This window comes from Chelmon rostratus, chromosome 15 (assembly GCF_017976325.1).
Source record: "Chelmon rostratus isolate fCheRos1 chromosome 15, fCheRos1.pri, whole genome shotgun sequence".
Taxonomy (NCBI): domain Eukaryota; kingdom Metazoa; phylum Chordata; class Actinopteri; order Chaetodontiformes; family Chaetodontidae; genus Chelmon; species Chelmon rostratus.
In genome coordinates, this window is record NC_055672.1 from 14461348 (window position 1) to 14603304 (window position 141957).

General features: G+C 43.6%; 8 protein-coding genes across 18 annotated transcripts in view; 5 read left to right on the forward strand and 3 right to left on the reverse strand.

Annotated features, from left to right (window-relative positions):
• Nucleotides 1–5057: 5057 nt before the first annotated feature.
• Nucleotides 5058–19315, reverse strand: aspg (asparaginase homolog (S. cerevisiae)). Its single transcript, XM_041953825.1, has 16 exons — nt 18818–19315; nt 17299–17422; nt 14584–14695; nt 14290–14415; nt 14112–14195; nt 13674–13800; nt 13481–13593; nt 11831–12016; nt 11625–11738; nt 11369–11488; nt 10932–11027; nt 9502–9665; nt 8080–8166; nt 7471–7570; nt 7315–7380; nt 5058–6195 (listed from the first exon to the last, which is right to left on the reverse strand). The coding sequence occupies exons 1-16, from the start codon at nt 19071–19073 to the stop codon at nt 6151–6153; spliced, it is 1920 nt and encodes a 639-aa protein (XP_041809759.1). The 5' UTR covers nt 19074–19315; the 3' UTR covers nt 5058–6150.
• A 13735-nt stretch (nt 19316–33050) lies between these two features.
• On the forward strand, nt 33051–35647 carry LOC121618376 (ADP-ribosylation factor 6). Its single transcript, XM_041953852.1, has 2 exons — nt 33051–33165; nt 33417–35647. The coding sequence occupies exon 2, from the start codon at nt 34088–34090 to the stop codon at nt 34613–34615; it is 528 nt and encodes a 175-aa protein (XP_041809786.1). The 5' UTR covers nt 33051–33165; nt 33417–34087; the 3' UTR covers nt 34616–35647.
• An 8079-nt stretch (nt 35648–43726) lies between these two features.
• vcpkmt (valosin containing protein lysine (K) methyltransferase) lies at nt 43727–45203 on the reverse strand. The gene is made up of 5 exons (XM_041954243.1): nt 44941–45203; nt 44585–44698; nt 44386–44458; nt 44144–44263; nt 43727–44049 (listed from the first exon to the last, which is right to left on the reverse strand). The coding sequence occupies exons 1-5, from the start codon at nt 45195–45197 to the stop codon at nt 43945–43947; spliced, it is 669 nt and encodes a 222-aa protein (XP_041810177.1). The 5' UTR covers nt 45198–45203; the 3' UTR covers nt 43727–43944.
• Nucleotides 45204–45863: 660 nt separating this feature from the next.
• Nucleotides 45864–52323, forward strand: msh4 (mutS homolog 4). Its single transcript, XM_041954047.1, has 20 exons — nt 45864–46074; nt 46350–46523; nt 46604–46767; nt 46873–46983; nt 47186–47301; nt 47390–47563; nt 47655–47827; nt 47927–47994; nt 48187–48261; nt 48402–48466; nt 48564–48733; nt 48831–48967; nt 49142–49245; nt 49802–49926; nt 50651–50851; nt 50939–51057; nt 51153–51281; nt 51503–51677; nt 51761–51849; nt 52126–52323. Exons 1-20 carry the CDS (start codon nt 45864–45866, stop codon nt 52321–52323), a joined length of 2778 nt encoding a protein of 925 aa, XP_041809981.1.
• Nucleotides 52324–52890: 567 nt separating this feature from the next.
• ktn1 (kinectin 1) lies at nt 52891–73001 on the forward strand. 10 transcript variants are annotated; one of them, XM_041953453.1, is made up of 37 exons: nt 52891–53015; nt 58680–59142; nt 59179–59413; nt 59660–59818; nt 59930–60046; nt 60155–60285; nt 60427–60531; nt 60636–60776; nt 60894–61000; nt 61304–61448; nt 62124–62220; nt 62327–62511; nt 62688–62756; nt 62840–62877; nt 62984–63074; nt 63770–63838; nt 63958–63995; nt 64120–64210; nt 64402–64470; nt 64571–64608; nt 65401–65491; nt 65613–65725; nt 65816–65912; nt 66172–66212; nt 66338–66428; nt 67252–67338; nt 68880–68969; nt 69092–69178; nt 69267–69356; nt 69444–69536; nt 69634–69702; nt 69851–69934; nt 70353–70436; nt 71408–71491; nt 71584–71679; nt 71784–71894; nt 71983–73001. In XM_041953453.1, the coding sequence occupies exons 2-37, from the start codon at nt 58681–58683 to the stop codon at nt 72010–72012; spliced, it is 3825 nt and encodes a 1274-aa protein (XP_041809387.1). In that variant the 5' UTR covers nt 52891–53015; nt 58680; the 3' UTR covers nt 72013–73001. The 10 variants fall into 10 exon arrangements, with proteins under 10 accessions (XP_041809387.1, XP_041809380.1, XP_041809382.1 ...); XM_041953446.1 differs by having other exon boundaries at nt 58680–59413; XM_041953448.1 differs by having other exon boundaries at nt 58680–59413; nt 66175–66212.
• A 3181-nt stretch (nt 73002–76182) lies between these two features.
• Nucleotides 76183–88804, forward strand: peli2 (pellino E3 ubiquitin protein ligase family member 2). The gene is made up of 6 exons (XM_041953463.1): nt 76183–76479; nt 81614–81743; nt 84008–84109; nt 85138–85335; nt 85510–85698; nt 85835–88804. The coding sequence occupies exons 1-6, from the start codon at nt 76403–76405 to the stop codon at nt 86411–86413; spliced, it is 1275 nt and encodes a 424-aa protein (XP_041809397.1). The 5' UTR covers nt 76183–76402; the 3' UTR covers nt 86414–88804.
• Nucleotides 88805–95537: 6733 nt separating this feature from the next.
• Nucleotides 95538–120426, forward strand: tmem260 (transmembrane protein 260). 2 transcript variants are annotated; one of them, XM_041953915.1, is made up of 17 exons: nt 95538–95849; nt 95976–96094; nt 99227–99258; nt 100812–100963; nt 109059–109236; nt 109341–109454; nt 109902–110081; nt 110804–110844; nt 112160–112246; nt 113367–113475; nt 113766–113938; nt 114952–115123; nt 115794–115933; nt 116552–116728; nt 118135–118188; nt 118443–118527; nt 118689–120426. In XM_041953915.1, the coding sequence occupies exons 2-17, from the start codon at nt 95986–95988 to the stop codon at nt 118947–118949; spliced, it is 2064 nt and encodes a 687-aa protein (XP_041809849.1). In that variant the 5' UTR covers nt 95538–95849; nt 95976–95985; the 3' UTR covers nt 118950–120426. The 2 variants fall into 2 exon arrangements, with proteins under 2 accessions (XP_041809849.1, XP_041809850.1); XM_041953916.1 differs by lacking the exons at nt 95538–95849; nt 95976–96094 and adding an exon at nt 96418–96478.
• A 19704-nt stretch (nt 120427–140130) lies between these two features.
• otx2b (orthodenticle homeobox 2b) overlaps nt 140131–141957 on the reverse strand; it is a 4380-nt gene continuing 2553 nt past the window's right edge. Inside the window, exons 3-4 of the mRNA XM_041954116.1 lie at nt 141387–141538; nt 140131–140754 (exon numbers count right to left, since the gene is read on the reverse strand). Coding sequence (XP_041810050.1) covers nt 140131–140754; nt 141387–141538 — 776 coding nt within the window. The remainder of the gene's footprint in view (nt 140755–141386; nt 141539–141957) is intronic.

Here is a 141957-nt window from a genome sequence, read left to right on the forward strand (position 1 = left end):
CTGGAGAGTACGGAGGGTCAAATGCATTTTCTGTTGTCATTTAATGCCGCTTTTCGGCCTGCAAATTGTTTTAGGCTGCAAAATGAATTTCTGAAAGACGCGCAAAGATCTGCGTTATGGTTGGTCATTATGAATCTTCAGATAAACCACAAACGCTCCCACTATAAGTTATCAGCCGTGTATGAGTCGGCTGAGCGTTGACTGAGGGTGGATTCTCCTTTATTTCTCAGTTTTTATCAAACCTTTAGGGGGGATTGTTGGCCGAGCAATAGTTTAAGAGAATAAAAGTTGATCGCTCGCAAAGACGCGTTTATTTGCAGCGCAATTTTGTGTTCAGTGAGACAAAGTGAGGATGAGTGAGATCCGAGGATGAGTTTAAGGGGACTGGAGATGCTGCGAGGTGCTGTTCAAGGTCCTGAAAACCGGACAGGAGCCGTCACGCCACTTGTCTGGCTCGTCACTTGTCCCCATTTATTTCTTAGCGCACAAGCACGAGATGGTGCTTTTAAAATAACATGCGCGTAAATCGTCCATTCAGGATGCTCTTACCTTTGTCTTCCTCTTCAGCAGGTGACTCGTAAATCCAAATATGATGTCGGAGTCAACGAAGATTGTCCCCAGGTCTATGACGCTGGGGTTGGGCTTCCCAGCTCCGGGAGACCCCGACGAGTTTGGCAAAGCCATGTGGGCTGCGAGCGTAGCCTAGCGAATATTCCACTCCTCGGGAAACCTATTTGACTTGTATATCCATCTAATTCTTTTCTCTCGTACCCTCCAGAAAGATCCGCAAGGTTTTTTAATCCGGACATCCAGTGACTCACGAGGAGCGCTCACACGTGTGCGTAAAACAGCCTCTCAGATTTCCAGTAGTCCGACAAGACAATAAAGACATACAATCCATCGGTCATGCAGAAAGAAGAGGTTTACATCCAGTGGAAGACTTTTTAAGATACCCCGAGGCTGCTCGGGTCTGATCTTTGAGCGCTGCAGCTCTGAGAGCGAAGGAGCACCTTGTGCGTCTGCTGCTCTCTGTTCTCCAGCCTCTCTCTCTCTCTCTCCCGTTCTCCCCCTCTCTCTCTCACTCACTCAGTCATCCTCTCTCTCTCTCAGTCCCCCTGTCAGACAGTGATGACCCGCTCTCCCACCCGATTTGCTGGTGAGACTCTGTCAGCCCCCCCACCAGAGGATGTAAAGCGCACAATAACAATTCTGGCCATAACCCCTAACGACAGATCCCCTGTTATGGTCCTATCATATTCATATAGGAGCTCACAGTGTGTCTGTGGCACGCGGTAATGACCTCATCATAGCTTACTTTATGGTATTTCTTTCTCCTACATAATATCCCTGCATGATGGACTGTGCAGTGTTGCTATAGAGTCCCTAATTGTATTTCTGACAAGGGGATATCAAAGATGAGACACTTAAACTCTTATTGCCTCACTATGATGATGAAACTCAACTGTAGGGGTAGTTTTTTTTTCAAAGCAAATGAACACTGATACAATTTTGATTGATTTTAATATACTTTATTGCAAGCTATATCAAAATCAATCAATCAGAATTTGTTTTGAAAAAATGAATGAAACTCTTGTGTCACCTCGGAGCAACTCAATGATTTAAGGTGTTTGTGGCTCCTGGTGCTAAATAATGCAGCAGTTGTGTAAAAGTCACTAAGATCTGAGGGTAGATATCCCACAGATTGAGTGGCTGAGACCACCAGGTAGTTGCATGTGGTCCAGGAGAGCCCTTATGTGGATGTAGTTAGGCTGACTGTGCAGTGTGGCTGCTCAGGCTCGATCTGAAGCAGAACTCACAGAGCGGTTTGTCAGCTCAGCTTCAGTGTGTGTGTGTGTTTGGAGCAGAGAGGCAGACTGTAGTGATGATGTCATTCACATGGAGCTGCTCCACAGTCGGTGAACAACAGCACGACAACACCCGCTGAGATACGAGCATGTTTTCTGAGTCACAGCTGGACACTGCGTTCAAATCAGACTCATTTTAAGTGCGGCAACTCGAACAAAAACTGCACGAATCTGCGTCTAGCTCAGTGGTGTTGGATTTAAAGGGGCATTCCTGAGATTTATATGGCACTGCTGTGATGCTGGAGAGACAGATTTAGCCTAACTGTCCAAATCTGAGCAGCAGAGGGGAGATATCCTGACTTTTAGTGCTTTATGTGGGTCAAGCTCCCCCAAAAAACACTAGATCCGACATTTCCCATAATGCAACAAGCTTCCCCTGCTTAGTGCATGCCCACATCTACCAAACTGCATGCCCCCAGTTTGTAACACCGGCTCTCTGTTATGAAAATATGTATTCTCCAGGTCTAAGGCGAGATTACCATCATGATAGATCACTATGACATCATCAGGCAGGGGTCGTCAGCGAGCCGATAATTACAATCCATAGTAAAGATGATTTACCACGTCCGTCACCCAGCTCTCCTCGCTGGAGGAGGTCTGGGTTCGGTGTCCCCCGGCCGCTGATGAAATTCCGGGGACGGGGCTCCCCTGGGAGCGCGTGTGCTGCTGCATCTGCCGGCCTCGCGCGCGCACAGGGAAATCGCTGTGGGCATCTCATTAACGCCCCTCCTCTGTCTTATCCCCGCGCCTGGGAGACCTCTGCAGCTTCTCCCGGTGCACGGCCAGGCTTTGTGAGAAACGTTTAGCAAATATTGATAGTTCTTGGCGCATGGAGGAGATCAAAGGGGGGAAAGGAGAAGGGGGCTGTCTAAAAGGAGAGGGGGAATAATCGGTGCACAGCGCGTTCATGAATGATTTATGCGGTATAAAGTAGCCTGTGCCTTTGGGGGAAAGGCGCTCGGATTTTCTTTTCCTAGAGTTGTGTCAGATTTTGAGTCTTTGGGTCAGGTTTTCCCATCCAAGTAGTCCCAAAATAAAAGATCTGAATACAGACGAGTGTGTTTAGAATGAAATTAAGACGTTTAGACTCTAACTGTGCAGAATATGAGGTTTAATCACTGCAACAGATATCAAAAGTCCAGGAAATCTCACATAAATCAAGATAAAAGTAGGAATAGTTGAGCAATGGAGAATTATTTACCTGCAGTAACAACAAAAAGTAGACAAGATTCTCCTCTAGACTGTCTGATTAGATGGGAAATGACAGCAGAAGCAGTGATTTTGCCATATTTACCACAGCAGGACGTTTCAGTACTTTGGACAGCGACCATCCCCGCAGACTCACGGTCCATCGTCCCACACGGACTCAACAGAGACACATGATTCTTTATTGACTTGTTTTAATCAGTATTTCTGAACAGTGGCAATAGTTAAGACAGGGTATTACTGCAGCAGCAGAGCTGTTAAAATCTGTGTGTGTGCGCCAGCAGAATGAAATTACTGGAGCCTGATGAGTTTTACAGCCCCCTCCCAGGTCCTGGACTGCAGTTGCTATTGTAACACAAGGGGGCACAATGAGAGTAGACGACAGAGAGGCATTAGGGAACAGAGGAGCAGAGGAAATCACACACTTGTTCTAAAATCATTAAGTCACGACTTCAGAGAGGTTCGCCTTCTTTTTAAAGATCCATTCAGAGGCTGTATTTTCCCTAGCTGACTGCATGTGTCTGACTGGTCAAGTGGTCCTAAACATTTCACAATTTTCTCATTGAACTGTTGAACTGTTGAGAACCACTTAATCAGAGAGACCAAACACTTCTCCAGGGCGAAGTCCGTCCGTCAAACTGTTGATTCCACTGGTAAAAGAAGAAGAAGACAAAAAAACAGCAGCTAGGATTAGTTTCCTGGCACGACCTGTGGGCAGTGAACGCATCACTGCAGCAGATTTCTGGATAAATCCACAAACACAAGCAGAGGGCCTCAGCAGAGGACAGGCTGTGCGTCAAGAGGGCTTACCTGGAGCAGGTGAGCTCTGTCCTTTTGCGACCGTGCTTCCTTGGTGTCATCCCTGCCCAGACTGACTCACTTCAGAGCTAAAAGCTCTTTATATACTGTTTTGGGGCTAGGTCCATACAAGTCTCTCATTCAGGGAGGAATGAGGCCCATGCTGGTCTAACCGGATGAGCTGGGTTCCACCAGCAAGGAGCACGACGGGGCAGCCGCCCTCAAGACTGGAGATAGCAAATACCAGCCAGCGCAGGCTGGGAAGTCACATGAGATTTTAATGTCACCTTTGTCTTCTAACTTCAATCTAATTTTTGGTGACTTTATCTCAGAGTCAGACAGTAAGAGCGCAGACAGAAAGGTGTTAGACGAGCTCCATGTGTGGGTTTGATGTTGTATTCCTCCCTAAAGGCGTTCTGCAGTCACAATCCAATTATTATTCAGAACACATTTCTTTAGAGAACACAAAGGAGCTGTGCACGCTGAGAGAAATGACCTCCACCAATTGGTTAGACGTGCGCTAATTCATACAGAAAACCATGTCAAATGGGAAATTGCTCAGGAATCTTTAGCAAGGAGCTGCACATGCACGGTTTCATGGATTTGGTGCAACACTGGAGCAGTCACAGGAGACTCTGCTTTGAAACAAGAAATTTATTTCTGTTGCTTTTTTCACACAGGCAAAGAATCCCATTCATACACACACACACACACACACACACAGTCCTTTTCACACTTGTTTAATATATAATACAATAAAACAGTGAGAAGATACAAACCAATTCTTAAAAAGTTGGAAAAAAATGTGATAAAATGTGATTGCTAATCCTTTTTTTAACATATACTCAACTGAAAACAACACAAAGACAACAGATTTAATGTTTGCCCTCATCAGCTTCACTGATTTTTGTAAATATCTTCTTATTCCAAATTTGAAGCAGTGACACGTTTCAAACAAGTTGGGACAGGAGAAACAAAAAACTGGGAAAAATGTGGAACACTCCAAAAACACCTGTTTGGATCATTCCACAGGTAAACAGGTTGACAGGTGATAGTGTCATGATTGGGTATGAAAGGAGCATCCTGGAAAGGCTCAGTGGTTCACAAGCAAGGATGGAGAGAGGTTCACCACTTTGGTGGATATTACTACATAGGCTCAGTAAAACCAGTAAATACAGTTAATTCGCAGATGATTAAATTCTGTTTTTATTTATGCTTAACAGTTTTTTGATCAGACTAGTGACAAGGGAAACAACAGACGCATTTCAAGTCATTTTAAAGTTACTTGCATTTTAAAGCTGCATGTAATCACACAAGATTCCCTAACAGATGATATCATTTAAACAAACAATTTACCTAAATTGATTAAAAAGTGAATTACATCAAATGTGAAGTTTGTTGCACAACAAAGATAAGAACAGGAAGTAATTTGTTTACAAAAAAAATCTATGTTAACCAAAAAACATAAAAGAACACAGAAACTGCGGCTTTATTTCCATTTCAAAAGGGAGACATGCGACTGTTCTGGCTCGACAATCAGCAAGTGAAACAGGCTGGATGAGTCTGATTAAAGGTAACTGCAGGTTTTTTGCAGCACCTGTTTGGGCAGAGAGGAATGAAAACCTCTGCTGCGGGGGCAGATGCACTTCAGACTTAGACCGAAGTGGACAAGTGCTACAGTTGGATAACATTTCAGATGATTAGATGAGTTCAAGCATAAAAATAAAATCTGTGGAATTTACCCTGTACTTCAAGATATCATGGTGAATAGTAATAGAACAGTACTTTACAAAGTAATGTCACAGTATTCAACACTTCTTTATCTCTTTTCGTATTTAAAAAAAATTATTCCTCCCATTACTCCTTCACTGCTAAAGGAGTAATGGGAGGTTTCAGCACTCTCCATGTTAAAACAGCTCAGGTTTACCCTTAATTCCCTGACTGGACATTGCAATAACTGAGTCTGTAGTTTGTACTAAAAGTACTTGTTTCAATCATTAAGTATGATATGTTCCCTCATTCATAAATTCTGTGCAACAATCAAACATATAATGTTGTCCTTTTTCACCATGGTGCATTCAAAGCAGTGGTTATACATTATAGTGCTGTTATTGGCTATTAGTGGCTTTGGAGGGAAAGACTGTAAGACCAGATGACCTTTAAGATCACGCAAATATAAGCATTCAAACTGAGATTGACTCTAAAATTCGGCGGGACGGTGGATGGCGCGTAGAGGACGGTCAATCTGAGGACGGCTCCTGTTGGTGGAGGTATTCTCAGCTCACGGTCCTGGTGGAGTGGTGGTGAACTCGATCACTCCATCGCTCTACCGGACAAACAGAGACACGATTACTATGGAGCACTGGAGGTGTGAAAGGTGTTTCTGCACTCTTAACTACTAGTGTGCACACACAAGCACAAACACAGACACACACACACACACACACACACACTCTGGTCAGCCTAGCGCAGAGCAGGCTGCACAGGTTTAACACTAACAGGCATTTGTGGGCAGGGACGAAAGGTAATCAGATTTTACCTGACATAGGTCGGAGGAATGTTTCGCTTAAATTCAAAAGGTAATGGCTGCTCCTCAAAACTAAGGCTGCTACTAACAACCACCTTCTTTATCAATTAATCTGATTGTTTAATCGACTTATAGAATAAAAGATTATTAATTATTAATTAATTAATTATTATTAAATTTAAGAAAATAGTGAATTTACAATGCTACAAAAGTCAGTCATTTGATCGATCAGTAACTCTCCTCTCTACCTCTTTTATGTGTCCTTTTCTTTTCAGAGATGTACTTTTCAAAAACAATTATCAACAATGATGATGATTTGAAGCATTTTGCCGTACCTCATGTATGTCATTTAAAATGTAACATGCACCCATGGGCACTTGGTGATTAGCACTGTTGTTAGTAAAAAAGTCCCTGGTTTGAACTCTAGTGGGGCCAATTGAACCCCTTCTGTTCTCACACTGTCTGTGCAGGTTCTCCTCCAGGTGCCAGGTGCATTGGCAGCTCTAACTTGCCAGTAGGTGTGTGTATGTTTGTTGTGTACGTGTGTGTTTTAGTCCTCTGGAAGACTATATGATGGATGGATGGATGGATGGATGGATGGATGGATGATACCAGGCACAAGGTGATACTATGCACTACGATAAAGGGGAGCGGACACAGCTAAGGGGGATCTCATGCTCACTATGGGAAATGAGCAGAAACACTGAAACACACATGTTCATCCCATTTACCTCATCATCATTTTCATCATAATCACTAAATTCACCAAATACTTCCTGAAATTAAACAAGACAAACATGCAATTGAAAGGCAATTATAGACAGAGAATTATACCAGTGCATATTAAGTGAAAGCTGTGGGCGTTTGGCATGAAAAAAATAGAGACATAAAGCAGCTAGAATGGAGAACAGTGGTTACCTTGGATTTTTTGCTCATGAGTTGGACTATAAACGTCACCACATGCTGTTTGCCAACAGCCTGGGCCTGTGACAGAAGAATGAGAATGAACAAGAAGTGTTTACTTTATGAATCCCAAAGCGTTATTTAAGTGGAACGTATGTCCTTTGAACCCACCACTTGAATTGCTGTCTGTCCGTCGTAGCCTGGTTTACTCAGATCCGCTCCGGCAAGACTCCAGATTTCCAGGCCATCCAGGTCACCGCTGGCTGCCAGGCTGACACACGGGATTTGACAGTTATTGCGCCGTTTCCCAAAATCAGTATTGTTTACACAATCGGACAAGAGCTGAAGGACATGCTGTGTAAAGGGACTAATCTGAAACTTGGCCAGCATATCAAGCAAACAAATCGATAACATTGGGCTTCGTGACTCACAGGCGTTTTCATTTTACTATACCGGCGACACAAGCCATTCTTATCGTACCGTACAAAAGGCGTGTTTCTGAAACTATAAGTTGGAACTGTCTGAACTGTCTTGACAAAACCTGTCAAGTGTCTCAGGTAGATAAATGACAGGGGCCATGCAGTGAGTCGTATATTTGTCGACACTGGAGCCGCTGAACAGATCCAAAGCTATGCTGTCAGGGGGCATTCCTACAGTTTATGTAACAGTGGGACAACTGGTTGCACCTGTGTCTGCAATGTAGGATGGGTCATGGGCAACCAAGAAACTTGCAACTGAATGTGTGTGCGATTGTTTGAAGATGTGCTTTCTGTGCCTCACCTGCACAGTTCTGTTCCTGCTTCCTCCAGCTTGTCTCTGGAGAAGTGGGCTCCCGTCTTTCTCAGCAGTAGCACAACATCCTTGTTCCTAAGTTAGTTAGAGGACATGCAGAAATAGATACATAAAGATATCACTCAGTTAAAACTGAAACCTCACAAATGCTGTTAAGATGAATAACTTAGATAGTTGTATTCATTTAATGCAAACGATTCTAAACTTTAAATCTGGGCTCTCATTGACAGAGTCTGAGTGGCAGAGATTGGAGTTTGGCGTGTCAGAACAGGTTTCTTGTCCCTGCAATGAACCGCCCACGCAGGATGCACCTGCAGTGACACTGAGGGTGACAGGAGAGGAACAATGACACTAAATGTCTAAAATCATTCTTGACAGGGCAACTGAGCTCATAAATAAGAGCTGAACTCACTATGTAATAAGTTAAGTTACCCAAGAGTTCAATTTGATGCTTGATTGTTTAGAGGAATGTAGCTGAGCTACAGCCAAAGACGCTATTAAAAAGGATTTAGAAGACTTCCTGTAGAGTGTTAAGAAGCCAGTATCTCTCATCTGTGAAACCGGGAGCAGGTTGGTAGGACTGGTTCAGAGGACACTCCCCATATTTGTCATTTAACCCTTCACTCTCTATGCTCTCTGCCACTCCTTATATGGGCATCAGGCTGTGGTGCACTGTGAAATGTTAGCGATGTTCAAAGTGCCTGAGACGTCCTCGCAGCAACTCAAAACTCCAGTTCTATCACTTAGCGTCATGTCAGTACATTTAGGAAGGGCGAAGCAAGCCGATGTGTGTGGCATAGGAAGTGTAACGGCAGGCGTTAGTGCTCCGGTGCATCCCTACCGCCATCACAAAAGGAAACAAGTCCATACTTGCAGTGGTAACCGTTAAAATAGGACAACAGCCATTTGGCAAAGCTTCGACACATGCAACGATTTCACCCCGAGGCTCAACATAGCACTAAAACTGAAACGTGAAGCGTGGCTTTTCCCTGATAGACATTTGGAGCAATGTCAACGAATGACGAAAATAAAAAAAAACAGCTTTGGTAAAAATAAACGATGTCTAAACTGTCAGATGACAATTAGCCTAATTAGTTTATAATTATTGCCTGCCCCCTAGACTCCATCATGAGTTGCTCCCCTGGTTTCAGCCCCCGTCTGACAGTCAGCCGCTGTCTGCTCCCTTCCTGTCATTTAAGCAGAGCCAGATTCCCTACCTTGCAGCGGCTCATTTAATGAAGCCCCCTCTATTAACAACATTTTTTTTCAGGCAACACTCAATGGTTGCTAATGGTCAAAAGGGGAATTTTAAATGCCATTCTTGCAACTTCATAAATGGTATTATTACTTTACCAGACAGAGGAAAACAAACACACCAGCTCTTATTGTTGCAAATGAGCCGAGTCTTACCTGAAGCGCACAGCGTTGCACAGGGGTGTGTCACCGTAGCGATCTTTAGCATAGACCGTAGCTCCATGACTCAGAAGGTACTGCACCAGATGCAGATGGCCCTCACAGGCAGCGATATGCAGGGGTGTACGTCCATCATAGTCACCCAGACTGAAGTTACTGCCCTGTGACGAAGGAAAACATCAGTGTGCTTCACCTGGAGGTGAAGGGTAGGTCTGGTGATATTCTGCATCTTTTTTGTTGGCTACAAACATGCAACAAAATGGAAAGCCCAAAGCCAACAAAGAACAGATCGTACATGTAAGTATCTTCTGTGAGGCCAAAGCCTGATATAGCTTTTTCCTCTGTGCCACAGACCTCCATTATTGTCCAACAACACATCAATGTCATCAGTGTTCCAACAAAAAACATTATTTTCTCCTGGTTTGGAAAGTTACAGTGGTCAGTCCTTAAAGGAACGTTTGAATGAATGTTTCTGACCCGTCTTTAAAGATTTATGTGTTCAGTAGGAACAAACGGGAATGGAGTAGCACATACAGTGTTGGAAAGTGTTGAGAGACACATGCACACACTGTTGGGGTTTTGTTTTTTTACGTGATGTGTTGTCAATTCTAAAAACTAAGAATATCCCATGGCTTATTATTTCCTTTCTTTTTGGACAACCTTGTTTGTTCTTCTCTGTTTATTTATTAGACAGCCAAACGAGCTAAAAGAGCTTGTGGATCATGGCGACAGGGATTCATCAAAAAATACAGAACCAAAAGAGTCATTCATGAGTCGCTAGTGGCAGGCGAACAAAACTAACCGGATTACTTTAAAGAACCGGTTTCCTCATCATTAGTGTAGGGAGTGGGGACTCCCCTGCACACGCCACACACATACCAGGTGACTATATCGGCGATCACGGGTTGTTGGGCTGACATTGGCGAGTTGGGAAAAGTAGGGAAAATCAATCAATCAAAATCAAATAACCACTGAGCTCCGTTTAACTGTCAAGCTTGTATCTAAGTGTAAAATAGTAATTTAAATCTTTTCTCATGAACTGTAAAGCAACTCAAGCAGCGACTGCACACCAGCCGAGCCACATACAAAACATGTACACGTGACCACCCGGCCAACTCTAGGCCTGCCTTACCAGTCTGGCCTCATGTTTTGTTTGACTTTGCACCTGTGTGTTTCCTATCACCCTCTGAAGCAGGAAGAGTGACCATGAATATTATTTTGGATGAACTTAAAAAGGTTCACCTGGGGTGCATTGACCCCAAAAGAACAAACACATACGATAAGCCGGGTCTAATGCTGCTCTACTGGTAGACAAGTTTGGTGACAAACTGTGTTCGGGGAGCTCGGAGGGTGTGAGTATAGAGGGGTCATTGCATTCTTAACAAACAACTGTACATATGTGTGGTCGAGGCTGTAGGGTTGCTTACCATTTCCTTTAAAGCTTCCAAGGCCTCCTTGTCTCCGATCTTAGCAGCAGCACATGCCAGTGAAGGAGTCAGAGCATCACGGATGGCTTCCAGCTCCTGCAGACACCACAGACTTTCATCAAAAAAACTGCAGCTGTCTGGAGTTCTGTGTGATTCTATGTGGTTTGCTTTAAATCCGAATAACTGGCCTGTTTGGTGACGTGATCGGTAATCACACTGTTTAATCTAGACGCCAGCAGAACTGTAGAATGTTGCTGCGGTTCACTGAAAACTCACTTAAATGAGCATTTTTCCTACTCAATCCAAACAAACAGCTCCGTCTCAAAAGCAGAGACTGACAATCACACGTTGTTTTCATTTTAGAAAGAAATGACAGGCGCTACAAGATGCTGTGGGGTCTGAGTGGGTGAAGCTTGTGTGCAGGTGGTGCCACTCACCTCCTTGCAGCTGATGCTCAGAGACTTGGCGATGACCTGGATGAAGCGGCTGTCGCTCAGACACAGCTCGGCTCCTGCTACGTCCGCATTCATCTCACCTCGCAGGTTCTGGCCCATCATCTGGACCGCGTCACACACACAAACACACCCGCTCTTCACTTTTTTGCTTATGATTATGATCTACGTGAAGGTCCTGTTCATGTCGATGGAGGATAAAGAGTTCAAAGCGTTATCACTTTTGAAGGTTTAGACCAACCTTTTTCATGGCAGCGAGATCAAGCTCTCTCTTGGCCAGCACGTAGGACAGCTTTGACAGGGCAGCCTCTGGAGTCATGTCTCCACCAGCAATCAGCCCGGCATCCATCAACACCTGAGAAGATTTGTGATTTGATTGGTTCTGCAAAAATGTCACAAAATGTAGTAAAAGTGGGTCATGATCGATGAGTCTGTGATATGATGAACCTGGCCAGTGGCGTAGGATGTAGACACAGTCCCCCTCAGACACTGGGTGCAGTTCATGATGATGACACCAGCATCTGTGGCCTTCTTAAGCTCCTCCAACAGGTCAGGACGGTTATCGGGGGCATTTCCACTACCGTAGGTCTCCAGGACCACACCCTCCATTGGTGGCTGCAGGAAAGCTCTCACCTGGAGACAGATATACCAAGGATTCACCGTGCAAACTTGCAAAATTTATGGCCAACTGAATTGGCTGCTCAACTGTGAAGAATCAAATTGAGGAATTAGTATTCCATGTTATTTTTCCTGGAGCATCTTTCACTCCAATGCGTGAGACCATCCACTCTCCTAAAAGCCCATCTGGTGCCGCCTATGCAACCAGTATCTCAGTCACTGGTTGGCTGGCACCAGGAGGCCCTATACCACATCATTAGCCATGGCATATGACAGGAATGGCAGATGACTGAAATGGCAGAAGGGAGAGCAATTAATCTCAAGGTGTTAGCAAGCATAAAGTCACTCGGCAAGACCGAGGCAGTTACCATAAAATGTGAGAAGAAGGTGACATTAAAAGTGGCAGGTTCAGTCAGTATTTTCTGATGCGATAAGCAGTTTTGACAAGAAATGTTTGGCGCAGATTAGCGATGAATCTCTCATACAGCAGAGACGGCAGGCACACGAGGGCTGAGCTTGATCAAAGCGGTGCCTCAAAGCGGTGCCTCATAAAGGCAGTTAAAAGCTGTAAGGAAGTCTTGATAGCCGAGCTGGGCAGTGGGAGCAGATTGAGACAGTAAAGTCAGTCTCCCAGCAGCCTCTGCAGGGGGAGGTGCGGCTAAACGTTACAGCATCTACGCCAGTCCTCCCTCTTTACAGGGTGATTGGTCATGGCCCATAACTCCTTCTCATCTTTCTCTGGGCTGAGCTTTGATGGCAGTTTACATGAGTGGGAAGGTAACGAAAAACGGGTAATAGCACAATTAAATTAAAGTTAACTATATTTTATTGCAGTGGGACAGAACTGCAGTTTTGAGCAGTCAAGAACATATCTTTAATACACGCAAAAGGAAAACATTCTTGGATCAAAGATTTGCAGCATGCTGGTTCAATTTGTAGATGAATGCGTGTCCAACCCTGGTTCCCAATACTTGAGATGCTGTGTGAAACGCGAATAAAGATAGGATGCAATCATTTGCAAACAAACTGTGTATGCTGACAACAGTTTACAAAGCATTTCCAAGCGTTCCACAACTTTCCAAGTCTTTTGTTGCTCCTGTCCCAACTTGTTTGAAACACGTTGCTGCATCAAATTCAGAATAAGCAGATACAAAAATCAGCAAAGTTGATGAGGCAAAACAAGCAAATTATCACATTATGTCTTCTTTAAGGTTTTACACTGCATCCCAACTTTTTTTCAATTAGGGTTGTAGTTACCCAGAAATAATGGAATGACAACAAAGTGAACTTTAGCACTATGCAAAAAAATCTATTTAAAGCAGGTGATGTGAGTGATCTGTAAATGTGAGTTCTTAGGACATATCAGTGATCATAATTCACATGATTCTGTTGCGTGTCACATCAACCAAAGAGCAGGGACGAGTGACATCATGTGACTGTGACAGCAGAGACAGAATAAACGTCTTCTGAGTGACTCACAGTAGCAGCAGTGATTCCTGGGAAAAGCCTGAGGAGGCCCACATTCCTGTTCAGCCGGGTGCTGACTTGAAACTTTGCTGTGGTGTTTGCCCTCCACACTGAATCCCAGTTGACTAAAAGGAAAAGATGGAGAAAAACAGATAAAAAAAAAAAAAACACTCTCTTGAACACCTGAAAAACGTGACAGGCTTACTTTTAAAATCCACTTCAGCAGTGGCCAGAGGAGACAAGTTGGGAGAGGAGAACGCATTGAAACTCCCAGCATCCACCTTGGTCACACGATTGCCTCTGTAGAGTTTGTTGTAGAAATACAGGCACACCTGAAAACAGACAGAGGACGTGTATCAAAACTCATCTCAAAATGCCTGTCAATGAAAACGTATTTGTCTACTTTTCAGGCACAGATCATACTTTTGATATATAATATTTTAGACTACTTTTATTGGATCATTCAGAATTTATTTAATTGATTTTGTATCAACCCCACACATAAAATCTTGAAAGCTCACAAGAGAAAGCCCCTAGTGGTGACCTTCCTGCCTCTCCCTCTTTGAGGCTGCCGATTTACATTTCTCGAATAGCCGAAAGTCATGAAGGTGAGTAGCTTGTATGTCCATCTCCATTTCCTCACCTCAGGAATGACAAACTGGCCAGCAATCAGCAGCGCCCCAAGCAGGTTGTCTCTGCCATCATTCCTAATCTCATAGATCGGCACCTGAGGACAGAGCATTTGGCAGAAGGCGGTAAATACTGGACTTAAAATGCTGCACACGTCATCTGTCTTTTTCTCTGAGGACAGCAGCTCTTACCTGTGAGCCGGTGAGAATGATTGGTTTGCCCAAATGTTCACACATGAAGGACAGGGCAGAGGCAGTGTAAGCCATAGTGTCTGTGCCATGAAGGACAAGAAAGCCGTCGTAGTTTTCGTACTGTTTCTGGAGTCAGACAAGAAAAAAGAGCATAGTAATGTGAATCAACCTTCCTACTGAATCATATGTTGTATTTTATGAGCAATATATGTATTATGGGATTAAGTGGCATCTAGCTTTTAAAAGATCAAATAATGTTTATTTAGAAAGAGAACTGGATCCAGCAGCAAGTACCTCAATGTCATTTCCAATTCTACACCAGTCATCTGTAGTCATGTTGGAGGAGTCCAGCAAAGGGCTGTACTCTATGATAGTGTAGATTATCCTCTTATTTTGCTTACTCAGCCTGAAAGAGAGAAAGGTTAACCCATGAGTTTCTGTCATTTAACACACACATTTAATTATCACATATGAAGAAACCAAACAGGTCAAACAGCCCAAAATGAATCAGTGGTTTCAGTCTTTGTTAGTGCAGACTTTCACTCCAAAACACAAACAAATGATTATTATCTTCACTGTGATAACTGATTGCTTTCATTGTGGCCATTTAAATCTGGATCAAGCTCTGGTTAAATCTGAGAAGTCTGTTTAAAGAAGGGTAAGGGAATGCTAAAAACCAAGCTGACTTTATGAAGCGAGACAAAGTCTATTTAGCCGGGCCTTCTGTCTCAGCAGCAGGGTGCCAGAACCTGTTTCAGACTCACAGAGAGTGTGTTGGAAGCGGTAAAGGGAGGGGCATGGCAGGCACACTGCTAGTGAGAACAGGACCTTTACATGTGCCGTTTTTCCTTTCCACCATCATGTTCTTATGTTCTGTGGAGTTTTACCACAGCGGACTGTAAATACAGGCAAAGCTGAGGGACGTAAGGTGGCTGATTCGATATAACTTAAGGGTTATTTGATGAGTCATTTCAGGTTGGAGCAAAAGCCTTTGAGTTTCTTTTTCATTCCAAAGAAAAGGGAGGGAACCTTACATGTATACATATTTATGTAGCCTCAGAGTGGAGTTTGACTCAGCCATCCTACGGCCCCACCTGCGACACTCCGTATAAGGCAGCGTGACTGGCCAAACAACCATGGAAAGATTTTCTTTTTAATCCCCCTTTTAAAGAAACAGGGTGGGACACCCCCCACATTACCATAGGGCAGCCTTATGACATGGAGATGGAAGCTGAATGGAACAGCAGGGGGACTAGCAAGCAAGCCCCAGTCCACCCAACCAGGGGTACACACACTCATCTAATTAGCCTTAAGTCCACACATAACCCACGAACATATGTTGTTGATAATCTTAAAGCCAAAGTGCCACAAGAAAACAGTATTCAAATCACCAATTATTCATCTATCTGGCAGTGTAGCCTAAGGTGAAGCAAAGCTTCACATTAGCATACCAGTGCTAAGATGCCTCATAGCTGAAGAATAATGAAGGTCTGTGTGTGTCTGTGTGTGTGTGTGTGTGTGTGTGCGTGTGTGTGTGTGTGTGTGTGAGTGTGTGTGATGGGGGAATCAAGAAGTAGAAGAAGGTTGGAGGTGGGGTGCAAACGGCCTTGTGGCGATGCCTCGCCAACATCACATGAATAAAGCTTTTCAATAAATCAATAAACTAATTCCCTCCTTCAACACAGAATGGGCATACTATCAACAGTATGCCCATTAGACTTGCATATGAGCCTACTTCACATGATGTTAGCACTACACCAACTCAAGAATAAGCAAATACTAAAAAGTAAATCATGCTGAACACCGACAGAGATATTTGTAAATTAAATAAAAACATGCTCACACATTCATGCTAAAAATATATTCTAATGGAAAAAAGGTTTAACATTAGTTCAACTGAAGTGATCACTTCACAAACTGCTCACACGCAATCATCCTCAGGGTTCTCGCAAAGCAGTCTAGCACTGCTTATCGTTACCACGCATCCCGCTCCACCCTGCCGCCCAGCTGACGTTCTCAGTGGCAGTCAGCATTAAGCGGGGTATGGAAATTGTTGAGTAAGGGTACGTTTCTGGTACAGGCGCCCCCAATATCACTGACAATTAAGACCCTACAGAGACTGTTGATCAGCTGCGAGACCTGTCACAAGCTCCACTCTCACTGCTCCACAGCACATGCACCAAACACTATGGATCAAACATGCAGTAGAGTAGGTTAGCCTCCCAACGGGCCAACAGAAGCTATTCACAAACTAAACCTGCATCCCAGCTGGGCTACTGCTCCACCGCCGCACATTAAAGCAGCTGGCTTGCTGGTGACAGACGTGGCATTGAAAAGTGCAGAGTGAGAGACACAAGACTATTTAAGCCAGCACACAGTTCTGTGCGCCACGATCCTTCTTGGTATTTTCTCCTACTGCCAAACGCCACGTCGGCATGCATTTCATGTCAGGCAAGCACACGCTAACATGTGGTCTGAAGGACAGCAGAGACATTAAATCACTCTCAAGCTCAGTGCTACAGCACCCGTGAAATAGATGGTCAGAATGGGGCGTTGGTTTCCTGTTGAAGCAACAAAAAGGAATTTAGAGTCATTAAAACCATTAGTGGGAGGAGAGTGAGTCCATTCCATTTATGATTTTTCTGATAATGAAATGTAACTTGCACTGCATGAAGCTCATAACACCAACTGTGCTCTTTGCTGTAAAGCAACGGCCATGGTTATAAGGTGTAGTGTTAAACAACTGGCACATGATTTAGCTACAGAACCAAACTACCATGCAAAAGAGTCTGACGAGCATGTTATTTCACATACTGTAGAGCCAATATGATTTAGGCCTGGTGTAGCCCTCTAGGACTATAACTTCCATTCCTAGATGAAGTGTAATGTTTTTCTCATTGTGAAGACAGGAGTCTCATATGTAAAACGAGACGTGAGAGGAACACGCTTCCTGACAATCTTTCAGTTTAATAAAAGTTATAAAAAAGAAAGACTTCTGGGTGCACTTACGGCAGGACCAAGGTGTCAGGTCCATAGTAGTCATACAGGCAGGTCTGCTGGGCGTACGCCTCATCATGGAAGATGGACAACTTGCGCAGACTCTTCACAAAAGCATTAGGTGTTGGGGCAAGCACTGTGGATTACAGAAACAGAAAAAAAAATATTAATTCATGGCTTTCCCTCTGTGGAATAACTGTTCATCAGTAACAATTAAGGAGAATAGTACAAAGGATTTACGATTGTCTCTACGCCACACATCAGTCTCATACTGAACCCTAGTGGTAAGTGTAAGAAATGGCATCATTGCAGGAGCTGAAAAAGTTATGATTCTTAAATGCAATGAGTTAAGAGTTTCAGGCTACTGAACTAGGCACATTTCTAAAATCAAATCAAAAGCGAAGAGATGCATCACAGCACAGTGCTGACACAGCAGCTGCTGCACAGCTGTGAGGAGCTGAGAGGAGCTGAGAGGAGCTGTGCTTCTGTGCGCTCTGAGTGGACGCCAGCAGAAATTCTTTACATCAATTTAAATGAGAGACAACCCGTCATGGCTGACAACCACGTGGCAATGAACCCTGAAGAAAAAAAAACCCATCAGAAGTTACAGACAGAAAGACTTGCCATGGACAATCACAGCCTGCGATCACCCACAGTAAACATATTTCTAAGGTCCAACGTGGACTTGAAGTATTTGCTATACTCCATAATAAGCAGTTCAAGATATTTAAGTAAAAACTTATGTTAAACATAAACAGCCTTTGTGACCCAGGCTGTGGAGCTGCCTGCTCTGCCAGGCAAACTCAGTGACCTCTTTTAGATCTCTTCTTAAGACTCGCCTTTCAGTGCCACTGAAGTGCAAAATAAACGATGAGATCATTTTGTGTGGGCTAATGAACATACAGTCTGATCCAACTCCAGGCCAGATTTACAGGCCTGCCTTCAATAACAATAGATCATATAGCCTTGTCAAAGCAATGAGGCGAATACTATCAAGAAAAGAGAGATTGGCTTTATAACACAGGTAGTGAACTAGTGATGGACGGCGTCGGAGAAGTCTTGTTCTAGCTTGTGCCTGATATGTAATCGTGCCTCACTGCATACTCCAGATATTGCCCAATATCTCATGTCAACATCTAGTTATTCATTGAGAGAGTCTGTGATGTTGCTCCAGCTGCATCGTTGGGTCGGCGCGTCTGTCGCACGGCCTCCCTCAGAGATTTATTTTAGTTTTCTAGCTGTTGCGGTTCTGTTCATCACTGAAACAGCGGTCCATTGTACATTGTACACCAGCGTCGTGTCATTTAGCGTGCTAATGGTTATGACCTAGCTTCGACAGTGTAGTTAAGCTGTCTGCGGGGCTATTTTGGGATGCGCGTGCTCGCCGGGGGCTGGCTCCGTGCCTACAGCTCACAGTAACATGAGAATAACATGCTACAAACAACAAGCTACCTGCTATGCTAGCATTGCAGCTGCCCAGGGTACAGGGCGGAAAAATAACAGCACCGTGAGTTCCGTTAGACATAGCTACCATTATCATGCAGCGTCATGCCGATGGTTCCCCCGGTGTTGATGACCAGGACTCGCGCCTCTGCTGCGGGGGGTGAAGCCGCCGAATCGGCGGACTCTATCGAGACGCAGCTCGATAACTTTCTCCTTCTGCACGGCTGCAGCGGACCACCCCGCGAAGGACTCACATCACACGTCGCTTCGGCTGCATCCACCTCATGCTGTGTTTGTTGTTTGGACAAAGCCAGGGCAAGGGGTGTTTTGTTGGGATCCGCCATGCTGACCGGAGAGATGACGGTGGAGTAAGCCGGTGCCGCCTGTTAAAATGCCCTCGTTGCAAGTGTTCAAAACACGGTGGTCTTGACGTGCTGGGAGCGCCCTAAAACACGGTCCCGCTGCTCCGGTCTTATATACAGAAAGGCAGCTTCCATCGCAGTCAGCTGATGTAGAGGAACGAGGGCGGAACCATCGTTTTGATCATGTATATTTTAGTGTAGCAAACGGACATGACACCCCCTCATGTTAAATCCCTTTCTGTAATTTCGCCCTTGAAGTACTGTTGCACGTGCTCCAATGTGACGTCACGATGTGGGTGTGGCCTAAAGTGCAAGAAACCTGTGTGTGGTTCAGTCTTAACTCTAAAACTGCTAAATAGATTTAAGAATTGATTTTAAATTATTTTCGATTTGAATAATACTTATAACGTAAAAATAGTGTAGATTTGCATGCAGCGGCTTCTGTGGGTAAATCATTAAGAGCGGTAAGTAAAGTAGAGTAACCTCGCTATAAGTTACTCGTTATATCTTGTTTAACATTAATTACTTACATTTCTTCTCGTTCTTAGTCATTTACGTTGTTTCATTTGGGGTATGTTGTGCTCTGAAATGCATTTATATTTTAAATGTGCTTATTGGTTCACAATGTAATTGTCGTTATTAGGGACTCGGGGCATAGCCCCGAGTCACTTATTGTTATCCCGCGTGTTTCTTCTTCTTCTTCTTCTTATTTTTCATCCTCCTCCAAATTTTCAAAATGCATTTATATTTTAAATGTGCTTATTGGTTCACAATGTAATTGTCGTTATTAGGGACTCGGGGCATAGCCCCGAGTCACTTATTGTTATCCCGCGTGTTTCTTCTTCTTCTTCTTCTTATTTTTCATCCTCCTCCAAATTTTCGTCCCTTAACTCGTCCCGCAGCTTTGAGAAAACCCTCGCAAATTATATATCAAAACGTGCGGTTTGATCGGGATCGGTGTGCTATTACTTTTCTCAAATTTATCGCAGTTTCCCATAAGAAATGAATGGGACGGGCGAAAAAATAAAGCTTGAAATTGGAGTTTTTCAAACGTCTGTAGCTCAAGCATACATTCACCGAGAGACTTCATTTAAACTTTAAAATGTAGACCCAAGTCTGGTCTATTGGTGTGTTCATCCACATTTTGATTGGTCGTATAGTTTTTGATCAGTCACTGTTCAATGACAGTGATCGTTTTGAGGGAAATTTTGAGATTATAATGGGTGTGTATTGCGCGGAATGTTCGTGCTAGAGTGGGGGACAGAGTGGCACAGAGTCTAAAAATGATCCGAAAATCTTCTCTTTTTCTCGTCGCTACGGCCACAAATTACACTCTACACGCATAATTTTGGGATCATTTTGTAGACAAACTTGTCCTCTTTCATGTGATGTCTTCGAAAAAGCTGAGAGACTTACTGAATTTAAATAGTGAGACTTTTTGTGCAGCCAGCTCCCTCCTGTTCTCCCATTAAGTCCCATGTTAAAATTCAGAGCTGTTTTGTGAGCAAAGCAGAAATGCCTCCTGTCTTTAGATCGCCATAAAACGAAAAGTTGTTGTCTCAGGAATAAAACGAGGAGATGGTCGGACTCAGGAAGTTCTCGGGAGTCCGATGATCTATAGTACACTCTGATACGAGGTACGGTTCTCTCACCAGAGGATTTAGTTCAGGAGGTTCGGCAGAAGTTACACACGCACACACGCACACACACATTCAGTCACACATATACCAGACACATCTCCATGTAGGAGCTGGTTGGGCTGCTTGTGTAGTTCAAGCAGACACACACACACACACAAACAGACGAAGACACACACATACGCAGTCACACACAATGACAGATACATAAACACACACACACAGACAAATGCATAATGAAAACCCCATCCCCCCGCCCCCTTGTTAACGCTGTTAGCTCTATTAGCTCTGTTAGGACAGTTAGCTCTGTTAGCGTTAGCGCCGTTAGCTCTATTCGCACCGTTAGCTGTTAGCTCCGTTAGTGTTAGCTCTGTTAGCTCCGTTAGCAGTAGCTCCATTCATGTTTATTGATTCAGTTCATTAATTCATGTTAACAGAGACATGAAGCAGAGGAGAGAAGCAGACACAGACAGCTGAGGTGATCAACAGAGACAGACAAGGAGAAAGCCACAGAAACACAGCTGGGACGAATTTATTAATCAGGGACTGACTACCTCTGATATCTGCTGTTTTCTCAAATTGCAGCCTTTTTCAAATTGTCCGCTGCTTTGCCATACTTTCTCCTAGAGACTTCATTCAAACTTTAAAACGTAGATCATTTTGTCGGCTCGAACACACCCCGTGTCCCTTTCAAAATTTCCCAGAGGGAATTTTCTAGTTATTATTGCTGTTATTATTATTATTACTAACGGTAGTTGTAGTGGTACTCAAATAGTTGTTATCAAGGAATCAAGGTAGTTTGTTTGTTTTTTTTTTATAGCACGAGGTTGCACAATGAAATGTAACCCCTTCATGCTAAACACACATAGACCATATATAGAAATATTTCATTATATAGTAATAGTATATGATAAATTATATATTATATAATATAAAATCCAAAGAATATACACAGTTGTTTTACAGTACACCCTACATATAAACACCCAGAAAGTAATAAATCTGCAGTTATGTTTTGAATTTGCATCTGGAAAAATGTAAACAGCAGCAACAGATAGTGCTGATGTTGATAATAAAGTCAGTATCTTAGCATTAAACATTTTTATTGTGATTTACAGTTGTGCACGTAGTATTGCACTGACATTGAAGCTCATGAACCCTTGCCAATAACTGCTAGTGCCTGTGGTTTTACAGGGAAAGTTGTGATGTTATTAAACTGAGAGAATTCAGTTTGGTGAAAAAAAGGAAACTGGGGATCACTTGTTGCTATTATTACACACATTCCAAAGTGATGGAAGACACAACACATCAATAATCCAAGGCTACAGCAAACACACATTGTAAACTCCAGCACATATTCAATTTTTGCATTAAAAATCTGCTATATAAATAGTACAAACTTTTATCAGCATCATGTACTTAGCCCTCCTTAACAAAAGTAAATATTCTCATTATGCAGAATGGCCCTTTTTCATTGTCTTATTTCCTATATTTTAGCCTATAACCAAACATTTAGGCAACATTTCAGTGGTCTATGTTGAGCTAATTTATGAATGCTTTAGAGTAGAAATGTGTCATATTTAATAGGATAAAGATTTTCTGTAAAAACTTCAGTAATGATTTTCAAATAAATGATTAAAGACAATAAAGTTGATGCTATCCTCTACACTGGAAGTATTATGCATAAAAAATGAAAAAGTAAAAGTAGCCTGTTGTGCTTAAGTAGGCTGCAATGCTGAATAATACTGACTAAATTTACTTAGTTACTTTTCACCAATGGAAATCAATATCATAATCATAATCTTTTATAGACTTTAAATAGTACATGGCTAATGTGTGCACAATCACTATATTCTATAACTGAAATTCATCAAATCAGGATGTGCATATGAAAGCTATATGCTTCTCAGTGTACCTTCTGTATGTGTATGGTGTTGTATTATAGTTCACCAGTCATGATTCTGCAATAGGCTACTGTCTGGGAATGAAATAGAGAATACTCTTAGTCATGAATAAGAAAGTGGAAGAGATACAGCTCATATAATATAGATAAGAGGCTTTCAATACATTTTGCTAAAACCAATTCCCTCCTGGTTAGAGCTATGGAGAAGCTGTCAAGAACAAATCCTCTTGTAACAGAGCTGAGGTTGTATCTTAGAAAAGTGTAATATTAGAATAGCGACTCTCCTGAAAATACATTGCTGCTGAAAGTTCATCTAAGTGTGTCAGCAAACTCAAGTTCCTGTTTCACAGAACAAAGCTTTTCAGCTTTTCTGTGGAATTATTCATGCCTCATCATGCCTGTTCTGCTAGGCACAGCCGTTTGACAACTGAACTTTGGAACAAACTGCAGGTGATGCAACATAATATTGTTGTTTTTAATTAAATGCGTTACCTCAAATCCAAGTTCACAGTGATGAACTCAGAAAGGTAGAACTGCTGCCAGTACAGCTCAGAGCAGAACAACCAAAGCTGCATCATGTGCACATATTATCAACGAGTGTGCTCGTCAATACTCGTGTTCTCAAATAACAATGGTTCATACTCAGTATAACTTATAGTGGGGTCTGTGTGTGTTCGTGTAATGTGAATAATGCAGCCAGAAGTAGCTTTTTTTGACTCTGGTGCCATGTTGTGGGTCCACTGCACCTTTACTTCCTGCTCTGCTACAGAGCAGGAATTCTTTTGCTGATATCCGAGTTTTTCTCTGCCAAACATTTTGGAAAGAGGATCCTGGATTCTTATACATGACAGAGACTTAAGTTAATCACAGAAACAGAGGGCTACCACCATATTTTTTTTATCACTTTTATTACTTCTTGGTACTGTACAAGCACCACCTCCACACAGCACAGGCCTTTTTGATGTGTGTGTCACTGCAAACCTGGGATCAGGGCAGAAAGAATATGGCAAAACCTGTCAGCTGCACAGACTGTGAGCGACTGGGTGAGAGAATTGCGCAGCTTGAAAAGAAGACTGAAACGTTGCACCAAACAAACGCCTCTATACACGTGGCTGGAAACAGACAGACTTCTACACACAGGATTAATTCAGCTGTGGAGCATCCTGGCACAGGTTCGGCTGACACACCGCCCTGGATATGTCGTAACGCCACTGGATCAGCTGTTGAGGCAAGCCCCAAGACCACTGCGAGGCCCGAGGCCAGAACAAATATTGCTTACTCCCCATCTGACAAGCCAAGGGCGAGGAATAATACTGGTGAACCCACACCTCATAAGCCAGACTCCGTTCTGATTGGGGACCCTGTAACCAGGCATGTAAGAATGGCAAAGACTGAAAATCTCACCATGAATGACACATCTGTCAGAGAGCTAACAGAGCTGCTGCCAGGCATCCGATCTACAATCCAAGTGACCAGATCATTATCAGTCAAGTTGGATCTTTTAACATTATGGGAAGGAAAACTGGCTCTGAGGTCCTGAAACAGGACTTTTGCCTGCTACTGGAGAAACTGATCAACTGTCAGTGAAAACATGTATTTAGATCAGGCATCGAATCGTAGCAGACTCCTCGCCCTGAATACATGGCTGACATCGGAATGCCTCAGTCATGGGATAAGGTTTATGAACAATTTCAATGTATTTTGGAACTGCAAAGAACGCTTTAGGCCTGATGGGAATACATCCAAACATCACTGGTTGCAGACTGCTCGGCACCAACTCGCGTCATGCTCTTGGCATGCTATTCCAAAACAAGAATACACAGATAAGCACCAAGGTCAGCCTGCACAGGCAGGAAGCCTCACCAGAGCCTCTGCTTCACATCACCCGAGGCATCCAGAGGATGCCTCTGTCCCAGTCAGGGATCAATCGCTCCTCGCCCCGCTTCTCATCGCATTCTCCAGGGACCCAGCCTCCACAGCAATCACCAATCATGGAGTTAGTTAAAGATGCCACGGCAAAGCTCAATCAAATTAGTGAACTCTTAAACAACAGTACCCACGAACATCCTCACTCAGGTGTCCATCAAAAATGAGACGGACGCCATGCCACTTCCTTAAATGTACCGGTGATCTTAAACAGCCGTTGGCATGATCAAACACATCGTAGCAATCACAGACCATCTGGTACCCGTCTCAGTATCCCTCCATCTGAAATGAGCTGTTTTTAATGTCAGATCATTGTCTAACAAATCCTTCTTCATTAATGATCTGATAAGTGAGAAGAACTTGCATTTTATGTTTTTAGGGGAGACCTGGTTCAACAGCACTGATCTGAGTGAATTTACATCATCTGAATATCTTGCTTTTGAGCTCAAAGCGGAATTATCAGTACTGTATGGACCACCATCATATTCATCTGTGTCCATGCAGGCATTCTCAGAGCTGATCACACTTAGTGTAACTAAATATGACAGGTTCATTCTGAGTGGAGGCCTGAATATCCACATCTACAAAAAGAATGACTCCAAAGCTGTGGAGCTTGTGAATTTCCTGGACAGCTTTGAACTCACATGACATGTATAGAAAGCCACTCATCACCATGGTAACATTCTGGACTTGGTAATAACAACAGGATTGAACATTGACAATGCTTCATTGATAGAATAACTTATTTCTGACTATCGGTTTGGCTCATCATAATTTTAAAGCTAGTGATTCATTATGTTTAAATGCAAAGTTTAACTGTCCGCAGTTCAAATTGTCTGCCACTGAATCAGTTCTACCTCCTTCTACCAGATTGCATTCCTCTAATTTAGAAAGGTCGGTCCGGCCTCCGTAATCCAGAGAAACAATCCAGAGTAGTGATGTACTGTATAAATACTAATTCTTAAACACATCAGATGCATATATGATATGACCGATTGCTCAATAATTATAATTTCTGGAATTATCAGTACAATTTAATAATCATTTCTATAATTCTATTTATTGTAAGTGATTTATGTTTGTGATGATCTATGTGCAATCATCCTAGTTCATCAGTGATTAATGAACTGATTCGGTGCAAAAAATGAGTGACGCAATAAAAATTAGTGGATATGGTGAATGTATAAAGCAAATCTGAACGTCACACAAATGCCATGTTTAATACTAACGCTTATAGGCAGGAGACTTAAAAAAAGAAGTGAAAGTTCTGTTATTTTGAGAAGGAAAGCTGTGGTGAGTTCAATGATTGCCAGTAAAAGTTTTACAGGCTGTTAACTTCCTGTTCCTTTACTGTTACTGTTTCTCTGCTTCCCTGAACTGTCAGAGAAATTCAGTGGAAAAACAACTTTTTTTTTAGCTTTTTTCAGCATCGAAACCAAAAACAATAAGACAAAAACACTCAGTTCTTTAGGTTGGTCCACAGTGAGTGATCAGTCATATCATGTCCGAGGCCTGAGTGGATGGTTGAAAAAGACCTCTCCAGGAGACAAACTTGATTACAGATGAAGTTACTAGATGAAGAAGAAGAAGACAGTGAGGAAAGGTCTTTGCAGCTAATTTAGATTAGTGGTCACTGGAATCCATCCCTTTTCAGAAAAACACCACCACTGTCACAGGGTCACTCATATGACCAACATCTTAATTTAGGAAATATCTGCCGCCCTGATTAGATGATTAGCAAATTTACGATGATACTTCTAGCACTTGCTTCATTAAGACGGGCAGCTAACTGTGCAATAAACCTCAATATTGATCGAAATGGTTATCGAGACTCTTCCCACAATCAATCGAGGAAAGTAATTGATAAATGCATGCATTAGTTGGGCCTTTGTGATGTCTGTCGGGAGTATAACCCAGATAAGAGAGAATTCTTCATCTAGGTACAAAGAAGATATTTCCACGGTTAGATTTCTCAATATTTAGGACTTTGCTATTAAAAGTTGAAAAATGTTACTACTGAAGCATTATAGTTTCAACAAGAGTACAGTATCTATGGAATGCAGCATAACTGAAGAATTTCACTGAGATTTAATGCCAAGTGGAAGAAAAAGAGCTTTCTGAGTTATTTGAGACACTCATGTGTAAAAAGGGGGGAAAGCAGCAGACTCTGATGGGCTTCATATCAAAACCTACAACACCTTTAAAGATAAGCTGCTGCCTCCTTTTTAGACATGCTTGAAGAGGCGTTTCCCCTGACCGCCATCCAAAGGTGAATCACATCAACCACTTTCAAACTCAGACATTAATCTTATAGTTGCAACCATAGCGGTTAGAGGTAAGAGAGGTGCCTGCCAGAGCTTAAACAGGTAAAAATGCATTCATCAGAGGCAGGCTGGCATTTCACAATTTGAAAAGGGTGCTAATACTGAAAGAGGAAGTCCAGATTCGATCATTCTATTTCTGGATGCTGAGAAGGGTCCTGACCGGGTGGATTGGCTGTATCTACTTGACATACACAATTTGGCCTTGGAGAAAAAAAATAGTTTAAAATGGATAAAACTACTGTGCATCAACCACATACTGCAGAGGTTCTAACTAACACTGTTATATGAAAAACCCTTTAGCTTGTCCTGTCAGTCCCCTTATTTGTACTTTTAATTGAACCACAAGTGAAACTATGAACACCATATTGATCTTTTTGCAGATGATAATGTACTTTTCTCAAAACATCTGGCACAGTCTTTACCAACTCTTACAAAATGATTGGAAGTCTAATATTCTGCATCTATCGACTGAAAGAGATAGTCCTCTGCAAAGGAATACATTTCATAATTCACTTTGTGTCACAACTTATTTCAGCATTAAAAAAGCCAGATATAAATGGCTTCTTTCCAGAGAACTATGGTCCAATTTTAACATCTGCATCAGAATCCCCTAAAAAAAATCCTTGCATTGGCCATGAATGTCTCACTAGAATTTTCATATCTATTCCAGTCTATTCCTTCAAATAATAACTAATGATGTTCGGAATAATAAACACCAAAGAGAAGAAAGGGGAGGATTCTAAATTCCAAACTTTGTGTGGTATTACTGCCCAGATTAGAGCCGATATGTCTTGAATTTCAGATAATTCTACGATACCCCGGGTCACAACAGAAAATGCCACTACATCTGCTTTATCCCAAAAGCCCTATCTGTATTTGGATACATTGAAAAACCTGCTAAAAGATACCCAAAACCCATTGAATACAATAAGAGTCTGGAACAAAATACAAGCACATTAAACAGAGTGTCAGATATATCCCATTTTACAGCGGTATGAGGAAACCGCAGATTATTAGGGATTAGGAAAAGGTATGCATGTGTATAATGATCCACTTTATAGTTTTCATGATTTGCAAAGAATTTACTTTAATATGACACGCAAAACACAGTCTCAGGGGTTGTACTACAGAGATGGGTGAAGGATTTTGCAGATTTGTTTTCTGGGTGCAATAATTCATTTGATGACGTTTTTCTGAAAGAAATGATAAGTAACAAGTAATAAGTAACTCCTGTCGCTTGTGTTCAAGTCAATGAATACAGAACAGGATGGTTTTCCCAACAATACAGTGTGAAACAAGGAGATGTCTTGTCACTAACATTGTTTTCAATTTATGTGAATGATTTAGCTGTTCAGATTAAGACCTCTAGCTTGGGAATTAAAGTTGATGATCAGACTGTGGGCATACTATTATTTGCGGATGATGTAGTTCTTTTAGCCGAAAATGAAGAACATTTGCAGAGTATGCTAAACACTGCTGAGGAATGGTGCTGGAAATGGAGACTAGTGATAAATCAAGATGAAACACAAGTAGTACACTTTAGGAGAAAATCATTGTAGAGAGATCCAGTTATTTTTAACTTGGGTCCAGTAGTGCTGTCATATACTGACCAGTATAAATATGGATGAACACATGACATTTAAGGAAGCTGTTAATGTTTTAGCTCAGTCAGCAGGCAGAGCCTTGGGATCTGTATTGAACAAAGTAAAGCATTGTGGTAATTTAGGACTCCATACTTATACAGAACTATACAATTCCTGTGTCTGTCCAGTGTCTGACTATGCTTCTGGTGTCTGGGGCTTCCGGGAACATACATGTTGCAATACAGTGCATCATAGAGCAATTTGATCATTTCTGGGAGTCCATAAATTTGCTTCTGTCTTGGCCATTTCTGGAGATATGGGATGGGAACCTCCAAACATCAGACATAAATGCCAACTGCTTTGTCTCTGGAATAGACTGGTGAAGATGCCCAACCAGAGAATCACAAAATAGATATTTAATTGGGGCATCTCCAATCGTCACCCCTGGGCTAATGAGCTAAAATCATTATTTCATTTGAATAACTCATCATTTATTTTCCATAATAGGTTATGTTGTGATATTCAGGAGATGAGGAGTAATATGTTCCTTAAGTTTATAGAAAAATGGTCTGTTGACATTTGGTATAAACCAAAATTACGAACTTATTGTCTTATAAAGCTAGTGTGTGGAACCTTATGTGCAGTATAATTTAAGCAAAAGACAGAGATCCCTGTGTGCACAGTTACGCTCAGGAACATTACCATTAGCTTTAGAGACTGGGAGGTTTAATGCTACTCCAGAGAAGGACAGACTTTGTTTACTGTGTGATTTGGGAGAAGTTGAGAATGAGGTTCATTTTATGTTTTACTGTCCTGTATACGAAGATATCAGAGAGGTACTTTTCAATAAGATGTCTCCTGTTTATTATGATTTTTTTTGGTTGGATGACCATGAAAAGCTTGAACTATGTTTCAGAAGGGGAACTTTTTTCATGGCAGAATTTCATTACAGGCCTGGAATAGAAGGCAATATATTTTGTTTGAGAACTGAGCAGCAGAATTATTGTTTAGGATGTATTGCTGCAATGTCAGTATATTGGTGTCTTGTAAACCCATGTGCGTTGGGCACATTTGTGTGCATGACACGAAAATAAAGAAATCAATCAATCAATCAAGCAATCTTACCTACATATTAGGAGCACTGAAATAGTTTTGTTTTTATAAACGAAATATGATGTGAAATCTGAAAGGTTTTGTTGTTGATGTTGCATGCCACAATAATAAGTAGACGTTAACAGAACTTTCTCACTTTGAAGTGACTCTCTCCCTTGTACCACTGTCAGAAATAGCTTGGTTTGGTGGTGCAGTTTTTCTATAAATCCTTATCATTCATATTTCTGAGGTCAAACATTTTGCAAGTGGATGCAAATGAGTGTTTTTAGACTGGCCTCCTGGTGCAAATAGAACACTGACCAGAAACCTGCTAAATTCAACCCGGGGTTCTTGGAACGTATAAAAGGTCAAAGTCCTTGTTGATATAAACGTACTGTAATTGACCCTGAAAGCTTCACTAAGTAAAAACAAGTTTCATCTGGAGAGATGCTCGACTTCGCCTGCGTGTGCATGTCTGTGTAAAAGAGGAAGTCTGTGAATAAGGAGAAACTGCGTGACTGATGTTGCTAGAGACAGACAGAGATTTGTGCAAATCTGTGTCCTGAAGCTTGTTTCCTACGTTGCCCACCATCTTGATGAGTTTAGTCTACGCCCTTCCTCTTCCTCATACCCTTTCTCCACAAGCCTGGACAAAATCTTGTTTTTCAGTTGGCACGATGAGGATGTCCCAATAATGTTCAAATGTCTCCGTAGCTCCAAGTAAAACAGGCCATTTTAAAGGTCAATATAAGAAATGGACAAATGTGCCTGCATTAATTGTTATTTCAAGAAATATGATTGAGGCTATTGAATATGGACACCAGGAAGAGTACACAACTAATCCTGATAATGTTGTGCGTAATTCATTAGAGTTGAGTAGGTGTCTGTTCTAGATCATTTCACTTGGTTGATTATTGATAAAAATGTGATTCTATAGAACGGTGAGATACTAAAATAATAGTTTAGAGTAATGAGTCTAATTACTTTTACTGTATTTTTAATGAGAAGAAGAACGGGAGACAGATGAGAAAGGTGGGGAGGGGGACGGATTGGCACTAACAAGGAACATGTGCAATGTTTATATTGTCCCATCATTGTTCACTGCAGGTTAGTGCTGTCAGGACCATGTAAAAAAAACAGGATCATTAACACCAACGTCACCAATACTCGACTGGTTTGATATATACAGAACAATGTGTAGTAGCTTGGTGTTAACAGCTGGATTATCCTGTGTTAAACTGCGCTTTGGCGTGGTACATTTCAAATTAACAATAGTATCACAGGGCATCAAATGGCATCAACCGAAACAGGTGAGTGTGTATAAGGTACTGATAAGAAACACGAAGTGAACATTTAGCTCTCTACTACGTTCTTGTTCATCTCTGTTGTTATTTGTTGCATTTCTGGTGTCGGTTAATTGGGTGTGTGGGAAAACAAGTCACGTAATGAATTGATATGAAGTCAGCTGGATTCCAGTAACATAAAACTTTATTTCAGACCCATGTGTTTGGTCAAAACAGTACATGTTCTCAAAGAAATATGGAGCAATAGGATGCAAACAGTATCTTAGTAACAGTGTATAATCACCTGAAACTAACTGTTCTGTTTGTGTTACCTGAGAATGAGCTCTTTATCTACAGAGGCAGCAGGTCCACCATGTTGCACCGCCATGTTCTACAGTAGCCCAGAATGAACGAAACAAGTACAGCTCTTGAGAGAGCCTTTCACGTTTTTACCTTTCATGAAGGACACCATAGGTTCTCCTAGATGCTTGTTAAGGGAAGGCTGAGCGAAGGGGTATTCAGTCAAGGTGCAATCTGCAACTTTTCCACTAGATGTCACTAAATACCACACACTGGTCATGTAAGCGTATGATTTGTACCCTTAGAAAAAAGAGCTATCGATAACATTTATATGTAAAACACATTTAAATACACAAATGACATGTGAAAATAATGGGCTCGCTTGGTTTACTCTTGGAAGACTCTTTTAAACTGCTTTTCACAGGGAACTATCCGAGGCAATTTTCCATTTTGTTCAAATGAAAGTCATTGTCATACCCACCAGCTGATAGATAGAAGTTAGAACTGGTTTGACCTAAAGAAGTTGATTACAGATTATCAACTATTTAACAGGGAAATTATGAGCATATGTTCATTAGTGTTTGCAGATAAAAAGCAATTGGTTAAAGAGCAGTTTATCAAAACACCTGACTGACATCCCTCGCCACAACAGAGGTTGTTGTGGCAGACAAAAAGAAATGCTAAATAATTAAATGGGAACAACTGACACTGAGCTATGTGGGTAACAGTCATCATTAACACTATCAAATTTAACATGTGATTTCATGTCAAGCCAAAATGTTTGCTGTGAAAAAAATCACTGATTGTAAATGGCCAACAGATGAAATATGCAGATTTATGAGGTGCTATCTGACACTTTGTTAAAACCACGTTGAAGTCTAGTCAAAATATCTGTAATACAATAACATAATTGTAGCTCAGTGTGGTTTCATCCTCTTTTTATAATATGTCATTGACATGCCCAGGGCTGATATCTTAATGGTGTGCTTTCACCACACAAGTCATAGCTGCCTTGAATAATGAATATTCCTGTTAATGCCGTTGCATTTCCATTCTCTCAAAAATGGAAGTTTCGTCTGATGAATGATGACTCTAAAACATTTACAGGCCATGATACTGAGAAACACCTATTTATAAAAATCCAAGGCAGTCTTCAAAGTGTTATCTTGTCCTGCAACAAGTTCATTCACTGCTTGAATGGGTAAAGGGCAAGGTAGCATAGGGGGAGGCTAAGAGTAACGATATTTTTCAGCTTCAAAGCGGCTGACTCAATATTTTCTGTAAGTGATTCATGCTTAATTATGTGTATGACATGATAATGATGTGCGTCATTTATTGGTGTTGATAAGTTGTCTGTTGTAGACTGTTTATTTTAGTTGATTATTAGGGGTTGTACTACTATTATTAAAAATGTGCTTCAGTGAGATGCTGAAACTAAAGCAAGCGCAGCAGTGCAGCAATACATGGGACTAACACACTGTAGGAAGGATATTACTGCCACAAGGGGGCGATGTTACCCTTTACATACATAGAGAGTCACTAATCAAATGAAAGAATCAAACATTAGATTCTGAAATATTCATCCATGCCATCCATTTACATCTTATGTAAATAACAACGTTCCCATATTTAATGTGGTCACGCTATAGAAACCTAACAGAAATTAATAACATCATTTAGCGGCCGTAATTATGAATAAAGCATTCCATTACATTCTAACTCTAGGTTAATTGCTGTTAAGATACAGCGTTACCTTATAACCAAACACATGGTTAAAAATGAAATAACGCTGCATTTTAATTTCTGTCAGTTTGGGTTTTTTCATTATTTATCCTGTGAGTCGTGGATGCCCCAGACAGTGAGAGCTGCACTCGGCGGCAGCAGCAGCTGAATAAAGTAGACGGGAGGAAGTGGCGGTTAATGCAGCTCCACACCTTTCCGGTGTAGCAGCACTGCGACCAGCTCGACTTAAAGGAGAAAGACGAGAGCTGGGTGTATTTATCGAGACAGGAGGGAGAGATAGGAGGTAAATCACTTCTATTTCAATAAAGTGTTCAACTCAGAAAGATGTGAGCTAAAGATTTTGCCACGGTCGCGCGTATTTTATATCCATATATGAGTAGTTTGCCTCAGCTAACTACCGTTATCCAGTTAGCTTAAGGCTAGCTTGCTAGGCAACAAGCTAGCTAATGTTAGCTTGCTAGCCTTCTTGAGCAGCCATGAGCGGTAGCTTGCTAATTTGGCATGTCTGACCCTCCTCCTAAATCTCTTTTTCAGGGGGACAAGAAGTGGAGTTTCGTGAGTGGATACATGTGTTGCTGAGTCACCGAGGATTTCTTTTCCTCGAAGACGTCCCTTCCATTACGGTGAAGTTGCCCGGCTCGACGCTTGATGGACTTAGCCGCAGAAAGCTGATTTTTCTCCTCCGGTAGCCGTGAAGAGAACAAGGGCGCACCCGATGAGGAGGACCGCCAGACACAAACATCAGAAGGAAGTCACAAGCGACGTTACCGCGGCTTTTTCGGGGCCTTATGCACACGCCGTGTCTGCCCTCTGCAGTTTTTAATCGCCACGGCCCATCTCTGTCACGCAGTTTAACGTTGATTTGGGCAACAAAATGAACGTCCTGCAACAGCTGCTGCCAAGTTCTTAGTGTAACCGTGCCATGTTGTGTGCAGGCCCTGCAAACATTGTGCTCCTCTGAACTTAAATGCCCCAGCACTTCACAGGACGCACAGACTCTCAACAAAAAGCCCCCAAGTACTGTGATAGGTTTTAACATGAGTGTGCATTTTTGACTTCCCCCCCTCCCCACGTTTGCTCTTCACTGAGTCATGTTTTCACGAGTGAGCCCATAAACTGAAGTTATACTCGAAGTGAATAATCATCAGCACAGTATCGGACATTTTTCTTGTTAGGGACGAAGTATTTATGCACAAGAGTTGAAAATGGGGAAAGTGCTCTCTAAAATATTTGGCAACAAGGAGATGAGAATATTAATGCTCGGACTTGATGCTGCTGGAAAGACAACAATCCTTTACAAACTGAAACTGGGACAGTCTGTCACCACGATCCCCACAGTCGGCTTCAATGTGGAGACTGTCACCTACAAAAATGTCAAGTTCAACGTCTGGGATGTTGGAGGCCAAGATAAGATTCGTCCTCTGTGGCGACACTACTACACAGGCACCCAGGGGTTAATTTTCGTGGTGGATTGCGCGGACAGGGATCGCATCGACGAGGCAAGGCAGGAACTTCACCGCATCATCAATGACCGGGAGATGAGGGATGCCATCATCTTGATATTCGCCAATAAGCAAGACCTTCCGGACGCCATGAAGCCGCATGAAATCCAGGAGAAGCTCGGATTGACCCGCATCAGAGATAGGAATTGGTATGTTCAGCCCTCCTGTGCGACCACAGGTGATGGACTGTATGAGGGCTTGACATGGCTAACCTCAAATTACAAATCTTAATGATTGAGTGCAGACTGTTTTAGGTCGAAACTATAACAACGTTGCAAGTAACAAAATAAATAACTTCTCAAAATGAATATGGTTAAGAAAAAGTTGATTATCTCCCGTTTATTTTTAATACTACTTTTACCCCATGACTAATTTATCTTCAACTGGGTTTGCTGGCTTAAAGTTTGCTTGTACTCTGTAGCAGGCCTATATCACATTCATTGTTTTGGGGCTTGCTTGATTGGTCCTGATGTTAAAAGCCACAGAGATCACCATCTTTGCCTATTCCTTTCCCTATTTTATATTATTTTTCTAATGAAGCTGAGGTTTTTATCTTCATTCTTGGACTAAAGCTTGTTTCAAGGTTCGTCGGTCTCTGTTGAATTGGATCTTTTCTTCTTTTTTTTCTTCTAAGGTGAGATCTTTAATTTCATGTAGCCTGCGTGAAGGAATTTGACATGTGTTTAAACACAATACTGTGATGAAAAGTATTTCTTCTCAATGGTATTGACTGAAAGTGTTCACCATTGCTTACATTTCATTGTCATCAGTCTTGGCATTAGAGAAAAAGAATGACTTCAGGTTTTGTTACCCCTCCCAATCCCCTTATGTGGGCTATATAGTTTACTGATTCACCTTTTGTGTCGCGTCTTGATACCTAATTGTGCTGAATATTCAACAAATAGGCCTCCAGTAACTCTTAAACATGCTTGCCGGGATGCATTTTTAATTTTGGGTAACACATAGTCAGTCGACTCAATCTTTCCAAAGGAATGTCATTCAGCTCTGAGCTCTCTCAATCTGATACCACAGTTGATTAGTCTCAGTATTGGGACATTATATGATAGCCTATATCTGTAGCATGAGTACGAAAGTACAGTAACCCCGCATCAGAGTCCATCTGTAGTGCAGTCAGAGGGAGCTGTTTACCGGTGAAATGTTGAAGACACCCTGTGGTGCAGCTCTTACTCCTATTTTGACTGGGGGAACCATGTACAGAACAATGTCATTGTAATGTCTTATTAAAAAAGTGATTTTAAAACAGTTGCGTCTGTTTGTTTTTTTCAAGGATTAAAAGGCAGTTTGTGTAATTAGGCCTGTGTGTGATCAAACTGTTGAAAGTTTGGCAAAAGAGAAAGTTACTTATCTCTAAGTAGCACAGCTTAATGAATGAATAGTGGTAAAAAATAAAAAAAACATGGGAAAGCTTTAAGAATGCTTCAAAGTAGAGGTCTGCAATTTTAAAACTCCTTGGGTTTTAATGCTATTGGGCAGATTCTTCATAAAGGGTTTATGTCCACCCTCAGACTAAGTTGCTGGCCTCAGTTCCCTTGCCAGTAAATGGGAAAATGTACAAAACAGGAAGTCCAACTGCTGGTCCTTTTGGAGCAACAACAGAGCCACATGATAGTTTGCATGAGAGTCGGAGGGGCAGCGGAGACGTACAGCTGAATTGTGAATTCTTTTCGAGTGTTGCGTGTTGGTTGTGAGCCACAGTTAAGTTGATGCTGAGCTGTCAGCTGTAGCTTCCTGAGTTTTCTTTTGGTTATGGACTGGAATTAAAAAGCAAGTCTCAGTTTTCACTCAGTGAGAATGATGTCTGAAGCAGGGCTGGTGTTGACAAATGAAAAAGGGGATTTGTACAGACTAAAAAAAAGCCATATTGTGCATAATGCTATTATGTGATATCTTGAAAGTAAAGGCTATGAATAACCTGTGAAGAAATGCCAGTTGTTAACAGGGCCATTTATGGCACTTTTCTAAACACAGCCATGTGTTCGTTCCACAGAAACATCAGCACAACGAGTGTGTAATAACAACTCAACCATAGTCTATGTGTATTTGCTGTATAACATCTCAAAAGTGAGTGTGATAAGGAGCTTTTCAACATGCTAAAATGTTAATACCTGCTAACAGAGCAGGAAGATGAGGCCCACATGCTTTGGTGTCTGTATTATTACCCTTTTCTACTCTGCTAAAATACTGACCTTGTTAAATTCTGGCTGCTGCTGCTGAACAGACATTTCTTCCTAGCTTGAGTCTGCATAACTACTATATAATTACTACTACATCACATCTTCATTGTATTTTAGGAAGGTATTCCTTTAAAAGCTCAATTTGTAGAGGAATGTTTGAGTTTCCATTAAAGCTGATTATCAAGAGTGTTTTCACTCCTGACAAAGACAGGATTGATGGCGACAAACGGTGTGACTGCTGTGTTTCGGGCTGCGAAAGATTACTTCGTATTATTGTGCAGATTTTGAAGGATTTCTTTCCACTCGGCACACTGAAGGGCACTGTGTCTTTGCCAGTGTTTTACACATCCGCGTAAAAACTGGCACTATGCAAGCTGCTCAGAAAGCACAGAGTTTGCCTTTTTTGGGGGGATTTACAAGAATGCTCACTCCATCTCGCGAGAGTACGAGTGAAGTGTTTGCAGCTTTCACTGACAGTCAGACACTGTATCCTCGGGTGTGCATGTGTCTGCGTCCACGGACGTTTGGCTCTGTGATCACGGTGGCATCCGCTGTGTGGAAAATCTGGTGCTAAGCAAGTTTCTGTCGAGGCCTCAGGATGTTTGCTTTACACAGAGGTTTCCGTCAGAAGGTCAGGTGATACAGGCAGATATGACTCGACCGCTGCAGAAGCTGCTTCACACAACCTACACACCCTCGGCGGTCGTGATTTAAATGCTCCCTTTAAAAAAAAAAAAAAAAGGGACTAGTACTTGAATGATCAGCCACACTGCAAGTCTAGAGACTACACTTCTTAGAGGATTTGTAAATACTTGCTTTCAGTAAGGGCTGGGTCAAGGGCCTCCGTTATAGAAGCTGATGGCAGTTTAATTGGGCTGTAATGGCCACTTTGGTTCCCACCACTTCATTACAACCATATGATCCTCACAGCTTTATTGCCAACGCCGGGGCCTTCGGGGCAAGGACACAGACAGTAAGCAAGGTTTAATGACCTCTCCTCTGTGAAGATGAGACCTATTGGCCCTTCTGTCAACTCCCTCTGTGCTCGGCTGGAATTCCTTGCACTTCCTGAGAGGAAAGGTTAGGAATGGGTTTCAGGTCGTAGAAGGAAGCTCATTAATGTGTGCTTTGTGTAATAGGTCTCATTCTTCTTCCTTCTTGAAGTGTCAGACTGGGTGCGAAGGTGGGAGTGAGGGCGCTTGCGCTCACCACAGCACAGCAACAGGTTCTTTCAGCGTCTCTTGATGTTGAGTGCTTGATTCGCAGCTTACAAAACAACAAGGCGAATGACTTAAATGCTTCCACTGGTCTGCACAAGAATGTGTATGACAGATTTGTCTTATGCGGCCAGAATACTTGTTTGTTGGGGCAGTTCCTATGACAACAGCCCAATGGGATGTCTGCCAGCGAGGCCTGGTGTTTTTGGTATCACATAGGTGGCTGACTGTGCCACAAGTTTCCAGCCTGTTCCTCCGTCCTACATGGAAAGAGAAATCGAAAGAGACCCCCACCCTGTGAGCAAAGCTCTTTAACGTTAAAACCCGCGCCTTTTTCCCCGTAGTCGCACTGTCACCTCGCCCTTCATAGGTTAACTTGAAGATTTGAAACAGCTCAGGAACAACTGGTGAGTGGTGTTACAGCTGCCTGCTCTGCTGACATGCCTATAGCCAGAATTATGTTTGCGGTTTTTCAGGGGTGTGGCTTGTCTTCCTCACTTGTCTTCACTTCCTCTTAACTCCAGCTGCAGGGTAACATTTAAGCAGGTAGCACTAATATGCTGCTCAGTTCATTTTTTTTGGATAAAGTCATCACTGGCTTAATGCTGGCCCACAGTTTGATAGCCACACCCGGCTGGATAATCACCGTAGGATTTGTGCTGCATGCAGACACAGATATTCTCATGCACACGGGCGAACACGTTATTAAAGCGGTTTATTTATCTGCCGAATGGTAGGAGGGAACACCTACTCTAAGCCACAGTTCACACAGCTCGGTTCAGTGGCTGCTTATCTCCAAGGACAGTAAAACAGCCTCTTTGGTTAAGAAACTTCTCTGTCCTCTGGTTAAGTCTTCCCACACCTTTGGTAGCCACCTCAAGTGAGCTGTTGAATAATGAAGTCACACAGAGCTCAGAGAACAGGTCCGGAAGTGGCTGGAAGTTGTTTCAGGTTTCCTGCTGAGGTCGACGTTCTTGAATGCCATGCTAAATGCAAACCCCTCGTCGCCTCGACACACATGCACTCTTTTCTGTCTGGCTTTGTTTTGACTGCAGGTGTTTCAGCGCAGGCTCCACTGAGAGACGCTGTGGTTTTAACCGGGGCCGAGCTGTGGTGCTGGCCGGCTAAATAAGGTTGAAAATGTGAGGCTGGGAAGTCCAAGGTGCACTCTGGGCATCGGTCCAAAGTACATTCCATTCATATCTGCAACTGAAGGTTGCTTGCTGTGGTGAAATCACAAATTCAGAGACGCAGAAAATTATTCTGAAGTGATGGAAGTCTGTATGACACAGCCAATTTGTTTTTTAATGGGTAGATCAAGTGCTCATAGAAGCAGTAACTACAAATTTAAGCCAGTAACCGTATAGTTTTGTTGGTACAGTTTCATTGGTCTATAATAATGTTTGTTTTTCCACTTTAAAAACCATCCAATTTAAGTCCCATTACATTTTCTAAGCCTCGGGGCTTCTATTTATATTCCATTATGTGAAAACCTGAAATTTGTCCACATGGACCCTCTTGAAAATTGCAGGATGTTTAACACAGCTGTGTGAGAGTGTTGACCAGTCTGTCCCTGGACCCGTATGCTGTGTTTTTCCAGCTGTAGCACACAGCGTGTAAAGAGGATCATAACTGAGTGTTGAGCATCTTGCCTTCAGATGTAAGCAACTCTACAGCATAAGAGAAGGAGGGGGCAGGCGTTATAGATGGTGCTGCAGTCTGCTGGCTGCGAGGAACATAAATCTAAGTGCATCTGTTTTGGAAACAAAATGAAATTATTGTTTTTTTTTTGGTTGCCCCAAGGTTTATTCATTTAGTGCAAAGAGCGCTGACCTCTGCCATGTGGCGCCTGCGATTTGACTTTACGCAACCTCCCCGACACCCAGAAACACTTTAAATGTGCAGTGACATAGGCAGGAGTCATCCACCCAGCATCAGTATCCACCAGCCACATGTGCTCAGTCACAGCCTCCGCACACACGGCCTGACAGAATGATGAAGATCTGTGCAAAGCAACCTCAAAAGCTTCCTTCAGCAGCTCGCCACCGCCACTGTCACACTCCATGACTGACTACATCTGTATATCTGACAAGATCGCTGTAATTACAGAGGAGGCAGTGTTTCGAGTGACAGCGCCTCTGGATTAGACAACAGTTTGGGGCTTGGGAGCAAATCTCAGATCTTTGGCGAGTCAGGCGCTGCTGCTCTCTCTCTCTCTCACACACACACACAGAGTCCGGATTCAGACTACTGAGAGGTAATGACTCAGGGAAACGCTAAACACACACAAACACACTGCCCCCCTCCCTTCTGCAGCTCTCCTCTCGGTGCTGGGCTGCCACACATCCTAATGATGACAAATACATCATTGCACTAGAATGCAGTGGCGACAGCAGTCACGGGCAGTCACCTCCTCACCAAACCTGCACTATTTCATGCAGGAGATCAATACACTCACATTTCCATTGATACCATGTTGGAGCCAACCCCTCGTTGACTGACACACTTGACCTGCACACACACATTATATACTTTTAAACCTAACACTGCCTGAAAGACTAATAGGAGTTAACATTCTTGTGTTGTTTTGACTGTCAAATATAATTACTCAAATTCTGTTGCTACAAGAATGAAATTAAAGTTTTTTTTCTCGCAGCGCTAATATTACTGTATTAACAGGAATGTAAGTCTATGTAACAGGAATGGAAGAGGGTGGCAAGTGTGTACAATATTCTCACAGAACTGGATTTGTGTCCCCTCTCAACTGCAGCACAGCTGTCTTAACAGCCCTCCTCCTGTTCCCCTGCAGGGGGGGTGAGGGGGGGGGGGTGGAGTCAGCATTGTGTTTCTATAAGCTTGTTGTCCTTTCGCTGGCACTGTACCACCTCTTGCTTTGAAAGCCACAGAGAGAGTGCCACGAATGATTGGTGCTGCTGCTCCTCGTTGTTGGAGATGGGGCTGGAGAGCTGCAGAGCAACTCTGATCACACGCTCTGTTTTGGAACTGAGCTCTGGCCTGTTGTCTCTTTGTGCGCCGTAAAGTTCAGTAGGCTTCCGTTCGTCATGTGGAAGAGAGAAGGGTGCTCTGTGCGTGTGGAAAGGGTGGTGGTGGCGGTGGTGGTGTTCACTTTTGCAGGATCAGAGGAGTCACACATTCATGCAGGCTTCTTCTATTTTTAATCAGCCCAGTTTGATGTCTATTCTTGAGCCACTCCCTAATAGTTAGTGAGAAAATGAGTCTTCCTTTCTGGAGCAGTGTCTCTCTTGGCTCCAGGCAGCGTATAAAGAGTGACACAAAGGATCTTCTGTGTCACTTGGCTGTGATGCAGCAGGGTAGAACGCGCCACACAGGCTGCATGGAGTCAGACTCTCCTCCACCCATCTGGTTTGGAGGGGCGCTGCTCTGCTCCCTCATGTTTTCTTGTTTTGAAACAACCAGGGAGGAAGCATGTGTCCATGCATGCGTTTTTATCTGCTTTGTCGAGTGGCACATGAATCTCAAAGATACCAGCAAAACACACAAAAAGACAAAACAGCCACCATATATGTCATCATCACACCTGAAACCTGAAAGCAGTGCAGCGTGTGGCCTGTTCAGCTATTTATCAGGACTCTGTTGACCTCACTGCTGGTTTTCCACACAGGTAAGCGTTATTTCCACTAATAGCACCACCTATTGGCAGGAAAATGCCCCCATTCTGTCTTGGTGCATGCAGCACATACGCCACATGTTCAGTAATGACTGTTTACGGTCACCAGAATCAACTGTAATGTGTATATGATAACAGATTAGAGACACCACTGCTTCACTGTGGGCTGTCCTCATTTACTGTGAGCCTCCCAGTATTCCCCTGCAGTGCTAGCCTAATTAGCCAACCACAAGAAGACTATAACTACATCATTTTAATTATTTTTGGTTAACATTTAAGGAGGAGAGAGCACCAGAGAGACTGAAAAATAGATTTTAAAGGATCTGACTGAGAGCTATGGGTGGCCGTGGGGGGTGAAATGTTGACACAGAATAGCGGAGCTCCCCTCTGCTCCTCTAATCTCTCCAATAACCCCTCTGGGTCCTGTCCCTGCCACACTGAGGGGACATGGACTTAATACCAGCTGTGAGTCAGATTAATTAGCAGAACATATCCTGGTCAAAGCCAAAGGAGACCTCGATAGTAGCCTGATTCTCATTGTAACAGTCCAGCTGCCTCAGACAGAAGTGAGAGGGCAGAGGAGGGCCACGGGGAGTGATTATCTTATATGAGCCACTGTAGTAATTTATAGTATCTGAACACAAAAAAGGGGCAATTAATTTTACTCTATTCCTCTTGTGCTAGGCTGTATCATCAATTCAGGCCAACAGGGATTCAAGGGTCAGATTGCCAAACTATGATTTAGCCGTATAACACCTCTATCTTTCTCCATCGTGTGCGTGTTTCAAACATTTCGCAATCACAGTTCAGACATTTGTTTGTACATGAACTATATGTTCTCAGATGAGCAAACAGTTGCTCACGTATTTAAATGGTGAGTCAGTGCGAATGAACTCTATACACAAAGCTACATAATCTGCTGAAAATGGGTTCATGCAGAGATACTTGTTTCTGTTATAATAAAACAACCTAACCATTAAATTCAGAAATATTCATGGATCTGAGGCTCTGTTCCATCACAGATGTTCCTGCCTTACAGTATCAGCAGATTTCAGGCAAGCAGGTTAGCTTGGCACTCCTGGATCCCCATAGAGAAATACAAGGATGAGCATGAGGAGCATCTTATTAATGCATAATCAAAACTGGCTCATTGTAGTTTTCTATAAAGCGATGATTATTTAATGGGACCGTCGGTGTAAACCCCGCCCGTCAACTTCAGCATTAACATTTTTATTTGGTCTGAGCGTTGGAGGCCACCCTGCTCATTACACTACGGCTCCACTGTGTAAACAGAGAGCAGCATGAAAGGCTGTGAGGGGCCCCTGCATGCCTGTGGGAGTATGGGGCGTACTTCATGGTTTATGCTTGAAAAAGAGCTGTAATCTTCCGGCTAATCTGGGGCTTGGAGTGGAATTCCCCTCGCATGCAGGGCAAAAGCTTTCAGCAGAGCTGGCATACACTATGTTGGCTTCAAACTGGGTAAACTGCATAAACATATGGATTCAGAATTTTAATCCCAAATGTATTTTTCCACCTCTCTCAATGCAGTAAATTCTAATAATGCAGTAACAACATTGGAGTCATAATATAAATAAATATTCAGTTCCGAGATAACCATTTTCAGATTATTTATCTGACAAGAAACTAAACATTTACAGTTGAACACTTCTTTTTTGGTCTTTAAACAACTAGTGCCCCCTAGTGTTCCAATTGAGCAGTGACTGAATGAATGTACCTCACTCACAATTAGAAGAAATCACGTCAATTATGATGAGATCCACTCTGAAATGAACATATGGCTGTCAGTAGAGGCTCATTTCTGTGGGAAGGTCCCAGGACGTAGGTGTGTTGAACAATTTCCATCTACCATGTGACTGTATTATCCTGATGTTATAACCCACTACACTGATTGTTTAAACATGCACCACAGAAAAACAGCAGTGCTCAAGAGCAAAAGCACAGTCAGTCTCATGTTTGTAGTTTCTTGCAGTTTCCTGAGCTATAAACTCTGGACTTCCACTGTGTTTTCCATTAAATACAAAGAAAAATAAATTCCAAACATTTGTAAGGCTAAGTCCTCAAACATCTAGATGGCCGGCTTGGTTCAGTCCCTTGTCTCTGTTTGTGACTTTAAGATGTGTATCTCTACCATCTTAAACAACTGATTTCATCAAAGATGAGCAGTCTGCATCTGTGCTTGCACACATATGCCACCTACCTTTACAGCCCTACAATTACATTTGGTTTATAGAGCATGAAAAAAAATTCTTTTCACCATGGGTTCAGCATTTTTTTCTGTTTTAACTTCAAACATCAGGACAGAGTTTAGTGATGCATTAGAATTTTTTTCCTTATAAAAATGTTTTTAAAAAGTGCAAAAACAAAGATACACTGAATATTCCACACACGACAGTACAGACTTTACAATTTCTATTTCACAATCTCACTTTGCATGTGGTAATACTAACTGCTGATTGGGACAAATTTCACTACACACACTCAGACTTTTCTTCGGATGTGCAAGATGCGGATGTCTGGACTACTAAACTCTGGGTCTTGCTTGTCTGAAGGGATTTCCTCACAGCTGAAGTTCTGCTGCAGCAGCTAAAAGATAACACAATGATTCACTGAGAGGTGATGCCTTCTTCACATTTATTTGTTGAACTATATACAAATGGGAAACACAGTTGGTTCTCACCTCAAAAAACTGCTTTTCCACTTTCGGGTTGACGCCCTCGGTGCGTTGCTCATAGCAGCAAATAATGCAGGTCTCTGGTCCAGAGAGCAGCTTCAAGCTCTCCACCAGTGGAACAACAGACTGTGTGGACAGAAATAATAAGTCTGTTTGTGGTCTCTTTAGCAATGGTGGTGATACAGTGCAATCATGCAAAGGGTCTTCTTTAGATTGAAAGGTCTAAGTAGAGAACTTCAACAAATTACCTGCTCATAATAGATGCAATCTGCCATTAGGACATAATCTGGGGGAGGCATGAACTCAGACACATCTTCACCCCTTTAAAGAGAGGAGAAATCAAACAGTTAGCATTTGGATATGTGTCCTAATATTTTGAACATTCATCTTGGATACATGACTTAAATCCAATCCAAGAAAATATTAAATAGAAATACAAGTACAAACCATTTCAGTACCTTGACAGTAACTGATCCACTTGTGATGAGTGCCTGGTTGTCCTGGATGTTCACCCTCAAGAGGGTCTGCAAGTCCTCCAGGTCAGTCACAGTAACTTGAGCTCTGTGGGATTTAATAAACAATATAGCAAACCATCTTTCTGGCTTTCCATTAAGATATTACTTTTAAACCAATAACAGGATGCCAATGATGTCCACACACTGCAAAACAAGGGAGTACAAGCAACTAGCTGGTGGTTAAACTGGAACACATTGGTGATACATACATACATACATACATGATACATATATTAAGATGTAAAGTACAACACGTGGACACACAAACTAACCAGTTATCCAGCTCACCCCAGTGTTGCTGCCATCAGACCAACAACTCCTGTCCCAGCTCCCAGCTCCACCGCCCTCCTGCCAGCCCACACGTTCACTCCCGAGGACGGATCATAAAACTGCTTCGTTTCTAAATATTTTGCTAGAACGATGGCTGCGTCCCAAACAACACAGCCAACGTCTCCCATGTAGCACTGTTTCACTTTCAAGGCACAGCCGTCTTTTTTCTCAATTTCTCTCACGAAATAGTGGCTATCATTCGCGTCGGCTGCCATATTGGCCGCAGCAGGAACGAGAAGAGGACTTCCGGTCTGATTTTTTCAGAATAAAAGACTGTGCATTGAGCAGAAAACTTCATTTCTGGGCAAGAGCAAATTATATTGAAAGGCATCTATTCATAATACTCTCAGTGGTAATATTTGTTCTGGTAAACGTAGAATGTAGATTTATGTATTGTTCCTCTTCACCCTTCAGTTCCTCTTCTTGACGAAACTACTTCTGTGTTAAATTTCTGCTTGTCACTTGACAGATGCAAATAAAGGAGCAAAGTAATGAGCCGTGTCATTCCAGTAACAATCTGTCAGGGGTAACCTACATGCGCCATAGACAAAGCAATTAATCATTCAATCAATATAGACACCGTCTATCGTCCAGCAGATGTTTTCCTGCTAAAAACAATTATTTTCGTACAGTATAAACGACCACGACTATTAAACCAACCAAATTGGCATATAAATAAATATGGCATAGAATGTAAATCACGTGCGCAGATGCTAGCCGCTCCTGCAAAGATGGTGTGACATATGGTCACGCGCGAATAACGTTCGGCATGGCGGTTGTCAGCAGCTAGCTGTGCTAGCATGTTTGCTGAATTTTACAGATGCAACTGCAAGTAAGTTCGGTAATATAGGTCTATTAACCGGCATTTGCGAGGATTTAAAATGTTTCGCAGCAGCACAGAGGAGGTAACAACCGGCGGTGACACCCCAGAATGTGGCCAACCCCGGAGGCTGTCCTCAGTGGACAGTAGCGGGCTAAGTGAAACTACCTCGTACTGTCCCGTATCAGCTCCCTCCGCTTCCTCCCAACAAAGTGTAGATGAGGGCAGTACGTGCTCCACCCATGGTCCATCACTCCCCCGAATGTCTTCAGGTAATTTTATGGATAGCCAGAGCAGTTTAAGATAACACTACTATCTCTGGCTGTGTCCAGCAGGCGTGGGGGGCACACAAAGTGAAGTCAGAGAGAGTAAACTAAAATACAATAACAATGATACATCCGCTGTTAAATTCTCTGAATGTGTTTTTAAAGGGGATCACAGCAGGACTGTGGGGTCACATTTGTAAGGCTAAACACTGTGTGTCTGGCCTGGGCTCTGCAGTAATAGTATGACACACATACTATCCTCATATTTTGTCTTGACATAGGTCAGCTCCATCACAGCTTCCGGTTAGGCAGAACAAATCCATCACTCCTTGCATGTACCTCAGACAGCGCCTCCCTCCGCAGCCACGGAGGAACACCAAGACTCAGGAGGTCTCTGGGGTCTGCTGGGGCCACAGGCTCACACCCTACACGGACACCGCTGACTGATCACACAGGTACTTCTGCCCCAAATGTCTCTCTGGGTGTCAGCATGGCTGAAGCTATGTTACCAATTCTGATTTCTCTGTTTTTGCAGCAACAAGTTGCTCCTCTGCGACCACGACCTCTGGTGCCTCTGTGATTGTGGTGCTGGTTGAAGGGCGTGGTTTGGCCAGGGGAGAGATTGGCATGGCCAGTCTCAACTTGAAATGTCCTGAGCTTGTACTCTCTCAGTTTGCAGACACTGGGACATATGCAAAGGTAACCTATGCATTATCTAAAGCTGTGAACTAAATGCTTGTTAATCATAGCTGCACACCAAAGTACAGGGAACTTGTGTCTCGTTCATATATTATTCTTCTGAAGGTCATAACCAAGATTCACATCTTGGTGCCTCTGGAAATACTCATGCCAGACACAGCCAGCGAGAAGGGAAAAGGGACAAAACTGTTCAACCTCATCACAGAGAACTTCCCGGTACCAGTGCAGTAGAATTAAACATGCATTTTTAATGCATTTCATTCAAACTATTCAAGCAGAAAGTAGCTAACTCCTTCACCCTTACTTAGCACTGTGTTAACTATGTATGGTGTATGTCTCCTATCGCACATTGTGTTCTTGTTAACTGTTAGTGTGAGGTAATATGTGCGTTTTACTATGATTTTTTTTTTTTTGTCAGGGAGTAGCTTTCACTGCTATCCAAAGGAAGTATTTTAACGAGAGAAAGGGACTAGAGTACATTCAGCAGCTGTGTGCTCCAGAATTTGCCACCGTCTTCATGGAAGTGCAAGCTAAGTATGCCATTGAGTACAATAATGTGTGGAAATAGATCAGAGTGTAGCGCTATAAACATTTTTATTGCCGAATGTCATGATTTGTTCAGGTATTATTGCCTAGCAGCAGCAGCTGCTTTGCTGAAATATTTAGAGTTCATCCAGAACTCTGTCTACGCTGCCAAGTCTCTCAAAGTGAGCTTTAAAGGGAGCGAACAGACGGCAATGATTGACTCAACATCTGCTTCTAATTTGGAGCTGGTGGTCAATAATAGAGACCACAGGTAAGAGGGCCAGACTATGACAGCATTATCTTTGTTCGTGTAGCGCTTGTATAATCACACAAGTGTTCATTCTCTTCTTACCTGTGTACAGGAGCGAGCATAGTCTTTTAGGGGTGCTAAACCACACTAAAACACCAGGTGGTGCTAGAAGGTTGCGCGCCAACATTCTGGAGCCTCTGGTTGATGTGGACACCATCAACATACGCTTGGATACCATTCAAGAGCTGCTGCAGGACGAGGAGCTCTTCTTTGGCCTGAAGAATGGTCAGGAACAAGCACAAAGTGTTTCTATTGACAAATTAACATTGTGCAATCATTGAGTGTAACACAGTATTTGAGTATCTGTTCTTTTGCACTTTTTAGCCATAGGTCACTTCCTTGACACTGACCAGCTGCTCTCTATTCTTGTCCAGATCCCAAAGCAGGAAACCGTACGTACACTAGTTTCGTCACCCATTATACTTTAAGATGAATCCATTGCAATCGAATGTGTTGTCATGAATCAAATTCATGTATGTTTTTCGAAATGCTTACAGTAAATGCCAAAATTTGCTCACTTGTGAAGTTTTGGTCTGTCTTTCACTTTTTGTGCACTTTTATATATAATTGCTATATTTCCACAGGTTCAGGTCGCTGAAGCAAAAATTACACATGTCATTCAGCTGAAACACATGTTGGATTTGGTGCCACGATTAAGGGTTTGTCAGTTCATATACGTGAAATTAGTTCAAAATCATCCTACAGCAGTGGATAGAATGAGGAAAATGCTTATTTACGCCACAAAAACCATAATTAGTATGCAAATAGTAAATCCTTTAAGCATTACATTTATGAACAGATGGTTTTGAAGAACTGCAACACAGCTCTACTGAAGGCATACAGCACCTCACTGGATGACAACAGGTACTAAGCCTTGTGTCTATCATACATAAATGTACTATCATGGGCTGTCTACAGACTTCTTGCACTGTATATATTGTATGTATTGTGTCCACCTCAGGTTTGACATGATCCTCGAGCAGATAAAGACCGTGATTAATGATGACACCACCTACCTGAAGGGGAGCCTAAACATGCGCACTCAGAAATGTTATGCTGTCCGCCCCAACATCAATGAGTTCCTCGACATTGCGCGCAGAGTGTACACTGAGATAGTGGATGACATTGCAGGTGTTTGTTCTGTTTGTTCAGTTAATTTTTTTTGTTTATGATGTTTGCATGAGGTATTCATTCCATGAAGCTGATGGAATGGCATTGTGTTGCACAGGGCTAGTGAACCAGATGGGGGAGAAATATGGTTTGCCATTGCGCACCAGCTTCAGCACAGCTCGAGGTTTCTTCATCCAGATGAAGCTTGAAGGGGTGGTCTTGCCTGAAGGGAAACTCCCCTCAGAGTTTGTTAAGGTATAGCCGATGAAAGGCAGGGGTGGTGAGAACATTGAGAGCTCATGACTAATTAAGAACAGAAAAAAGGATAACTCTACATCAGATGTGAACATTAAATTGCCGCCAAATGGACCATAAACTTTGATTCACTGAATGAACGTAAAAACTGGGCTTCAACATCCACCCCCTCAGGCAACCAAGCACAAGAACAACTATGGCTTCACCACTGCGGACCTGATGAAGATGAATGACCGCTGTGATGAGGCCCTGAGGGAGATCTTTCACATGTCTTATGTGTGAGGAGGTCAACATCCTATGACTTACACACATGCACAGTAATGTACTGTATGCACTTAATTTTACTGTACTGAATACTCAAAGGACGTTTACTTTGTACAAGGGCTGTCCTTGACCAAAAAAGTAATGGGTAATTATGGGATTTCTTTGAGAAATTACTTTATTTAATGTGTCAGTTTGTTTCTGGAATTCTTTTTATTCCATAGATTAATATCATTATGGAGAAATGTGCCTAAACTCAAAGCTTACCTTCAAATATGGTTTTGAAGACAAATATGTGACAATTATTTTGCTGTAATGACTTATTCCCCAGATAAGAAACCACAAAAATATTTCTTATAGTTTTTCTTAGCAGAGAAAAACCTTAACAACCAATTAGTCAACTCATTCATTAAAGTAGGGCACTGCAAGTTTTCACATTTCTCTCAGTTTTCATTTCATCAACTGATTTAATGTATTTTGTACTGGTTGGTGTCCACTAGAGGGTGCTGTTTGTTAGATATTATTTTCTTTCAGTGCTTTGCCCCTGCAGCATCTTAACCAGTCTCCATACAGGGTTATATGTAAACTACTGAAGACTATCCACCAGCACATCCACTGCCTTTACAAGCTCTCCGATGCTGTATCCATGCTGGACATGTTGCTGTCACTGGCCAATGCATGCACCATCTCAGACTATGGTAAGTATGAATGTTGATTTTGAATCTGATTTCAATCAAACTGTCAGAGTAATCTGGAAGAAGTCTGATGTTGTTTGAGGGAGTGCTGCATGCACCTAAGGCAGCACCAAGCCTGCATCACACATGACAGCCAAAAACTGCTCCACTGAGCTGGCAGCTCTGCTTGCCTCACTTTTTTGCAAGGGTTGTGGACAGCACCAACCAGGTCAGCCACGTGGGTGGTGGCTCTCAGCTGTCTGGAAGCGTATCTCCATAGACATGTGCTGAGTGCCGGCCCCCTTCTATCCCATCCAGCTTGTACTCAGATTACCCTTGTTACATAAGTGTGCACTGGCGTGCTTTATTTACCGAGACAAGTCTCCCCAGCAGAGGAGCTTGCTGTCTGTAACCACAGCACACGCCTCCCCAGGAATCTATGTTTTATTCACATATGACACACCTTTTGGTTAACCAACCAGCAATTAATTCCATAAGAATTGAATTATATTAATGAAATCACATGTCTGTGTTTTGATAATGAAATGTACATAGCATAGGTAATCACTGATCCACAGTTAACTGGCTATACAGGTTTGTAACAATCAACAAACAGTGCCAAATTCTAACTCAGTGTAGCTGTATTTGAATGCATCATCCCATGGAAATGCCTCAGAGTTATTATATAAACAAAATGCCAACAAATTGAGGCATTTTGATTGTTGCTTTTTTCTGCTGTGTCTGCTAGTGCGCCCAGAGTTCACAGACACATTGGCCATCAAGCAGGGTCGTCACCCCATTCTGGAGCGAATGGCTGGACAGCAGTCTGTATCGAACAATAGCTACATCTCCGAGGGCAGCAACTTTGTCATCATCACTGGACCCAACATGAGCGGCAAATCCACCTACCTCAAACAGGTGGCGTTGTGTCAGATCATGGCTCAGATAGGTCAGCAGCAAAACCTTTCAGCTGCACAGTGCTGTGCTTTGATATGACTTGATTTTTGTGAGCAAAGCCCTTGCATTACTGTTCCAGGCTCTTTTGTTCCTGCTGAGTACGCCTCGTTTCGTGTCGCTGATCAGATTTTCACCAGAATTGGTGTGGATGATGATTTTGAAACCAACTCTTCCACCTTCATGTTGGAAATGAAGGAGGTATGTACATTACGGCTGCTCACATTCTTGAATTACACTTACGAGGGGAAGAAAAGTCATTAAATAATCATTGACTGCCTATTTTCTCCCCAAAGATCTCTTACATCATCCACAACGTAAGTGACAGGTCCCTGATCATCATAGATGAGTTGGGGCGTGGTACCAGTGCTGAGGAGGGCATCGGCATCTGTCACTCTGTTTGTGAGTTCCTGCTTAGCCTCAAGGTAGAGTGTGGCCCAATATAGTCCTGCACTGCCACTCCTTTTTTATGAAATGAAAAGCAGATGAATAAGATTCCTTTGCTCTTAATTAATAATTTAACTTGTTATTGTCTGTTGTGGGACACCTCTTAGGTCAGCAGTAAAACAGAAAAATAGATACAAGAAGAGTGCATGTTTTGCAGTGTCTTAATCTTTAATGTGTGCTGTTTCCCTGCTTTTTGCAGGCATTCACCCTGTTTGCCACACACTTTCTTGAGCTGTGCCAGCTCGAGTCTCTTTATCCCAATGTGGAGAACCAGCACATGGAGGTTCAGCACACACGCAGTGGTGAGACCGGTGCTGAGAGTGTGGTGTATACATACTTGCTGAGTCGAGGATGTGCTGAAGAAAGACACTATGGTACAGAGTCAGTGAAATCTAAGTACAATCCTGTTGGAATTGATCATGAAAATGCTTACAAAGCTTGTTTTTTTCTCTTGTAGGTCTGAGAGCAGCAGAAATGACTGCACTTCCTTCAAACATAATCCAAGAGGCAAAGACAATTGCCTCCAGAGTCAGCCAGCAGCTTTTGGTATGGTTCATTACCATCAGATTTGTCCTACTCATAATGTCCTACTGTCTCTGATGACTGGTGCTAGTGCTTTTACAGCATGTGCCACATTGTGTGCAACAGTAAAACAGGTTTTCATTTACAAGAAACAAATATTTGAGCCTTAGAAAGTCAAATGCTGTGCTGTGGCCTCATGACAGAGACCACAAATACTGTTGTGTACCATGAATAATCCTGGTTTATATGAGAGAAGTGCTTGATAAATAGACAAAATGGTGTGGTTTATTGTTGTTCTAGGCCAAACATCGCAGTGATCCAGAAACACAGAGGCAGAGAGCTGTGTACCACCTGGCCACCCGCCTCCTGCAGACTGCCAGGAACTCCAGACTGGACCCCGACAGCTTGCGTATGTATCTGAAGGGCCTGAGGAAGCAGTTTGAGGCAGAGCTGCTGGCAGCAGGACAGCCGACATCCACTGCCACAGAGGAGGAATGACTGACTCAGCCTTACCGTGGGGAGGGGCAGTGATACACCGATCAGTGCCAGATGATCATTACTGGGCATATTGTGTTTATAAGTTACCTTATTTGATAAATCATTGAATTATTTGAATTCCAGTGTCCATGGGTTTCTTTTTAACCATGCTACCAAAAACTACATAACTACATGATAAATTTTGCAATGTCATGGAAAATGTAGCAAAATGTGTGTTAAATTCCCGAAGCAATACTGTGCTGATGCCATACAAAATTAAAAGAAATGTGATGAGGTCACTAGACACCATAAATAAACTGGAAGTCCCCGTCGAAATATTAAGTAGTAGAAATATGAAAGTACTTTTTGTACTCGCGTGTCTTCTGGACTTGGAAGTGCAGTGACCACTCCCCTCTCTGCTCTTGTTGCTTGTTAGTTTTATGTAACAAGGCTGTCTCTAAAAGGCGGAGCTATCCCTTGTCTTGCCTTACGTACTTACGGCTCTCGACGGTATGAGCCGAGTCACCAAACAAGCGTCCCCCATCAGCCTGCCTATGACCCGCCCCCGCGAACCAGAAACAGGAGATAGTCTGACGGATAGCGCAGAAGAAAGCCAGGCTGGAGCTGCCCCGGGAAGTCAGGAGTCTGTCAGAGTCAACGCAGAACAACGCCATTTCATCACTTGCTGAGGGAACAGCAAACTGAAGCCACAGGTATGCTGCGAGCCCCTGTTTGCGGCGGTATCGTGTTTGTTTCCTGGTAAAAGGCCGTTCATCCTGGTCTTAGCACAGCTAAGCTCTTTACCCGGGCCTAGAAACGGCCCTCAGGACTTCAACGGAAGAATGAAGCAGCAGACCGGGTTAGAGATTTCAGGAGAGAGGGAGGCTGGGTCACCAGCAAGACGAGGCCCGTGGGGGCAGATGTCCACGCCTCCAGGCGGGCTGAGTGTGAAGGAGAAACAAACTTAGGCGTTCATGTTAACGTTTTAGCTGGTCAGTTTTGTCGCCGTTGACTTCCTCTATACTAATAATTGGATTGGCCGGCTAACGTTAGTACTGGCCCATGTTAGTTGGCTAGCGTTTATGTTAGCTAGCTCATTCATAGTGCTGAGCTCTCGCCACTCAGTGAGGCGAACTTGTGGCGACATGCCTTTTCCTCTATGGAATTAACTATTTTTAATTTATGATTATAGCAACTATTTGTACTATTAAGCACCCGCTGTTGAAATATACATATTTTTGCTCGTCACGTTGGTGAAGTGAGCTAGACGTCGACATGTGTGCCTCTTTCTCCCTTCGGCTTCATTTGACTGTAACGTGTGACTTGGGAGCTAGCCGGGCTAAGTTAGCGAGGGCGATTAACGCTAGGTCAGTTCTGCTTTTCCTCTGATGACAGACTGTACCGCAAGCCGCCTCTTCTTGGTGTAAGAACAGCTGCCAATACGTGTCTTGTTCAGTACTCTGCACAAGGCCGACGAGTAGACATGACCTAGCATGCTGGGACATTTGGTACTCAGCCGTAGTGGACTGCCCTTGTTGAATGGAGAGGCGACTTGCTGGACAACACCACACCTCAAAGACAAGTCGAGGTGTTGATAACTTATTTCTTGTACATGAATTGAACGAGACCTTATGTTGGCAAACCTACAACATCTGCAATGAGGTGATGACTTAAGATATGACTATGTCTAACTGTCATTGGTCCCACTTTGACAGATTTTGGCCAAATAGTCAATACTTGTATTACTGAGCTTCTCCTGTCCTGTGTCATGGAGTCAGTTCTGTCTTGATGCCAATTTCCCTAGAGGTCTATCTGTAGATAAGCTCTTATCTAGGGTATCTTGGCTTTACTTGATTCAATATGTACAATACTCTCAAGTTTCCTTGTTACACCCTGGCCAGGAAGAGCAGACAGTTTCAGAGGAGTACATTTTCTTTCTTACCTATTTGTTAATGTTTTTCAGTATAACCACATCCTGCTCTGTACTTTGTCACTGTCTCCGTTGTTTATTGCTAGATTACCAATAATGGTGAATTGAGTTTGTTATCCTTACAGTTCAACTACTCAGACAGAATCACTCTAAAGTAGAATATTTGAAGTTACGTTCAATCACTGGATTTGTTCGTTTGTTCTTTTTTTCTGTTTCTGTTCTGTAGTTGTGCCTGAAATTAATTTGTGACACAACCGTTGCACAAACTGCAAATTTAGTGACCCTTGCACTTCCAGAACTCATACAGTTAGTTATAAACAATATTATGACCTGATAAGAAAGTTTGTGTCATGATAACATTTTCAGCCACTTTGCCAAGGTGTTACATTTTATTTTCAGGTTGTAAATGACACTTGCGGTCTCTTTGTAATATATTCTAAGGAGGTTTTTCACTTGACGACCTCCAGGTCTCTGTGCTTTCCTGGACGGTTGATGTGCTTGTTAGTCAGTTTTTGTCATCTTTAGGATGATAAACGTAGAGTGCTACATGGCCTGGTTTACAAGTACTGTCCTCAGTGCTTTTTGGGCCTGATAGTTATCAGGAGTTCCCTCTCTGTCCAGGCCTGCCAAATCAGGAGGCCCGGCCAGCCAAGTGGCTAGATTCCGGGGAGCCAACAGCCCGAGAGGGCTTTGTCTTCCGGGCTCATTTTGATGCTGGGACAAGGCTCAGGCTACACAAGGAAACTCATGTACCTTCCACTCTGAGGCCTGGGACTGAAAGAAAACAAGTAGGCGTCAAACTTTGACACCACTTACTCCACCCATAGAAGTAGTGTTGCTTTATGAGTTAGTTCACGGTTTCGTTTCCTAGAACATGCAATGAATGTGACATAAGAAAGAATTTCCTGATTAGGTTGCCACTGAAAGGTAGGAGTTAAAACCTTGTTACCCAGTTCACCCATGCTGTTTTTGTAGCACATGTACTATGGCTTCTTTATGCCTTTGATCTTACTTGGCTGAGGTTGTTCATGTCCAGGTTTTACACATACTTATCCTCACAGAAAGGCTTTTCATGTTCATTATTAGCCTTAGTTTGTGCTCTCTCTGCTCAGATGTTGCTGCCCAGCAGTGTGCAGTGTTCTTTAACAACAGCTATTTCATCAACATATTTTTTTACGAGTATGCCCCTCAGCTTTGTAGAGGAATGCATGCTCTTTGACACAGATGCCATACAAACACATCAGAGGAATGTATGAGGAAAACATTCCTAATCACTTGGTAAGATCAGCCAATCAGGTGTATTTGTCAGGGTGAAAGCTGTTCAAAATAGATTATATAATGAAGATGGTTAAAAAATAGTTTTAAAAATGTTACATAAGAAGTGTTTTATTATATGCTCTGGGGAAAACCTTGGTGCTTGAAAGGCAGAATAACCTTTCAGAGCAAGACAAGTGAAATATTAAACATTCTGTGTGCGTGTGTGCTTGTTGTGGAAGACGTAATGGGAGGTTTTCGAGGTGTGAGTGAAATGGGGTCAACGTTGCACTATAAGGCTAAGACTGCCAGTCCTCTGAAAGCCCTGCTGTGGAAAGTTATTCTTAAATGTATTATCATGGGTAATCTGCTTAATCCAACTTACTAAAGAGGTCTGCTCTACGACGCTGACTCCTACGCTATATTACTGCCACAGATCTTGGGTGTAGGATGGGATTGTGCTGCACGTCAGGTCACTCACTGTCGGTTGACAACACAATGCTGCTGTCGTCATTCAGGGCTCAACAAAACAGTGGTTTTATTTTTGTAAGGAGTGTAAGTTTGCACAAGACGTTGCTGTGTGTTGGTTTGAAGACATACTCTCCAATGTTTGAAAAGAATTCTGTTTATTTTATCAGAATTGTTAGCGCTGTTATCGACTGTGTCACTTACAAAACTGCAAAACAACCTCAGTGACTGTCACATTAAACATGGCATCTAAGATGTTTTAGGGGTGTTCATCAAGGGATTTAACAGGGAGGAATGTGTGCTGCAAGAACATTTATTTAATAAAAAACAAAGATGGAAATAGATGGAATAGATGGAAGATCAGGAAAAAACATTGCAAGCTCCTTGCCCACCCCAAACAGCTGCCACAGAAATATGATATATTTTTTGTGATAGTGTTTTGGTGAAATTATGGGCAGTGTTGAAACATTTCTTCTTATCAGATTGAATAGCTGAGACACTGTCCACCTCATCTTAACAGCCATCATGCAGCCAAGTGTCATGTTTGCATCATTAATGCCCAGAAATAACAATAGTGCTTTATAGTTGGTTTGGTTAGAGGCTTCTAGTGAGCATTGTGTCTCAAATTATTACTGCTTTATCTGCATTGATTCCACCCCAGTTCATTCTCACTGTGTAGCCTGGGGGAGATAACACATAGTTCCTAAGAATATCTTTGGCAGATGCTAAACTGATGAAGTCGCAGGACCTCTTGACTCTGAACTTTTCCTGGGATGGAAGAGGAACCTCTTCTCCCTTGGCTTGAAGCAGGCAGGGGCCAAACTGCAGCTGCAGCAGACCTCAGCGGGTGACACTTGCATGTGGGTGTATTTTTGCCTCTTGCAAATCCATCCTGATATGAGTTTAGAATACCACCATGTCGTCCTTGTGGGGGCCGAAGGAGGGAAGTGACTACATGAGACAGTGAGCCATCTGCTTTTTAGCCCGGTTGTCTCTCTGATGTTCTTGACCTATTTTATCCCCTTTTCAGCCAATGTGAGTGAAGTTGTCAGCTTTTATTCTCCTCTAATATCTTGGCGTATCAAGCCACATTTCAAGTAGGTACGCCTTCCTCTTTGTGAACCTACAGCACCGGTCAAAAGGATGGACGCGCCTTTTCATCCAATGGTTTTTCCTTTATTTTCAGATATCAAAACTATGAAAGAACACATGATTATGTGGTAAAGCGAAGCAAAATATGTTTTCTATTTTATATCCTTCAACATATCCACCATTTGCCTCGAAGACAGTTTTTCACACTATTGGCATTATCTTAACCAGCTTCATGGGGCAGTCACCTGGCTTTTTAGTTAACAGATGTGCCTTGTCAAAAGCTGATAATTGGAATTTCTTGCCATCTTACTGCATTTGAGACCATCAGCTGTGTTTCAGAGGTAGTGTTGGTATACAGTAACAAAGCGTTAATCATAATCCATACTATGGCAAGAATCAGTCAACTAAGGGAAGAGAAACAACAGTCCATCATTACTTTAAGACCTGAAGGTCAGTCCGTCTGGAAAATTTCAAGAACTTTGAATGTACCTACAAGTGCAGTAGCACAAACCATCAAAATGATGAAACAGGCTCATGAGGACTGCAGAGGAAAGGAAGCCCAAGCCTCTGCTGCAGAGGATAACTTTTTTACATGCAGAAATCCCCAATTAAGGACACCTCTCAGATTAAAGCCCGAAGAAATGATTCAGAGTTCAAGTAGCAGACACATCTCAACATCAACATCAACTGCTGGGAGAGGACTGTATGAATCAGGCCTTCATTGTCGAATTACTGCAAAGAGACCACTACGGACCAACAAGAAGAAGAGGATTGCTTGGGCCAAGAAACACAAGGAGTGGATGATAGACCAGTGAAAATCTGGACTTTAGTCTGATGAGTCCAGAATTGAGAGTTTTGGTTCCAACTGCAGTGTCTTTGTGAGATGGAGAGAAGGGAAATGGATTGTTTTTTGCATGTGTTATTCTGACTGTGAAGCATGGAGGAGGTGTGAAGGTGTCGGGGCACACGTAACCGACATGGCTGCCACAGCATTTAGAAGAGTAGTGATGGAGAGCTGCATTAGATCACCTTGTCTGCACAATCACTCAACCTAAACCCCATTGAGATGGTTTCGGATGAGTTGGACCGCAGAGTTAGAGAGCAACCATCAAATGCTGTGCATATATGGGAACTCTTTCAAGACTGTTTGAAAAGCATTCCTGGTGACTTCCTCGTGAAGCTGGCTGGAAGAATGCTAATAGTGTGCCAAGCTGTCATCAAAACAAAAGGTGGCTAAGAATCTAAAACATATTTTGATTTTGCTTTGTCTACACTTTTTTACCACGTAATTCCACGTGTTCTTTCATAGTTTTGAAGTCATCAGTATCAATCTACAACGTGGAAAATGATAGAAATGAAGAAAAACAAATGGATGAGAAGGTGTGTCCAAACTTCTGACTGAAACTGTATATAAAGGAAGAGAGGATGTTAAGCTGGGCTCGTGTTATCTAATTGGATCATATCGCTGAGAGAAGACGGGGTGTCAGTAAGAGTCCTCTTACAAGCACCCTCTCAACGCTGCTGATATACTAACACCTCCTTTGCAGTCTTTAGCAGTGCAGTTATTGGAAGAAATCTCTTACCATCATGTCATACATACATTATCTTTTTTTTGTGTCTTTCTCCTCCTCAGAATGGCGGTGGATATCTACGACTCTCAGTACCTGCTCATCCTGGCCCCTTCCCTGGTCATCGCCCTCATGTTCCTCTTCTTCTGGCTCTTCATGAAGGAAACCTCCTATGATGAGGTGCTGGCTAGGCAGAAACGTGACCTCAAGCTGCCGCCATCCAAGCCAGACACCCGTAAGAAGAACGAAAAGAAGAAGAGCAAGAAGAAGGAGACTGCCAGTGGAGGAGGCGGTGGAGGCGGCGGAGGAGGAGAGTCGGAAGAGGATCTTCGGGATTTTGATGTGGCTGATGGTGCCAACAGTTCCACCCTTGAGCTAGAGGAGGAACCTGCACCAGAGGCTACACCAGAACCTACCCCACCAACACCCACTGCTTATGTGCCTATTTCCGTGTCACCGGAGGCTCCTGTCGGTCTGAGGGAGAGAAAGAAGAAGGAGAAAAAGGCTGCCAAAGCTGCCGCCGCAGCTGCAGCGGCTGCTGCTGCTGCTGCTGCTGCTGCAGTGGCAGCAGCAGTTACAGCCCCTTCTTCTGAGGAGCCAGAAGTCAACGGCTCAAAGCCGGCCAGCCGCAAGACAGAACCACCTCTGGCTGCAAGCAAACAGTCCAGCCCGCCCTCTCCCCAGCTTGAGGTCCAGGTCCAGGTCCAGGTCCAAGCCACTCAGGCTCCTGTTCAGGCTCAGACACCTCCCCAGGTCTCTGGGAAGAAGAAGGAGAAGAAGAAGCAAAAATCAGAGCCAGGTGAATAGCTATTAAAAGTGGTTTGTGGAACTTTATTTCTCTTGGAAAACATGAAACTTGTTCACTCTTTAATTTAATAAATTCCTCCTAAGTTATAGTGGTCGAAAAATGTGAGACAAAGAGTTAGCCATCATTGCCACGGATTCAAATAACTGCTTTAATGATAATTGAGTGTTCTTTATCACCAGTCTCAAGGCAGACTTGCTGAGATTGACAGTATTCTTACATCTACCTGTCCTTTTCCAGTGGATGACCAGCAGCAGGAGGTTAAGGCTGAGCAGGCTCCAGCTCTAGTCAAGAAGGAGGCTCCCATTGTGGCTGAAACCAAAGTTCTGGATGGTACAGCCCCCACTGTTGCCAGTGGGAAGAAGAAGAACTCTGCCAAGAAGCAGAAGACTGAGCCTGGTAATAATGCCTCAATGGTCTTACATGCTAAATTAGGTCTGAATTTATTTAAAATGTCAGGACAAGTGCTCAAATTGAAGCCTTGGAATCAACCAGTTTTCTCAAATCCAGTAGATGAAGCCCATGTTCTGGCTGACTCAGCAGGATCTGCCAACCACCAGGCAGCCCATAACGATGATGTACCATCCAAAGGGAGTGGCAAGAAACAGAAGAATGAGACTGACAAAGGTAAGGGGGAAAAAGTCTGATCCAGTGCTTGGTTCTTTTTTCAACCACTTAACAATCCAGCCACTAATAACAAGCTAAACCCCACCCCGCCTTGTGTGTTTTTAACAGAGAACACAGAGGTGAAGCTGAAGGAGCTGCTGTCAGGTCTGTCCAGCCTGGCTCTGTCAGAAGCCGAGGCCATCAGTGTGATGGCTCTCCTCCGAGAGAAGAGCCCTAATGCCTTGGATGCCTGGCACAAAGTGAGAGATTAATATGTGATGCATTCAAATGAGGTGTTCTTGACAAGCGACATTTCACACTATTTGCTTTTGGCAGGAGACCTGGTATTTGTAGTTGGACTTGCCATGCCCGCTTTTTAACGTCATGTGTCTCAACACCAGTCTGCAGCTAGACCTGACCCAGCTGCACAGGAACGGGAGAGACTTCTCACAACCCTGCAGGAGGAGGCCTCCATTGCCAAGGACAAAGTGAAACAGCTCAGCCAGGTCTAGATAAATGATTTATTCCCAACTGTTCTTCTTGTATCTCAGGAATAATTCCATTTTCTTCAGCAAAGAGCTTAATGTGCCATGTTGTTTTTGTGCTTCAGGAGCTGCAGGTTGAGAAGCAAAAGACTGGCCGGGTGGAGGCCGTAATGAGAGAGCAGCGTGCAGCCATGGAGAAAGAACTGGGAAGCATGCAGGCCAAAGCACAGGGCAGCTACCAGGAGCTCCAGACCATGCAGATAAAGGTGAGGGCTTTGATTTCTTTCAGAGGTTTGGAGAATTTGAAAAATGGGAAGGAACCCAGACCTTTTGGCATTTTTCTCAAGGCTGCATGGTGACTGAATCCTGTTGTTGTTGTGCAGTTCCAGCAGATGAGGGAGCAGCTGGAAAGCCAGATCACTCGACTGCAGCAGGAGAACGGCATCCTGAGGGACGCAGTCAGCTCTGCCACCAACCAGATGGAGAGCAAGTCAGTGTTTCACTACAATAGATAAGATCCTACTGGTCATGGTTTCTAGAGTTTCATACATGTCTCACCTGTTCAGCTTGGTGAAACACTGCCGTTGCATTTACAAACTTGCTGTCCCAACCTGGTCCCCCATGATTATTATTATTGATTATTTTGCCTGTGTTACTGACATTATGACAGAGATCCATCCTCATGCAGTTACACACTGTGAAATGCAACATGCAGGCTAACATCCCACAATAATGCCTCATCAACCATTTTCACATCACTCATTTGTGCTTGTGTGCGTATGTTGCTTGATAGGAATTCAGCAGAGCTGAACAAGCTGCGTTCTGAGTACGCCGGCCTGATGAAAGAACTGGCAGACAACAACAGCAAGCTGCAGCAGGAGGAGCACCAGAGGAAGTCACTGGAGGTCAGCTACAAGCAGAACGTGTCCCAGCTGGAGGTACACTAATCCAGATGCACAATGTGCTTATTTAGCCTGCGCTTCAGTTTCCCCCAGCCGAGACAAAAATGAACTGAGCAAAACCTGGGCAGTGTTGCGCGGCGTCAAATGTGTGGCGGGTGTGGTAGCATTATCAGGGAAATGGGAGGAGGTTGTTGTGGAAGTCCTCGGGAGGGGTGTGGGAAATAGAGCTTGAGTAAGGAGGATTGTGTTGGCTTTGGAAGCTGGAATGTTTGAGGCTTTGTGCTGTGTATAAACAACACTTTTCCTGCTAGACGCTCAGATCAGCCTTTCCTGAGATTTTCATGAAAGAAAACCTGTTTTTCTTTATTGCACAGACTAGAAGAATCAATGAAGCAAGCTACAACATATTTTGTCATTTGGACTATCCATTAACTTAGTTTGACAGATCCAGAGAGACAGACTGGTGGATCTCAGGTTGTAGAAATTGAGGTAAATCAACATCCATCTTTGACCTTACAGCAATGATCTTGACCGTGAGAGGAAAGAAAATGGATTGATGTCATTCGTTATCTGACCCAGTATAATGTGGCTGTACACTTCAAAGCGTAGGATTCCCACTCAAGCTACCCCTGATAAAATTTTCTAAGCACTTGTTTCCTAGTATGATGCGTGGGAGGAAAGTGTTCACCAAATACATCTCTCCATCCTCAGGCCCAACTGCAGGACGCTAAGCGACGTTGGGAAGAGCTGCAGAATTTCCTCCACAATGTCAACGCTGAGAGAGAGAAACTACAGGCTTCAAAGCAAGGTAATAAAATCCACACTAAAAATTTGATCCTTTTAACTCCTAACACATCAAAATGAATCGTCAGGTTACACTCAGGAGCTAAATGTCTGTATATGTGTGGGCACAGAGCTCCACAGCCAGCTGCTGGCAGCGGAGACTGAGATGAACAACAAGAACAAGGAGATCCAGACCCTACACGGCAGCCTGACTGAAGCCATGGTCGCCAAGGAGAGGCTGGAGCAGAGAGTGATGGAGCTTATGGAGATGTCCCAGCACAGCATGCCCGACGACTCACTGCAGGCCCGGGTTCAGGTGAGCCACCACCGCAACATCACACGCAAAACAATCAGAATCAAAATTTGAAGTAGTCCATTTCATAGTGCATGTTGTGCATGTGTCGATTCCACATTGAGATGCAGAATGAATTTCTCTTTGAAGCAGAGCAACACACACTTTTTATATACACTAATGCATTCTGTGTTTAACAGGAACTTATGAATGAAAACAAAGGTCTTCAGGCCCAGAATGAGAGCATGCAGGCCCAGATCTCTTCACAGGTATATTTGTCAACCTCATTTACCCATGTTTAGTCAGAATTAGATGTATGTAGGCTAATAAGATTTCTTTTCCTCTCATGTAGGCCAGCCATGTCTCTCACATTGAGGAGATTCAGAAGCTGTGAGAATTTTTTTTTTCCCTTTTCAGCCATACTGATTGCATTAAAACTGGTACGGTTGAGCCATTCATGATGTGCTCTTTCAACTCTTCCGCATGTTCTGTTCAGATTGGCTGACAAAGAGTTGCAGAGGAAGAGTCTAGAGGATTCTCTAAATGCTGAGAGGAGCAGTGGGGCCAGTAGAGAAACTAAAATGCAGGTACAGTCATAAGAGCACTTCATCTGCTGATTGTTATACTAATATTATGTTGGTTCATTAGTCTGTAGGAATTTGGTGAACACGTTCTAGGCCTCTCATTTTGAACATGAACACCACCCTGCTAGAGAGGGGGCATGTTGTGCACCCCAGTAGTTCGAATGGTCGTGTGTGCGCTAAGGCACACACGACGCAGGGGCCCGGGTTTGAGTCCAATTCAGGGCCCTTTGCTGCATGTCGTCCCCTCTCTCTTGCCCACATTTCCTGTGAATTTTTGGCTAATAGAGATAGCAAAAAGGCAACCCGAAAACAGAAGGGGGACATTGTTTCACATTTTGCTAGCATCAAATTCATAATTAATATATATTTACAAAAAGCCGTAAAGTTCATCTGTTTAAACATTAAACATCTTGTCTTTGCATTGTATTTAACTGAATATAGGTTGAAAAGGCTTTGCATATCATTGCATTCATTTTTTATTCACGTTTTACACCATGTACAAACTTTTTTTTTAATCAGGCTTGTAGATATTTGGGGTTCAGATGCCAAATAGATATAATTGATTTCATAGTTTTATAAACCTCAGACAGAATTATGAGTTGCTATATCATTATACAGACTACAAGTACTATTGTCTGTAAGAATCTGTATTGTCTTGGCATAACAAGTGTTTTTGTCTGTCTTTCCTGCCTCTGCAGGCCTTACACAATGAGAACATGTCAATGAAGGCGGAGATTCAGAATCTGCAGGCACAGATTTCTGATCAGGTTAGCTCTGTAGCTTGACGGTTGTTCCAAATTTAAAAGCACCTGCTGTGTTTGCGTGTTCTTCTGTTTGACACTCCATCTCTATCTATTTGCCTTTGACTCCCCCCCCCCCCATGCAGACTGCCTCCCAACTGGCTTTGGACCAGTTCCAGAAGAGGTGTGTGTGAAAAGTATAAGATGGTTTAGATTCATCAGTTAGTTAGACGTGTTGCTAGGTCCATGCAACTAATAAGCCATAATCATTTACTGAATGACCTTCTAAAAGTCCGATTCCTACCCAGTGTCCGGGAGAAGGAGGAGAACATGAAAACTGTTGAGGGCCTGCTGGAGAAGGGGCTGATTGAGGTGGCCAACAAGGAGGAAGAGCTCAAGGTGTGTGTTTTCGCTCGTTTAGAAAGGGATTGCCACAGCTAGCAAAGCCTCCAGAGACACCGGAAAAGAAGCTGCCTTACACATACCCACATTTGGCTCACATCAGCATACTTAAAGTGACTCTGCATTTCCCTGCTTGCCTTGTAATCACAATCCCTAATGAGCTAAAAATCTTTCTTTCCCTAATGCAGGCTGTAAGAGAAGAGAATGAGGCAATAAAACAGGAAATGGAGGCCGTTAAGAGAAAGACAGCAGAACAGGCAAGCTGTCTAAAATCTTTCTTAAGAAAGAGTTGCTGTGCTTTTTTTCCATCTTATTCTGTATTCATTTATTTTAAATGACCTCTTCTCCTAATCACAGGCATCATCAGAGTTGACAGTGGAAGAACTCCAGAGCCAGTAAGATCAATCAAGTTGATTTTGGTATTCAGGGATCATGACAATGTATCTGAATGAAGTCTTAATGTTCACCCCCCATCCACAACATACAAAGACTCACAGATAGAAAAAATTCTAATTTATCTAAGCGAGTCATAATTAAACGTGATGAAATCAAATGTTACTTCTTACGTTTAGGGCTGTCAAAATTGGCAGTAATTTTATCATCATAAAATACCCTTCATTCAAACACAAAAACAAAGTAAAACTCACCAAAACCTTCCTGGCTCATCTTCCACTGTTCCAACAATCACCACTAACTCTGGTTTTGTTGAACTAAATGGAGCGAGACAGAGAGAAAGAGAGGGGGCAGAGAAGCAGCAGGGAAAACGGCTTATAGAACTAAAATATTTTCACATCTAACAATGGAATTATTTTCAGCGAACATTATGACCTGAGAGACTTAAATATGTTGGACAACTGATTTTCCCAGTAAAAGAAAAGAAAAGAGTCATTACAGGACAATAGAAACTCCTGTCCGGTCTGTCATGCACTGCGTTCAGTTGCAGCCATTGCGGCGGTGCTGCTTTTTTTTTTTCTGCACTCCAATATTCATTTTAACATTTGAATATATGGATTTTTTTACAATTCAAATATATCTTTGATTTTAGAATATTCATTGACAGCCCTAACCTACTGTGAGCGTATCAACACTACTTTCTCCTGGAACTCCAGAAACTATTAAGTCTTTCAACATCTGATTTCTGTTGCTGTGAGAGGCTGTGATGAACCTTGTGTCACTTGGCTGTGTAGGATCCAAGAGAAAGATGTGAAGCTAAAATCAATGGAGGAGAGTCTACAGGCAGCACAAGACCGCAGCTCAGCAAGAGAGAAGACAGCTGAGGTGCGGGCTTTTCTCTATTAATGAAAAAAGACTGCGTTTGCACATTTCAAATGCTGTTCCTTGTATTGTTCGTGCACTGTCCTAGTTTGAGCTCTCGTCTGAGGCGGTTTTTGTCTCGCAGGCTCTGGAGCAGCAGTTGGCCACCCTGCAGGCAGAGATGGAGCAGCTGAGACAGAAGGAGGCGACAGAAGAGCTGACCAGTTCTGGTACCCAGCTCCAAGAACTCCAGGCTCAGTAAGTACACACACACACATACTACACTATGCAGTCTTCCAGCGTAGCCCCTTACAAATCAGACTCACCATGAACACATCTGACGCGCAGGCTAGCGGACAAGGACCAGAAGATCGAGATGCTGCAGGCTGAGCTGGAGGCAAGGACTAAGGAGCTGAGTGAGAAGATGGAGCAGGTACATCAACAGGTGAATTGCTCACTACAAAGAGCAAGTGTAACATATTTTATGGTCTTAATCAGGAAGATTCATTCAGTTATAAAAGACTTTACAGAGAAAGCATAAAAAACAAGTTGTGGAAGGGGCTCTATTGACTCTCAGATCAGACAAAATGCGTTCTGTTTGAATTGTTTTTAAGTTTGATCTTCCTGTCTTTATGTGGGTCATAAGAGATAAAACTCTCATTCCGTTCTAGTTTTAATTGAGTCTTGTTCCCCTCCTCAAATAGCAGTCCCATACAGCAGTGCCAAGCCCAGAGCTTCTTACAGCGTGAGTAATATTGCATACCATATGATAACATATAACATACATATTTTTCACATGCGTTTTCATTTTGAAGGCCACTTAGCTACATAGTAGTGTTTGTAATGACTGGTTATGTTGTTGTCTATCAGGTTGTCAGAGAAGGAGAAGCAGGTCTCAGATCTGCAGGGTGAGCTGGCTGAGCTGAGGGACTCCATGGAGCTTCATAGGAAGAAGAACAACGTAGGTTTCCTACAGCGATGGTCTGAACCCAAATCCCACCAGTAACTGCTTTGGTCTAGAGCTCTGCGTGACATTGCATCCCCCCTCTTGTGTGGTACCCCAAAACAACCCCCTCAAACTGGAGTTGCACAATGCATACATCCATACTTCCTGTTGTCCACTGCCACTTAGTCTCCCTTGTTTTGCATTCTGTTCTTTTTAAACAGATTTTTTGAACGCCAAATGGAAAGCTTTCTTTAGCCAAGGTTGTGTTCTCAACATGATTATACACATCAGTACAGATGTCTATTTTGATTTGGATTGCTTAAGCTAAGTGTTGCATAACAGGGCTTCCAGCCTACTCTTGTTATGCTCGCCGTTGGCCACGACTGTTTCAGCTAGCTTGTCTGTGCTTGTGGGTGATTCAGAGCATCAGAAAGTCGCCTACCTTCTATTTTCAAGAGGCATATTTGATTTGATATATTCACATGGACTTTCGTTGTTTGTTTTTTTTCAGTTTTGTGTGTTCCGCAAAAACCTCTAGACATTTATTACTTTAATTTGAATAGAAAGTACTCACAGACCATTGTTTCTATACTTATCTTGTGTACTGTGCATGTCGCTTTTACCCACACGAGGTGCTAGACTGGGACTCTCGAGGCTATTTGTTCATGCTTATTTTTAGCGGTCGGAGCACGGGTGAAAAGCTGAGAGTCGTAATTTTAAGATTAGAAATGCGGTCGGTGTGTTCTGTTACTCTACCAGTCTTTATTTGAGGGTCACTGAATGCATTTACCCTGAGGCTGAACTGAAAGTAGTATCTCTCTGGAACTGACCAAAACAGGAGCTTCGGGAGAAAAACTGGAGTGCAATGGAAGCTCTGTCAGCCACCGAGTCCATGCTTCAAGGGAAACTCAGCAAAGCTGTCAAGGTTCGCCACCCCACCTCAGTCTGCTTCACTCTAGTTCCAATCTGATGCATCCCCCCAAAATGCTGTTGTTTCTTTTCCATAATTGACCCATGGAAATTTCTTTTTCCACCTTCATCCATAACAAAGCTGCATACTCATTTACCACACTCTCGTCCCTCTCAGTGTTGTTTGGCCTCAAGTCTTCAATTGGCTGTGCATTGAGCTCTAACTCTGCTACTCCTCCTCAGGATCTCAGACATTATTAGCTAAATGGTTTCTTTAGCAGATACGTGTTTGCTTTAGCTCTGAAATATGAAAGATTTCTCCCTTCCCAAAGCTCAAGCTGATGCTTGGAAATGAGTGTGCAGTGAAATAGAAACAAATTCATTAGATGTCATTAGCTTGAGATTCATGGTAATCATTTTGCAGCTTCCTGTTCTCCTGTCATGTGACTCATTTCTAGCATGTTTTCCCCCCCCCATTCTGCTTTGTGACATCTGTACTGTCAATATCACGAGTTAATCCTGAAAATCTGTTTGATTTACTTCGATTTTATTGCAGTTAATTCCCCTTTAAAAGGGGTGTGATCATTCTCCTTTCAATGAATGCACAGCAGTGCCTTGTGTTATCTCAATGCTCTGTACTCGCAACTGAAACATCTTTTGTTCTCCATCTGAACAAACAAGTGTAATTAGATGTAAAGCAAAATCTACAGTGTAGTTCTTGTAGCTGTAAGTCTCTTTGTGTATGCATAGTGTGGGCTACCACATAGCTGCTCTCTTACCAGTTACAGTGATGTGTGTATATTTTTGCCTCCTCCCCCTACATTAGGGAAGGGTATATGCTGAACCATCAGCACAGCAGCTGCTCTCCTGCTATCTGAGTACAGTAGAAAGCACCTTCTCTTGGCTGAGCCAGGGAGTTCCTTGGCAGCTGTTTTGTACTGTCAGTGCATGCCGGTTGTATTCGACTCTACACTCGTCTCAGAGCTGCCTTGTGTGACACAGTGTGTCAATGTGAATAGCGGTTAGAGTGCCAGCTGGCTAGTGCTTGGCATATGTTCTCCCTTCAGGCCTCAGAGTGACAGTGCATGATGCTAGCCTATTGTGGGAGGACTGATAGCTACCTTTTTTATTTATTGAAGAGTTTCAAGGTACTTTGTATGATTTCATGAAAGCAGATTGATGTGTTTCTGGTTGCAGGAAAAGGGAATCATGTGATGCGCTGTGAATCTGAGGTTGTTGACACTTGGTGTAGGTGTGGCCTGTCGGGGTAATTGGAAGTAGGAGCGGGACGGCTTTCATCCTAATTCTCTTGAATCATAAATTAGGATTATGTTAAATGAATCATTCCTGTGAAATTGATTGTAGCATCTCAATGGACAACTTGATCTCAACTGATTTATAATAAGATAATGGAGATGAAGAAGGAAAGGTGGTGGTCGCATCTGCTCCGATGACCACTGGACCTTGTCTTCGCCGTGACTGAACTATCGGAACAGTCGATGCTTAATCTCCTCGCCTCTCTTTGTCCATTTTTTGCCCCCTCCCACCGTCTTGCAGGAGAACCAGATGGCACTGGCAGTGTCTCAGGCTGAGTGTCGAGATGTTCTGCACAGACTCCTGCCCAATGTGCCTCTGCCCACTGAACAGGTATGGGTAATATAGATTTTTACCTCCATGCAACTTGTGTTGTAAATACCTTTCACTCACTTTCCTGTGCCATGAACTTTCACTGAGGTTTTTCTTTATTCTTCATCTCCTCTCACTGCTAGAACCATCAGGAGTGGCTCCACAGATTTGAGAGGGCAGTAGCTGAAAGCTCAGCTGCACAATCTGCCCCTGCATCAGGGGACTCTAAGGTAAATAAAGTAGGAATGTAAATTTGAGCATCTTTCCTGTCAATGTAAAGGTGTCTTGAGCTGCAAATGCTTCCCTCTCTCTTGACAGGCACTGGCTGAGAAGCTGAAAGAAGCTGAGGAAACCCAAAGGATTCTGCAGAAGGACTGTGAGACCTACAAAAAAGTTTTGGCAGAGACGGTGAGATAAGGTTGTCCATTTTAACATTTGTCGTTATGCGGCGACATTGCCTGCCAAACTGAGCTGTCATTCCTGCTTGTTCCACAGGAGGGCATCCTACAGCGCCTCCAGAGCAGCGTGGAGCAGGAGGAGTCTCGCTGGAGAGTGAAGCTGGACCTATCGCAGGGAGAGCTCAGAGAGGTATGTGCTCACGTTCAGCAGAAAACAAATCACTGAGGTGTTATATCATTGCACCGTGCGTGCTTTTCATTGCATCATTCTCCTGTGTTTTCCTTAGATGAGCCAGAAAGTTGCAGCACTGGAGCAAGAGATTGAGAGGCTAACAGATGGAGCTGAGCTGGAAAATGTCAGTCTTCTTGAAACACACACCTCAAGCTAACACACTCGCATTTCCTCTAAGACGTATTGTAGTTCAAGCATCAGACGTTATGCCATTTTTACTTCGTGTCTTGTCCCAGTCATAAGTATCTCTGAACCTCTGCTGTGCTCTGCAGTTGAGACGAGAAAAGCAGCACTTGGAGTCTGAGCTGGAGAGGGCGGAGCAAGAGAGTGCCACCTACGTGACGGAGGTCAGAGAGGTGAGCCAGAAACAGCCAGTTGGGATCCTCGGTCATGTCATAGCTGTTCATCCTCCTGTGGCAAAAGAATGAGCTCTGTTGTCTGTCACTATCATGTTCATGGTGGTCTGTTTTGATTTTTTTGTGACATCCTGTACTCTATTTATTTGTGGCATATGAAATCCACAAAAGGCAGACATACTGTTAAAATTAGAGTACACACCCACACATAGTCAGCTCTAGCAATGCATTAGCGCTAACCAAACTTAGTAGACAGCCTTTTCTAATTTACAGTCATGCACAACAGGTTCCTGTGCTTTATTTATCACTTCACAGCTCTACTAAGACTAGACTAGACTAGACTGTGTGCTAGTAGTGCTGTCCTGGACCCAACTCCCACAGACTTCCATTAAACACATCATCTCAAACTTAATTTCAGCTCAAAGATCTGTTGACTGAATTGCAGACCAGACTTGATGGCTCATATACAGAGGCTATCAGACAGAATGAGGAGCTGAATTTGGTAAGCGTTGCTCACTCTGTAGCTAGAGCTCCTTTTATAAACTCTCTCATTGCACTCAGCAGTGGCTCTGCACTGACTGCCACAGGACTGGGGTTTCTCGCGTCTTTTGCAACGGTGGGTCATCATCCTTAACCTCAGTGACTGTGCTCACTCAAACCTTATCTTCAAGAGTGTTTGCTCTGGTAATAGAAGCAAGTAACTTTGAAAAGTTGCAGAAAATTAGAGGTTGAGAATGATGACTCCCCTTCACACTGAGAAGCACTTACAACACTAATTCTCCCTTCTCTACACTGGTACGCCACTTCACATGTGAGGCATCTAACAAATGGCTTACTAGTCAGCTTGCCTTCCTTCTGCACTGCAGAGTCAAAAAATATGCTCCACTTTGTCCATCTTCAGCTATAATTTTGTTCCATGCCTTCAGCTGGCCACTATTATTCCCTCTTCAGCCTTCTTAAAAAACCTTTTCTATACATTTTGTCTCATCGTCCTTGTCTTCCCATAATGTCATTTTTTTGTGGCCTTTGTGAAGTGTTACTGGTCAGTAGTTTTTATATATTATATATAATATGTTGGCTGTGTTTGGACCAGCAATAGCGCTATCAAAATGTACCCTTCAGATTCATTACAATGAAGCCTTTTGCTGCGATACATTGCTACATTGTCCGCAAACTAACCAAACTGGACTTCACCTCACCGGTACCTGTCAACCAATGCAACCCCTACTTTTTTTGTACTCTTTTGCACAGTGCTATTTTTGGTTTGAACATGCTCTAAGTAGGACAAGTGAAAACTGTTCTATCTGTGCAAATGTTGAGCACTTTAATGTACACATTAAATGTTGGCAGGGGGCTCTATATAAATGGTCTTTGTGTCAATGCAATGCTAAATTATAACTGGGGTTTACAAGGGGTCATTGGGAAGCTGTAATGTGCTGCAGAACAAGTGCTGAGTGTTGGCTTTGATTCCAGCTAAAAACCCAGCTCACCGAGACTCTGTCCAAGCTGGAGACAGAAGAGAATGAGAGGCAAAAGGTGGCTGGTGACTTGTATAAGGTAATACTATATTTTACTACGCTGCTGATATGGGTCCAACTCCAGTTCCAGGTCCAATGTTAACAAGTGGAACTTTCTGGTCCTTTATCCAGGCCCAGCAGTCTCTTGATCTGATCCAGGGGGAGCTCTCAAAAGTGACAGACAATGCTGATGAGCTGATAGAGAACAGCAGTCTGACATCACAGAGGGTAAGAATCTGGGGCAGTTGTAACAGTTGGTGGTGTGTTTATTTGCATGTGTGGCCATTAGATGTTTACATTGCGCTGTTAACCAGCTGTACTGTCACTGACAGGAAGAGATTGACAGAAAGGAGAAAATGACTGCGGGATTGAACCAAACAGTCAGAGAACTGCAGCAGCTGCTACAAGCCGTCAGCCGGCAACTCGCCAAGGGACAGGAAGGGGTAAGGCCTATTACTGTGCTGCTCTGACTGCCCAATAAAACATTATAGTTACATAGTCTGAACATTCTACATTTGGGATTTCTTCCAGGAGGCTGACAAAGATCTCCCCAAGGTATAATAAGAGGAGGATAGACCCCCCATGCAGCCATCCTGGCTGCACTACAGAGACCACCTTCGACCTTCGGTCGCATCACTACCAACGTCACACCATACTGTCACACCCAGCCACCCCCATTTCCCCGCCCTTCGTCAACTCACCTGTGCTGTAGGCAGCCTCAAGCTGACTGTGACAGAGGCACTGGCAAACCACTTCCTGTCTCGCTGTTGGCCATGAGGGAGCAGACAGAGGTTATTGTTAATTCCAAACACTCCAGACACTGTACCAAACACATTTGTCTGCTCCCACCACATTCCTCTTCTTCTGCAGCATCACCAGTTAATTTTTCTTCTAAACTTTAAAATGACATCCAGCATAATTTAAACTGTGTGGCAACCATTCCTCTGTTTAAACTTTTGAATACTGCAGTAGTTTGTTGTTTATTTGTCAAAGAGAGGGCAGTGATACAAATTTCTATCATGACAAACCAAACCTTGGGTTTTCAGTCCTTTTTTTTTTTTTTTTTCTTAACTTAAAGACATGTATTGTTCAAGTGTACCAGTTAGGACCTGCTGAAATACACTATGTTGTTGCTCTGTTTGCCTCCTGACCAGAAAATTATCACAAACTGTGCATCTTCGTGCATTCATAAATTCATAGCTCCATGCATACCTTGGCTCAGTATTGGGTGGGAGAAGGGAGATCAGAAGGGGTCTCAGCATATCCGAAGGGTCACTACGTGACTGTAATTATGGAGACGCATGGACAAATTGTAGTCAAGTCTGTACTGCAGCTCCAGAGAGAAGGGAGTCTGTGACCATGGCTGTGGAAAGAGAAAGCCAGGTCAACGGTGTTAGAGGTTTTTAATCCTACTGCAACTACTCTAGGAATAAGCGTCCCATATCATCTGTAATCAACACTCGCTATATTGTTGCTAAGTTCATTAACACTGAAGATTTTGTTCTTTTTGTAACAGGTGATGTTAATAAAAGGGATGCTTGATAAATCTGTGCAGTGTTCTGTGTTGCTTCCTTTCCTTCCACTGCACTTCTTTCTCCCTACCACTGTGGGGCAGCACACAACCTCTGTTGAAATTTCAAGTGGTTCGTAGCCTTGAAAAACCTGAAGCAGCGGTGGGAAATTACAGAGCTTCTGTCCAGGAAGCTTTTGCTGGCTGGTTTGTTCTGCTTAGGCAAGTATTCATCTGACTTCCCTGCACACTATAAACATGTTTGTCATGTAGTGGTGTTATTTTAGGTAAGTGTTTTGTAGGATGGCAGTGAAGCTGACACTGAGCAGCCTCAATTATGGAACATTTGGGGTGTGACCAGTTTCTCGTGATGGTAACATGCTGTATAATCCTCAGCACAGGAGACTGTTTTCTCTGCCCCTGCATGAGGTTTTTCTAAAGTATTTCCCATTAGTAAGAAGATTGAAAGGAAGTGAGACTGCAACTGGTTGTTGAAATAATCAAAAGCTTAGGACAGTGTCTGACTTGGCTGTGATGTTTTGGGGAGGGGGAGGGGGTCACTCTGTTGTGGTCCCTTGTTGATGTTGCGAGTGGCCGGGCGTGGAAGTGTATTGTAAGCCCAGATGTGCCCACTACCAGCTTTCTGTTTCACTGAATGAATAACTGTGACTGAACAGAAAGCTCTTGCTCTCAACTTTTGCATGTTAAAACGGCCTTTAACACAACAGGACTGTTGTTGTTGCTCTGGCTGAGGGGGGGTCAGGTCAGGGGCGCGAGCAACATGGGATCAGCACATTCCTCGCATTCTCCCACACTGTCATGCTGCAGTCAGCTGATTGGAGATCTGGCTTTTACCTTCATGGAAACGTCGCGACGGAACAGGCGCAGCTGTATCTCCAATATGCTCGTCATTAACTGGATAATACAGGGAGCGCTTTTTCTCAGATCGCTGATGCTGGAGGCTGCTACACACCACGCTCCCCTATTACGCAGCTGATTCCTAATACACAGTCATGGGTTTAAATGTCTTGCTTCATCTTAATAAAATAAGCTTTTTGAATTGCATCCCGCTGATGACCTCTCAGACTGACACATTTAGGATTTTTTCCACGGGCCTGTCAGTTTTATCCCGTATAATGAGTGTTCACGGTTCTCGGAAAACCCGAAGTGTCATCCTCTGTCGGTAAATGACAAAAGGTTTAAAATTGTGGGAGAAACCAGTAATGAATCTGCACTTTGTGTCGTCCCATGACTCCCATAGAAACTCTGACATGTCGAGCCCGCCGAGGCGCAGTGAGGAAGTTAATGGTGGCTTTGTCCTCCCTGTGTCATCATTTGCTCGCGCTGTCAGCCTGAGCTGCGCAGTCGAGCTCGTGGCAGTCGGCCCTCCGCTCCGCGTGCTTCTCGCCTGGTAACGTTTGACTCCTCCTCCTAAACGTAGATTCGCGCTCACACTGCGCAGGAACAACTTCGGCGAGGCGGCCCACTCCCTGCATCTGCTCTCCATCAGTGTGGTATGTGCTAGAGAGCCTTTGATCCCCCACCCCCCACCCCTGACTCCGCTGTGTGTGCGTGCATGCGGGAGGGTGAGTCAGACAGTCGTAGAAAAGACTGTGGTGCTCTTTTACACTGACAATGCCCAGTGGACGAAAGCGAGTGGAAAGAGACAGTGACACAAAAGAGCGGTAAACATTCATTACCCCCCCCCCCCAGCTTTAAGGCCAGGGTAAGGTAGCTTGAGCCTTGTGCACAACTGCTGAAGAAGCTGAAGCTTCACTCCTCTGTACTATTAATGGACAAATATAAACAGCTATGGATGGAACCAACAAATGCAATGGATTAATCTGAGTTGCACTGCTTACAACTGGAATAACACATCAACGCTGTATCTTAATGTACCACACAGTATTAGTAGCAGCCTAGTGCATAAGGGTGGGGAGGCAAGTATCTCCATGGGCGCCAGTGACCCCCTACTACCTTTTGTTTTTGTGCCAAGTGTTATTGCACTTTGAAACTGAACACTAGTTCAAACAGGAGGCCATAATTGCAGGGGCAATAGCACCACTAAAGGGGCCTGAAGCAGCGAGGGCGCCTCCAGCCATGGAGATTCTTGTGAAAACAAGACAGAGGCAGTAACATGTTGATGGGACTGCCAGACAAAAGTGGAGAAGTGGCACATTCATCAGTGAGGCGTGAGAACAACTGGACATGTGGGTTGTTGGAAGGGGTGAAGTTGGAGATTGAGAAGTTCTTGACATCCTCGCACAAGGTGTGGACATTTGGTTACGCCAGAAAGTCTGTGAGTCATTCTCAGACAAAGCAATTAAGCAAGTTACTGGGTCTTGGTGTTATTTTTCAGACTGGTTTGCATCATCTCATACGGAGCCAGGTGACTAATAAGATACTACAAAAGAAATAAGCGTGTGTCTGGAGCCCTGCAACAAACAAAAGATGAAAACACGACAACAAATGAATGATCAACATGAGCAATGAATGTTTTCAAGCATGGGGCAGTTGGTGTTACTGTGCTGCGTAATCAATTACATGCATTATCCAACTGGAATAAAATCATAACCAAATTAAGTTCTTCAAAAGTGCCGAGGGGTCACCAATAAAACAAGCACATCTGATTTCACAATTCTTTCACTGGCTGGATGTTGTCTCAGTCAGGAAATGTACCAGGATGGCTATTCTCACTGCCGCACCTTCTGTAGGCTCACTGAGGCCTGTGTAACTTTATACACTGTAGTCATATCTAATAACATTATGTGATCCTTAATACATTTGTGCTGAAAATAATGTGAGTAATGTGATGCCAATAGTCACAATATGTTATTACGAAAAGTGTGTAAATTCTCGTTAGACACAAGAAACCGGGAACTTTGCAAGCCTATCACGAAAAGTATGATCCCTTTAAGAATTCCCAGATTGTACTCTTTGTTTACATAACAGAGGGTGCGATCCATGAACCACGAGAGGTGGCAAAAGTAGGTATTTTTACTCGAAGTACAATAATGTTGTCTATTCATAAAAAATGTAGACGCAAAATACTAATCTTTACTGTAGTTAATAGCTTTTAGTAACTATATACAGCGCATTAAGGTCAAAACAGTATTTTAAACCTTGATTTGGTATAGACCCCCCCTACAAAAAGTAAAGAAGAAAATAATGGTACATTCCGGCCCTGCTCCTCGCTGTTTTTGTATCTGCTTCAGAGCGGATTCAACCGCCAAGTAAGTTACATTTTGCTATGTCACGCTCAAGAAGTTTGAGCCCAGTTTATACATAGAAAACTGCATCGGTGTGGTCGCAGAGACATATGCCGCCGGATATATGATCTGAAATGAGAGCGTGTCGTGTTTTTTGAACGGAATTCCTGGTGATTTTTGAGCCGCTGTTATTACTGTATAGCTAACGTTACACAGTGAAGCCAGAAGCCTCATGTTTTCGTCAAGCCAAGAGGAGCACTGCGCCCCGTCCAAAGACCCAGTGAAATACGGGGAGCTGGTGGTGCTGGGGTAAGTTTAGCCTCGACGATACGTATTTTGTGTGAATTTTACTTTTCAGACTCCTACGGTACCGTGAAAGCGAGTATTTGTCTTGAGGAAGTTTCACAAGAGGGCACCTACGTAGCTAACTTAGCGACGTAGCTACTGTAAGTTTTGGAAAATAAGATACGGACTTTTAAGTAATGGGGTTTTATAATCAGGAAATGTCGAGTTTCGTACAGCTTAATCTCTTGATATATTCATGGAAGCGTCAAGCCCCGTGGAGATTCACGCGCTCACGTTACTCTTCTAATAAGACACGTGCGCAATCAGAGATGTGTACATTTTAGTTGTGGTGAGTTGTTGACGATGCTTCATTCCCCGATTGCCGGGAAAGGAACAAAAGCATTGCCACATTTGAACCAACCGACGTCCTTCAAATAGATCCGTTCAGGACAACTTCGGGAGCTGAGGTGAAATGAATCCCGTACTCAGCAACTCTGGCCGGGCGCTCCTTCTCCTGCCGTTAAGTTGGGTTCGTGGGGTGTAAGGAATTCGGAAGTGGTGATGGTCCCCTCCCCCAGTCCCCAGGGTTCTTCCTATTTCCAACTACTATCTGTAGCTCAGACCGCACAACTTCACGTTTGCCAGACACACAAACCACAGTCCCGCACACACCCACTACAAGGCCTTGGTTTGTATTATGATGCATAAAGATTGGCCTACAGATTATTGTTGCATTAAATGGTTTGAAATCACACACCTGGCTTGTCCCAACGCACAAGATGATTTTTATATGTTCTGTAATGTCTGCTGCTCACCTGGTCAGGTAGGGGACTTTAGCTGTTACCAGGCTTTCGGACCACTGAAGGCCAGCACCATTGCAGGAGTGGGGGATATGAATAATATTAAATTTTATCTCACAATATCCCTGTATATTTCTATGATACACTATCTGTTTCATGCATTTTTGTTTTCGAGCCCCTTGAGGCAATTTGTGATATTGAGCAACAGCATACAAATAAAATTGATTTTATGTCACATTGATGCAAGAATAATATCAAAATATGGCCATATAATGGTCCTGCTCACTGATTTGCAGTTTTTTACACAATGGCCCATTTCAGCCAGAGATAGAAAAGAGAAAGCTACCACAGAATAGACGGTATGTCTCTGTGGACAAATTATATCGTCCCCGAATGTACTGTATATAATCACTGTCACTCTATAGTAGTCTTTATCAGAGATCCCAACCTCACTGTAGGTGTAGTTTTCCTTTTAATCAAGGTGCCTTTTCTGAACAGTAGAGGTGACAATGAGCACTTAAAAATGTTACTTTCACCTCTGCTAGTAATCTTTAGTTGGACTGGGTATCAAACCTCAAAACTACTGGTACCAAATGAAATGTGTACATAGCACAGAAGACTTAAACTGTCAAATAGGGCTGTAAGTAATGGTTATTTTCTTTATTGATTAGTCTGCCGATTATCATCTTGATTCATCATTTGGGCTCAGATTGCTTTTTTGTCCTAACTGTCCTAAATCCAATGATATTCAGTTTACAATGATATACAGTATAAAACAGAGAAGCAGAAAATCCTAACAACTGAGAAACTGGGGCTGATCACTGTTTATCATTTTTGCGAGTTAAAATGACTTAAACCATCAATCAATTTCAATAATGGTTGCTGATTAATTTTGTGTTAATTATTTGTTTCAGATTAAGTACTGAAAATTGGCATCAAATGCCCAGTCAGACCTTGTTTGATATATCCTGACCAAAAGTTTGTCCATTCTAGGCTACTTTATTATGGCAAAGGTCTTACATCGTGTTTAGGCAGCATTTAACACGCCAGTACTTGGACTTCTTTTGTTGCATATAAAAACAAGGCTTTTGTTGAAAAAAATTATACTTTTGAATTAGGTTTTATGGTTTTGGCGTTGATACTGAAACTGAAATACTGAATCATATTGGCACAAGTACTGCAAACTTTCAAACAATACCTAACCCTAATCTGTTGTTGTAAGAACACACAAGGCATTAGTGTACATGTCTCATCCTGCCGCTGAGTAAAACCCGCTGTGGACTTTTCTTTGTTTGTCAGAACGATTTTAAAACAACTACTGTTTTTTTTTCAGCATTTGTTCAAGAGAAGCTGCAGCCAGTTATCATTCTCAACAATCGTGTTTGTATTTATAAACTGTCACGGGGAACAGCAGCTTCCACAAATGATGGAAAACACCTGTGTCATCAGAGATTGAAGTTTGGCCAGCTCTGCAACTCACTTGAAAGTTATTAAAACCTAACGTGAACATTTTTAGGTGTTTCTGCTGTGAGAATTACAATAGCGTTTGTATGGCGTGCTTGAAATTAGATGCTCAGAAGGGTTATATACGCAGCGCGTGGTAGTGTGGTTTTGTCCCTTGCCCTCCACCCATACACTCACAGCCACACTGCTTATTACAAGGGACAGAAAGTGCTGACTGCTTATTACCCCAGGCTGAGCATGTGGCATGTTTGAGGCTGATACTTTTGTTCTCTTCCAGACATAAAGACACATATTTGAATCAGATGTGACGGGTGTATAATCACTACCATGACATCACATCCTATTGATAAAACTGATGGTAGACAAGATAGCTGACAGCATGGAACAAAGCTTGTTTGAGCAGCAGTTCCCTCAGTGGTTTGTTGCCATGACCGTGGTGGCTCTTATTACTTGCATGGCTGCCCCCCATCTCTGCCTGGGTGGACTGGTGCTGGTCAGTGAGGAGGGGTGGGGGGGCTGCATGGGTATCCTGGAAATGAAAGGATGGATTGATCAGGGCCCAGCCTTGCCTCTCCTCAGCTTCCTCTGTCTCTTGTGGCTGGGAGACTGGACCTTTTGATTGAACTTTAAGCATTTCTCCCTACAGAACCACTCAGTAAAGGAAGTGTACAAGTCAGCTTTTTGCTACAAATTGTCACTGATTGTTGAGATGTGATGCTTTGTTTTTTTTCAGTTGACTCATGGCTGCCTCCCATGTAGTGATGATGTACCGTTGATGTATTTGTACAATTTAGATTGACCTATCTGTAGCACTAATAGCCTGTAGTTGTATTTTGCAGTATAAAGTGACCTCTATGACACCTTCTGTGACCCTTTAAAGCCACCCAGCCTCTCTATCATGCTAATGAGGGTTATAACAGCTCAGCATATCTCGTCCCTCTCGTCTCCTCATTCTGCAAACACTAGCCTTTCATGTTAGCATAAGAGGTAGGAGGTGCTGTTGGCTCCTTAGTGCAACCCTGGAGGATAGGTGATACGCCAGAGTCTTCTAATCCCTGCTTCTAAGTATTGGAAGGTAAATCCGCTGTCTGCCTGGCACAGGTCAAAAGGGAAAGTGATCACAATTAGTTGGAGCACAGCTTTAAAGAGCCTGTCCTAGCTAATGTGACGGTGGCAGTTCCTAGATGACAGAATATTGTTCCTCAATGTAATGATGAATAGAAGGCATGTGTGGTGTTTCTCCAAAGAGCCAGGGTTATATTCTGCAGTTGGAATTCATGGCGAAAATGCTAAACTGCATATCATCTTATTGTTTGTTGTACGTGAGACATTCACACACAGGTACCCAGCAGATTGGCTCTCCCAGCTAAAAAGAAATCTGAATAATATATAGGCCTAGCTGCTCTTTATTTAGGAGGGAAGTTTCTAGGACAGGTCTGACGAAATTGGACTGTATAGTCGGCACACTGATGAATTGGCTTCAAAAGTGTGTCTAGTAATGAGAGATCATCAGTATTTCTCTCCCATATGGATCTTGTTTATCATCAAGACTGCACAGGATCAAAATGTTTATAGTCTCTGACTAATAAACGTACTGTCGGGGCAACTTTAACATTGTTTTTTTTTTCACTTAAACTTTGATGAGCTTTCTGTCCTCTACCTTGTTGTCAGAGTGGCTGAAGCAACACGTACAGAACAATAATCAACAATAACAGTTAGAGCTGAAGGGTCTTTGCAATAGGGAACAATTTGAGCTAATACAATTATGTGTCCACTATTATTTTTTTATTTTCTTCCTGCTGTCAGTGTATTAGTTGTAGTTTTGGCCACAGTATTATCCATTGCTGCTCTAGCTCTCTGTGGGTGGCTTGTCCTACAGGCCAGCTTTGTGCACTGTGCTGACTGAGACCATGTGTTTCCGTGCCTGGCCAGCCGTGTGGAGACACGGGACAGGTGGACTAGCTTTTGAGGGAGGTGGGGAGGAGCAGAAAGAAGCTCTTATTGCTACTGTTGCATTTGTGTCGCAACAAAGAGGAGAAACTCCGCATTGTGTAGTGGTTGGTGGAATTCATTCCCTAATGATATTCATTGTTATGCAAACTTGAGGCTTTTAATAGAGACACTTCCGTTGAGCAGAGTGCTCGTTCAGCACACCGTGGTTACATGTGAGTGCATGACAGAAGGTCTGTGTGTTGGATGGGACTAGAGCATGGGGTGTCCCAGCTGTAGGAACCAGCTGGTGGATGGGGAGAGACCAGTCCTACCGGAAGGAGCTTCTTCATTCACAAGGAGCTGCCTAGGCTAGGTGCCCCACAGCAGACTGAAGGGCAAAAGTGGAATCTGGTATTGAGAAGTGAAAACAGAGAATGCTCCTAGATGCTCTTCTGGTCGTGCTGAGGCTTTGAAATTGAGATCTAAGAGCTTTCTGCATCAGTGCATAAAATTCAGCAATGAGAGAACGGGTTTGAGTCATGTGAGCCGGGCCTCCATCCAGACTGTGCGTTCCCAAAGTGATAGCAAACCTGACATGCATCTTAAAACCTGCTCCTGCCTGGGACACAGAGCAAAAGAACAGCTGCAGTTTGCACAGAGCTGGCTCACTGATCACCAGTACCAGAGAGCATTATGTAATAGGAGACATTATCCAAGGTAACGCTTAGTTTGCTAATAGGGTGCATTAGATTGCCAGTGATGTAATGCATGGCAAAGCTCCTTTCAAAATTCATGAATGTTTTTAATTTCCCATGTTTACTTGTTATATGATTACAAGAATTTTGCCTGTAAATCACATTAGACACATCTTTTTGTAGCAGGAAAAAACAGTTTGCGTTTTCATAAAAAATTTAACTGTGAATTTGCTGTCCTTCCCTCCACCCCCACCCCCCCTGTGACAGGTACAATGGATCTCTGCCCAATGGAGATCGGGGTAGACGGAAAAGCAGATTTGCGCTATACAGGAGGACCAAAGCCAATGGTGTTAAGCCAAGCACTGTGCACATCCTTAACACACCCCAGGCCAGCAAGGTACAAAACAGATCAGAGGGTGAATAAGTGATTCTTTGAACAGACTCAGTGAGCATTAACAATGATCTGCTTGACTCTGGATGTATATTTTGCACAAAAATGTACAATCATGCAAATGAATAACTGAGACAGAGGGTGGTAAGTGATTTTGTTATATACTATGATTTGAATTCATATTGTGATTGAACTCTTCTCTGAAGGAAAGTCTTAAAAAACAAAACCAACATTTTCAGAGCAACAGAATGGGTTTTCAGCATTTTCAGTAGGTTATGGAAGGTGCAGTAAACTCCTTTACATTATTGTTGGCAGACCTTAATGTTGACATTTCCAGTACAATAACTCTAGTTCCTAGCTGGGCCTCATGGCTTTTCTTTGCACCGGAGTGCCTGCCAGAAACTGCCCCGTCAAGTTTAACACGTCTGCCTTCATGCATTCCTGCCTTTGGTTCCCAAGCAAAACTCTAAACAAGTCAGAAGACCTGCTTACCTCTGCACCTCTTCGAGGCCAATATTCCAGACATTTGTTGGGACTTTAGCTCGGTGGCCAAAGGCCCCCTGGTTCAGGTTACTCTCACCTTGTGGAACTTGACTCCTGATATCTGATATCTCAGAAAAGAGGTTTTTCTGTGATGGAGGCTTTTTTCATTGCAGATTGTGCATCATTCCATTCGAGTTTGAGCTGAATGTTTTGCCGCAGTGGTCTATGAAGTATGGCTAAATGTTTCTACTGCCCCACACTACAAGTTGTTTCTCAGACAGTTTGCTCAGAAAACCATGTTTCATTGGACCTGGCTGTTACTGCACAGCTCAGCTGAGCAAAGAGTGCCATTTGCACAGTTGGTCACATACTGTTTCAGACTGGGAACTGCTTCTTCCCCTTTCACCACTCTTCCTCTCTGCCATCCTGTAACCAGGCCTGAGATTAGGAGGGTGAACTGAGGAGGAAGTTGTTGCAGTTGCCTGACCCTGCCTTCCCAGCTGTACACAAGATCAAAAATAGCCATTCCTTAGAGACAAGCAGTGTGGCGAGCTTAATTTGAGGAGAGCCTTCTTTTTGCGTACAGAGTAAAGTGAACCAAGCCATCTCCCCTCTTTTTCTGTTATTTTCTTTTCTACAGCAATCCCCCAACCTACTCCAGCTCCCTCACAGCGTAGCAGTCTCGTACGAATGAACTGAGAATGCTCTGTGGCTCAGAAGCTGAGAGGGAGAGCTCACGTGTCTGTGCACACTCTGGTGTTCATGACGGATAATGTGGCGCTCCTGTGATGCCACCGCCAGCCTCATATACAAATTCTGCCCCTGCTTTCTCATCTCAATTACTGCATTTGTACATGTGGGATTGTTGGCATTGGCCTTCCTTTGGGGGTTGGATGGCCCGTGCCTTTGTTTTTATTTTCACTCCTTTAGCTAAGGGAGGGGGTGTGTGACATTTTTCAGGGGCAGTGTTGTGCTTAAATATATGTTTCTTTTTGGAGCGTGTATGAACTTCTCTGAACAGGTGGAGCGCCATTTGTTTGTAGCAGCACAGTCGAGACAAGACTGCATGTGATGATGACATTTGTCCCCGTCTGTCTCTGAGGTTACAGCAGAGCGCTGATGACCCACTTTCTCTCTCCCTCATTCCCTTTTGCACGTGACAAAGGGTGTGTGTGTGTGTGTGTCGGGGGGTGTTTTGGAAATGGAATTTGCAGATTAGAGCGGGATGATAGTGGCATGTGGTAAAGTGTTGACGGGAGCTAGGCCTGAGTGGCTTTAACCCACTACGCTGACTGAGACAGTTCAGCTGGTAGGCGAGCTTGTGTTAACTCAGTTCAGTTTATGGTCACTGTCATGGGAGTGTGACTTTACACGCTCTCTGCTGTTCCACTACCAGAAATTCCTGCTATAGATCTGTAGTTTTAGGGAATACAATGTAGAAATGTTCTTGCTTTAATGTGTGCTATAAAAACCAAAAAAAAAATCCATTTGAATTTAAAGCCTGCAAATTGTTTTAGTTGCAAATGACATGGTGTAAATGAGGATAAATATATATATTCTCTTCTGACTAGCACTATAGTGATAATTTTTGCTGTTTTGCCCTGATCTGTAATTTAACCTCAGCAACGGTGCAATTATTGCATAAGAAATATGGTAGTAAACAGTATAACACTGTGTGTTGTTGTCGCTGTGCTTACAGTTAAACCGTTAAAATATGCATTTGTTGTGCTTAATATGGCATCACAACATGTGGCATGTTTTGTAATGAGTTGTTTGTTATATTTCAGGCTGTGAACTGTAAAGGCCAACACAGCATCTCCTACACGCTGTCCAGAAACCAGACTGTGGTGGTGGAGTACAGCCATGACAAAGACACAGACATGTTTCAGGTAAAAACCCATCAAGTGACACTTAGCTGTATGTACGGTGCTTCTGAATAACCAACATTTGATTAGGGCTTCAACTAATCATTACTTTCATCCTTGAACCATAATAATGTCCCAGAGCACAAAGGGATGTATTCAGATTGCTTGTTTTATATGACTTGCTTTTTTTTATTTACAGTCCTATCCAAATGTACAGTATGCAGTTTAATACATACAACATATGATGAAGAAAAGCATGATAACCCTACATTTGATTATCAAAATAGCTGCCATGACTGAGCTGGTCTGCTTTACATTTAATTAAGAATTTTTGCAGCTATGCCTTCAAAGTCTATGCACAGTTGGTTGTTTCTCCCTTCCTGAACCTTACACTCCTCTAGGGAGTCTATGTGACCAGCGTGTGTGCTGTCAACTGTTCTGTCTGTAGCATTAATCTGAATGTACAGCAAGGAGATGATGACCAGAGGAAAGTTAACACTGCAGACACGTGCTTCACATGCAGCTCTGTATTGTGTCCATGTGTCTGTGAACAACACTGAATAAATAGAAACAGACACAGCAGAGAGGGGGGAAACTGTTCAAAAAATAGGACTTCAGGACAATTTGAGATAAAAAAAGAGGAAATGAAAGGGGGAAATGCTTATTTTTACCTCTGCTTGTTCAGCTTGAGAACTGTTTGGACATTTTCCAGTGTTGCACTCTGTGGTCTGCTCAAAATAAGCCTGAAATATTATTTTTGGGGAAAAAAAATAGAAACTTGGACTCTCTTCAGACATGCACTGATATAACAACATGCTTCTGTATGAAACCTTGACACACACACAGAGCAATGCGATCTTGTGCACCATCATTCAAATGTCAAACCACCACAAACTGGCAAATGGTTGAGCTGCTGGGAAGCAGAACAGTTCAGAGTTCAAATATCTGTAGGGAATTAAAAAGAAAGCCTCTTTTCATCCATGCCGATATACTGACAGGAGACCATATAATAATATAGCGTGAGATTGATTAATGACTGTGTTGTTGTTTAGATTGGGCGTTCCACCGAGAGTCCCATAGACTTTGTGGTGACTGACACAATAGCAGGAGGCCAGGAGGGAGAGGAGACTCCCATCACACAGAGCACCATCTCCCGTTTTGCCTGCCGGGTTGTCTGTGAACGCAACCCGCCCTTCACTGCTCGCATCTACGCCGCTGGTTTCGATTCTTCCAAAAACATCTTCCTTGGGGTAATTATTATTTAGTGTATCACCGATTTACACTGCTGTCTTAATGGAAGATTGGATGTCCACTTTGTGCCTTCTAAATCCATAGGTTTTGACCAAACAAACTATTTCTGTTAGTGGCAGTGTTGTGCCATACAGTGCATCAGTTTGCATCATTATGTTCTTTTGCACCTTTAGGAAAAAGCCGCAAAATGGAAGAACCCCGACGGTCACATGGATGGACTAACAACCAATGGTGTGCTGGTTATGCATCCCAAGGGTGGGTTCACGGAAGAGTCGAAGCCTGGCGTCTGGAGGGAGATCTCTGTCTGTGGGGATGTTTACACACTGAGAGAGACCCGCTCAGCACAGACCCCGGGCAAACTGGTGAGTAGCTTCATACATACAGTAACTGAAGCATCGTATAGTATAAGCAGATGTTTCACAATTCACAAATAGCGTATGGTTACATGCATGGCATATGGAGACTTTTCATTTTTTTTTATGGCATCACCCTCTGCAGGTGGAGAACGAGAGTAATATACTGCAGGACGGCTCCCTGGTGGATCTATGTGGAGCCACTTTGCTGTGGCGTACTGCAGAAGGCCTCTTCCACACTCCCACCCAAAAGCATCTGGAGGCCCTCAGGCAGGAGATCAATGCAGCACGGCCTCAGTGCCCCGTAGGTCTCAACACGCTCGCCTTCCCCAGCATGCAACGCAGCCGTGCCCTCTCTTCTCTGGAGGACAAGCAGCCGTGGGTCTACTTGGCCTGCGGTCACGTGCACGGTTACCACAACTGGGGCCACCGTTCAGAGCAGGAGCCTAACACTCAGCGAGAGTGTCCCATGTGCCGGGTGGTCGGGCCCTACGTGCCACTGTGGCTGGGCTGCGAGGCGGCCTTCTATGTGGACACAGGTGCGCCCACGCATGCGTTCGTGCCATGTGGGCACGTGTGTTCGGAGAAGTCAGTCAAGTACTGGGCGGAGATCCCTCTGCCCCACGGCACCCACGCCTTCCACGCTGCCTGCCCCTTCTGTGCCACCCAGCTCAGTCTCACCCAGGGCTGTTCCAAGCTAATCTTCCAGGGCCCGGTGGACTGAGCTCAAGGGTCCTGCTCTGGCAGAGATGATTAGACAGGAATGCCAACATGCTGTGAAACTGTTTCGATTATTTTGTGCTTTCTTTTGTTCGTGTAAGCCAGCTGTGGAAAGGAGTAAGTCCTCTCAAGTTCTGGTCACATACTGTGGATTCTGCACAACAGAGAGCCATTACAGATTGTTCAGGGCGTCTTGTGGCTGTGTGGATGGCCACTGTGGGACACAGAGATGTGGAGCATACTGGACCACAAATGCCTGGCTCCTCCAGAATCAAATACTGTTTCAGCTGTCCTGCCAACCAACCGCTTAAAACAAGGTTCCAGCTCTGGGCTGTTCAAAACTACAGTGGCTGCTGGTTTTCCATCATAGGGCCGTAGAATTAAGGTTGTAGGAGTGAATTGCTTTTACTCTTGAAACAGACTAAGCAGATAACAGCGGTGTAGCTGGGTCTGTCAGGAATAAAAAAGAGGGCGAGGTGGTTTTTACTTTAATTCCTGGTGGGTCTGAGACAAAGTTTTTACAGAGCCAGACAGCTGGACTGTTGGCTGGGAGAAAAGCCAGGAGAAACTCGGGGTCTAACTAGTTAAGTGCTCCCCATTGCCCTGACAGCCCTGAACCCTTAGTGGCATCTTGATCACGTAGCTCTCCGGATTTGGCTTCCATATGCTGAACAAACTTTGCGGAGGAGGGGAGGCGGGGAGACTTTTTGTGTATAGCGATATAATCCAGTGCCTCGAATCCCATTAAACTGTGGGAATATTTTTCATAAATGAGAAAAGATATTTTGTTGAAGGCAAAAGCAGATAGTTTTGCAAACATAAGGTAATGACAACCCACACGGATTCTTCACATTTGTATCAGACAAAAGAGGTATTTTACTACACTGAGGCCCTTGTACTGTTTTGTAATGCAAATATTAATATATTTTTCTCCTGCATAATGTGTGTGAGAATGTTTGGGAGTGCGTGTGTGCATGCATGTGAGATTGTGTGTGTATGTGTGTGTGGGTTGGACTGTGTGGGTGCCCTTGGGCTTTGTTTAAATCGCCCTGCATCATTTCACCCCAATCCCCTTTCTATGATCTCGCCCACCACCCAAACCGCTACCAGAGAGAACGCAGGAATTAAATCGACCTCGCAGGGTTCGACAATGAATGTACTGAAAGACGTCGACTCTCCTCACTGGTGGTGCTCCAGACACACAACTTGCTTTCTCAATGGCTTTGCTTTCAACGGTATAGATAAGGCCATCATTGGCGCTGTACTACCATGTGCATCAGCCACACCTGCTTGCTAGCTTGCTAGCTAGCTGTGTCCCTGCCCCACACACACGCGTACTGTATTCAGTCTGCACTGTTGTTAGCTTTATCCTGTGCTGGGTCTGATCCAATGATTTGTACGCTGTCAAACCTGGGCACGGTCTCAGCAGCATCCAGAGATTATACCAAATATAAGGAGGAGCTGTTTTCTCTCCACATGCAAGATGTAACGACCACTCTCTCTGATCCAAAGTGTTTCTGTAAACAATCCTAAACCCAAACTGCTGCTATGGTGGAATGTTGACAGCTCTGGATTACAGTCAAGGCTGTTCAGTTGCTTGCAAACCAGCCCCATGGGAATAATGATATTATCGCACACCATGCCAAATTTGGTAAGTTCTATTGTGTGTGGATGAGTCAAGTTGTCCAAAACAAAAGTAGCAGATGAATTGAAACTAAAGAATCTGGGACGAATCTGTGCATTCTTCTGTGATGTTAGCTTACAAGACTGTGCCCATATGTAGAGTGTAGCCGCAGGCGTTCACTCTGCCACTTGCAAATACGTTATTGAGCATTAAAATTACGAGATGTTGAGGGTAGCGTTCCTATTGTATTATTCAAATTTTCTTTCAGGTTGCATTACGATGAATAAAATTCAGAGGTATAGATGAGGGGCTCCTTGACCTCACAAAAAAGCTATGATCCCAGCAGCAGTGATTGACTGCAGGGAGTATTTTACTTTTTTTGGTTCCCTCTTAAGAGAAAGATAACTAGCATTCTTAAAAGCATCAGCAGCATTACGCTTCACTCATACCACAGAGCATTTCTGAATGGCTTGATTTCTTCAGATTTTACGTAACTGCCAAGCAGGGTCAAGTACTAAGCCACATACTGTACAGTAGCATTCCTTTCCAACACTTTCAGCTCAAACACTGTGCCCATTGCTTAAGACCGTGTTCTGTAGCAGCTGCAGAGTAGCTGCCTCAAACATTCCTCCTTGGTAAACATGGGTGGGGCCCTCAGTTCACCCAAGGGCTTATTCTATGATTTTGTCTACTACAGGAACTCTGTACACAAGCCATAGAACGCACTGATGCTCCCAATGCCTCCTTTGCAACGAATTAAATATTTTTTAAAAATAACTTTCATGTGAGTTGGTTGTCTCTCTGATTTTAGCTTTCTTTAAATCTGACATGTCATCCTCCTAGATGAGGCTTTGATAGAGATTCAGTGATTTTTTTTTTAAAAGAAGGTGTGTGCGGTTGACGAGATTTTGTTCCTTTTGTGAAGCTGCTGCCTTTGAACTCCAGATGTCTCAGCTGTGTACGCACAACATAGCAGTAATGTTTAATCACAGTTACATATGTGTTTCATCATTCCTCAGTGTGAGCATTTCCCTGCTATCTTGGTCGCCAAAATGGCTCTGGGTTTTGATAGCTCTATCAAACACATTTTTTTTTTTAAGATAAGGGACACACTTTTCTTGAAGTCTTTTTTTCACATTTAATGTTATATCTTATCAGCCTCATCTTAATATTTACCACAAAAAATGAATGCATGAGCACATTCCCCTGGTGTTTCGTGCTGGGTGTAGTTTCTCGCTGTAGCCACAAGAGGGCACTATTTCCTCAACAATGAGATGTTGGCATTAAGCCCACCAAACCAGTGAGCCTGCGGCATCCAGTAGCCACAGACACAGAGCAGAGAAATGGAAGTTTGATGTTATTTTTATTAATACATCAAAATGTATATGAAGCAAGAGAAATTGATTTAACTATACTGGCATGCCCACAGACGCCTGAAAATCCTCTATATGTGCAATTACGCGAGCACAGGAGATGTATGTAGGCTATATATTTAAAATTTACAGATTAGTCTTTCACATTCCATATGTGCTTGTTTTTGCATTTTTTTCAAATTAATTACACCGTTCTCAGATTTGTTTCAGATTTAAATCCTGGCATCATGCATAAGACGTGGCTGACATATGCACAGTTTTGAGCAATTTTTAGCTTTTATTTTTAGCCTTGTATTTTTATGTGCATGCAAAAATATTGTACGATGATGATGACATTTTCCATCACTCGCATGTGACTTCATCTCCTCTATAATAAGGGCACATGAAAGGGATTTAAATACATAACATGTCAGTTAGGCGTTTGGAGAGGAATGGAGCCGTGGGATGCCTTGCTTCCTAATTAACATTTCTGCAGTAGATGTGAGATGGGTTCATATGTCTGCACACTTGCCTGTTTTTCTGAATGACAGAAGAGACACTGAAGGTGACAGCATGCTAATTTTGAGATCACTCGGTGGCTCCCCTGCCTTAAGCAGGGCAGGGTTATGCAAATAAAGTGGAATGATACAATATTTTTTTTTTCCTTGAACTAGCTTCCTGGATTAGAAAGTAAGGTTCACATGCTACACTGAAGCTGGTCTTTGTGAAAGACTGACACAAACCTCAGTACTCCTATCCTCACCTTTTTAAACCTAATTAACCTCTACCACTTTCCGCAGAAACTCAATTTTACATCATATTATTCAGCTGCATCAGATGCATGATATTTGTACTCAAAAGTTCCTCCTCTGATAAATAACAGACTTATTGCCACACAGAATGGTTGACCAACCCGAGAGTCCACTCTGCAGGAGCAAAAAGACGCAGGGGGAACACAACACTGTCGCTCCTTTCAAAACTCCACATCTGGAGTTATACAGGAATGGCGCAGGAGATGCGCAGCGATGGCATGTCTCCTCACAGTTAGCTATGGAATAAGTGAAGTGCTGAGAGAGATGTCAATGAATACAATGAACAAACTTGATATGAAAAGGGGTACTCCAGCAATTGAGCATTGCACCTCCGTAAAGTTGGGGAACTCATAAGAGACAGATAAAAAAAACCCAAAACAAATGAAAGCAAGAGAGGCTAATATCCTGACCTCCTTTAGAAAGGGTAAAACTTCAAAAATGTTGAATCCTACATTTCCCATAATAGCATCCTTCTTTTGACCCCTCCCATGATGACATCATTAGGGTTATTTTTTAATACTTTTGAATACTTCCCAGCAGAGGCACAATATGTTATAGGAGTGTTTTCCCGAGCTGAGAAGTACTCCTCCGGAAGAGTAAACTAGCTTTGTATCAAATTAGTGGAGTGTCCCTTTAAGTAGTAATGAGGAAGAGGAAACAGTTAGCTGCATAGTGATAATGATGCAATAAAGTTATAGTTTTGGGATTACTTGCAAAACATCGGCTTCAGAATATCGTTGCTGTGTGGTCCGGTGACTCCAGTCTGCTCTGTGAGGGACTTCATATAAAAATGAAAAATTGAGAAAAAGTGATCAAGCCATTTTCTCGGGTTGACATTTTTTAGATTGGAGGTTTTTACCTGACAACAGCCGGCAATATGTAGGTTGAAGCATAACGTGCAACAGCTGTGTGTCACATAGCAGAAAACACCTTCAAATAGCTGTTTTAAAGGGTTCAGCCTCAGTTGTTTTTTTTTTCTTTTCGCCCTGTCTGCCCCCGAGACCTAACATGTGAAATGCCACAGGTGGCTGCGGGCTGTGCGCCAAGCTATCAGCAGGACACCTTAGCTGGCAAGTTGAAGGCTGTGATATTTACCTCAATTACCCAGCATGCAACTGTGAGGCAAATTAAATGCAGATCATCATCTGTAAATAAGAGATAGTGCTCCTCTCCTCGCGTAAATTAAGTAACAGCACATACAACCATACAACTTGGCAGCTATTTTTATTTTTTTTATCTTCCAGCAAATTGGACTGCAGTGGCACAGTGGCACACATTGGACGATGCTGTTAATTCCTCACTATTTCCGTCATGTGTGGTTAGTCACCGACTACACCGATTGTTTTCCTCACTTACCAACACCGCTCTGATATTCTGCTGGAAGTTGGCTTCACCTTTCTTTATCCGCGCCCAAGGTCAAACACCTCACACAGGACTCGCACTTTTGATTCATGCCAGTTGATCTCGTCAAACAAAACCATGCCTTTTTTTCTTTTTTTTTTTTTGAGAAGGGGGGGTGCTTTTTCTGCTTTAGCTTTCAGAAAGCTTTGCAGGGGCACCATTACACAATTCAAGCTGTATGTGGTGCAGTTTGAAGAGGATTATGATGATATCAGCCCTATTTACTATTTCATGTGGCTCTTGATGATACTTTGTACTCAGCCTACTCAGCTTATTACTTTCTCAATGAATAACAAATGAGTTGTCAAATAAAAGGCAAATAAACACAGGCTAAAGAGAAGCGGATACAAATATTTTATTAGAACATATGAGGGGAAAAAGCATTAAATTCAAACATTAAGAGTCTACCTCTCTGCGCCTCTGATGCCCTCTGTCTCTCATCTGCTCTTACACAGACACATGTGGCGTCTTGCCTACTCATCCAAACAAGGGGACAAATTACTTTAATTATGGAGTAATTGCAGTCTTGTGTTAATTAAATCTTTATCAGTTCAAGTAAGTGGATTTCTCCCACATGGAAACCATGCAGAGACGTGCTGTCTTGCCCCCCCAATGATCTGTCTAAATTTTCCACCAACACCACAGTCTGAGGCCATCTTTTATTCTGTCTCACCCGACTCTCCCTCACTCTCACCCCTGGGTCTCACACTGAAATGATTGGGATTAGTGCCATTCGTGGAAGGGGGCTGTTTTACCAACTCCTGTCAGCAGCCAGCTGTTTCGTAAAAATACCATAACAAACATGATAGCACCGGCGCGAGGGAGTGTCCTCCGCTGGAAAATGAGATACAAGATTTATCTTAGGTTCCTGGTGTTTGACAAAATTGAATCCTCTCATTTTAATTGCTCTCGACTAGGTGTGCTGCTCCAGGCGATGGGAAACAGGAGCTCTGTATGTTGTCCCTTGTTCTCCTCAGACTATTATGCTCCATTGTGCAAAATGCCGATTATGATTTGCTTGATCCTTGTCATCTATCTTATTTAGGATCATTTAGGTAGCCACATGGTACAAAGGAACAGCAGAGCGCCCTGTTATTACGTGTGTTTGAGTCCCCTGCTTCCTGTAATGAGAACAGGATCACAGAGGAGAATTAATCTCTCTGAAGACTTATTCACTGGTTCAAGGCCTTGCCACATTTTAGAGAAAATGCAGGAAAATTGACTTGTTTTGTTGATTTTTTTTTCGGCCCAGCATTTGATCAAAGGTTTGGAATATTAATATGAACATTTGTCATGTGTCTTGCAGCTTTTGCTTGACAGTTTTTGCCCAGAATATTGCTCCATGGTTTTCTGAGCAAAAGCAGAGCTGAATATTGCATGATGGGAAGTGGTAGGTTTCCAAAACAAAATTTGCAAATCAAACTGATTATTTTCAGTGTCTACTGCAGCATATTGTGCCTAAAATGCGTGATGTTTTGTTATATTTCTCAGGGAGAGTCAAGTGAGCACGGGTCACACTTGCACAAATGCAAATACCATGTTTGATCTTTCGACTTCTACAGTATGTGGATTTTGGCTTGTGGACACACTCAGTGAGCAACTGTTTAGTATAGTGAGACTGTTTATTGGACGATGAATGGGTGTAACATGGCTGTGAAGCAGATTCAAAAGGGCTTAAGTGGATTACACCTCATTTCAAGGATGCTTAAGGTAAGATTAAAACAGATATGTGGTAAGTGGGGAAAATACAAAATCAAATAGATTGAATTTCACTCGGTGGTCTCGTAAGCCACTTGCCCATGCGTGGCTATGCTACCCTGTGTGCTTTTGTGAGGCGCCGAGTTGAAAAAAATCAGCAACAATCAGATGAGACAATATGTAGATTGTTGGTGTAAAAGGGATTGAGCAGAGGAAACATACGCACATTTCAAACAACAGTTTTGCTCTGTTGGACCGTCACAATTCACCATTAATGCCCTTTCTTATCTCATGCTACAAATCCCCAGAGCTGGAACATTAGAAGTCTCTAATCACACACACTGGCACACATTGAGTGTGTGTCCATGCACTATAGCACCATTTACACACACACATACAGAAAATCACACAAGTCACATAGAATCTGAAAAGATAATGAATTTAATACCACTGCTATTACAGTCAACTAATGTTTGTTAATAGCTTGGTGCCATATGGAACGAGGGCCTCAACCCTGCGTGGTAATTCCTCTGTTTGGACAAGCTGTCAATAAAAAGGCCTCGCATTTTCTGCATGCATGGGGCCGACGAGGAGGGGAGGCTGGAGGATGCGCTTAATCCAGCAGACTCTCTAATGATTCCTCTGTGCCTGGAACAGCAGCTACAGGCCTCAGCGAATGTCCTCGCAGCCGTGTTTTATCTCTCCCATCAGAGCTGAAATGTGTGTTTATATTCACACTCCGCATTTGTGCATATGCTGCTCAGTTTGGCTGGGTGCAAGACTTTGGTTTTCTATGTGGTGTGAGGGGGGGGGGGCTAATGGAAGTGGTGGTTTTAGAGAGAAGAGTTTATGACGTGCCTGATTTACCCCCCACCCTCCCCAAATTCACTCCATCTCCTCCCTATATCCCTCTGGCAGCACTGCAGCCCAGCGGATAACCAAGCGTGGATTAGCAGTGACATCACACTGAAGAGATGGCTGAGCCCGAGTGTGAGGAAGGGTGAGTACTTGGGTGTGTGTGTCAGATGGGTGTGAACGTTGTGTGTGTGTGTGTGTGTGTGTTCAAGACTGATTAGACGATGAGGGTGGTGGTGAGAGGGAAGCGAGGATTAGAGAGCCATCCGAGAGTTGGCTAGGTGCTGACACCACTCCACCTCACCAAGGGCTCAATTTACTGAGGGATCAGACTCATTTACGGTGGGCTGGGATTATTATCAGTTCAATAGGGCAATTTCTTTATTACAGTCACCCTTCAACCTGTGAAATAAGGACACTTGTGAGACATTTATGGATGCATGTATCTTGTTTCCATTATAATCTGGTGCTTTTCTGCTACAATTAATTGTGCATTAGCTGCTGATGTTTAAATGAAGCAGTATTGCTCTTACCACAAGACCCAAAGTGTCTGTTTGCTGCCAGTGTACCACAAAAAAAGCTGTCTTTTCTTTGTTTTTTAGAGAAGTCTGGTCACAATAAAACATCTGTTAGGAATTTCAGACAAATCCTTCCACCATTCCTCAATTCCTGGGAGTTTAAAAACTGCTCTGGTGACAATGACGTGAAGCTTTTTTTTTTTAAAGGCTCCAAATCGGATAAGACAGGCAGCTATGTTTGAGTTTGAGTTTACCTGGAATGTCAATACTCTTAAGCTGGCCCTCTGTATTGAACCCCTTGTAATGCATTGAGCGTCACCTGATTCTTCAAAAGCGCAGTCCACAGAGAAAACAGGTTTGGGCTGCGTATGCGGCAAAAGAATAGGGCACAGAGTGAGGGACACATTTATTTGCAGCCAATTGTGAAGGAAGTGTGAGCTGTGCCATTGAGTCAGGCTTGTTAACATGAGTAAAGCATAGTGTGCAATGGTCAGAGACAGTAAACCCTTTAAACAGTTCTGCTTGTAGATATACAGAAGGTATGCACGAAGGCATAACAATGATTCATAATCATCTGGATTGGAAAAGCAGTTGGCAAAATGTATTAGTACCTAATTTTTTTCATATTTGTCTGTACATGCATTTAAATTCCAGCTCACATCCATATTATACTTAAAACACCTGAAAAAACAAATAAAACATGCTTAACTGTTAATTATTTTAGATATTTTCAGGTGAGTGTACACACGGCAGTTGCTGCGCTTGTGTGGGCAATATGTGCAGACACTCCCTCAGTCAGCCCTGTGAACAGACGTGATGAGAAATCTCAGCTCTCCGCTCGGAGCCACAGTGAACCAGGAAGTACAGTGATTAGGTTTTTACAGGCAACACGACCGAGGAAAAAACACTCGCCTTCCACCGCCGCGACAAACATAATTAAATTGTACAGCTACACGAATACTTCGGTAACTGCTGTTATTTTTAGGAATGGCGCGCCCGACAAGTTAGTATCGCGAGTTTAGCTCGTTCGCGGGAATCAGGCTGCTACTTCCCGGGAACAGAACCGTTTCAATTTAGCTAACGCTAACTGTTAAACCCGTACTATCAAAGCCGTAAAGTTACGTCTTTGCCTAGCGTCATACTAACTTTCCTTCGACTCTAGACTAACATCGGTTTTCAGGTAACTGGTAGCTTACAGTTCTATTTACATTACAGTCCTCAGCGCCAGAAATGTATGGAAGCTAATGTTAGCTAGCTCGCTAGTTAACTGTTAGTCAACAGCTGATAACTATCGGCATTCATCCAGAAAGAAAGAAATGACTGCGGAGCAGAGGACAAGCTGGATACTGACAGGCGCCACAGTCGCTTGTGTCACAGCTCTTTATGTGCCCTGCGTGCAGAGGACTGTACCCGGCGGAGACTCAGGTTGGTGCTAGCTAGCTAGCTAACGCTCCTCTGATCATGTGGCTTTGTTGACTTGCCAGGCAGCCAATCGTAGCGGCTGCAGCTGAGCTGGTGCTGTCCGCGGTGCTGCTGGTAATGTTACAGGTACACCAGCATGAAAAACCCGAACTTGTGCACACAAAGCTTGCTTAGGAACAGCATATCTGAATACTAATATATTGATTTTAAAATGCACGAACCGATTGACTTAAGAAATCTAAGACATATACACACAGTTCACACACCAGTACCGGTTTGCACAGTCTACCCCACGCTAATGATTGAATGTTGAAGGCAGAAATAATTGCAAATACATTGAAGATAATGCCTTCTGGACGGACATCTCTGGCATTCAAGGGATTCTTTGTGAGCATTCTTTGTGTAAAATATCCTCATTCTACGAGATTTAAATATTATTCAAGTTCTACCAACGTTTGGACATAAACTACTGTGTTGTCTCTGTTGTTTATATCCTTTTACTGTGTTTTTCTGTCCTGGTTCGACAATTTAGGTTTATTTAATCTATTCTACAAATGAGTTTTGAAATGTTCTTGAAAGTTGACTGCAGCGTGTGTGTTATTTCTGTGTAGATAATGCTTTTAGAATGATTTCAGTGTTATTTTTGACACTAGAAAGGATGGTTTCTTTGACATCTAAAAGTCTTTTAATGAGATTCTAGTGTCATAATCAAAAACTGATTTGACCCAATGGATTAATATGAGTTTATACTATGATTGTTACCACAGTATTAATTTTGTCTGTTTGACCCACCTCTAATTTCAGTCGGCTGCACTGTTTCTCACAAATACATTTTCTGCAGAAGCCACAAAGAGAAAAAAATAGTAGAACATTATTTATTTTACTGACTGCACTACTATTGTTGGTAATATAGACACCATTTGAAATGACAAAGTACTGTTGACAACCCCTGACTTATAAAATAATATGGCTTGTTTGTTTGAATTGAATATTGTGTGTGTGCATAAATTTGATTTGCACTCTTCTGTAATGAGGCTTAACAGTGGACCCAGATGTGCTTCGCTCAGCACCTTCCTATGTTGTAGGCCCATGTGTTTTCCAACATTCTCGCAATGCAGTTTATGAAGAACTGCCTTGCACAATTACAGACAGTGTTTAGAAGTGATAGCTAGGTTACAAACTTGTAAATGTGGACTTTAGGGCATGAAGTCTCTGCTTGTTAGGTTTGCGCTGCTCTGGCATACAAGCTGCTGTGGAGGGGAATGCACATTTTGCAAAATGAAAGCATATGAAAAGCTGGGCCAGATATGAGTGAGCAGAGACGAGCAGAGAGCAGGCAATTGGAGCGCTGAGTAGCCCGGCTGGTTGTGCTGCTGTCTAGCGAACGGGGCCTTTGAAAAAATGGCCAGCCCCTTCTCCACAGTGTTTAGGGACGGTGCAGGATGCCCGCTCTGATAGTGCCAGCTGAACACCCTTCCGAATTCTCCAGGTCTCCGTCTCTGTGTCCTAATCTCTTTAGGTGTGATGTGCCCTGGAGAGGCTTGAGCACAGCCCTGCGGGTACGCTGTTGTCTAGGAATGTGGAGTGTGGAAATGATGGGGATTATGGGAAGACTGGTGTGGGTGCCCATGCTCCACTATCACAAAGACTCTTGGCACCCATGCTGCTACCCCGTTGAGTCAATATTTTCCCTTTTTAGTATTGGGGCTGCAGAACTGCATCTCTGTGGCACTGAGATGGATGTTTTGGCTCAATATTAGTTTGAGTTTTTCTGTGCTGAATGGTGTAAAAGTGTGCCACTACTGTGGGAAAATGAGTGAAATTGAGAAACCGATGAGGGATGAGAAAGTGTGATGTAAAATGATGGCAGTTATAGCTGGCGGCTCATGCCAGGTGAAATGGAGCTGTGAAAACATTTAAGCTGTGCAGGTGGAGGAGTTCTGACTTCATGGTCCATTAGACTGATAAGAGTTAGGGCTCCTCATGTGGCAGAAATTTAGGCATAATAATTCACTGTATCGGCAAGGTTGCAAAATACGCGATGCAGGCAATGGCATCTGAAATTCAGCTGTTCTGTTCTATAATGATGGGTGCTGCATTGGGGCTCATGTTCTTGCTTTTCAAATGTTTTGTTGAAAATGTAAAAATACTTGCAGATGCTTTGAGGAAAAATAGACAGCTATACTGTGTTGCTGTTTTTAATGTCGAAAAAATGATTTAAATAACCCTTATACCTTTTTTATATAATTTGTTCCTTAGGCTTTATCTATGAATCTACCAGGCATCCTACATAGCTGATATGTAGATGAAGTGATAGACTGAGGAAACAAGGCCACTGTTTTGTTGGCTGGAATAGATGACTACCCATCTTGTACCAGTAGAGGGAGCTGTCTTGAACGCAAACATTTATCAATGTCATTTAATCTGAACCAAATTTCAATTTTCATGAGTGGGAGATGCAAACATTGGGTGAGAAATCAGTATAATTTGAAACGCTCTGGGTGTATTCTGGCACAAATGGGTTTGTGCCCAGATACATTAAAGCTTCCTCAAATAGCTTTTAGGGGTTTTCTTTTCACTTTGTGCCGCGCCTCACACAGAGCTTGTCAAAAAATTGTGCAACCGGCTCTTATTTTTACAGCTTACCTCATTCTGTGACTGTCACCAACGTTGCCTTTCTGTTTGTGCCCAACGGACTAAACGAGACATTGAGACACTGGGAGTGTGGGAGCAGCAGAGAGGCACGTAGAGCGGCAGAAGAAAGAGGAAAGGAAAGAACCCCGATGCACAGGGAGGATGGGACTGGGAGCATTATTCTCAGATCAGCATATGTGTGTCTTTGTGTGACAGGGCATTGGAGAGGGAGTCTAATGGTTTGTGTGTGTGCGTGTGTTTATATCGGTGTGTATGTGCTGGAGGAAGGGAGGGAGGCATCAGGGGAGAAGCGAGAGATGAAGAGAATGAGCGTGCCGCTTAGGAAATGTCACACTGGGAAGATTTGTAGGTTTTGATCCTGGCAAATTAATGCAAAACCCCAGTGCAAGTATTTGATTTGGGAAAACTTTGGGAGCAGACTTGTCTCTTAATAATAATTATTGGGTTTACATTAATTTCCTCCCCTATTCTCTTCCACAGGAGAGCTGATCACCACTGCTTGTGAGCTGGGGGTAAGTATTAGCTGTATTGTTTAATCAATTCACTCATTAACTCTTATAAGCATTAAGGAAGTTTAATTAAGCATGGGCAGAAAGCAGATTAATTTACTTTCAGTCCACAGGTTTTTCCCCTTCTTTTCTATACACTTATTTTACTAAGTTGCAAGTAGAGAATGCTATAATTTGCAACCCGTTTTTCAAATCCAATTAAAGTCAATGGTAAGGCGATGGCTTTTGTAGGCTTTGCCTTATGTACGGTATAAGGCTTATTATATCCACCCCTCTTTTTTTGTGTGTGTGTAAGCCGCGAAGAATGAACTAAATCGGGTTAACAGTTATAATAAGTTTTATTATTTAATAAAGTTTATTACGCCGCTGTGATCCTTTTAGGGAGGCTGTGTCGGTGTCACTATGCCAGTAATCCTGCCGTTAGTGCTGCAGTCCGTGTGGCCTGCCTGTCTGCCTTTCAGGCCTCCCCAGGGCCTTGCAGACCGTCCCTGGGCCCCAGGCTGCTGGCCCCCCCTTCTGATCCCCAGAGCTCCAGAGTTCTGCTTCCCCATGCTCCCTGTGGCCTTTGTCCCTCAGCTGTCCTTTGGCTGCACGTCTGTCCACTCCTGTCAGCCACTCAGCCATTCCTCCACATGCTCTAAACTGATGCTCATTTTGGTGGAGTTACCTACCTGTGTGACGCTTCAACAAACTGCCTTCTGAGTTGCTATCTTTTTTCTTTCATTTTTCTACATTACTTCTTCTCTTTTACTCCTTGACTTACGACCTACATGCTCTATCCCCAACTCATCCCTCTGAATTTGGATGAAGTTGTGTCCATGTTCTAACATAACCAAGGAGCCTTTGCTGTGTTTGAGGTGACTGGCGAGGTAGTCACACTCTCACCTTTCAGCTCTATGTTCATTCCAAGAGCTGCCCCCTTCTTGCTGCCTGCGTGGCTTGTGTTATCAGTGCCAGGGAATGAGTCTGTGTTTAATGACTGAGCCCTTATCTGGGTGGAGGAGACTTAGCGGCTAATTGCTGTGATTGCTGAGATCCCCCAGGCGAGAATGACTGCGGCTCGGAGGTGGTTTGGGGCTGGGGCTGGCGAGCACCACGTGCTCTACCACAGGCTCCAGGGAGCTGTACTGTCCTTGGGAAGAGGCCAGAGGAAAAGAAGTGAGAAGAGGGAGGAAGAGAGGGAGATGAGGGCTCTGGTATCATAGCAGAGTCAGTTTGCGGTCATGCCAGGTGGGGTGTGTCTACCTCTTCTCCATTACTGCAGCTCTCCAGCACACCCACCTAATGAGGGCAGACGAGCAACTAGATTCTAGATACTGCTGCTCCTCAACACCATCTGCTTCACTTTTGTTTGGTGGTTACCTGCTAAATTCTCAATCTAGATTTGTAGTCTTACTTTTATCTCTAGCACATCATCTTACGGCCCGCTGTCCACTCAAGCTCATCCTGCATGAAGCATTACCTTGTGTATGTGCTGTTCTCTTGAAGCTGTGAATCTATCTCTCATTGCTCCTCTACATTTGGATTTCATACTTCGTCTGTCATTTTGTTTTCAGGTGGCCCATCCTCCAGGATATCCTCTCTTCACCTTAGTGGCTCGCCTGGCTATGTGTCTTCTGCCCTCGCTCACTCCGGCCCACAGCGTCAACCTGATGAGTAGTCTCCTGGGGGCTGCAGCTTGTGGTGCCCTCTGCATTTCTGTCTGCAGGTAAACACATGACATATAGGATTCTAATGCCATTTTCCACAATTGGTTGATGTGTTTGCAGTATTCCTCTGCTCTGTGACTACTGTGCTCTGATTTTAAGGAATGTGCTTTAGTAAAAATAATGCCCTGTCTAGGCATTTTTAGTCTAGCTCTCTCTCATAGTCGGCATCTCCACAAGATGCGATGTCACACAGTTGTGCTTGTATGTCCATGTCTCAAACTTAGATTTCAGGAAAGAACAGAGAAGCTTTCCCCTTTCAGCAGAGGAATCTGACACCAGGCTTCTACTGACAAACTCTGCACATGCATCAATCTGTATAGTAAAAGCCAAACATCCCAGGGAAGTAACAATAAAAAGACGACATTTTTTGAGTGGAGGGGGTCTTAAAACATTCCCCTACTGATTTTTTGCATCTTAATGCGTCTGGAACAGAGAGCGGTATTTTTGGGTCCTGACAGACTGGCAGTGTCGTCCCTGATCCTCTGTTCAGTATTCAGGAGCAGAGCCCAGCCGCCCTCCTCCCTCCCACCACCCTGCCCTGCCTGTTTACCCATCAGCCACCCGTTGTGAGTGTGCGTGTGTATGTATATCACAATTATCGTGCCCTCCAACCCCCACCCTGACGTCCCTGTTCTCCTGCCTCCCCACTGCCCAGCATGCTCCCAATCCTGACATGGCACGATTTCTTATCTCCCCCTTCTTGCCTCCTGGGTCTGAGAGGGACGGGATCACTAACTCCGCTCCTCCCTCTCCCCTCTCTTTAACCATCTCTCCCCTCGCTCAGTCATGAGCACAGTTTACGGTCTCTGCATTGCTATCTACCACCCTGCAGTTTCGCCTGCTGCTGACCCTGTCATGTCAGGAGTATTTTACCCCTTCCCTCTTTGTGTGTGATTATCTCCCATGGTTGGCCGGACTACCTTACATCACCCTTTTGCTGATCTTAGTAATTTCCCACATTGCATTGTTGGTGGCAGCTTAGTGTCAACATTTTTCCTTTTTGTCACTGTTTATGCATACTGGGGCATTTCCAAGCATGTCATATACTTCTGATTTACTCTTTCACAATAAGAATTGTTGAATATGATGTAATTTGTTCCTGCCGTACACCTTGGCAGGCTGTGAGGACCCAGTGATAGTTGGGAGAAAGCAGGTGAAAATAAAGTTGAGCATGCTCCCAGGAGCTCAGTACTGGGCCTGCTTCCTGTGTGCTTGGCCATTGCGTGCTTGCTGGCAGGTGGTCCAGAGCAGGTTAGGGTACAGGGTCATCCCTGCTGCAGTAGGGCATGGACAGGGGAGGAAGTGCTCCCCAGGGGACTGGCCCTAAGCCCAGACTGCATCAGCCTTAGACCCTGCCCCGCCTTTCTGCTTCTCAGAGGTGAATCCAAACCTGCCAGCTTCAACCACTCTGCTCAGGCCAGGGCAGTGGAGAAGGAAAGAATAAAAGGAGGATCAAAAGAAAGATAAGGAACACAATGCTACTTTGAAGCTTTCTGGATTTGTATCACTGCTGTCCACCTAGTCGCAATGCATTTGATGAGTTACCAGTGAGTTGGACGATTGGATTCAGCTCTTGGCCAGAGATTTGCAAACTGTTATTTTGAGGCCAGAAAATAGCCATGCAGGCTGGGCGATATTTGGCTCACAGTGTGCATGTTAACTGTTGCACTGTTTGTAATCTCTGTGGATTTAGATCCAATTTTGGATTATGGTCAAGTAAAAAGTCATTATGAGGACCTCCAACCCCACCCACCCTCCAACAAGGGATGATGGTTAGTGAGGACTTCAGCCAGAGCACACAGTCACACCATATAAGCTCTTAAGTATGAACATATAATCTACGCTTTCAATTTGAAAAATAAGCATAAAAGGTTTTCGTCATTATCTGCTCAGGGCCTAGTTTGGGATGAGCTTGTGGCTGTGGATCAGTTGGCACACTCTGCGTGGTGAGGGGTTACTGGAGAGGGCAAAAGATGAGGAGACTGAAAGGGGGAGATGGTCTCTGGATGGTCAAGACCTCTTTCTCATTTCTGGCACGGAAGGCATTGGGTGCTTCGACCTTACCAAGAACACTGGCATAGATGTCATGCCACATCGCTGCGGGGGATTCCCTGGCCAGGTCTTTCCGTCAGATGAAATGCCAAAACAGACCAGTTGACACCCGTTCATACCTGCTCTGACCTTGCAGTAACAGTTTGCTGTTTCTTTTTCCAACATAATTAAGTTCTGAAATGTCTTCTGTTGTTTTTGTCTCTTTGAGGCCCTCATAAACTTTTTCACTGCTCTTATGTTTAGGTTTGCTTCAGCTGAGAAGTAGACTTTCCCACCAAACAAATCATTGCTTTGTGTGATTATTTTCAGATGGCAAAATATATTGAAGTTAATACGGGTACTTGAAGGCAGTTTCTCTCAAATAGTAAATTGTAAGACCTTGAAATTCATCTGGAGTATACCCAACATGGCAAGCCTTTGATGTATCAATTTAAATTAGTCGGCCAGATTGCCGTGTTTAATGTGGGGGAATGTAAGTTGATAGGCTTGGAAGCCACTTCTCTCTCTTGCATAAGTTTAAATGTAGCACTTAGCCTCCCTTTGATTTGTCAATTACAGTTCTCTTGGCTTGATCATATGGTTTGATGGCCAAATTGCATGTCTTGTTATGTTTTCACACCATGGCCTGACAAGCCTTTGAGGATGGTGGACGTAAGGATAATTACTATCGATTGCACTTGAAGGTTCACAGAAAGAAACGCTTGGTCTGTGGAATGCTAAAGGCCTCAGCCATGAGTCTCTGGAGGAATGCACCCTTCATAGCGGGATAATCCAGACAGCTCGGTATTCTGTGCTCTCTCGTTTCACAGTTTATCTGCTAAAGCTGCTCTGAATCTCTGCTACCTGGGAGGAATCTCTCTCCATTTCCGAGCTTATCCTGAGAAACCGGGAGCAGACACGTTAGTGTGCTGACAGCCATCGGAGCAGAAAAACAACCTCGCAACGCTCAGTCATCAGCACTTTTTGTTTGATCACATGATTACATAACAGGACTGTTGAGGCACACCAAACGTGTCTGGCTTCCCCTTTCCCTGGCGGCCCTCGAAATAAAATGCACACCTGCGAGAGGCTCCCCCGCCAAGAGCTGGCCCATGTGGCACAGCTGATACCTCAGTGGACCGGAGGGTGGGCATGGTGCCATCCCCTGCCTTGTGCTGCGTCCCCAGCTCCTTATAAGGACCTCCACCATATGGCCCTGATGGCGCTTTCCCTCCTTGCTCAGGTGGGTTGTTTTTCACTAGGGTGGGGTTGCATGTGTCTTGTTGGGGTCATGTCGGGAGCAGCGTGTGAGTATTGCAGTTTTGCTAGTTTTGTTTTTCCAGAGATCTTGAGTTGTGGCATCTTGGAAACAGCTGAACAGAGTTGTTTTGTTGGATAATGTTCTCACCTCTCCCTGTAGGTGGCAAGACTGCCTCACCCTCTCACGGCTGCTACAGTCGGATAAAATCTTCGTCCCAAGTGGCAGTAGAGAATGCACCCATACCAGTTTTCCTCTGAAATGAAAAAGACAATTTTAGGTTTGTCTATTTAAAAGGCCCCAATCTCTGGACCTTTTGTTCAATTTCTGCAGTATCTCATCCGTCATATTGTAGTCCAACAGACCTCCTTTACTCCCCCCATCCTCAGCATGACCAATGGTTCCCCCAGGACTCATCCTCTAATACAGTTAAACAGATGTCTAATGAAGATGTTATTTCCTCATTACTGGCTATGGGATGGGGATAGAGAGGAGGAGGGAGGAGGGCTAGATAGACAGCAGAATACTGTACCAGTTTAATATTCCTTTCGCCCGTGGGCTCGAGATTGTGTCTGCCTCGGACGTCAATATTACATTCCTCACCCACCACAGGCGGTCTTAATAAGGCACCAGGCACGGAGACGGATCAGACTCGGCAATTACAATTCACCCAGAATTAGTTAATGGAATCTATACAGCAACATTTATGTATCACTGGTGTGTGCCTAATGACTTTGTTGGAAAAAGCGGCAATAAAAATGGCATTCAGTGAATTGCATAAACACAGGATTTTTGTAAATTGTTTTTTTTTTCCCTCTTCCTGTAATTTTTGTGTGTTGGGTGGAGATTAAGATGGCATTCTGGGAGAAATTGTCATGTCAGTGGCTGCATTGTTTGAGCAGAATTGTGGTGATTAATTTTACACGCACTTGGAGCACTGGAGCGCTCTCCTGGAGGAGGGGCGTCTGAGCGGCAGAGCCGGGACCCTTATTTACCCTCCTCTCTGTTTGAGCAGACAGCCTCCTCTATGCACACTGGATGAGGCAGGAATGACAGGGAAGTGCCGGGTTTGGTGACTGGCTAAAAATAAGGCTGCAGCAAAATACATGTATACATACATGTAAGATAATCAGTGCAATTAAGTATGTTGTACCATTATGCTATGCACACGTAAAATAAAATCATTAATAACAACATATATTGTCTTTAGTTACAATTTGCGTGAAATCATTCATTTAAAGGGGCGCTCCAGGAGTTTAGTATTGCTCTTCCATAAAGTTAAGGGGACATTCAAGAGACAAATAAAAAAAAGATATCCTGGCCTTTAACATCAAGTACAAGTCAAAAGTCTGAATCCTACATTTCCTGTAATGCAACTCAATAGCATCTTTGATGCCTGGTAAATGTTCTGTTTCATGCAGTATACATGCAAATGGGGCAAACTATGTTGTAATAACATGCCTTGAACTCCCCCTGAACTGTGACCCTCCTCCTCATACAATCGGTGCAGTTCATAGTGTGAACTTTGAAGTAAAAGGGAAAAGTACGCGATTTGGAAAAGGTGCCAAGACTTTGTATGAATTTTGTAAAACTATAACACAAAATGAACCTATTATAATGATACAATTCCAGTGAGAATGATAAATAAATGATAACACTGAGCTATTGCTCAGCCCTAATCCATACATTGACTGGCTTTAAAACCATCTGTAGAAGATTATTTGATTTCCTGACACATTCATAACTCATCATCATTTAAAAGCTTCAATTTGTATATCCATTGCTACTGGGCTTTGAAATGTCAAAGCAGTGCATCAGACACTTACCGCTGTCATATAATAGCTACTAAGCACCCAGCCTGGTGTCCTGGCCAGAGGAGAGCCCTGGGGTGTCAGCGAGGGCCAGCTGGAAACCTCGGCCTCGGCCCGAGCAGGCCACCTCCTCTCTCGGGCTCACTACCCTCTTCAGGAATGTGTGATTCTTTTCCAGAGCTGCTTCCCCAAACCACCACTCGGTTAGAGAACAGTGCAGCGCTGATCCGCGATGGCACAGCTGTGGTATTGTCTGTTCCCCGGGGTGGTGTGTGACAGTGGCTCCCTTGGCCAGCTCCATTGTGAAGCCTTATTCAGTTCAGAGTGCTGGTGTAGGCTTTTTGTGTGCCGTTATTTAGCACAGACGACTGCTGCTGGCACGTCTCTGGCCCGTACTGTAGAACTGAGGGGGTAAATGAGGCAGGTCCCATTTTGACACTTCAAAGTGATTTTGCTGAGCTTTTGTTGTGTCCTTGAAGGGGACATTGCTTAACAGAGCCTGTGGTATCATTGTCATTTATTGTTATTTACCTTTGATCTTTCCATTTGAATGTGATTTATCTTTTATTTAATATTTCCTCATTTTTCCTATTTTCTCATTTTCTTGTATTTATGCATAATTTTTAGCAAAAAATAGTTGAGTTATTGATAACTTTCTTTTCTTACATTAGTTCCAAGTTTGTGCTTTATTCCGGTCTTTATGCATAATATTTGTCATTCAGTTAATTACCCAAGTGATGACACAGACATTTTGGCAGGGTGGATCAGTTCAGGGTAGAATAGTCTCGTTGTCAGCCGTGTTATTCTCCTGCCACGTCTCAACCAGGCCATTGTCACTGAGCCACAACATTTCAGCACAGCAGCATCCTGCACCGCATTGAGTCGCGATAACAGGGAACATGGCCACATTGGTGTCAGAATATGTCCTGCTTTATCTGCGCGCCCTGGGAGCAGCCAGCCTGGAGAATGAGCTGTAGAGAGGCTGAGAATGCTGACTGGGACCCAGGTGGTCCCGCGCAGACAGACAGGTCATTTACAGCCCGCACTGTACACACAACACTGGGCTCTCACGGACTGACAAGCTCTAACAGAGAGATTTGTCAGGCACTCAGGGAGAATAAAGAAGTTGAAGAACAGGAGTGTGTGCATGTTTGTGTGTGTCTCTCTCTGAAGATGTGACGAGTGCTGCCTGGCTATCAGGCGAGCCTTCAGAGACAGGAACGCCTCCGTCTGTGTAATAACCTTGCCCGTGGACCCCCACGACTGTTCTGCACCCAGTGGTACCCCAATATCAACCCCCCTGCTAGGTGTATGAGCTGTGAGTTAATTGTCATGCAGGGAGGTAAAATTATGGGTGCGGGGGGTCTCTGCACCTCAAAAGCCCCCCCCACCACCCATCCTTCCTCATCCTTCAAGTTACAACTAATTCCTGGAGCGGTGCAGCAAGAAAGACGCTGCTATCTCTTATTAAGACCCACTCCTAGACGCTCCATCAACACAGTCCACCCCCCACCCCCATTTAAGTGCACACACACACACACACACACACACACATATATCCATGCTCATTCACCAAGCTCGCCTTACAGTGAACACTGAGGAAAAATAGTGGAGAGAAGGAGAGAGAAAACCCAAGAAAAAAAGGGGAAGTAGTCAGCAAGCAGAGTTTTTTTCCCTACCATCCTCTCGCTCTCCCTCTCCTTTTTTTCCTGATTTACCGCGCTTTCCTCAGAAAGCTCCATTGTTCCCCTAGCCTAAGTCTCATCAGGCCTTTTGTGGCTGACTATCACAGCGGCAGGCAGAGAGCTGGAAATGTATAAATGGTATCATGCCTTGTGATTAATGGCGGTGCTTATGAGTCAGGTCTGATAACGGGCCTGCTCTCTACTCAATTTCAGATACCGTTAATGGAATCTGTCTTCTGCGATTGTAATGTGAGAGCGCCTAATTTGCTATGGAGCTTGAAGCTGTCACCGGCAAGGGATTGTGGGGTCATAAGGGACCTGGCAGCCGTTTGGCCTGCAGCTTGTATCTGCGGTGCTGAATAGAGCAGCTCTCTGCCTGTCAGTTAGCTGATAGGCTGATGAGGACTCTAAGCCACTCCACACAATGGCGGAAAGGGCCATACTGCCTGACTTCCCTAATTGTCGAGCCTGCTCATATTTCAGAGCCAGCATGCCGGGGACTGGGCTGCGTTTTTTTTTTCTTTTCTCTCTTTTCCCCCCTCTCTCTTCTTGAACTTTTTTCTTCCTTTTTCTTTATTTCATCCTTTATCCCGCACACTGTCTCACCCCTTTAACGCACACTTCTCTGCACTATTTTTCTTTTCTTTCCCCTCTCCCCATCATTTGCGCCTCCCCCCTCTGTCTCTCATTTTAGTAAGTGGTGGGTCTTAGCGTATGACAGATTATCCCAAGTTTGCTTCAATTACCGCAAAGGAGATGGAGACAGTACAGGAGAGGAGGAAGGGAAAACTTTTGTGCACACATTATATTTAAGAAGCTGAGGATAAAGTGCTATCTCTACCACGGTGGTTTCTGTGCCAGTCTGCTCGAGATCAACCGGCTGCTGGGGAGGGACTTCTCATGATATGTGAATGGCCCAATTCACTGTGTGTTTTTCAAGGTCTTGTCCGAGAAGCAAACTTGGGTCGAAGGAAGATTATAATGGGTCCTCAAATTAGTCTGGATAAAGTGGTGGCTTTTTTTTGACTGCAAAATTTTAATTTTGTGTGAAGCTGCTGACTTTGTTGTTTTGCCTTTTTTGCGTCAGTGCAGTGCAACTTAGGTCAAATGAAACACTGGAAGAAGCACACAAAGTTCTGTACCCATGAAAACTGAATAAAAGCAAGGATTAAGGCTAAGATAGGTGTATTTGGATATTTTAAGATATGTTTTCAGATTAATTTCTGTCCAAAAATGTTCGATGATTGCCCCCGTGAAAAAACGAAATGTCATCAAAGAGGAATGAAGGCCTCTCCTCCCTCACTGTCAGGTTGGCGGGTCCTGGTCCTGGTGCAGTACTGGCTGGGGGGCTGTTCGCTGTGTCCAGGCTGAGTTGGCAGTGGTCCATGGTGGCGGAGGTCTTCACCCTCAACAACCTTTTTGTTGGTCTTCTCTTCTTCTTGACTGCCAGCTTCCACTGTGCTGAAAACGGCACCCGGAGAGGGAAGGTAACCCGGTGCAGCACACTTTCACCCTCATTAGAGGTCTATTTCCTCTGATCAATCCTTGACTTCACACTCACAGTGCTGTACTAAATGCTTGACCTTGTCAGATTGCACATTGGGGAGCGCTGTGCTGTGGCTTGGGGCTCTGTAACCAGCACACCCTGGTGCTCTATGTACTGGTCATCATTCCCTGGGTCCTCCACCGACTTTACTCTCACAAGGTAAGTTTTGGGGTCTTGTGTATAAAAACTCACATAGAAGAGATTCCAAGTACAATTCAATATAGGCAGGAAAATTGGAATATATTATACACGAATTATACACAAATTATAGATCCCATACTTTTATTTTGGCACAAGGCTTTACAGATAATGAAGCAGAAACACTTCTGCATACTTCCGTATAAACGGAAAAGGTTTGACCAAGAAAAATAAACCTAGCAGCAGTTTTTCTGACACTCCTTATTTCAAATGCAGCTTTTCTTTATCAACCAAGGATGGGTCAGGAAACCACTTGGGTTTTCTCAGAGACATCTGAGATGCTTCGACAAGTTCACAACATACTTCGAAATAGTTTAATGTTCCAGTTAGTCTTAACACTCACCTGTAAAGACAAAGGATGACTGAACATGCAGTAGGTTGAAAGAAATTATTCTTTCATCTCGGCAGGAGCTGTCTTGGCGTCGTCTTGTGTCCCTGGGAGTGTGTTTCCTCACTGGCTTTCTGCCATACGCCTACCTCCCCATCTCCTCCTACCTCAACACAGCCCGCTGGAGCTGGGGGGATCAGACCACCCTGTTGGGCCTCCTGACCCACCTGCTGAGGGCTGAATATGGCACCTTCAGTCTGGTACGTGCTGCTTGCCGACCTTACAAACCGCAGTCAGTGTATGTGTGCTCTGTTGACCTTTTTACAGTTAGCTTTAAAAAAGCCATGTGTTTTGATTTCAGACATCATAATTAACAGACAAGATGTTCAGATTGTTTTAAGTATGCAGGCGTCATAATTGACAATGGGATGACTTTTGACAGGAATGCAGATATGCTGAGTAAGAAAAGCCGGCAGTGTCATTTTTGTCTGAGGAAGCTCACCAAGCCCTCAGGTTGACCCTGATGACGTTAGTCTATAAATCATTTATTTGCTGGCATGCACCTCTCAACCTCAAACAGAAAAACTCATTAACAAGAGTGATGAAAGTTAATAGCAAAGTCAACGGCACTCAGCAGAAAAGTTTATCTTAACTGTACAACAAACAGTTGTTAAAGAAAGCAGAATCCATTGTATGAGACAGTGACCACTCCATCTCCACCTCAGCTTAACTCTTTCTCCCTTCCTGTTTTTCAACTAATATTGTCACTTTGTACTTCATATGTTCACCTTTTGCTCCTGTATTTCTCAGTTGTTTTATTATGTGGGGTTATGTATGTGTGGTTTTGTCTCACTGTGTATTTTGATTGGTGCTGCAGTAGAACCAGTTCCTCTCTGGGACAACTATAGGTCTTGAACTTTTTACCATTTGTACCAATGATATATGAATTTACTGATTTATTGTGTTCTTCTTGTGTTTGCAGGCAAAGACAGATAGCTCTGTAAACTTGACCATCATGCTAAAGTGAGTCTGCTTAGCCTTTTTGTCTTTCTTTGTTGACTAAATTATTTGCACATTAGACACACTAAACACTATTTCTAAAGTCTTTATGGTTCACTGTTTGTTCTGAGTTCATACATATTCACAGTCCCCCAGTCCGACGTCAGAAAGGTGTGGGTGGAGGGGTTTCCAAAGAGCAGCACGAGCAGTTTTGACTCCCTCTCTGGGTGTCCATACAACCTCGGTGCTCTCTCTCTACTTTGACTGTGGATTCTGAGATGGAGGAGGAAAAAAACAAAAGAGAAAAGCCTTGATCTGAAGCACAGTGAGGGCACACGTGGTTCTAGTGATGGACGACCCAACCACTTTGTGCGCTGGTTCAGGTGTTTTACACCGGTTTAACCACAGACACTGCAATCTGTCCTGAGAGTCCAGAGTAATTTCTGCAGCCCATCTCTCGCTCCCTCTCTCTTCTCTCCAGCAGCTTTTGTTCTTCCCATTCCACTCTCTCCCATCAAAGCAGAACTGAACCTGCTTAGAGGGCCAAATCGCTGTGTTCTGTTTCTCCAGCAGTTTGAAATGATCACTCAGCTCTGGTGTTTAAGCGTGACAAGCTGTGATGACAGACACTGCAATAGAGCTGGAGAAATTGTATTTTTCCACTCCAGCACCCCCACCCACCTCCTCCACCCGATTCCCTCCCTTTCTCCCCGCTGCCAGCACCACCACCGCTGCCGCCACCACCACCGCAGTCATCCCGCTCCTGGTATCTTTCTCGAGCTGACGGGATGGGGGGTGCATGTGCGTCTTAAGACCCCCCACTACCAGCCCCCCCTCTGCCAGGCACCCACCCTTTCCCATCACCCCTGCTGCTTGATGGACAAGCACACCTTCAAGATGGGGAAGAGAGGCGAACATGACAGGCATGTCGCACTGGAGACGTAAACCCACTGGAGAAGCTGACACACACACCGACAAACACACGCTCGTGAGCACATTCACACATAGTGTACATTGGGAGATACAGAGACTCAATAAGCTGTCAAATAGAGATGGGTATTAAGGAAGAGGCAGGAAACTATCTCTCTGCTCTGAGCAAGCGCTCTGTGACTGACAGGCGCTGTGAGGAGAGGATGGGGCAGCGGGGGGTGGATGACACAGTCATTCGTATCTGTCAATCCGATTGAAAGGAGGAGCGCACAGTCCAAGGAGTTTGTTTTGATAGGGGATGGAGGGCATTTAATAATTGCTGTCCTTGAGTTCACTAACAGGGAGGGTAATTGAGCTTTTCTTTGGTGTCCATCACATATGTTACATGTGTGTTTGTGTTTGTGTGCAGGGCCCAGTTGGACCACTGCCTGGCAGACCTTTCACTTCCTGCTCTGATGCTGGCGGGAATAGGCCTTCTCCTCTCGTCGTGGGACAGGTAGGATGAGCAAGGCGCCGGCGTATCAAACACCAAACTCTGTCACGCACACGCACACACATCTCAGCAACCACTTCAACCAAAATCTAATCCCCCCGGAATAAAAGACGGGGAACAAAACCACTGACAAAATGCTGATCTTAGAAAAAAAGAATACAAAAAAACACTGAGGCACCTAACTGTCAAGCTGTCGCGACGCTCCACATTCAAATCTAGAGAGGCTGATGTCTGTTTTGGATTTTCAAAAACATGTTTGTGTGTACAAGTAAATCACTGCTTGTATGTATCTGCATGTGGCAGTGTGGCGGTGTGATCCGGTAATTCATTATAGTAGTGCCTTTGCTGGGGTCTATGGGGTGGAGCTGATAAAGCAGAGCGAAGCCCAGAGGGGTCTGCAGGGCGCCGACCACCCCATGCCTCCCCTTCTCCTGAGGTACACGTAGATTAACTTGGCTGTACATACACAGACAGATGAAAACGAGCAAGGTCATTTCATAGGATGCCAAAGGGAAGCCATGCAAATAAAAATGTTCAGGGGAGCTGTTTGTAGGTAAAGAATGTTTAGTTCCTAAAAATCTGCATTTATTTTTTACCCATTGTGCATAATGTGCAGAAAAATCCCAAATAAAAACAGTATGTGTTACTGTAGTCTCCAGTCAGACTAACCCATCAGATCAATGTGTTGGCAAGAAAACCAAAAGTCATTTTCTATGTCTTGAAAGTGTCTCTTCAGGTTCAGATGATGATTTGTTATTGCCATAAGGGTAACATGTTTTCTTTTTAGTGTATAAGTACATTTTACAGCTGTACTGTAATGAGTTTGTGATTCAGCGGTTGGCAGCAGCTCATTATGACTCAGTCTGCATTAGAAAATCAATCATGCACCTCTTAGCTGGCTGGCGTATGCATTTGCTCTCAGGCTTGTGATCTCCATCCCTGCATTAATATTTTTACGGACTTCTTCAAAACAAGTATATTTTTACAGAGTAAACAGACAAAATAATACAACAGTCTAGATATATGGAAATGGCAGACCAGCAGTATATAGAGCAATATTCATGAAGTGCTAATGAAAATGAGTGTTTGTATACCGAGTAACCAGTGGGCTGTCCTACCCTAGGACATGTCGCTCAGTGTCCTGGCTGTTGAGCATCATGCTGGTGGTCTACTCGCTCTTTTTTGCGTGGAGAGCCAACCTGGACATCAGTAGACCCCTACTGCTGGGAGTGGTAAGCTATGAGACTTTAACTCATTTTCACACCCTGTTTCTTAGCCAAAGAGTTTCTAGTGTTTTCCTTCACCTGCAGTGGTCTGAAAAGTTGAGTTATAATTCCAATTAAATTTTCAATAAAGGAGAAATTTCTACAGACAGTACACACATCCTGAAATTAAAAAAAAAACTACAGGAAACACTGTGTGCGTGTGCGTGTGCGTGCGTGTGTGTGTGCGCGTGCGTGTGTGTGCGTGTGTGTGCGTGTGTGTGTGTGTGTCTGTGTGTGTGTGTGCGCGCCTCCTGCAGGTTGAGCGTTTCTGGCTGCAGAGTGATGCTGCAGTGTGTGTGCTGGCAGGCCTCGGCTTGAGCCGGACACACAGTGAGCTGGAGAGGAGGCTGGGCCGTGGGGGGTTGTGGAAGACCACAGGCTGGGTCCTCACCATATCTCTGCTGGCACATATGGTGCGCACCAATCACAAGTGAGCCTTGCACTCGGTTACAGTAACAAACTTCCTGTTGGGTGTGAGGAAAACACCAAATGCAGCCCATAAATATTAGAACAATATTGTTTTGTGTTTGTGATCGTTTGGGTGCACAACCACACATTGGGTTTCAAATGAAACAATCACTATAAGATTGAAATGCTGACTTTAACTTTAAGATTTTTTCATAGGTGTTAACATGCATTTTAGGTCAACAGTGTACAAACACTTCCTAAATACTTACAGTTCCATTTCCACTATTGGAGAGTTGTAGTTAAAAGCCCTAATTTTTTCAGGGCTGACATGAAGTTAGTTTTGTAACATCTACTTTGCAGACATTTCAAAAAACAAATTCTACAACAGCAAAGACGGTGATCACAGTACACCACTGACCTTCACACAAAACACACTAAGTTGCCTTTAAATAAGTTAAAGTGAAATAAAAAACTCCTCTCATTCTAGTTCCTTCTAAAATCCCCATGCATAAGTTTTCCCTGAGTCAACCTGATTTGTTTCTCCTCTGTGCTTCGTAGCGCAGGTCTGAACTCCACATGTCAGGTTTTTTTCTCTGCTCACCCCATGGTAGGGGCTAAAGAGAGGCACGGTTAGCACATAGATTCCACTCACAGAGCTCAGTCTGAGATGTTAGCTGTCCGAGAAGGCAGATTACACCAGCGTAGTGCTGGGGAGTGCCAGACAGCCATCACTGAGCGGCTTTGATCAAGGGGAGAGCATGGCCTGTGCTGTCAGACCCATCACACCTGTCTCCCCACGATTAGATAGGCAGCCAGAGCGCTCTGCAGAGGGGAAGGGGCGGGGGCACTGACAACTTACCCTCAGAGCACCTTGAAAGCGTACCTACATACAGAGACTCACACACACACACATTGTACACATACTTCTAAGCAGCAGTAAGGATGCACTCAAGCCACTTTTAAAATTCAGGTAAACACAACTTGTGGTTTTGATGATATTATACAGTATAATGGTGAATGTGCTCATGATCCTAGGGAGTGTGATCAGAGCAGAAACAGTGTGGTCGAGAGGTTCGGCAGGCAGCTTCTGGCCTCCATCCCAGCAGACTCAATCATCCTGACCAGAGGAGATCTACCTGGAAACTCTCTGCGCTACTTATACTACTGCCAGGGTGTACGGCCCGATGTACGTCTGGTCGACCAGGAGGTCAGAGCTGTGATTTCTCTACTGTCTTGTCTCCTTGAAGTTTAGATATTTTAAATAACTCAAGTGTAAGACTTTAGCATTATTAAGAACAGTTTAATTTCAGAATCAAACAGTATTGTATTGATTGTATTGTATTATTGCTGTTCATGTTGTATGCTGAGAAATGTTATTTATGAAACTGCTTTAGTCTCTGAGTTGTCAAGTAAGAAAGGCAAGATTCAGAAAAGGAGCATTTGTGTATTTGCAAAGCATGGAAAAGAAGAAAAGGGAAGATTTGTCTGGCAAATTAAATTAAGGGTAAAGTGGCAATGTGTATTTTTTGTGTGATAACTGACTGAAATTTATACAAGAACATAAACTACATCCTGATGTCCGGAAGTCTATTGAATGCTTTCTGAGTTGGGTATGTTGTCATCATATGCTTGCATATCTCTTCAACATCATAATCCTAAAGGGCCTTAAGACAGCATTGTAATGAAAATAGGAAGTGAAAACAAGAGCCTCCAAATTTAGACTCTAAATTAAGAAACGAAATATGGAGCTAAGCCACTGAAATAGTCGATGAATCCTTTTATTTAAGTGAATTGTACACTGAGTGGTAATTTAACTGGTAATCACACTGGAATACAAAAAACTGAACAGAGTTGGTGGTACTCTCTCTTCTTTCTAGATGATGACATACACATGGTATGTGGCCAAGCTAGCGCAGCACCACCCTGGGGTACACTTCCCTGGCCTCTGGTGGGACCCGGTCCACCCTGAGGAGACGGACACCTTCAGTCTGGAGCAGTTTCTGTCCCACAACACACAGTGAGTCAGAGAGAGAGAGAGAGAGAGAACAGAGAGCGAATAAAAGGGATGGGCTGAACAGATACATAGAAGGCTGTAAAATGGAGAGAGAGTGAATCGGGAGGGAAACAATGGTCCAAATGAACAAGTGGGTGATCTAATGAGGCAGAGATCAGTGGGATGGTCGACACAGCGGTGAGTGTAGGGAGAAGATAAGCATGTAGAACTGTTGAGGCCATAAAAGCAGTCTGATGAACTACAGAAGTCGACTAATCTACTTGATTTGGTTAAACAGTCTCTGGCGGACTCATTGCTGCTCCCTGTTCATCACTCATTCACTCCAACTGAGACCTAGAAACTGACTGGAGACCTGTTAATACCAAGCCCACCAGGGGGCAGTGTTTGCCAGGCCAACATGTCTGTCTCTCAGTGGGGCAACACTGACCTGTGGGATTAACCCTCAGGGCCTGAAGCTTTGTTGAGGAGCACAGGGCTGGAGGGAAGCTAGAAGGTGTTGGGACGGTGTAAGTGTTGGTGTTCCTGTGTGTCCCGTCATCAGCAGCTAGTTGGTGAGAAGAAAGACGGGTTGGATAATAATTGAGGATGTGAGCAAGCCTCTCTCTGCTTGTTTTTCTGCAGGAGGGATGTGTTTGCCTGCATTGGGCTTCCTGATGGGGACCCAAGCTGGGAGCGTAGTTTCTCTCGTTGGCCCCTGGGTGTGTGTGACTACCTGGTGCCAGTTCAGAGGCACTTTCACCCCGAAGAGTGGGCCCGTAGAACTCGCAACATCTACAACTGGAGCGAACCACACGACAGGTGCTTACACAAACATACAGAATCATGGACATCTCTGGACAGATACAGGTTTAAACCCTAAACATACAGTTTCCCCCTGTTCCTCCTCTTAAGTACAACCCTGATTCCAAAAAAGTTGTGACGCTGTGAAAAGCATAAATAAAAACTCACAAACAAACTGTGTTTACTGACAACCCATACTATAATATCCTTTATACAATCATGCAGTGTATGAGGTGTTGAACCTCGCTCCATCCTTGCTTGTGAACGACTGAGCCTTTCCAGGACGCCCCTTTCATACCCAATTATGATACTCTCACCTGTTACCAATCAACCTGTTTACCTGTGGAATGATCCAAACAGGTATTTTTGGAGCATTCCACAACTTTCCCAGTCTTTTGTTGCTCCTGTTATAAATTGTTAGGAAAGCATTGCTGCCATCAAACTTAGAACCAGCATATATTTACAAAAATAAATGAAGCTGATGCGGTCAAACATGAACTATACCATCTTTGTACTGATTCCAGTTGAGTGTTTGTCAAAAAGGATGAGCAAATGATCACTTTCTGCTTTATTTATACTTTACACAGCATCCCAACTTTTTTGCAATTGGGGTTATAGCTTTAAGTTTGGAAAAAAAGGTAGGTTGTAATTTCCAGGAGGCCTGCAAGAAGAATCCTTTAGCATGTTGTTTAACACAACTCATTATCTTTAGATGAAACTACAAGTATTCACACAGAAAGATAACAGTCCTCACCACGTGTTTCATCACCAACATCTCCTCGTCCGCTCGTCTCTCTGTGGTCTCCAGTCATCCCTCCGCAGACTCCACAGAGCTTCCCTCAGTGAGGTTGTCCTCTGTTCTTTATGCTGTGATCCAGCTCTTTGTGAATTCAACCAGAGCAAGACATTAGGCCCACAGCCATTTGAAATGAGACTGAAGATGAAAAATAATGAGTTTCTTATTGCATTTTGTCAATAACTGTGTCAAAAGTGGAATTAGTCAAAGCTGCATATTCTGTTGCTGTTGCCAGCAGCCCTTCATTCACTCAGATATCCACGGCTGAATACTGTGACATTATTTCCCGCACCCTCACGACAAGCGTGTCCGCCGATGCCCACAAGCCAAATATTAGCTCGGGAACCCTGCTAAAATATTCTTTTGAAGAAGAGGTCAAGTCTTTACAGTCAACAAAGTGAAAAAAGGGAGATGTGGTTTTACTCCATGTCTAATGTGCTGGCTGGTATTGTTGCTCAGTCATTTAATGTTTATGCAGCAAACATTGATGTTTAGTGTATCAAAACCTGCACTGTCGAGTGGAACAATATATTCACAGAAATAATCATTATAGTTAGTGGAACTGTGCACAAGCTAACGCCTGAAGCTGTTTAGATAAAGCAATGTTTGTTTTCTCGTGTGTGTACAGTTTCCATCCCGCATCCTGGGAGCATGTTGCTAATGAGGAGATGTGGCAAGCCAGGTACAGTAAACTTTTTATTTCCTCTTTGGAGAGATTGTATATTTCAGTGTTCGGATAAAATGCTGCGTCACGATTCATACTGGCCCGCTAGAACATCTCCATAAACCAGTCTTGTGTGGTAGAGCATCTACATGTACATTCTATTTGGTATCGGCATCTACATAAATCACTCCATTGGAGTGGTGCGTCTGAGTGTGGATCTGCATGGCTCATCCATCCAGCACTTAGCCCTGAGCCTGCGTGCTTTGTTTCAGGATGAAGACGGCTTTCTTTCTGTTTGACCTGGCAGAAAGGATGCAGGGAGAGGGGAAAGCTCGCCTCTTTGAGCTGTCTTACACTGTGAGTCTGACCTCAACAAACATGCAGCAGCGCTGTTACCATAACGGTGCAGATTTAAGTGCCGCACGAGGCAAAGTATGGCACATTCAGGGGCTTTTTTTGTTGTTTGCGGTAACATCTGCTTTTATGTATGTGTCTCTGTGTTTGTGTTTGCTGGGCAGTTGTATAAGGAGATTGTGGAGGCCCACTCAGACTACCCTCCAAACTGGGACAAGAACTTGGCACTGGCCTGCGAGAGGCTGCTCCGCTCGGGTCACCAGGGCTACAGTCCAGACAGCCTGCTGACCTGCAGCACCCAGCACTTTAGTCTCTACTTAGAGAAAGAACCCACGGATCCCCAGGCACCCGCCATACGCTCTGCCATTACTCACCTGCTCAAAGAGAGAGACAGGCTCCGCCAGAGCCGGAGGCGTGTCCCATAACAAGATCCAGAGAGACCTACGTGCAGCTGGCACACTGAGAGTGTGCCACAAGCCCAGCCCGAAGTGCAAGGCACCAGGGATAAAGTCTGAATGTGCCTCTTCTCGTGGCTTGAGAGTGGTGCTCCAGAAGGATAGAATGATGTTAAGTTAAGGTTTTTGCAAAATGGACTTGCTCAAATTGGACTTATGAGTAGAGGGTTAAGAGGAGTGCTAATGCAGAAGTACTGGTCTCACAAAGGACAGAGATCTACCACATGGCCGTGTTTCCTTTGATGAATATTTGTAGTTGGCCAGGGACAGAGCTTGACTTTGGGAAGCCTTGACTGACCCCAATCAAGCTGTGCGTGCTCCCCTTAAACTCACCCATTCGATTGCTTTATCGTCGCGTCTTGCTCTTTTTTCTCTCCTTTTCTGCTCTCACAGTTTTTAACGTGCTGATTATTTTGCCACAGCCACTGCTCTAGTTCTCTTTTTCTCACATCAGGATGGCAAGGACGAGATTGAGGGAAAACCAATTTGGGGGCAGAAATGGGGGATTAGAGCAGCTGTTTAATCTAGGACGGACTTGTGCTGTGCCACATAGTCCCCACTCCGCATAACCGGCACTACCCACCCACCCATTCACCCACTTCTCTATCCTTCCATCAGTCTATCTTAGATGGTCCTTTAAATGTTTAAAACTAATGGATTCGATGAGTGTTTTTTTTTCCTCTTTTCCTTCCTAACGGGAGGGCTGTAATCCCTCATGGATTTAAATGAAATGTGAAATGTCAGAATGCCAGGGACCCTTTTAGAGGTGTGTTTCTGTGTGCAGTGAGTGCATGCGTGTTGATTTGGGTTTGCATGTCGACGTGTGTGTGTGTGTGTGTGTGTGTGTGTGTGTGTGTGTGAACATGCTTAAATCTCCACCCAAGCCTTTTCTCTGCCCGGAACCGCATATAAACGTTGTCAATAAACAGATCACCGCACTGGAGAGAGAGAGAAGCACAAAGCCATGCAAAGTCCGGGGACGCACGTAAGACACGCAAGACCATCAGCCTCTCGGCTCCCAGGAAAATGGACTTTTAGCCCTGTGAGGGCTGCTGAAGAGACAACGTAGCGTGCAAACACAGCGAGAGGACCAGAGTCACTTGTGTTTGACATGTTCTCAGGGTCCAAAACCTCAGTTACACGCTGTTTTTGTAAATGCCGGTGCTGATGTTAATGAACCTTGTGCTATGAAATTTGTTGTGCAGAGGTCAAACCAGTGTATTGCCATAAGCTTTATGAAACACTGCTGAAGGAGCCTGCTGTTTGCGATACCACTAGAAAGCGAAGGACAGTAAGTGCATGTGTAGTTTTCACAGAATGTAATCTGACGCTCTGTTCGCAGGCCTGGTTAGCGGCTGTCAGCTGGCTGGATGATGAGATTCGACCTGCTGCAGCACAGATGGTTTGGTTTCTTCTAAAAAAAAACTGTCACTCTGCTTTCTACAGACTAAAATATTTCAATAAAGATTCTGTTTATTTTAACACATTTTGGACCCTTCTTTCAGTAGTGGACTAAACCTTTTGAGTCAATAGTATTGATCATATTTGTTTTTGTCTTTTCGTCACAATTATTTGCTGTCTCTTGTCTCAGCCTTCGTGATATTTTTTTACTTTACTTTCTTCCTATCCTCCCCTTTGTCATCCCTCTCTTGTCTCCCACCCTCTCATCCCCTCTCACCCTGTCTCTCCCTAACCCCTCTGTTCCTCTCCTCTCCCCTGTCTCTGAGAGTCAGTTGCCCACCCTAAATCAGCAAGCTGCCGAGGATTGTGGGAACCCATGGAATCGCCGTGACCAGGGATGCAGGCAGGGAGCCACGGCAACGCTGGAATGTGGGGCGTCTGAGGAGATAAGAGCTGTGAGCCTAGCCAGGGAGAGGAGGGATGCAGCGGCAGAGGAGCGATGGGGAGGGGGGGCGAGGCAGAGTGAGGAGGGTGAGACGGAAACAGGGAGAGCAGCAAGTCTGTGAATGGGGAGACAGAAACACAACACCATAAACAGCCCAGAGAGCAAGACAGAGTGAGACAGAGAAAGAGGGGCGGAGGACTTAGGGGGGCACACACTGGAGATGGGAAGCCAGCCTTATTCCTCTTTGCATTTCATTTACATCCCTGGCCGTATCGACCAATCGGATTGGGAGCAAAGCCCAGGGCTTAGGAGGGGAATAAAAAGACAAAATGCCTTTGCTGCTCTCATCCCTCCCTGATAATACCCCTTCTGTTTTTCTTTTCTCTTTTTCTCCCGTCTATAAGTAGATACTGTCCGAAATGCCAGCGGAAAAGCGACACCTCCGCTTGCTGTGTATCTCAGATAGACCGAGCGGGAGCAGGGGCTGAAAAGACAGCTTTAGCAACTGGGCCTATCTCCTCTCCTCTCCTCTCTCTGGCTGGATGGAAGCTTGGAGTGGAGGGAGGCGGAGGGCCGGGGTGTGTTGGTTAGTGTTTGGGAAGAGAATAGAGGGTGTGAGACGCATGATATACTGAGCTGGCCACAGATTTTGCACAATCTCACACTCTGGAAAAACTTTGCCTGCAGATCCCTTTCCTAAGCATGAGAAACCTGTTTCAAGGATGTTTACGAGGTGCCACCCATCTTTGTGAAGGTTGCCAATGCCTGCTACCAAACTCCACACGTATTTTTAGCTCGGGATTGTTGTTATTCTAGTAGACTAAGTTGCAGGTTTATCTGAAATGGCAACTCTTGTCAGTTGGTTGACAGTAGATTTTCACCACTTTAACTTTAAAAATCACTTAACGTATTTGAGGCTTTTCTTATTTTTGCTCAATTAAATGTTTTCTTTTCAACTCATTAATGCGTATTGGGTAGAATGAGGCCCATTAGCGTCGGTCTGTGTTGACATGATGTCATGATTGACTTGTCTCAGGTTTTTGTTTGCCGTCACTCTTGATGTGTGTGCTTCTCAGTGTGTGGTAGCTGCTGTTTGTGTGTCAGGTACAGTATGTTTGCAGGTTTACTGAGTTTATTTGCCCAGCTGTTTGTAGTGCTCTCCATTGTGTTCCTGTTTGTGTTTGGGTTGCTTTGTGTCTATTGTGTCAAAATGGACAAAGTGTTTTTGCTTGTTGTAAATGTCTTCCTGAATTTAAAGGACTGTGCCATTGTCTTGGTGCGCACGTCTTTGTGTAGGCGCGCCCAGACTATTGTACTGCCACTAGACTCAGTGCTGGCATCACTGCTGATATGGAGCTTATTGAAAGTGATTGTTGTTGCACAGATGAGAGTTTGTCTCAATAGCATTCAGACACAGAGCGGGTCCTTTACCTGCCTCAGCCAGACGCATGTGAGAGATAAGGTCACCTGTGTGGACCCCCTCCACAGCATCCTCCTCCTCCTCAGCCCGTACAGCCTCACTCCTCTAGTAAAATAAACCAAACAATAGAGGCAGATATGTGAGGGATTAGAGGTCAGAGGGTTGGGGAATGCGACATCTCCATTTCCAGGATCAATCTTCAACCGCTTGGTAATCTCTGGCCCCGGGCCCCACATACCTCCAGTGGTCTCTCTGGCTGAGGGCTGGCATTGCCAGGCTGTGTGAGCTGGTGCTCCTGCTGGGTGTGGGGTGCTGATAGGATAGTGTGGGGGTGGGGTTATAACCTGATAGTGTGGCTGGATGGAGGAGCAGAGGGATGAGTAACAAAGGGACCTCGGTTTATATCCAAACCTCACCTACTAAATCCTCACTGATACATGTGTAAATGCGTGTGTGTGCGTGTGTGTGCGCGCGTGTGTGTGCGCGCGTGTGTGTGTGTGTGTGTGTGTGTGTGTGTTTGCCCACATATGACACAGACACAGTGTCTGTGTCCTTTGCGGGCACATGTTGGTAAAGTTTGTTTTAATCTGTAAATTGGTAAATGTGAAATAACTTTGAGTTCTTCAGAGCAAACTGAATATTATCCCCAAGTTGCCGTTGTTATCTTGTGTACACACATTTGTTTATTTGATACAGCCCCTCTCCACTACTGCACTTCTGTATATCAAAGACAGCAGTGCAGAGCGCAATTGAAAATGGCTACCGTGGAGAAAGGTCTCTCTCTGCTTTGACTGCGAAGAGGCAGAAAAAGCCCCATTCTCCGCTCTCTTCTTAGATCTATTTAAATAATTGAGGAGTAAACTGACAAATTAGCCACCTTTATGGACGCCCCTGGGCTCTCTCTGGGGTCCTTCAGTTTCCCCAATACAAGAGAGTGCCACCAGCCACAGGATAATATCTCTGTGTGCTTTGAGAGGAGGAGGGGGAGGAGGGTAGTGGACCAGGAGGGGTTTCGCCAATCAAGCGGGCCACACTTCCTCCCCCAGGTTCTAATTTTGTGCCACATTAAAGAGCTCGGCCTCCATTTAGGACACAGAGAGGCATTTTCATAATTTGCCGGGTCTCTCGACTAGCTCGGGGTGCCTTTTTTTCTCTCTCTCCTCCCTCTCTCACTCCGTGTCTGAATGGAGGGCCTGGGGAGAAAGAGGGGTAATTCATTCGCCTCCTTTCAACCAACCGGCTACAGTTCTGCATAATGTTGCTGCTAGGTGTGTATAGCAGCTAATATTTATCTCTTTAATAATTCTATATTAGACCTGAATATCATTTGCCGTATAAAAGCTAACACTCCTTATTGTCAGCTGTACAAAAATGGTGTCATTCACATTCTGTTGATGCATTGAGGCTAATTCACATGCCTGTATTTGGTGAGTTAAAGACTATAGTGGATCTAATCTGTGACCACGCAGCCATACAGCTGCGATGCTGGCGCTGATAAAATCTGTGCTGTAGTATACATACAGCTCATAATCTAGGTTAAACTTGTTTCATTTCCTCTCGCTGACACCATCCATTCATGCACTGCAGCATGCGTAAGCATCGATTCATATGTGATTGGTCACATAATTCACAGTCTCAGGGGGCATTTCATCGCTGACAGACAAGCTAATCTAAAATCCCCCAATTTACAAATGAAAATCCCACCATCCAATTGAGCTAATAGAGGGACTTGAATGGGATAATAAGATGTGGTGTAATACTGTGTAAAAAGCCTGTAACGTTGTGTTGGTGTAAGAGCCTATGTGACTGGATGTTTGACTGTTTGCAGTGATTACAGGGGCCCGCGGGCCTGGCGGCGGCTCCGTGGCTGGGACAGGGAGCTTCTCCCTGGGCAAGGAGATACGCCTGTCTGCCCCTTCTGCTGGAGCTACAGGGACCAGGATGTCAGGAGGGGAGAGTGCTCCCTGTGAGCTCTCTCTCTCTCCCTCTCTCCCTCTCCCTCTCTCTCTCTCTCTCTATCTTTCTCTCTCTCGCTCTCTCTCTGTCTCTCTCTGTCTCTCTCTGTCTCTCTCACTCTGTCTCTCTCCCTCTCGTCTCTCCGTCTCGCTGTGTCTGTACTATTGCAGTGCTTGCAGATGTGCACAAACAAGGGAGGATTAAAGCAAAACGAATCTAAACAGACAAATGGAATTAGAGTGATGGGTGTCGGTGGGCTGGTTCACAGTGATAAACATAATGATGCTCTGTATGTGTGTGAGTGTGAGTGTGTTCCTGTGTCTAGGGGATTATCAGTGGTTAGGTGTGTGGTGTGTATGGCTGGGTGACTGCTTCTGGGTGTCTTTGTGTGTTTGCCTATCTGTCTATGTTTTTGTAATTATGTGTGTGTATATTTACTCGCTCTCTACTTGTGTGTGTGATAAATGTGTTTTCTACATTGCCTCACAAAAACAAGTCTCTGTGCCCTCTGCATGTGTGTGTTTATATGTTTCTCTGTGTTTTCCTGTTGGTTGGGGTCATATTTCCGTCTTATCTTTCACATTGTCTGCCTGTATTTGTGTTCTGGAGCTGCTACATGTCTCTACTGGACATCGTATCTCGTCACCCAATATTGACACATGCCTAGAAAGATGTTTGTGGAATGTGACGGTCTCATAAACTAATCTTGCGTAGCACCCTGCGGTTTATGTGCTGACGTTGTGTGTGCCGACTTGTTTTCTTGTGGCAGGGGTCTGTGTGTTTGTGTGCTGAGGAGGTCAGGAGTGTGGAAGAGCCAGCAGGGGGGCAGTGATCAACAGTCTGGGGCTCCCCTGCCGAGGGGCTCTGGGATTAGGGCTAAACCCTGCCCTGCCAGATGGGCACAACACATCCCCAACATCGCACACCAGCACCAGAACCATTAGGACCACGGTCGCCCTGCCCCCTTCTTCTGTGGAAGCTTGGCAACTGGAACCATGGTGAATACTCAACTGGTACGCTTCTCCACGGACTCAGAGGTCAATAAGAGTCACAATAAATTCTATATGAAGTCCACCTGGCCTTACGCATTTTAAAGAAACCTTTAATTGTTATATTTAAATAATATCCCATCCCCCATTGATTGAAGTTTAAAATTCCTATTTCTCAGTTTAATGTTGACATGGGTTTGTCGACGACTTGTTTGTTCATAGCAGCCATGTTATTAAATGTATCATCAATCATCTCTTCTCAGGACCAGTCAGAATGGCGGCGGGGGAGACGACTGAGATGAGGTACTCTTCAAAGTGTCAGCTAGTGGACAGTTTGGCCAGTCAGCAGGTTCAAGGGTATCGGAAATGAAACTTACAGGTTGTTTTGATGTGCTGTATTTCAGAGCCACAGGCAACGGTGAAATGATAGTGTGTGTGTGCAGGCGCATGTGTGTCAGGGTAGATTGGTGGCTCAGGAATCAGCAGTGAGTTGATTGCTTCCTGCATGACTTTTATCACGCACAACTTGCACTAAATTGTCTCCAATTTAGTTCATGAATCTCTTATTTGTGTGTTTACCTCTTCGTTTAGGTGTGTGTTTATGATTTCTGGAAGACACTCATCTCGTTCAATCACGTTTCATTTGCTGTTACAGGGGCGTAAACTGGAATTTTATGGTTTCAAGAAGCGTCTGATTGTCACTATAGTAACCTGTTGCTGTTTGCTGTTTTAGGTTAGCTTTACTACCTGTTATAATTGTGGATAATAGCTAAAAAAGTAGGTTTAAACTAACCAGCCATTCAACATTTCCATTTCCTACAGTTCCACACTCTTGCTAGCAGACAAAAACATGTACAGTTATGCAGCATCAACCTGCCCGAGCCTTTGTGATACTTCCCCACCTGGATCTGTTATGCATGGGTCCCCCAGCATGACTTAGGAAATCGTCTCCGTATTAGTAGAAAGCAGATTACACGAGTAAAGTGTACAAACAAATAAAAGATTACAGGCTGTGAACATGTTTCAGTCTAATGCCCTTTCAACAAGCAGTGCTCAGCACAATGCTTTTCTCTCCCCAAGCTAAATTTGGATTTCCCCTCTGATGTGAAGGCCTGCTGGCCAGCCATGTCTTCCACCAAGAGCACAACCTCTGTAATGACAGTGTTCCACACGACTGGCCTGTCTCCTCTGCTGGTATTAGTTAGGCTTTGGAGTTCAAGTGACTACGGGGTTTAAACACGGATTTTTTTTAAAAAAAAGGGGGAAGAAAGACTCGCTGTTGTTCTTGAAAAGCTGTGTTTATCCAGGATTAGAGACACCAACATGTTAATAATTGTTTCTCACAGAACTGCAAAGAAGCACTTTCCTGTAATCCCCTAATCAGGCATTACACCTCTGAGCGAAGCCACAACGCAGGCGCGTGGTGTGTGTGACGCAGCACGCCCACACTGTGTAATACACCCACGTCTTCCCCAACACCACACCCACTATGTACAAAAGCACCTGTTCTATTCATTTCCTTTTAAATCTACCTCCCTCTACCCACCACATCCATTCCCTACCAAAGAGAATGATAGAAACAATAATATTCCTTCTGTAGTGCTGGTTTTGATGATGCTTCTGCTGTGAATATTACTTAGACGTTTAAAACTTGGCAAGCACATAGATTTATCACTATTTTCCAGTGTAGTAAGAGTTGATTTTAGTGTTTGAACACATAACATGTTGACGTGTAAAAAGGTAGATAAGATTAGTCTGCTCACCAAGTTCATTCATAACTTCCCTGTTCCTCAGAAGTGGCGTGAAGCATTGACAGCTCACAAATGAAGCTCTCCTTTCCTCTTCAGGCCAGTTGATAGTCTCTTTCAGCATAAAGCCTTTAAGATACAACCATGTTCTTCACGGACCAGTGTCAAAGTAATTCCTGCTTCCTGCACTTGTGATTCAGTGAGGAGGCGGAATGTAGCACCTCCCCTGATGCTGCCAAGGTCACATAGTTTGATAGTCGTCGGTCAGCATGTCAGCCGTCTGCTGTAGTACAGTGGCACAGGGTCATGAGGCTACTGTACATGCTGAGATGATGACAGGTCCGAGGCTGGTCCTGGGAATGTGTCACACAGGCTGTCAAGATGGGAGTTGTTGCTTAGCTTTAATAAGTCTGTACATTGAAGAAAATGCTTTATTCCAAAATGTTCCCATCATCCATAAGGAAGACACAGGCTGAAGATTAGCATCATGATGCACCACGAGTTTTCTGCTTGGGATGCATTAGTGTGCACGTTTGTTTGGCGATGTGTCCTGCTTCCCCGCATATGCTTGTTTGTCCACCTCCCACCTCATGCAGTGTTTCAGGCTTTTCATTTTCACATTCAGCCTCTTTTTTTTTTTTTTTTTTTTAATTTTTCCGTGCCCATTGTTAGTGTTAGTGTTTGTTTGTTGTTCCCCTGGTCTCTGCTCCATGTCTCCTTGCAGGGCCTGGTGGGAGAGTGCAATGAGGGGATCGGCAGGGATTAACCTGGGGAATTTAATTAGTGGAGCTGTCGTCCCTGCCCTTAACATTTCAATCTCCCTGGGCTGGCTGGCCGTGCTGGAGCTGGACCTGTGGTGGCCAGCAGCTGGGGGGGAGGGAAGAAGGGAGGCAGGGGGGGATGTAGGGTGCAGAGGCAAGACATGTTTTGACAAACAGATTAGTCTAGCACCTAATGGAGTGTTCCTGGCGGGGGGAGGTGATGGAGAAGGGAAAAGCATGAAGTGGAGAAGGGCTGAAAAACATGAAGACTGTCTTTGTCGAGGAGTAGCAGCATTATTCTAACTGTACATCTTAACTTTAAAAAAGCGTAGTAACCAGTTATGGCCATGGGGGGGAGCACACAGTGTTTTTTTTATTGCTTACATTGACTCAGCGACTGATAATTATAGCTAAAATGGAGATTTTAGTACTTCAGTATATTATTTTTTGTTAAATCAGTAGTTGGCCTTTTTCTAGTTTTGCATGTACAATTACAATACTGTGTTCTGTCAACATTTTGTCCAAATTAATGTTAATGTTTTATTTATATGTACATCCAACCACACTCCATCTCATTGACCGGCGGTGGTGTTGGCGAGCAGTAGAAGGGGGTAGCCTGTGTGAGCTTGGGGTAATAACTACTCAATCTGAAGCTACACTGTTGCATTGTAATCCTGATGCTAAACTCCCCCTTAACCCATCTGGGACCCTACAATAGCCCCTCCCCCACCTGCTCCGCACACACTCAAAGTGACTGTAGCTGTATGTTTGAAGTGGAGGGGGGGGTCATGTCCAGCAAATTAAAAAAGCTGCTGCAGGAATGTCGCCAAGTCCCACAGGAGCAACCAGCACCCGTCCCTCTTGCAGCGCTGACCCGTTGGTCACTGGTGAATCCCCTGTTTGTATTCCACACACACCCCCGGCTCTGGGGAGCGGTCCCAGAAGCCTCCTGTGGGACTGCTGATAATTTAAGTCAAACATTATGTCCCCCGCTTGTTTGACACCCATTTAAAGCTTTTCAATCACCTGTGTTTGCTACAGTCCATTGCCTAGCCGTGGAGTGCTATCCGTGTCACACCCTTTCAAAGACCTAATCAATTTTGTTTGATCAGGTTCCTCATGTCAAAACAATTGATTTTCTGTAGCAGTCCCACTGCTGGACTGATAATTCAGAAAAGGTTAGATGTTCTTTTTCATTTTTTTTTAACACAATGTGTTTTTATTACTGTGAAGCCAACAGTGGGCTTAGAACCTCCCCTCCCCCAGTGTGCCTCCCCATCTTCCCAGCATGCCCCTCCTGGTGCATGGCTGGCCAGTGTCAGTGTGCCACTAATTAAGGACTCTTAAAGAGCTATGGAGCATACTCATTAATGAACTGTAGCATCCTTACTGTCCATGGAGTGAAGAGAGGGGGGCAGATTCAGTTTGAAGGTCTGCTGGCCGCGTGGTCCACCGTTCAGTTGGTGTCCAGAAGGTCAGGGAAGACCCACTGAGATGAGCAATAAAGTTTTTAAACTACTGTTTTCCCTGTTGACTGTTGGCTAATTGCAACTGACTTTAATTAACCAACTTCTTATCTTTCACAGTTAACATTTAGCAAGCATTGTGCTGTCCTGTTAGCTTTCGTTTTTTGTCTTCAAGGAATTATTGTTTATTAGGAGCGTTCAGAAGTTGTTCTAGTCATGCATCCCCCCACCCCCATACAAAAAAAACTGCTCCAACTGTCCCCCTCCCTGCCATTTGTTTATTCCATTTTCATGGAAATGCAAAACAAAACAAATGGCTGTGTTTGTCTTTATGAAAGTAGGCCAAACAACCGCTGACAAACAAGAGGGGGAGTTGTAGGTCAGGGCGCCACAAGCCATGTGTAACCGTGCCTGACGAGAGAGCATGACACGATGTAGTAAGCCACAATAGACACAATAACATACAAACACCCCTGCCAGAATGATGTAACATTGTCTAGACTAAACAAAAACACACACACTTGAATAAATGAGCTTCCAGGGTAGGCATACAGGGAGTGGACAAAATAACAGGAACGCCACATTATAGAAGACTTAAACAGTCACTAATGCAGCTATAAGACAATTTTAGCTGAACTTAGTACTGATGATATAAAAAGGTCTGACAAGAAATAGTTTTGTAAGAAAGATTTCAAAGCAACGTCGGGTATCCAACACAGATCCAAAGAGGTCAAATACGATCGATTAAAACAATGCTTTCCACTGGAGTTCATAAACCCCACCGTCACCAGGGAACAGATCTGCATAGCTAATCATTACTTGTTTGAACTGATCAATTTTATTGATCTTTGAAGTGATGTGAGTGAGCAGGTACTGCAGCAAGTGCTGAATTATAGTCAAAATGTTAGAACATATTAATTAGTAGTAGTAGAACATTTATGAAATATACAGTAGAATGTTTAGTTTTTTATTAAATGTGTTTGAAATATGTTTGGTTAAGCTTAATTACAGAGGCCTCTATAAGAGGAAGAAAATGTTTTGACTTGCTTTTTAAAAAAATGTAAATATTCAACTACAGATTTGGATCATCTTGTAGAATGTTTGCATTTTTCAATGGAGTTCTGAATGGTTTTTAATGCTTTTTATTTGTGCTCCAACACATCACAATTCCTCTCAAATCCACCATTCTTCACTGTAAGGCTCAGCCAAGATATGTTGAGGAGCGCGTTAAAATCAGTTGAAAGCATTCACGATGAAGCACAAGTTTGCAAGTGCTCCAATATGAATTTCATTAGCAGCAGAAGTTGACCTGTTATTAGTTAGACCACAATGTATTCAAGTGTGGACCTCATTTAATTATAATAGATGCAATTGTTTGTAAATACCCCCCTTTGCCTCTCTCTCTCACACACACACTCACAAAAATGCACACACACGTCATATTCTTTGTCTCCTGCCCCCTCGTCTGGCATAATACCTCAGGTTAGACGCACACACACACACACACAGAACAGATGCCCCCTGACGCTCATTCACATAAAGCGGGCACGTGATCGACGGCCCCTAGTCCACAGGCCTGCCAGCCTCATGGCATTGTGTTCCCCCTGGGCAGGCAGCCGGCCTCCCTAAATACCCTTTTGTCTTGGGTGGGATAATAACGCAGTGGCCAAGCCGCTGGTGTGGCACGCGCACGGCCACTCATCCCCCTGGTCTGTGACCTAAACAGGTGGATAGGAGGGAAGGGCTGGTCGTGGCGGGTGGACTGTGAGGGGGGACGGGGAGGAGGTGGAGGAGGATGGGGGGGAGGGGAGAGAAGAGGCTGCATCTGTCCCCACACTCAACGACTCCCTGGGTCAGTCACTGCCCCATATGCTCTCAGGAGAGAGGGAGGCACGCATGCAAACCCAGACTAACAGGTGGAGGGGGGAAAGGGGGATTAAGAGAGGTAAAACTGATCAGGATAGAGGGATTTTAAAACTGTCAAATTGGCTGTATAAAACGAAAGAGACAGATTTGACTGAGATTTCACTTAGAGGAGATTCTTAACCCTTAAGCCATATGAAATGTTTGGCCAGCATTATGAGGAGCCTTTTTTCTTCTCTGCCTAACAGCCATATCAGCTCTCAGGCCCTCCAGCTCTTCAACAGGCAACTGTTGCTCATGCAGTCGGCTCTGTTCAGTTTGTACTCTAAGATGTGATGCTTTCTTAGTAGCCTCATGTTAAATTGTGTTGTATGCACTTTCTCCCAGTGTTGTGTCTCTTTCATGTGTAAATTTAAACAAAAAGATTCTTTTCTGGGATCCTGCAGAAAGACAAACAACACCAGTGAGTCATCTTTGGCCCATCTGATGATCAACACTCACATGGTAGAAGAGGAATAATGCTGCTCTTAACACTCAATGCTATGCACTAGTATGAACTACGCCTTTTTACATGCTTAGTTTAAACCCTTAGCTGGATCGTTATCTGCTGACAGACAGTTGTTAAGTCTTATCATGCTTTAGGAAGTACAGACTTTTCAAATTCAGCGATATTGTACCGTAGTTTGGGGCCTTTTCCTCTTGCACGAAACCACTACCTTTAAAACCCGATGTGCATCAGGATAGGAGATCACTACCTGTGGCTGAATGAAAATGCACTTTACACCAAAACCCTTTTTTCTTCTTCTCTAATTTGTAGTTTTGCCTCTAACCCGTATTAAAACAGCAGAAGAGGTTAAAGATACTTTTTTTCAGTTGTGAGCAGTGTTCATGGGACACGTATGATGAATGTGGAGCAGAAACATGATAAGCCTTTTATATATACAGTACAAGCACACATTGTGACTTGTAATAGCAGGAAAAGCACAGGTGAAACAAATGTCATTAACAGTGGCTCAGTTCCATCAGGTGCTCCAGTAAGCCGTGACAGTGAACCAGCACGCAGAACACCAGGACCCTGGAACTAGCTCACTATATTGTTATCAATTGCACATGTGCTTTTCCTGCTATGACATGCCAGTGCCCACCATGTTAAATACATAAATAAATGAACAAGATTCTCCTGCACAATAATATCATCAGCCATCATCAGTGTTCTAAATCGCACCTGTGAATTTCCTGCTGTTACAAGTCAAAATGTCTGCCGTGAGAACGCCTGAATACAAGCCTGTATTCTTTTAGCTCTGCAGTTGTGCCTCCTCCAGACTGCAGTGCACGGTCCCTCTAACTGGGTTTTGGGTACAGTATTTGCATTATGCGACACAATGTAAAAATAGCAAAATTAGCTACATTGGAAGATGTCAGGATACGTGCTACACTGGCCTGATGTTTGGGCTCAGACTTGTTCGCTCTTGTCTCACTATTCAGTGCACAACAGAAATGGAGGCGCTACTCGAAGCTGGAAGAATGACTAACTAACTTCTTCTGTAACAGGATATTTTTGGGCATTTTTTGCCTTTACTATACTGTAGATAGAGGGGAAACAGACAATGAAGGGAGAGAAAGAGGCAGCAGTGATCCTTGGCCGGGTTCAACCTGGGGATGTTGCAGTTATGTTGTGTGAGCCTTAACCACCGGGCTGTCGGGAGCCCCTGTAAACTTACCTCTAAAAGAGCGTTTTATGAAGATTAGTATGAAGTGTGTGCTCTATATAGTATGGAATTGGAAAACAGCTTGCTGCGTGCCCACAGTCATTCCATACTATGTTTCTTGCTGTCAGTATCTTACCATCACACCCAATCGATCATCTACTATCTACAAATCTAACAATGTTGGGATTTGAGGACCATCTATGTTGTTAAAGAGATAAACATCACCGCTCAGCATCTCTCTCTGAAGTTTCTGTGCTGCTGGTGGAAAAGTGCCTCAGTCATGTGGAGGTGCTGCCTCCAGAAGCCGAACTCCGTTTTGAACTTGTGTGATAGAGACGCCTGCTTTCATGTATTCGAGGCACGTTGGATGAAGGCATACACTTGCGGGTCATGAATTCCAGCGGCTTAGCTTCTGCGCGATGACACCCTGAAACAGTTCATTGATGTATAACACTAAATGAAATATTGAAATAAGAAAAGAAGAGATTCTGCCTTTGGGCTGATTTGCCTTTCCTCCCTCTCTGCTCTGTAGTCGAACTAACTGCTGTCCATTTAGGGGAGGGGGGTGGGGGAGGTCTCCAAGCTCTAATCTGTTGGATGCAGCTAATTAATTTTTTGGTTCCTCCTATAGGCCTACTGTCTCACAAGAGAATAGTGTTTGCAGAAGATTAAGAGATAGAGTGTTTGTTAGAAAGGTGTAAATTATCAGTGAGGCCTCATCACATGCACCTGTGCTAATTGTTATAATGAGGGGTCTCGTGGGCTCTGCGGCCTGCTGAGGAGGAGGAGAGAAGTGGGTCTTTCACAGGTAACTGCAGGTATTATGTGGCTTAGTAGACACAGGAGAACCACATATACTTATATAGTCTAAACACATGTTAAGGAAAAAAAATCGACACTATTGTTGTATTATGTTTCTGGTAATGGCGAATGACTCGGAGAGAAAGCTCGCCTTTTATGAATTAATTCATGACATTGCTGGATTCATGTGGCCAGGGATTAATGTGAAATTAGCAAATTGTATTGTTGCACTACTTTTTCTCTTATGAGATACACTGTGGCTGTTTTTGATATACCGTGCAGCCTGTGGTGAGAATACTGACAGAATGGAGGGAAATTGGCTCCGTTCACCATGAAGTCATTAAATTTGTAAGCTATTTGTGATCAAAAGGTGTGTTTGAGGCCATTAACTATGGAGTTTGATCATGGCTTACATGCAGTGTCAAATGTCAGTTGTTCCCGCTATTTCCCCCAGTTTCAGTTGAAAGTAAGTATTAAGCCCGAAGAGAATATCAAAAGCTGACTATGTAAATGTTGTTAAATACCACTGCTGAAGTTCGTTATATACTTTATTGTTTCTGACGCACATTCAATGCTCAAAATCCTCAATTTGCTTCCATGCGGTGGGACTTTCAGTGGGATTACAGTGGGTTATGTCCATGAGTTGCTCTGCTCAGACCACACGGCCTGATGTCAGACATTTTATGGACTAAACCATGCAGAAATGTTTTGAGCTTGAAGGTTCAGTCTTGACCTTGGAAACAGCAGCATGGAAAAAATAAGAAAGAAAAAAGAAATCCCGACACAAGTTCTGACTTGGTTGTTGGTTCTGGAGCTTTCGGGCACATCTTGTGACCTTCTTTAACTGAGTTTTGGGAGAGTGGCAAGATCAACTGACACAACTTGGTTGAAACCAAAATTAAATTGGATGTTTTGTTTCTTTACGTGTTTCCATTGCAGAAATCGATTTATTTTAGGTGTAGGGAATGACGTGTGGCAGAAATGTTATACAGCACATGTTTGACATTTACAAAAAACCACGAAACATGAGAATAATGAGAACGGTCCTTTGAGGCTGCCTCTGTTTAATACTGAGGGGCCAAATTGTCTGTTTGAGCTGTAGGACCTCAGCATTGTTACCATCAGTCATCAGTTCGGGCTCATTAAACATGTAATATTTCAGCACTTTACTCTTTACTGCCCTGCTGTGTGTGGGGACATCACCATGAGGACGATGCATAATCCACTATGAAAATACGTCCATTTGTTTCCATAAGGAGATTTTTATTAATATCTGGGGAACATTTAATCCAAGGATCTTGAAGGAATGTGGTCCTCAAACATAAATTTACTGCCTGTAATTGTTATTTTTCTTCTCAAATTTGAAAAAAAAAAAAAAAAGATTGATCCGGACAGCCTCTTCAGTACTAACTAGGTTAGCTTTAACTAACTAGGTATTAACTCGACCCATAAGCATAGTAATAATGTGTTTTTTAACATATGCTGAGATCTGGTAATCTTCTTATGGGTTTGAGGTTTTTTTTTTCTGTGCCCCTGAATAGCTTAACAAAATATGCCTCAGTAATGGATGGTTGTATCCTCATCCATCGCCCTCCTCCCACCTACTATAACTTGAAATAGGCCATCAAGTGGCTAATGAACTGATAAGCCCTCTGTGTCCTGTGGGGCTTATGAACATCATAAGCCAAATGTTTAGGCATATTTGGCGAGACAGTTTTTTTTTTTTTTTTTTTAAGAGCACTTTGTGGGCAAAGGAAAGAATAAAATAAAGTCCCTTCAGCTGCAACAGTATGAGATTTTTTTTTTCTACAGGAGGTAAAACATCACTGCAGGTTGTGAGGGAAACAGTGAATTTTTTTTTGGAGGATATTGTGCTTGTTCTGCGATGCTTGCTTGTGCAGGAAAGGATGTGTGGCCCTTTGCTTCATCAGACCTCCAGCAAGTCAAGCTGCTAGTATCATTATCAGTTTTGGATCTCTGTAAATCCATGGATTTGTGTGAGCAGTCTGAGAAATTAAAATAACATGCTTTTTACTGCGCTTACTTCAAATCTCTTTAGACTTCATTTTTTTTAAACATCTAAATCTGTTATTATGTAGGCTATACAAAACCCTTTTAATTTAATCTTTGACAAGATTATCAAATTCATTGATGATGTCACAAACTTAAATAATTTCAGAAAATGTCGACTAAGCCTGGATAAGCACTTTCAAGGGGATACTGCTGGATTATCTTAAAAATATTATTATTTTTGTTTTGTTTTTTATTAGTTGTTGGCACATTTTTCCACATCATTATGTTATTTTGCTTTTATGTTTATTTTCATTACAATGTCTAGCAATAAATACACATGCATATATTGAATCTATCAAGCAGCCATGCAGCCTATCTAACAAGTTGTAAGATCTAAAAGCAACGTGGTCATTTTTAATTGAGAGCCATTTCTTAATTTTTTGCCATTTTATTAAGCTGTCCCACATTCCTGGGCAGTTTTTATAATCTCTCTCTGTGTCTTCTCTCTCTTCTTTCTCCCATTAATAATCTAGTTTTATTTGCCTTTTCATCACCGGTGCAAGCTTTAAAGGTTCAGCACTGCAGTGTGACTTGGATTTCTTGGTTAAGGGGAAAACACCTGCAGACTTTTGCAGGTAGTCATGCTCGCAGGTGCATTTGTGTATAAATCAGATCGCTCGTTCAGTTTACTCACATTTAATTTTCATAACTGATGATCGGACCACATGCCAGGTGAATAACCCCCTCCATTCCCCCCTTCCGGCCTCAACCAGCAGCTTTTGACCGGGCCGATGGTCGCGGTGGATGACTCGTGCTTGAGACCGACCGGACAGCGACCAGACCAGGGGACAAGGGGCGCTGTGCAGCCCGCTGGTAGACAAAAACACCGAGAGGGATTAATGCAGCGTCTGTTGGGGCCCATATGCTCCTCAGCACTGCTTTGGTCTTGATTAAAACTCATTGTATGTATGAAGTATTGTGAAGGCCCGGTGCCTAATCTTCCTCATGACTTGTGCACTTTGAAGACGCGAGGTTACAATAACAAGCGGAATGACGCCATTGTGTGTCAGTTGATATTGGATGTATCGGTGAGCATTGATTAGGGGCCACGCATGTGCATTGTGTAGAGTTTAAAGTGACAAGTAAGGGCCCCTCTGTCGTGTTTAATTGGCATTTTACAGTTAGCGGAAGTGTGCTTTTATTTTGTCAACATCTGCGGTGTTTCTGCCTGTTTGTGAGCTGCTGCCCTTTTTTTACTTCTCAATCGTGGTTTGTCAATCAGGCGCTTTCACGCAGATGAAGGTGATTAAGTCTTGTGTTGGAGTCCAGACGAGGCAGATCCCGTCTTCAAACTTTTCCTTCCTCCTCTCGGTCACTTGGCGCGTCTCTGCCGCTCCTTAGAAATAGTTTTTTTTTTTTTTTTTTTTCTTCTCAGGCTGGCATTTTGAAAGTGACCCTGCAGCCTCAGACGCAGTTTTCTTTTCTCTGTCTTTTGCTGCAGCAGTCTGGCTGGAGGAGTTGTTGACACTGAGAGCAGACGCACCTCATGAATATTCAGGCTTCTGTCAGACTGAGCTATTGTTTCCAACTTCAATTGTCGCTTTGTTTATCGCCACAACGACGCATGTGCGCGCTGCTGAACTTGGCGCAGCTCTGCGCCGATATTTCTAATTGATTCTTGAACGTTGGAGCGCTTAAAATTAACAGAGCGCACAAACTGCTACTTCTGCTTTACCCTTGAATAAGTTATGGATACAGGCTATTGTGTAATTAAGTCTTTCATAACTACAATCCAACCTCCTATAACACACACACACACACACACACACCTATTTTTTCTGTCCGCGCAGGAGCGGAATCAAAGTCGCTCTTCTCTTTAACGCTTCGATTATTTCAAGCAACGCTTTTAATTAGTGTGCTCCTTTAGCGGAGACTCCAATGAAAGAGAGATTATTGGCAATGTCAAGGATGCTAATTGAATGTTGGACTTCTAACAATTAGCCCACTGCAGAGCCATGTCGACTCATTACAGATCCCAGAGCCGCGCTGGCTGCATTGTCTCGCGTCGTCAAGCAGACAGTGGCGTCGGAGAGTTGGAGCAACAGAAAGTAAATGCAAACAAACGCGGGTTTAAAAGCGGTTTTGACCTCCTGACTCCTCAGGCAGCAGTTTAAGGAATAAGTCGTTCACCTGCGCGCAGCACAGAGGCCGGGACAACGAGGATCCTGCAGCTGGCGTGGAAGTTAAAATGGTTTAAAGTGGTGGGAATATTTTTTTACAGGAATATTATGGAGAGCTTCTCTCCATTTCAGCAAATACAGTGCGTAATGTTGCTCTGAGCAGTGAATTTGCAGGTTTTCATATTTACAGAAATGATCACCTACACTGCCAACTACAGTAAATAAATAAATAAATAAAATAAAAGTAAAAAAAACAACATTTTCTTATAATATTCCTGAGGACTTAAAGCTTTGCTGCAGCGTTTCCTCTCGATGCATTAAAGGCCTGCACAACATGTAATTATAGATAGATAGATATACTTTATTTATCCCAAGATGGGAAATTGCAGTTTTAATTAAAGCTAATTAGCGCATTTTCTTGATAGATTAATAAAACGTGTGTTTACTTTTTTTCCTCCTGTTAGGTGAAACATTATGGCCTCACATTTGGGGATCAGGCGTGTAAAGCCACGCGGTGGGCTTTGAATGGGACCACCGCTGCCCCTGCGCCCCACAGAAACCCCCGCCGGTGAAAGATTGGGATTAACATCTCTTGGAGGCCGGGATTTAACGCTCTTTGTTGCGACAGTCTGGGTTGAACTACCGGAAACTAAAATAAATAAGTGAATAAAAAGGCTGATTCCGCCACCTGAGCAGATCCAAGATAAACTGTGGCCCCGTGTTTTATTCTTTTAGAACAACATTTGTCTAATTGGATCTCGTTGACAGGCCTCTAACAGGGTTTGTTTGCGTGTATCGTCCCTTATTATCAGGAGCATTGGCTCTAAAAACAGTGACAACACAATAGATGGGCCATTGAATGTGATGTGTGTGATTTGATTGAAATGGGATTTAATCCGTGGGTCTTTGATAATATCACCTATGTTGGAGGAACTAATGATTCATGAGGAAACAGTTTGCTCGTTATTGATACTATGAGACTCTAATTATAACCTTAATTAACACACAGAACTGAGGTCCTCCGCTGTTTGAAAATTCAATCAGTTCAAGTGCTGATTTGTTTTTATTTCTCATTTTTTTTCTCCAAATATCGAGTCTGATTTTTGAAGGTAGACCTATCTAAAATATAATAATAATTATAATAATGATAATAATAATGGAGGAATTATCGAATTGTCAAATTTGCCTTTATGATTTTTCCCTTCAAAAAAATCAATCATTTTTAAGACTTGTGTTTAAGAATATTCCTCTAATTCAAATCAGCTATTTAAAATATGTATACATATATATAAAAAAAACAATTAGTTTTGCACACATTGCCTGACATTGTGTTCATTCTCCATTTTCCCCTCTCCACCCCACACGCTCACACACACACACACACACACACACACACACGCACACACACACACAGACCGTGTCTTGATGAAAGAGTAAGCTCACAGGACCTTTATTCATGTCTTTTCAGCGGTGAGGTCACACCATCTTTGGAGCCAGTAAAGGATCCACAATCACCGTGTGTTGAGATCAATGGAGGGGAGCAAGTGTGGAGCTCTCAGCAGCCGAGAGTCATTTCCAGTGCGGCTAACCCTTAATTATTACTACCATGTGCCTGGAAAATCTCGTCTCTCTTTGTGATGCCGGTAATTTAACCAGTAGCATCTGTCGTTGTTCCAAAAAAAAAAGAAAAAAAAGAAAAAAGTTAGAAATCTATTAAAATCACAGCAGAGAGTCTGATGCGAGGGGGCTCACAAATTGCATACAATACAACAGATCACAGTTTCGAAGGCTAGCACAGATAAAAAAAACACATATGTACCATTTATATGACACACACTGATTGTCTCTTAGAAACTACATATTGATTCCTTATAAACACTTTTTTTCTTAAATAAAGTAGTGCATCCATGTCCACACACCATCCTCATCGTCTCTCTGCCAGCAGGTGGGCAAAGTTGTGTAAGAAGCTTAAAGGAGGTCTGTCCATCCCGAGCACTTCAGCAGAAGAATGAACTGTGAGTTTTGCTCTTGGAGAAGCATTAGTTCCGTGGCTGTGGTGGACTTTTCTTTCAGAGTCCGCTCTGTTTTGTCCTCAACAGGTGTTTTTTTCTTTTTTACGCATAGAGGCACGCACTGACAGACATGGATGAGGGGCTACAACCTGTGAATGAACGGGGGGAAAAAAATCTCTTTGCCGGTGCTAAAATAAATTAAACCTCTCCTCTAGGAGGACCAGAGACCATCATGCCAAAACCCGAGGCCCCTGAGAGCCCTGCCTCGCCGAGCCCGGCTGACATTTTTAACCAGTCCGATGTGTTTTACTGAGGGGATGGCAGCGCTGTGTCTGATGTGATCGTCACTGTTTGTGCACTTTTTTTTTAAACAGCTGATTGCTCTGTTCACAGGACCTGGAATTTCCACGAAGACGTTTGATCCTTATAATCCAAGCAATCGGCATTGAAGTTCAGCTTCCACGACGCCGCTTGGTCCTTATAATCCAAGCAGTCTGCTGTGGAGTTGAAGCCCAGGCCGGACGTCCCGTAGCCCTGGGTGGAGAGGGACGCCGGGGACTGGTTCAGATGGCTTGTGACCGCGTTTGTGCTCATCGGACTGAGAGTTGAGCCAGGGCCTGACAACTGGTGGTGCATGGGGGTGAGGTAAGAGCCGCAGTCCATGCCGCCGAAGTAGGACGTCGAGCCGGCGTAGCCCTGGCTGTAGCTGGAGGCCTGGGTGTAGGTCATGGGGTAGGACCTCTGCATGCAGGAGGAGGAGGTAGACAGGGGGTCTGAGAGCGGAGAGATGGACGCCGGGCTCCAGATGGACACCGGGGCGGTGCTGGTTGAGATGGCTGGGACTGTGGTGGTGCTGGTGGGGGGCGTGAACTGGCCGCTGGCTCCGCTCTCTGAGCTCACTTCTCTGGTTGGGGAACTTTTCTTTTTGGCAGGTCGCACCTTGTTCTGGCCCCCGTTCTGCTGCTGCTGCTGCTGCTGGCGACACTTTGCCCGCCGGTTCTTGAACCAGACCTGGATTAGTCACATATTGGTTCACGTTATTGTCGAAATCCCTTAATGATAGTTATTATAAGACGAATTTTACGTTTCTCGATTAGAGCACAGTTAAATACTTCCCCACTTCAAGTAACATCCCCCTTTTTAATCAACCCACGTGGGAAAAAAGACTGATTTCACTTGTTTTCAATCCGTATCAGGATGTGTCTAGACTTTTTTTCCCCTCAAACCTAATTTTTGGTGCCAGTGGACCGGTTTTATTTCATTGCTCAGATTCTCGAAACATAGGATCTGTCGTTAAGTGGAATTATCTCAGCCCACTGCCAAAAGTTTTCCACTTGATTTAAGGCAGACAAAATGCGAAGCTTCAGTGGGTTAAGATGAGTGTTTGTTACAATGCGGACATAAAATATTTTTTTCCTTTTTATATTCACCCCCCGTCAAGTGAAATGCAGATGTAGCCTACATCAACTATTGTTTAATCTACACAATAACCGTTTAATCACGTTAAAGGTGTTGGAAATAAAGTGCCGCTTTGGCTTCGGTGTCTCGCAAAAAAAAAATAAACAAAAAACTTTTTTCCCATACCTAAAATATTTCTTCACATTGATCATTTTCCAAATATTGCAGATGTTCTGTTAACCCACCTGCACTCTGGACTCAGGTAGATTGATTTTCAGCGCCACCTCCTCGCGCATGAATATGTCCGGGTATCGAGTTTTGGCGAACAACGCCTCCAAAACGTCGAGCTGTGCGCGCGTAAAAGTAGTCCTCTCTCGCCTCTGCTTCCGCGGCGTTGCTGCAAGAAAGCGTGAAATATAAATGAGTAAAATGTATTAATTATGTATCCATTTGAAAAAAGAAACATAAAAGCAAGTCAAAAGATCAAAAGTCATCAAAGCCAGATCTGTAAGACAGAATGTATTTTTGTTGTTCGCGTAATTACGCGCGAGTCCTGTGAGACTTACACGCCGGTGGCAAATTGTACCACTTTAGTCTAATGTGCCAAAACAACTGATGCAATTTGAGCAAAAATGAAAACCAATCCGTCAGTAATTAATTCGAAAAGCACAGCTAAAAGTAAAATTTACACGACAGGAGACTTCCGTTCCCTCTAAGTTGTTTTTGTGCGTTTACGCAAGAAGTTTGGTAAAATAGCCTCTATATTCTAAAGTGTTTGATTTCTTGACCGATTCATATATTGACAGTCACCAGTCG

Coding starts and splice junctions, on each gene's coding strand:
- tmem260 (XM_041953915.1), top strand. CDS start 95,986: ATGACTGCGGAGCAGAGGACAAGCTGGATACTGACAGGCGCCACAGTC. Junction 96,095..99,226: donor TGTACCCGGCGGAGACTCAG/GTTGGTGCTAGC, acceptor TCTCTTCCACAG/GAGAGCTGATCACCACTGCT. Junction 118,528..118,688: donor TCTTTGAGCTGTCTTACACT/GTGAGTCTGACC, acceptor TTTGCTGGGCAG/TTGTATAAGGAGATTGTGGA.
- ktn1 (XM_041953446.1), top strand. CDS start 58,681: ATGGCGGTGGATATCTACGACTCTCAGTACCTGCTCATCCTGGCCCCT. Junction 68,970..69,091: donor TGCCTCTGCCCACTGAACAG/GTATGGGTAATA, acceptor TCTCACTGCTAG/AACCATCAGGAGTGGCTCCA. Junction 71,680..71,783: donor GCAGTCTGACATCACAGAGG/GTAAGAATCTGG, acceptor TGTCACTGACAG/GAAGAGATTGACAGAAAGGA.
- vcpkmt (XM_041954243.1), bottom strand. CDS start 45,197: ATGGCAGCCGACGCGAATGATAGCCACTATTTCGTGAGAGAAATTGAG. Junction 44,699..44,940: donor CTGATGGCAGCAACACTGGG/GTGAGCTGGATA, acceptor TAAATCCCACAG/AGCTCAAGTTACTGTGACTG. Junction 44,459..44,584: donor ACTGTCAAGGTACTGAAATG/GTTTGTACTTGT, acceptor CTCTCTTTAAAG/GGGTGAAGATGTGTCTGAGT.
- peli2 (XM_041953463.1), top strand. CDS start 76,403: ATGTTTTCGTCAAGCCAAGAGGAGCACTGCGCCCCGTCCAAAGACCCA. Junction 81,744..84,007: donor ACACACCCCAGGCCAGCAAG/GTACAAAACAGA, acceptor GTTATATTTCAG/GCTGTGAACTGTAAAGGCCA. Junction 85,336..85,509: donor CCAAAAACATCTTCCTTGGG/GTAATTATTATT, acceptor TTGCACCTTTAG/GAAAAAGCCGCAAAATGGAA.
- LOC121618376 (XM_041953852.1), top strand. CDS start 34,088: ATGGGGAAAGTGCTCTCTAAAATATTTGGCAACAAGGAGATGAGAATA.
- msh4 (XM_041954047.1), top strand. CDS start 45,864: ATGTTTCGCAGCAGCACAGAGGAGGTAACAACCGGCGGTGACACCCCA. Junction 47,564..47,654: donor GTCAATAATAGAGACCACAG/GTAAGAGGGCCA, acceptor ACCTGTGTACAG/GAGCGAGCATAGTCTTTTAG. Junction 48,734..48,830: donor GATAGTGGATGACATTGCAG/GTGTTTGTTCTG, acceptor TGTGTTGCACAG/GGCTAGTGAACCAGATGGGG.
- aspg (XM_041953825.1), bottom strand. CDS start 19,073: ATGGCGGATCCCAACAAAACACCCCTTGCCCTGGCTTTGTCCAAACAA. Junction 14,696..17,298: donor CCTGACACCTTGGTCCTGCC/GTAAGTGCACCC, acceptor TCTCTCTTTCAG/GCTGAGTAAGCAAAATAAGA. Junction 13,801..14,111: donor GCCAGTTTGTCATTCCTGAG/GTGAGGAAATGG, acceptor GTCTGTTTTCAG/GTGTGCCTGTATTTCTACAA.